Genomic DNA, 116,903 nt, shown 5'->3' on the forward strand with positions numbered 1-116,903 from the left:
GTGCCCCGTGTCCCCTGCGTGTGTGTGCCCTGCGCCCTGTGTGCCCCCCCGTGTCTCCTGTCTGTCCCCTGCCCCGTACCCTGCATGTCCTTTTCCCAGATCCTGTGTGTCCTCCCAACCATGCCTCCTGCGTGTGCTCCTTGTCCCCTGCGTGTCCCCCTCCGGGGCCCTGCATGACCCCTTGTCTCCTGCGTGTCCTTTTCTCGGGTCCTGTGTGCCCCCCGTGTCCTCTGTGCCCTGCTTAGTCCCTTGTGTCCCCTGTCTGTCCCCTGCCCCATGCCCTGCATGTCCCCCTCTGAGGTCCTGTGTGCCCCCTGTGTCCCCTCCCAAGCCCTGCATGCCCTCCATGCCTCCTCCATGTCCCCCCTGGGTTTTGTGTCCCCTCAGTGTCCCCCCACTGTGCCTCATGTGTGTCCCTCATGCCTCCGGCGTGCCACCCGTATCTCCTGTGTCCTCCCCGAGCCCTTTGTCCCTCCCCACGTGCATTCCAGGGTTTGTGCAAGCCCTCAGCTGTTCATGTCTGGTTTTCATGCACCTCAGGACCACTCTGCACAGGTTTGCTCCATCATAGCAGAGGCCTCCACCTACCTGAGGTATCTGTGAACTCTTCAGTGGTGTCCTAAGCAAAGGCCATTCACAGAATCACAGAATGGTTTGAGTTGGAAGGAACCTTAAAGATCGTCTCATTCCAACCCCCTGCCATGGGCAGGGACACCTTCCACTACACCAGGTTGCTCCAGGCCCTGTCCATCCAGGCCCTGAACACTTCCAAGGATGGAGCAGCCACAGCTTCTCTGGGCAAGCTGTGCCAGGGGCTCACCACCCTCACAGGGAAGAATTCCTTCCTAATATCCAATCTAACTCTGCCCTCTGGCAGTGTGAAGCCATTCCCCCTTGTCTTGTCACTCCATGCCCTTGTCCAAGGTCTCTCTCCAGCTCTCCTGGAGCCCCTTTAGGTGCTGGAAGAGGCTCTAAGGTCTCCCTGGAGCCTTTTCCAATGTCTGAGAAGTGCCCTTGTCCTTGTCAGTGGTTTTCTGTCCCTTGCCCAGGAGCCATCCCTGAGCTACTGATGGTCCATATGAGCACTAAGGATTGTGCTGTAACTCTACTCTCTGTGTTTCCCTGGCCACCACAAGCTTTCACAGATTTTGGTGTAATTTCTGCTGTTTCTATGCCCGTGCTGTCCGGGATTTGGGAGGCACAAGGGATTTCTCAGGGAGGGCTTTTTCACATGATCTTACCACATTGCACTTTTTCCACAGGTAGGTGGTTAATGCACTCTGAAAAGGGAAGAGCCAGGCCAGAGGCCCCAAAGGATGTGAACCCCTTTTGGAAACACTTGCTATGTTCCCATTTGTTGCATTTTCACAGCTACTGGGTGAGTGGCTTTTCCTGCCAGGTGTTCAGGTGGTGTTTAGTCTGTTCAGTATTTTTTACACAAATTTCTAATGCACCTGCCAGATACATTTGTGGTGGTTTATTTAATGCTTTTTTTCCCCCAAGGCTCTTCCTTTACTTTTTCTGTCCTCCCCATCCAAACCAACCATGCCCAATAACCAGCTGCCAGCTCTATTTCCCTCATGTTCTTTCTCACCAGTTTACCCAAGCTAATACCATTAAAGTGACATTTCACAAGGAATTGTATTTCTTTTCCTTCTCCAAGATAACCAGCAGTAACCAGCAAGGTTAAATCACCCGCTGGAAATGGTGACTCCATTTTCCTTGGAAGCCTGTCTGTATCTCTACAGGTGCTGCTGCTGATGTCTCCTCTGGCATCAGCATCCTCAGGATCATACTGGGGCTGGATAGGGCAGAAAAAAGGTCCCTTTTCTCACTACAAACAGCTCCTGGCAGTGCCCAAGGGCAGAGGCCTTATAAAGATGGTAAGAAGGCAGCAAACCCCCAGCGATGCTGCCCTACACCAGTTTTCCCAGCAGTCAGTGGCCGCTTAAAAAGCAAAACCTGGCTTTTGCTGTCAGATCCCAGGACATGGGAAGGTCCTTGGGCTCCTCTTAGCACCCAGGGTGGGATGATTTCACCTCCTGGCACCTTATCTGCTCCCTGCTCTGCCCCTTTATCAGTGGGCAGACTCACTCCAGCCACAGTGCCAGAGAGGCTGCTGAGAAAGGATGAGCTGTTATTTTTCAAACCAAATTACTCTGCAAAATCTCTATTTTTTGGTTGCCCAGGTGAGCTTTTGCATTTACCATGGCAGGGTTGGTGTTCTCTTCCCTTCCCCTCACTCAGGCACAGCTTGAGCACTTTGTAGGGATCCCTCCAAGAGTTATGTAGATATTTTGCTTTCTTGACCTGCTGTTGATTTTTTCAGAAGGGACTTTTGACATGGGCGTGGAGTGACAGGACAAGGGTGAATGGTTTTAAACTGACAGAGGGCAGGGTTAGCTTGGATATTGGGAAGAAATTCTTCCCTGTGAGGATGGTGAGGCCCTGGCATGGGTTGCCCAGAGAAGCCGTGGCTGCCCAACCCTTGAAAGTGCCCACAGCCAGGTTGGACAGGGCTTGGAGTAACCTGGGATAGTGGAAGGTGTCCCTGCCACGGCAGGAGGGTTAAAATGAGAAGAGCCTTAAGGTCCCTTCCAACCCCAAACATTCCTTGATACTATGATTTTGTAGGTGCTACAGTCTGGTCCAAGACTTCAGTATCGTGTCTTCAGCACTCAGCCCCGGAGGGCTGCATGGTGGGCAGGGCAGGAGGGTGGTGGGAGCCTCTCCACGAGTCCTCCTGCTCCTTCCACCCCCCTGCCCCAGCTAGTCCCATCCCTCCACAGTTTCCTCCTTCAGATGACAAAAGGATGAAGGATGTGACTTGAATTAACTAGTTAGAGGGTGGCCATGCTTGGTCTCTAATATATCTTGAATTGTGTGGCACTAAGGACTGCGCCTGTTTTCCCAAGACTACTGCAGAGGTTTACTTTTCTACATCCACATTTTTTAAGAGCCCATGTTAGTGATCTGTAGCAAACAGCAGAGGAGAAGTGAGCAATGCTGTGTTTGCAGTCAGGTCGTTATCTCCAAAACCAGGAAGGTCACGCTGCAAAAATAGAATTCCTGTTTGTGCAGGAGGCAGCGTCCTGAGCACACATGGGAAGAGCATCAAGCATGGGCTGCTCAGCCACTGCCACCACTGTGGTGGCCCCAGCACTGTCCTGGCACTGTCCTGACACTGTCCTCCCTGCTCTTACAGAACACTGCCCTGGGAATTAAATTTAACCCCCTCTGCCTTCCCTCAGTTTCTTGTACACAGAGTTCTGCTGAGATCTGTGGGAAGATTCCCATGTTGGTTATTTTGATGGGAACACAAGATCTGGGACAGCCCATGAGGATGCTGCTATTTCAATGTCACTTCAAGGACAAGGAAGGCAGTGGGCAGTGATGTTGGGCACCACTCATGGTGGCAAAAGCCTCTCCCAAAAAGGCGAGTGGGGGATACTTTCCCCAGCAGCTGGAGCAGTAGCCAGGCACCCTCCCTGCCCCGTGTCCCTGTGGATTACAAACTTCCCTGTTTTCAGTTGCAGCTTTGGGGGCATTTTTGTGTACCTGGCTCCAGGGAGGGGTTTTGGAGTGTTGGCCATGCAGGGTCCCATGGGTTAGGATCCCCTCTCCCTGGTAACCATGGCCCTGCTCCCTTCCACTGTGTCCAGTCCAAGCTGAATCCTTTCTCAGGAAAAGCTCATGAAAGAAGTACTGGATTTTTTAATAAAGAAGCTCGCGTGTTTTCCAGGGCTGCATTTATTGTATTTTTTTTGTATTGTATATTTATTGTATTATATTGTATCTTTTTCGATCTTCCTCTGTGCGCACCCTCGCTCCCAGCCACAGGGGGTATCAGCAGGACCCTCATTCAAGCATTTATTACTTTTTCCCTCTGACAATTGCCATAAACTGTCATTTTCTGCCTCTTCTATGCTGGATGCAAAGTACTCGTTGGGCATTCAGATGCTTAGAGTCTATTTCGTTAAATCTTTAGGTCAATTTTCTGTTTAATGCAATTTATTAGTATTCTCACAATACAAAGAGAAGCCTTGGAACTAAACCAACCCGTTTATGGGGAGAGACCGACACATACAGTTTCATACCAACTTTATTTCTTTTTTTTTCCTTTATTATTTTTTTTCATAATCACTTCTTTTGCACAACAACAACCTCAAGTTGACAATGAAATGCACGTGGTAGACCGAAGGGAACCGGACAAGGCTCTGTTAGGGATGGAAAGTCCTTCCATGACACTGCACCAGCTTCCCACCCGGCACGAGGGACGGTGGCCCCGGCTGCGGCGGGAGGAGCGGATCCTGCCCGGGGAGCAGCCGGGATGCTGAGCCCTGGGGTCACGGCTCAGCCCCGTGCCCACACAGTCATCTTCCAACCCTCTGCCTGCAGCCACGGGCCGGGCTGTTCCTCCTGGGATGCACAGCTGCCTATCCCGACTCGATGCTTTGGTACTTTCCATTTCAGAGCGCTTTGGAGGTGTGGAGTCGTTGGCTCTCCCGCGGTCCCCGTGGGCAGGGAGTGTCCGTGTCCCCTCGTCTCGGGGTGTGGGAAACTGAGGTACAGGGGATGCCGGGGCAGGGATCCCCTGCACTCAGGTCCCACGCCCCCCAGGCTGTGTCCCTGCACCCCGGGGACCACGGAGTGCCCACACTTAGGCGTGGGCCAGTGCCCCTCTTCTGCTTTACTTAACGACAATTGACTACAAAGGTGGAGTTTATTGGTCTTGCTATGTCATCTTGTCCCTAGCATGGAGAGTAAGAAATCTCTAGCACCGTAAACAGCCATTCCCTGACTCATTTCAAGTGGTATCAGAGTGTATGTGCATATATTGTTTCCACGGATGCATTTCTGTGCGCGTGTGCACAGCCGAGTGCACAGCCACTGCGAGGAGGACAGGAATGCCATGGGAGGGATATAACGGACCCCATGAGACAGGATTGCAGAGCCAGGGCCAGAGAGCCACGCCGGGCTAAGCTAAAGCAAGCAAGCTGAAGTTTACATTTGAAAAGGGAGCAGCAAGACCGACCTACCCCTGAGGTAGGATGCATGCAATCGTGAACTCCCACTGGCCCTGGAAGGTCAGCTCAAAGGAGACCCCACATCTGGGTTAGAGCAAGATTTTTTAATGACTCAAAAATAATAAGACAAGGAACAGGCTCAGTCCAGAAGAAGTTGGAAGGGCCAGCATCCTTGGAAGCGCCTATTTACGGACAGAGCTGAGCTCTGCTGTGAGGGATAACATGGGCACAGAGCTGTAATTTGGGCTACAAGGTCAGTTTTCCCAGCTCTTCTGTGGCTTCACCCATCGCCCGGCTGTTGGTGCCAGCTGGGAACTCATTTCAGTTCAGCTCCTTGGTCTTGCCCGAATCAGAGGCCCTTCTCCAGGAAGGCGCTTTGGGACTCATATACATGTACAGAATGATGTCACCATCTTATCCTTCCTTCCTCACACAGCTGCCACACTTATGGTCTGGGCAGGAGTGCTGAGAGCATCCCTGAGGATGCTCTCCCTACTAGGCACAGTCCTGTGTCCTTATGCTGCTGAAAAAATGGGGCTGAAAACTGTTTGTACAGAGCTTGATTCATACACACCCACAGGAATCAATGGACCTCAAGCCCCACCAGAAGGAAGGTGACCGCGGGAGTTGGGAGTTGCATGCCATGTCCACGACTGCAGTACATGGGAACAGTCCAGGAATGAGGGAGGCTGGGGCAATATGGATGTTAATGAGGGTACTTGATTAGTCTCAATTGAGGCATGAAATATGCAGCTGCACACAGCCATTAGCATGAAGGGATATGGAAAGGCATGGAATAACCACGATCCCGGCCCGTGCCACGTGCTGCCGGTCGGGCATGGCTCCTGGCCACGATGGGTTTGGAGCAGTGGGTGGACACCCCTCATCCAGCCACCACCACGCAGCCAAAGCAATCACACATTTCCCTGATAGTGCCCAGTGGCACTGGACAAGTGTCAAGCTCCTGAACATCCCTACTACATCCATCTGCACCAGGCAAACACGGCTCTGCGACACCTGAAGCCTCCGGCCCCACCAACAAGGCTGTTTCCTTGGCACAACGTGTCTCGGCAGCAGCTGCCTAATGTTGCCGATGCAAAACTCCCCCTGCACATCCCTGCTCCTCTGATGCAGGAGCTCACCCTGCAGTAACACATTTTCCAATCACATCCACTGTCCCTCACCTCACCGGCCCGACGGAGGGAAGAAAAATGAGTTTCCCAGTGCTCACACCTGCACAAGCACCATCTGCCAGGCCATTCTGTGTTTCCCAGGGGATTTTTTTGCCAGGGAAAGACATTGCAAGAGTAAGTCCCCACCTGAGACCCAGCTGGGCTACAGAGAGGGGGAGGAGAGAGGTGCAAGGCAGCACAAGGGACTGAGAGGGAAGATCCAGGCAGGAACTGAGCCCAGAGACTCAGGAGCTGTTTGGGAGGATGAGTCTGGCACAATCTGCCACTGACCACCTCTCCTCCAGCACACGCCAAACCTGATGGTCCTCTGGCTTCCCTGGGGCTGTAGGGAATCACCTGGAACCCCCACACAGGGAGGTTTGGGTCAACACCAAATAATATGTACTAGAACTGAAGCATCACCTCTATTTCACCTCTCAGCCCTTCCTTCTCCTCCCAGCACGAGGAGCAGCCGTCCCTGCTCTCACCGCCCTGCCTGCAGGACTCAGCTGCCTCCAGCTCCCAATCCCATAATTTTCCAGCTGCTCCCTGGTTCAGCATCCCACCAACAGCCTGCCTTCACTTGGCCCAGCCTCCTGACTCCTTCTGAGCCCCCAGGAGAGAGTGAAAATGGCCATTTCTCTTGTTTTCAACTCCTGCTCATGAGTACAACATTTCTGATAATAATAATCATAATAATCATAGTACTAAAAACAGTATTTACAACAAGCTCCAGGTCAGAATTACACACCAAGCAAACACTCAGCACCACAGAGAGTAGGACAGGGTTAATATCTCGCAGATACCTTCTCAGATCCCACCAACGCGGGACACAGACATTTGACAGTTTCAACCATTTCTTACACACAAACATTTCATTTAAATTACTTCTTAAATTTTTTTTTTTAAACTTTTTAAAATTTCTCGCCACTATATGGATGAGGTGATGCTGGCGGTGATGCCGCGCTCTACACAGATGCTTATCTAAGACAGCTGCTACTATAAACTGATCATTAGCTACTGGTAAGAAATTCAACCCTCAGTTTCCTTCTTTGCCCTAAATCTTATTTTATTTTTATCACTGACAGCACAGGAGCTTTCTAACAGCCCTGTCCTGCCCCCAGCCCAGGCCGAGGGGTTTGGGAGTAAGGTAGCCCTTCCTTTTAGGAGCAGAGTCCCCTGATGTCAAGACATGGCCATTGAGAGATCCCTCCCATATCCAGCTGGGACTTTTGGGGAGATCAACAAAGAGCTCCAGGATTTGATCTCCAGCAGTCTGCTCTGTAATGGCGCTGAAGAGCCACATCCACCTCTGGAAAGAGGGAAGGGTGATTATTCTGTTCACTAAGAGGTTATTTCACAACCATGCACTGTCTCTACTGGATTTGCTTTCCTAACAGAGTGAAATCCTGTGTTGGGGGAGTGCTGGAGAGCCTGCAGACCAAGTGCCCTCTCCCAGGGCTCCCACAGAGCCAGGGGTGCAATCACCATCCATGGTTCTCCTGGGCTGAATGTCCAAGACCTCTCAGTCCCTGCTTGGGTGGGGAGAGGGCTCCTTCAGTCCACAGGTAACCAGGGTGTCAGGCAGTGCAGGATGGGGCACCCGGCACCAAGCTTGGGGTGAAAACCCTCAGTTGCTTCCAAAGGATCACTCTGCTCTCAAAGAATCACCCAAAGATGAGGACTTTGGGTCACTGCCTGCCTGGACTGACCCTGGATACAGCCAAGAGATGGGGGTTCTGCATGCTGCGACTCCTGAGCCACCCATCCCTCTGCTTCCTCTTTCCTACCACTGGCAAACAAGGGGTTACTCCCTATTTAACTTCACACATAGAAATAATCACTTTCTTCCCATTACTCAGAAACTGATTTTTGGCTCGGAGCAAAAATCAAGAGGAGGAAAAGCCCCGGATAAGAAATCTATACCTCTGTGACACTGCTGGTTGAATTTATTAATACCTTAATTTTTTTTTTTTACATCAGTTTAAGAAATATTTTTTTTAAAAAAGGACAAAACCCTCCAAAGAAGCTGTTTGATTGACTGATCGACTGATTGATTCTCTATTTCATGTGAACTAGTTGCTATTCTGCTTAGAGGTCCCTATGATCTGTGAATCCCCACAAGCACTGACGATTAGGGATGCAGAGAGAAGCGTGTAGCTGGGGGACAAACACCAGGGAATGGGGATGGAGAACTGAATGCTGCATCTAGACAAACAAAATGAAATGTGTTGGTTGGTCGATTGGTTGGTTTGTTAACAGGAATCAGGTGCTAGATGTGTAGAAAAGCCCTTTATCCAGAGATCTCCTCCCGCTGTTCCTTGTTCCTGCGGACTTCGGCTGCGTGCAGCTCCTGCAAAAATGGGAGAGGTGACACCAGGCTAAGACTGCCTGCTCTTGTGCTCTCTATTTTCCTCCTGCACCCAGAATTTACATCAGGCATAAAAAAAGAGACCGGTTTCCCATCCAACACCCCCTGAGGACAGAGAGTTACACCTGCAAAGAGTGAAGCATCATTTGTGGGAGCCCAGAGGTGATGGAACCCACAGCAAACCCATGGATCCCCTCTCATGCAAAGCCCTTTGGCCATGCAGCCCATGGACACGGGGTGGGCCTGATCCTGCGCCTCTGAACTTGCACTTATCAAGATTACCCAGACAATGTTCTCTACTGACCTTCCTTTAAGGACACATTCCCCCTCCTCGTGCTGCTCCACAGAAGAGCTGCTCCACAGCCCCATTTTCACCATCGACAAAACACCCGCTCCCCAGTGCCCATCGCATTGGGATGACCCCACAGGGACCAGACCCCAACCCCTCCACGAGGATCAGCACCCCAAGCCCTCAGCCCTCTCCCGGGGTGCTGCACTCGCCTTCTCGCGCAGCCGCTCCCTCAAGGCAGCGAGATGTGCTTCACGGATCTCCCTGCTCAGCTCCATCTTGTAGTTGAGCTTCTCCTCGGCCAGGCGGCTGAAGTTGTTGTTCTCCTCCAGCGCCTTGTGCAGCACCTCCCGCTCGTGTTCCCGCTTCTCCGCCAGCTGCTTCAGCACCTGTGCCTCCTGGGTCTGCCGAGGGAGAGGTGGAAGGTGATCAGAGAGAGAGGCTCTTCCAGCCCTCAGCCCCTCAGAGGGGCTTTCTGACCATCTCCTTTGCTCAAACCTCTCTGTCACTCCCCTCCATCCCGTAACACTCTTACTCGGAAGATGTTTTGGTGCCTTTTTTCTGCTATTATAGAATCATTTAGGTTGGAAAAGCCTTCTGAGATCATTGAGTCCAGCAGTTCCCCCAGCACTGCCAAGCCCACCACTAACCCCTGTTCCCAAGCACCACATCTACACAGTGATGATGACGGAGTCCAATCCCCTGGCTAAATCAGGCTGCAGAACCTCACCCTGTGGTATCTCACCTGACAATTTACAGTGGAACATAATAACAAGTGTCAGAACGCTCTTCCCAGCTGTTGTAGATTGCTGCTTCTAAGCCAGTTTTAGAGTTTGGTGCAATTAGTGCCTGTCACAAAAAAGTCACTGCTTCTATAGGATATTTCCTTACCTTCCTCCTCTCTTCTGCAGCCTCCAGCCTCCTCTGCAGCTCCTCCAGGGACAGATCCTTCTTCTTGGGAGGGGAGGAAAGGATTGGGCTCTCAGGAGATAAATCTGAAGGGGACTTCAGGATTACTTCAAAGCTCTGTCCTGATGCCCTCTTATCCAGCTGCTTCACCTCCATATCTTTGAGGGGAAAAAAAAAAGGTGACTCTGTGGACCTGTCACTCAGGAGAGTGTTCACCTGAGAGATCCAAGCTCTTCACACAGGAATTAGGGTCCTGTGTGTCCTGACCTGGGTGATTTTGTTTTATCTCCAGAATTTTGCAATTAGTGATCACCTTCATCCCTCCCCCACATCAGTGCAATTAATTTAAAGTCAGAGCATAATTACAGAAAGGCCACATTGCTGCTAATGGCTTGTATGTCACCCTGGCACAAAGCAGAGAGACTCTGACTCTGGCAAGCTCCCACGTTGCCAGTGGGAGCATCATCCAAACACTGCTGGAGCTCCTGTGGGGGCAGGTTACCTACCTCCATACTGGTAGATGGTATTGGGATGGGGCTGGGTGTGGAAACAGGAGCAGATGAGGGAGAGCAAAGACAGCTCCTTCATTTTCTCCTTGTAGGCTGAAAAATACGAAATAGAAGTAAGAAGAGATTATAATGGCAATGGCAGCTCTTTTTTCACAGAGGAATGAAGCAAGTACACAAGGAACCCCTTTTGCAGCTACCAGACTTCAAGGAGGCTTTTCCAGACTACCATGGCCTGCCAAAAGGTCCCCAAGGAGTGTCTGCTCTAGAGCAGGCTAAATTAGATGCCAGTGTGGCAAATGTCGTGAGAAGACACAGAGTAGGAATTTACCACATCTAGAGGTATAAGTCTCTGTGCAGGATTTTCCCTCCAAAGGAGCACTGCAGCCCATGTCATTAACCATGTTGGGACAGCTGCCCACACCCTTTCTCCACTGGAAGTAGAATTTCCAGTCTGGAGGATGCACTGCAGATCCTCGGTGATCACAAGGGCATGAGCTGCTGCCCTCGTGACAGATTGCAGCAGGTCTGTTTCTGGGGCAATCTTCACCTGTACTTTTGGAGTTTAGCACATTTAAGACAGTGAACTGTTAGCACACTCTTGGCAAAGGGCCTAAGAATAGATGGACTTGAAACCAGGGAGTGCTCTGTCAGGCTGCCAGGCTCTTGATCACATCAGTGTAACCCTCACAGCATCAGTCCTATGTCTCAGGTCAGCAGCTGGGGCTCAGCTCCCATGTCTCACAGGTGCTTTGAGGCTCTGCCCTGGCCTGGCTCCTCAGGGGACACCCAGGCATGTGGGGACAGAGTCTTCATGGCTGAATGTCCTGCCAAACCTGCCCTGAACCTCCTTGTGCTGCCCTTGCTCCTGCCTCTGCCACAGGCACAGACATTCTGATGTCCTGCCTTGGCTCTGCCTCTGGATTTCCCACATGCCCTGGTGCTTCTGGCCTTGGTTCGTCCCTTCTGTACTGAGCTCACATTTTGACCTCCAGCCAGAGGCGACTCTGCAGCTCAGCTGCCAATGCCACCTTCAGAGCAAGACCCTCCCCTGAGCCAGGACAGGGAAACCCCCAGAACTCTGTGATATGAAGAGGCATTAGATGCAGAAAATTTTGAGAAAAGTAGCATCTTGTGTGCCACATGTCCTCAGGAACATCTTTCAGGTCTTCTCCTCTGCCTTCCCAGAGCTAATTGAGTGGGAAAACTTATGCCTGCTTCATATATGCACTTATTTTTTCTCCTAGGTACAGAGCTTCATCCTAATTAGCACCCTCCTTTGCTAACCAACCATCCCTGAAGCTCAGATATTTATTGAACAATTTCTTAGCTTGCTCCACATTTTGATTTAAACACCCTGCCCAGTCCTGCTGTTGAATGTAAACCAAATAGGAACAGTTTACATCAGCAGTGCCAGCCAGACATCTCTGATCTTGTTTTAAATGAAAAAAACCTCTGGAAAGCCTCTGAGAGGCCAGAAGTCATGGCATGCAGCAGTAAGCTAATGCATCTCCTAATGTGCTGCCAAGAGCCCCGAGGAAGCTCCCCGGGAATAAACGAGAGGCATTATCATTTATTATCATTTAGACATTATCATTTAATACAAACAAACCAGGCAACGAGGTCGTTGCTCCCCCATTATGTCTGGGCCTGGGTGAAACCAAGACATGAAGCAGATGTGCCACACCCCCGACCCGCTCATTTAATTCAATTTAACGGTCTCCCAGCACTTGTTACAGAGCACAGGGCTTTGTGTTTCATTGCTTGAGCTTCAGCGCTGGCACTCTGTGCAGATGATTCCATGCTGCACTCCCTGCCTTTCAGGAGGTTTGTTGTGGTGGTTTCACAGCTGCCTCCATTCCACCGGGATCTTCCCCGTCCCGTTTTCCCCGCTGTGGAGCAAACTGACCGTCCCCGCTCCGTCAATTAAAATGAAGAGGAGGGAGAAGACAAAAGGGCCCTGGGCTGCGGCAGGGCTGCGATGAGCGCTGGAAGTGCTCCGCGTCCTTCTCCCGTCCCGGACGCTGCAGCTGCAGCCCGGCGCCAGCCGTCATGTGCAATTAGCGGCACAGGGGTCGGGGAAGCGGGGCTGGGGCTGCCGCGGCCCCGGGGACCGGCGGGGGGACGGTCCCGAAGGACCCCGATCGGCCCCTGCTGCCGGGGTGGAGCGGGGGAAGCAGCGGGAAGGGGGCAGCGGACCGAGCCACCCCCCAACCCCGACCTTTCCCGGTGCGGCAGCACCGCCCCCCGCCCGGAGCTGTCCCTTCAGGACCATCGGCACCCCGGGGACCCCGGGCCGGGAGCTGTCCGCCCAGAACCGCCCGCGGGGCCGGGGGCTTCGGTGTGACGAGGGGGAAGGACCGACACCCGAAGGAATTACAGAATCATGGGTTTACTGAATCGTTTGGATTGGAAAAGCCCTCTAAGATTATCGAGTCCAGCCGTTCCCCCAGCAGTGCCACGCCCACCACTAACCCATGTCCCCAAGTGCCACAACCACACGGAATTTAATTCCCTCCAAGAACGGGGACTCCATCACTTCCCTGGACACCCTGTGCCAAGGCTGGACAATCCTTTCAGTGAAAAAATTTTCCCTAATGTCCAATCTAAACCTCCCCTGGCTCAGCTTGAGGCCGTTTCCTCTTGCCCTGTCACTTGTTATTTGGCAGAAAAGACTGACTCATTTCATAATCTCAGGTCCCTTTATTCAGCCCAGGTGCTACAAACGGTGGGGGGACGTTCCGTAAGCCCTGCAGAGCCCAGCCAGACCCCCCGTCCGCCGTGCACAAAAGCACAAAGCCCTGTGCGGATGCTGCGGGAGGAGGTGCGGGGGCTCTGCCCCTGCAAGGGCTGCCCGGCAGCAGGTCCGGCACCGCAGCTGAGCCGGCACTGAGCATGTGCCGCCCATCCCGCGGCTCCAGCTCCGAAAACAACCCCCAGGGCCGGGGGAAAACGCCTGGGGTGGCTGGGAGAAAAGAGAGAGGGCTGCCGGGCTGGGGAGAGCGAGCCTTGTTTCTTTTCATCCCAAGGATTTGGTTGTTTGTTTAATCTTCCCAAGGGGGGGATGAGCCCCCGGGGCATCAGCCGCAGAGGATGCAGCTGCTCTGCCTTCAGCACGGATCGGCTTTTGCTGAGAATAAAGAAGGAAATAATGAAGGAAGCAAACAAGACTCATTCCTTAATTTAAGGATTTACTTGTCCTTTTCATCCTGCCTTTCCAGGCTGCTCTCCATTCCTGCTGCACGTGCCATAGGCGGTGGGGAGATGAGGAGCTGCTCCTGCAAAGGCGGCTGGGCGAGGCTCAGCCCCGACCATCCCTTGGCACACAGCGCCCTATTCTCCTCCCTCCTGCCACAGCACTGCTTTCCCGTGACTTTTTACCCCCTGAAATTGTTTCTCTGCTTGATCTGAGCCATAAGGAAGCATGGTTTCACGCTTCTTCACGATCCCAAGCCTCCCTTGACAGCAAAACCGCATCTTTGGGAAGATGAAATATGCTACGGGCATGTGGTGGGTTGGGAGGGCGAGAATGCACCAGCTGGAGAACGCATGTTCTGCCCACGCGTGTTTCATCCTCGTCCATCTCAAGTTCGATGCAACCTTGGTTTAGATGGCCGGTAAGTCTGAGCCTCCCCTCCCACCCCCACTCTGCAAACGAGGTCCAATCCTGCTCAGTAGGGAAGGCAGGAGATGGGTGGCACCTCCCAGGAGTGCACTGCTGCAGAGGTTCATTGAGACAGGGATACTCGCAGGAATACACACAATAGCTGGAGGTTTTCTGTCACAGAGACACATTTTTACAATGCTGCTTCACTTCTTTAATTGCATGCAAAGCCCACTCAGGATCAGCTGCGCCCTCACAATCTCCCCCCACACACACCCCTCCATCTCTCTGCCCTTCTCCCTCCTGAATCTACTGGTCTTTTAAAAGGAGAAAGGAATAGAAAATGTACAGCAGGAAACCCAGGCAAAGAACAGCAAAAGCAGTAAGAAGTGTTTTGCCTGGTCTCCTTCAGGCTGGTTCCCTGCCTGGGGGGCACAAAGCACTGCCTGCTCTTTTTTTGTCTGTCGCTCCTGCTCAGCCCTCCATCCCAGCCCTCCAGGCTCTCACTTTCCCCACCCAAGCCCCTCTTTATGGGCTGCAGAATCAAGAGAAAACTTGTTTTTCTAAAAGCAAAAGATCCCCTAAACACACCCACTGTTCATTGTACCATTTCAGGCTTTTCTCCTTCACCCACACTCCCAGTTTCAGCTATTTGAATCCCTCCTCCCACGAAAAAAAGGGGAGACAAGTCTTTAGGAAGCTGGACCGAGGCAGCACAGCATCCTCGGGGCAGGCTGCCATCCTGCAGCCAAACCCGACAAGGCTCCCGGGATGTGATTCCCGGCACTGCTGCAGGAGGGAGGAAGGGCTTCCCTTGCAGCATCTCATTTCACCCAACGCCATCAAAGGGCCGCTCCCCTGTACCATCTTCTAACCAAGAAATGCGAGCTGTGGAAGAAATCCAGGGCTAGAAAGCCCTGAGAATACACAAAAACCCCTCCAGGTCCTTCTGGTTGGCATTGGGGGATTTTCTAGGGCATTACTGTCTCTCATCCCTGTCTCCCTTTCCATTACCCATTTAGGCAATACATGGTCTCCACGAAACAAAATGTAATTCCTGATTTCTTTACATCCAGCTACACAGCATGCAAATTTTTCTTAGGGGGAAAAAAACCTGTAACATATTACAAAAACAATATTTAATTGGCACGTAGCAGAATCTTCTAACGGCACAAGGTAACGACAGCAATATCTTAAATTGGCAAGTTTATCACCTGTCTATTCATATTAAAATAAAAAGCCCACCTGCTATCTTGCATCAGAAGGGTGTGTGTACGGGGGAGGAAGGGGAACAATGCTGCCATACCAACTGCCTCCTCAGCACAGAACTCCCCTGAAACCCATAGAGTAAAAAAAAAAAAAAAAAAACCAAAAAAACCACCCCAAACCTTCAGAATAATGATAAAAAAATAAAACCCGATGGTTTTAGGAGTGCGTTGATGTCAAGCTCCCCCAGAAGGCGCCTGTCCTACCTGAGACGGTGCTGGCCATGCTGCGGCGGGAGCGGAGCGGGTGCTGCAGGAGCGCAGGAGCTGCGGAGGTGCTGCAATGCTGCGGGGAGGGAGGACTGACTCAGCTGGAGGGGGCTGCAGCCATCCGCGGCGGGGAGAGGCTGGAGCGCCCAGAGAAAGGCGAGGGGTGGAAAGAAAGGGAAGGGTCACTAGTTCAGAATATTAATGAGCGTATCAGGCCTCCTTTCCTGGGTGGCTTTGACGGCAGATCCCTCCCAGGCAAGCCTGGCTGCCAGGAACACAGCCCCACGGGGGAGGGGGGGAGACACACCCAGCCGGGCGCTGGCAAAAGAGGATTTTTCCTCCTCTTCCTCCCTTTCTTGTCTGCTTGAGATGGGCTAAACTGCCTTTTTTTTCCTTGCTGAAAGCAGAGATAAGCAAATTCATTGATTTTTTTTTTTTTTTTAAACCATCTCTTCCAAGGCAGCCTCACCTGCAGGGCCAGGTCGGGGGGTTGGGCTTAGCTGGGCTGAGATGTAAAACCCAAACCCCAACCCTTGCAGCAGCTTTAGGCAAACAGCAAAGGGAGGAGGGATCCCAGACAGGTTTTTAGGCATGGGGTTAGCTTTTTTTTTTGCACCAGCACTGAGGCACTAAAGGAGCTGCAGTTTGGGGAGGAAACTGCTGTAAAAGTAGTGGAGGAAGACCAGAATGGAGCCTTCTCACTTCAGTGAGAATTCTGCAGGTTTCTCCCCCACCCCAGGCAGCAGGACCTCTCTTCTTGTCATTTGCTCTCTGTTCTCTCTCATTTCTTTCATTTCCTTTTGTGGCTCTTGTTAGGGGGCAATGCTTCTGTGATTTTAGAGCATCACACACACATTTGGGAGCAGGGAACCCTCCCAAACCCACACATCTCCCAGCACGCTGCAATGCAGACACTCCCAAACAATTCCAGCTGCTGCAGGGAACTACAGGTTGTTGGAGTAGCTGCCAGTGCTGTGGCTTGGTCAGGGCAGAAGCCACAGGCAGTGCCTATTAAATTCAGTTAAAAACCCCAGAGATTTTCCTTTTTTCCTAATTTTTTTCCCCCAATCTCCAAGTGTCCTATTCCTTCAGCATCGTATTTAAAAACAAAAATAAAAATTATAGAAAATGAGTGTAATTCAGAATAAAATTAACACTACTCACACACTTTCAGAGCGTGTTTGCAACAGGAGCTTTTTTATGACCTTTAACTGCTTCCTGTTCTGTCCAAGGCTTGTTTTGTAGTTTCAACTCCCTTTATTTTCTCCTTGGATTGAATCTCTAGGACTTTACCTGTTATCTTGTGTGTGTTTCAAAAACATCTTTGTCATGATCAGAGGAAGGCAGCCATCCCAGGCACCTGACTGCTGGAGTAAGTTCCCAGCTCTGTTCAGGATGAGCTCTGGCTTTGATGTACCCAGCAGTCCCAAGAGGGTCTGGCTACTTCTTGTGACATTCTGCATCTTCTGGACATCAATCCTGTACATATTTTATTCCTTTTATTGAAGAAAGGGAAGAGAAGGCTTTCAAGGTGCCATGGCACGTGTCCCACTGGAATACACTGTGTGAGAAATGGGGAACAAATGATTTGGAGGGTCAGGGTGGGAAGCTATTTCCCAACAGTAAAGAGACAGAAAGGTTCTGGATTACCAGGATTTAAAGGAATCAAATAATTTTGGGACAAACAAAAATTTTAGCCTGTTGTTATGGGAACCATCACATCTCAGGACAATGACTGGTAACTTAATCCTCTCCTGTCTGAAAGGATGAAAATAACCTTCGTGCCAACCACAGGAGTTTCACAGCAGGTCCTTGTGGCTCTACGAATTCTTTTGTCCCATTCCTGAAGATTCCTGCTCATCTGGAAGCATCTGGATCTCATCTGGGAAGAGAGATCCTGCCTGGGCGGCCTCTGAACAAACAGGACCATTATTCCTTTTGCATTTCTTCACAGCACGAGTGTCCTCCTTTCCAGGTCTCCGTGACATGGTTCAGCTACTTCCCCACAGAGGTTAAGGATCATCTTTTCCAAGGTTTATATTTTGCACAATTTTTTTTTTCCCTGAAAATGAAAAATAGTTCAACCAAGATCTTCCCCATCCACTAACAAGAGGAGAAGGGCTGGTTTGCTCTGCCTGAGCTGGCAGGGAGAGGCTGTTCCAGGTGAAGGGCTGGACTGTCACACAACCCACATTTTGCAAACCTCTCCTCCCTCTCCAAACTCCTGATTTATAAGAACTCAGGGTTTACCCCAGGGAGCCAAACACCAGGATGATGATCCAGTGTAAGACAACACCTTTATTTACCATCCCTGTACCCCGACACAGGCGCTGCAGCTCCACCAAACCCTCGCAATCCCTTCGCAACCTGAACAAGAAATAACTGTTTCTCTTTAAACTTACAAACCACTGCCCCCCCCGTTTCCTCTGCTCTGTTTTTAGAAGAACCTGGTGCAGCAGCCCTGGAGGCAGGCTGGCTGCAGCCTGGTCAGGTGGGGTCACTGGTGCAGAGGAGCAGCCCCAGGAGATGCGGAGCCAGCGGGAGCTGAGTCATGTTTGCTGTGGACACGGGCACCTGCTGACTCACACTCCTGCTCTGGGCTGGGAGCCTTCCAGCCCTTCTCTCCCAGCAGGTAACACTCTTAAACAAGGGAAAATAATCTCATTTGGTACACAGTTGACACTGCTCTTCCACGTAGGAAAGATGTGTTTACAGGAAATAATGACGACACAGTATTCCACGTATTTATGAGGAGACTTGAACCTTTATTGTCCCCAACACTCTCATTTTACAATCTCTACAAAGTAATTTCTTTTGCAGCTTAACCTTGCATGACTGGTATCACATTGAAGAGCTCACAGTCAGAAACAGGAGCAAAACCAGCTGTTACATTTTGCATGGAGTGTCATGAAGATCCAAAGGAATAACTCCGTGCTCTCCAGCCCATTCTCCACAATTAAAGACAATTTATAATCCAGACCACTCCCTATAATCAAAGACAGTTTATAATCCAGGGAAGTTCAGCTCATGGAGTTTAAAGGCTGGTGACCAAAACAGCATCACCCACGAGCTCCCCTAACCCAACACCAAGACACAGAAGGTATCACATTTTGGGAACAGCACAGATCACACAATGTTTAATTCACATAAAGTTTTCTGTTCCTTTTAAAATCAGAACTTCTGCACACAAACCAGTTGTGCAGCTGGCTAGGGATAGATAATTTTAAAGTTACAACAAAAGAAGACATATCCTGTTCTACATCTACACAATGACCATCTGACAGTGTGAGATGCAGCAATAAAGCACAGAGATGTATAAAATATTTTCTTCCTGCCTTCTCCCTCATGTAACTGCATAAAACTTTTTTTGCAAAATTTGGGGGTCCAGGTAAACCATGCCTTGTTAAAACACCTGAGTCTTAGAAACCGAGTAATCCATCAATCCAGAGCAGTTCGCTGCAATCACACACGTGTGGAAACAACCCTCGGCCTGAGCACCTGGAATGCCGAAGGAGCCGTTCCATGAATACACTGACAGGGGGCTGAAGGGTGGGAGCACCGCGCCCAAGAAAAGCTGGGAACAAAGGAGCGGCACGTTCACCCCAAACAAAAGAGACCCGTCAGAATTCATTACTGCTCCTAAGGCAGGAGCCACAAGGCTCGACACAGAGCGACAGAACCCCTCCCACATCAAAGGCTGAGGGTTTCGCAAAGCCTCCTGCCGTGTTCTGCTCTCTCTTCCCTGCAGCACCGCCCAGCACAAAGCACAGCAGGGTCCTGGACACCGCCCGGCCAAGGGCAGCGCCCATCACACGCTCCCGAGTCCTTAAAAAGGGCAGAAACGCCAGTCCCGGGCGGCCCCGGCGCGGGGCACCCGCACACGGCTGGGAGGCCTTGGAAATGCAGTTTTTAGCGACCGAACAGCCGATTTCTGCCTCTTCAGGGCCCCACCTCGGCCAACGCCCCGGGGGAAGCGGCTGCGGGACCCTCCGGCTGAACCACCTGTCGGGGGAGCGGGGCCTGCTTCCCTCAGGTGCGGCAGGGCCCAAATCCCACCAGGCTTGGACCGCTCCTGCCCGGGGCCCCTTAGAGGACACGGCACCAGCCCCCCAAGCCGCGCTCGCTCCCCGACTCCCCGGCCCGGGATCCTCCGGGAGCCGCCCCGGGCCCGAGCCCTGGCCCGCCATGGCCGCCGCCTCCCCTGGCCGTTACCGGGGCAACGGCGCCGCTCTCGCGAGAGCGCCCGCCGGAAGTCACGCGCGGAATGGGGCGGCCACGTGACACGGGCGCGGGGATTGCGAACGGCGGAGCCGGAGGTGCGCGAATAGGGGAATGCCGGGACGCGGGAATGGGGGAGTGTGGGAATACCGGGACACGGGAGTATGGGAATGGGGGAGTGTGGGAATACCGGGACACGGGAGTATGGGAATGGGGGAATGTCGGAATACCGGGACTCGGGAATAGGGGGATGTGGGAATATGGGAATACCGGAACGTGGGCCAGAGCGGGTGGAGGGGACCAGGAACATGGGAACCTGGGCCCCGAGTGCCCCTGAGCCTCCTACCCGGCTCGCCGGTACCACCCTGTCCCAGACTGCGTGTGACCTGATTGTCTCTTCAGTGCCAGGAGGGGCCGACAAGAAAGGTGGAGGGAGCCTGTTTAGAGGGGTCTGGAGTGACAGGACAAGGGGAAATGGATTCACACTGACAGAGAGTAGGGTTAGTTTGGGTGTTAGGAAGGAATTCTTCCCTGTGAGGGTGGTGAGGCCCTGGCACATATTGCCCAGAGAAGCTGTGGCTGCCCCATCCCTGGAAGTGTCCAAGGCCAGGTTGGACACGGCTTGGAGCAACCTGGGCTAGTGGAAGGTGTCCCTGCCCATGGCAGGGAGTTGGAACAAGGTGAGCTTTAAGGTCCCTTCCCACCCAAACCATTCTGTGATTCTGTCACTCCGATAACACCGTGGCAGCAGGATCAGTCACAACCCGTGTTTCCTTGCAGGCACTGACAGGACCATGCCCAGGATCACTCTGAATGGCATCACAGTGGATTTCCCCTTCCAACCCTACCCATGCCAGGAAGCCTACATGGCCAAAGTGCTGGAGTGCCTGCAGAAGGTGGGTCCGTGCTGCCTCCCTGGGGGCAATTTGGCTCATTTGCCCACTGTACAAAATGATTTCTCTAAGAAGAACTTGTCACAATTCAAGTTTCCTTTACGTTGTCTGTTTGCTGCATTTTCCAAGTTTTCTGTGACCTTTTGCTTCTGTTTTTATTTTACTCTATGCTTATTGAAAACCCAGGTGGCAGGTGACAGTCAGTAGAAATATAGATAGGATATTCCTGCCTAATTTGGGAAAAGGAAGAAAAACTGAGCAAGTAGTGCTTGTATTCATGCAGCCTCTCCTTGGCTGTCTGGGATTCATGGAATCATGGATGCTTTGGGTTGGAAAGGCCTCATTAAGTTGATTAGAGGGTCCTACAGGTTGTGCATTGATGATGACCTTGTGTGTGTGTGTGTGTTCCTTGGTAGGGGCTGCCAGCTGGTGTTTGCTTTTTGCAGAGGACATGCAGCACCGCACGAAGACCCGTTCTAGCTGAACCTCCAAATTACTCACTTGTTCCCTTATTATTTTATTTCCGTCCAATAAAGAAGGTGAATGGCATTTTGGAGAGCCCTACGGGCACGGGGAAGACCCTCTGCCTGCTGTGTTCCACCCTGGCTTGGCGGGAGCACTTCAAGGACACCATCTCAGCCCGGAAAATCGCTCAGCGTATGCACGGGGTGGAGCTGTTTCCCGACAGACCCCTGTCCTCCTGGGGCACTGCTGCCACGGATGGCGATGTCCCCAGTGAGTACCACCACCTTTTGCCCTCAGGGATGTCAGTCAACACTTGCTTTTGTCTATCTTTTATTTTTTCTTACAACATTAGAAACTCATTTAGCTCGTCTGGTGGGTGTGAGTTGTTAGATGACAAAATTTCCTGCTGTCTCTACAAGGCAAACTGTTACCATAGTACCAGCTGGGAAAAGAGGCTAAGAATATCCCTAGTTCTTCTGTCCCTGCTCATAATGTTTTTCTGCTTTTTTCCTCTTCTGTTTGGCAGCTTATTACACTGACATTCCGAAAATAATTTATGCCTCCAGAACTCACTCCCAACTTACACAAGTCATTAATGAGTTGAAGAACACAGTCTACAGGCAAGTATGATTTAGGGTAGTGTTGCTATTCAAAGAAAAGGTGGACAAACCCATCTGATGCAGTTATTGTTTGAAATTCTGTGGATGGCTATAAAAAGCTGTATCCAGAGAAATGTCGTTCCCTTACTGTGCATGAATAGAATCTGGATTTCATTGTTGTTGGGTCTGGTTTATTTTAATACTCCACAGCTTCTCTTATCTTCTTCAATCATAGAATTTTCTGAATTTAGTATGGTTTTGATTCTTCACTTGGAACATTTACTTATAAAATTACCTTTTTTAATTCCCTTTCTTTATATTCTTCCTGGGGCATTTCTTTAAGGCAGCAGGAAGCTGTTACGAAGCTGAATTCCTCAGGCTGATGTAAATCTATGAAGAACTTTGTGGGTTTGTTGACCAATGCCTGCCACAGTTTTCAGCTGTTGACCTGCCAGTGTGTGGCCGAGCTCTTTGGACAGGCAGTAGTCATTTGTTTATATAGTTCTTGTAAAGATACAACCTTGTGATAAGAAAAAAAAAATATTGTGAATGTTTGTAGAGCATCTGTCACAACCTTGCTCTGAACATCCCCACCAGCTCGAAATGTCTTGTCATGGATGACAGGCCCAGCTGACTGGGCTGAACTGTCATAACAGAACCCAGACTTTGTGGTGGATGGTGTAAGATGCTGCTGTTACCTCCTGCTGTGAGCTGCTGCTGCTGCTGCTTATTAACACTCTCTACTGCCACGGAAGTGCAGTGCCAGAAAGCCAAATAACATGTACAGCAGTTACAGACAGACTAATTTACTTGTTCTGGTTTTTACCCTTGTTTTGGGCTCATCTGTTTCTCCCGGATCTTTCCTATTTGATACATTGAATCTAGACACAACTCTGTTCTTCTTTCCTGCCTTGTTTTTAACATCAGTTTTGTGTATCCTGTTTGAACAGGCCGAAGATATGTGTGTTGGGATCCAGAGAGCAGCTTTGCATCAATCCTGAAGTGAAGAGGCAGGAGAGCAACCACATGCAGGTGAGATCAGAGCCTAGAGAGGATGTACAGGGAGAACAGGGAGGCTTTTGTGTCATTTGTGTGTCATTCTTCACTCTGACGTTGTTTAAACTACTGGGAGCAGTAGGGAAACACAATAGTTGTAAATGTGGTTCAGGGAACTTTTAGTTTCTAGTTTTGTGAGTGCAAAATGTGATTCTGAGTCTCTAGTGATGTTTTCTGTCCAGGGAAGGATCACAGAATCACAAATGTCACTGTGTAGAACATGACAGTCAATATTTTGTGCTTCGCTTTCTGACCTGCCTTTTAAGTGTTTGTCAAGAGTGATAATAATTTAAAAATAGTGCTTCAGTTGTTGATTTACCTGTTATTTTTACAACATCAAGGATTAACAGTTTTGAAAAGTACTGATGGCAAAACACATCAAAATTGTCTCAGAGCATCTGAGTCTTCTGTGCTGCAAAAAAGAGGGCCTGACTTGCAATGGGGACAGAGGGACGTGATTTTAAAACTGAAGAATTGTAATGAGCCTTATTAATTATCTGGTGCTAGAGAAAATTGGTATCTCCTCACCCCTTAACCTGCTTCTCAGTGCCTGACAAGCTGTGCCACTGTGGGCTAAAATAGACTTTGTTTTACAGATCTACATGTGCCGAATGAAAGTGATGGCTCGTGCTTGTCACTTCTATAACAATGTGGAAGGTGAGTTGGGCTCACCTTTACTTCACCTGGAAGCAAAGCCCCATTTTCTGGGAAGGGAGAGGTTTGCTAGGCACGTAGAAAAGTTTGGAAGAGTTGGCAGAATCTATCTGTGTTTTGCTCTGCGTTACTGTCTTTCAAGAATGAGATGTTAATGGGTGAGTGTGATGATCAGAGTAACAACAAGTCTTTGTGTGATAACTTTACCTAAGCTGATGGTTTTAATGTCATGTTTTACAGAAAAGAGTACAGAAAAAGAACTGATTGAACCAATCATGGATATTGAAGACTTGGTTAAAAATGGAAACAAGCACAGGTGAAGGGTCCCCTCTGACCTTCCTCCCCCTGACTTGTGAAAATAATGAAAACTACTTTTTTGCTCACTCTTACTATTACCTTTGTATATCATAGTTCATGAATGTTGAATGCAATCTTAATATTTCTGCAAGTATTGTAGTTTGTATTACTTTTTTTTCAACAGAGCTTGTCCTTATTATCTCTCTCGAAGCCTGAAGCAGCAAGCAGACATTATCTTTATGCCTTACAACTATTTGCTAGACTCAAAGGTAACATATATATTTGCTTTTAAATACAATTGTGCTTCTGTTTGTCTTATATTGGCTTTTAGTGGATAAGCTGTGAAGAATGATGCCTGGCAAGTGGATGCATTATGTGGATACTTCAAAACTGATCAAACCCCAGTTCAAGTTCAGAACCATAGAGGGTGACATTTTGAGGGTTCTCTGTAAATTCTTTCCTACAGTTAAGAAATTTTTGTTTGTTTGTTTGAGATGTTTAGATTTTTGTAGAATTAGCTTTGTAGAATGTGGTGCCCTTCTGGTTGGGGATATTCACCTCCTGGACACAAACCTTCAGTCACACACTGTGCAGTATTTTTGCATGTATCCTGAGACATTTTTGTTTCTGCAACAGCTGCATGATTTCTACAATAAGGCAACTTGGACATATCCCTTGGAAATAATCCCTTGGAAGTAATTATTTTTTACTACAACAAAACTATTGTAGTAAGTTGTCCATATTTCATGGATAGAAAATGAAACCTCTGAAAACTCTGTTGAGGAAACAAATGTGCTGACATCTTCATGCAACTTGGAGTAATTAATGAATTATAGCAAAACCCAGATTACACTCCACTGCTGCAGAAGGACCAAATCTTTAATAAATTAAAAACTAAATTTAAAAAATATCATAAGCACCATAAGCAAAGAAGCACTGTGAAATGAGGTTACCTGGTGTGCTGCTGGTGGGGGTGTTTTCAGAGTATCCACTTCTTGCAAAGACAACAAAATTTGTAAATACAAGACAAATGCCCTGCTTCACACTCCACTCCTATTGCCAAAAATAGTGACTGAAATGAATTCTGTTAAACTTGTACATGCAAGTATGGTACATCTGAGGTTTTTTGTTTATAACAAGTTGTAACCTCTGTAAACTTTTACATGATGCATTTTAACACCTTCGTTTCCAGAGAAAGTGATTCTGTGGTTTCTATATTGATTAGCCACAGCCTTTACTTGCTGTTTTTTCCAAGGGAAAAACCAACCCAACTTCAAAGTTGATGAAAACCCAAATGTATCTCATCGTCCAATTTCCCAGCCAATCAAATCCATACTTCTCGGTGGCCTTTTTGTCCATTCCCTTGTTCTCTTTTTTTGTCTTTAGAGTCGGAAAGCTCACAACTTAGACCTGAAGGGGACTGTGGTAATACTTGATGAAGCTCACAATGTGGTAAGTTGTTCTGGTCTGTTGCCATTTTTCATCCACAGAGAAAATAGACTTGTGTCTGATTACAAACAGTCTGTAAAATCTGTACTCAAATGTATGGTTTTGATGTTCATTATCACAAACATTTCTTGTTTCCATGACAGTTAAAGGTTTGTGATTTAAGTTACAGTCCTTCGACACTGCTTTTTTTGACACTGATTTTTTACAAGGTGATAGTTTCTTTCTGAAAGGTACATCTCCAAATTTATGGGGTGCTTATTTTCTTGGAGACTTCTCTTCCAGGGTCTAAGAAATCATGAAAGATCCATTCTTGAAGCTCAGCTGCATCAGCTCCCCCAAGTGCTATAGATGGCAAACATGGCTCTTGTAATATTTCCAAGTCTTCACTCATAGAGGAAAACAAGAAAAAATAAATAGCGCAGCGTTGTGAGTTCTTCTTTTAACTGGCTCAAAACTGCAGGCCTTTGCCTAAATGATGAATTGCAAAGGAACTTGAAATACGTCCCTTTTTCTGCCACATGAAGAACCTCCTAGTGGGATTTCTGCTGAACAGCTGTGGTTTCTGGTCTGATTGCATGTGTCCTTTCAGTAAACAGCCACACGAAGGTCTACTGTGCTTCACTAGAGAGTGAAGTTGCATGGTTGCATTCTGTATTTGCTCCTTTCACCAGAACATCTGTTTTTCTGTTGAAAAATGGATGGAAATCCAGACATAGTTGTTTGGGGTTTGGATTTTTTTTATTCCCTTTGTAGTGTTTAAAAAGTACTAATTGGTGTGCCTGCATGCAGAAGTTAACTAGAACAGCTACTCTTTTTGCAGTAGTTCTCTGATGGTATTGCCTGTTCCAGGTTAATATGTGGAAACTTAGTGATTACCCCAAAATAAAATGGATTTATTTCTGATTAGATTGTTTACACATGCAACTAGCTCAGCTTTTTTTTTTTTTTCTTTATAATTTGTTTCTTCATAGCTATTGCAGTCAAATTTTTGTGTAGGTTAGACCTTACACAATTTATCTTTGTTCCTTGGGGAAAATGATTCTTTTTGTGAATGAAAATTTCTGGCAGAACTGTATGTGACTTAATTTTCAAAATCAGAGACAGTTTTGTCAATTTGTCCGTTATGAGTGTTTAAATCATTACTTCTTTTTTAATAGAAAGTTAGTATGTTTCCTTCCTTTTCTTTAATAGTATTTATTTATTCTGCCATATGTTTTGGCCCAAGTTTTACTTAGGAATAATAAATGTTTTACTGTGGTTTTTTGTTTTTGTTTTCTTTTTCATGGTGTCCCTTCCCTTTATTCTCCATGTCCTCATCTCTGCAAAATGAAGAGGGGCAAGGATCATATCTTCCTATGAGTGAATATAGGGATACAAGTATTTTCTAAGAGTGTGAGAGGGACCAGAAGTAGCTTTTTTGAAGGACGAACTGATCCTCTAAGTAAAAAATTTCCTGTTTGAACAGTTTGTCATCAAACAATTACTGTCTGTACTCTGCAGAATGTTAATAATATGGAAGAGGCAAAATCTGTTCTACATTTCAGGAAAAAAGGATACTTAGTAAAAGTCAGAGTCTTCAGGTGCTTGTAAAATGTCCTCTGGCCTGAGGTGGAGATCAGAAATGAAATCAAGCCCAGTCATCTGGACTTCATCATCTCTGAAACTGCCTGAGCAAACAGCACACAGAGCAGTCAGAAAAATTCTTCCATTGCTTATATTTCAGGAGAAGTTGTGTGAGGAGTCCTCTTCTTTTGACCTGACTCCCTATGATTTGGCTTCGGCGATGGATGCGATAAACGTCGTCCTGGAGGAACAAGCCAAAGTGGTTCAACAGAATGAAATCAATGCTGAATTCAACATGGAGTTGGCCAGTTCAGGTTTGTTGGCAACCACAAATTGCTGTTCCTCTGGGATTATAGGGTGCCACTTCCAAGAACTGGGAAATACTTTTAGGGAAAGTTTCTCGGAAATTTACCCTCTCGTTAGTAGATAAATTATTGTTAATTAGTAATTGCTGCCAGACACTGAAAGATATGATGAAACCAGTGTGACATGAGGGGTCAAGGGAAATAACAGGGAGGGGAACACAGAAGATGTCTTTCCATACACACAGTTCTACCCTTCACAGTTGTAATTGTGAAAAGGCACAAAGAAACTGGGAATGAAATAGGCGTGAAACAACCTCTTTGAAATCTTTCCTTTCTTCAACAGGACTGAACATGGAACTCGAAGATATAGCAAAGATCAAGAGTAAGCTTATATCTCGTGTTGTTGAAACCCGTTGTTGAAACAGGCTCAAAAAGTCAGCAACTATAAATCAAGCTCATGTAGCATTTCCATAGACCTTGCTTGTAATGGAGACATCCATGGAAGCTTAAGTTGTCTGGCTTGTTCCAAGAATTTTGTGAAGTGTTTAGTTAATTTTTTCTCAAGAAGAGAGATTTGGCAGATGAATGCATTGCTTCCTTCTTTACTAGAAATTCCCTTGTTTTCTGATCTTGGAATTACATTACTTGCATTGTTCTGCTGGAACAACATGATGCTACCTGAAGTTAACAGCAAAAGCTTGAGATGTCTCATGTTTACAAAGCATTTCAAAAACCAACTTTCCCTGTCTATAAAGAAGAGTTTTAACATTTATCTTGTGACTTAAGCTTCATCTAGGAATTGAGATCATGGAAGTTCTTAGAGTTGAATATGAATATTTAAAGATGATACCTAGGAAATTGGTTTTGGTCATTTTGATTTGTTTACAGACTGAAGAGAACAGCTGGGCTGCTGTCTTTGGTAACAGCCTTAGTAATAAAGTACATTTGAAAAAGAGGCTTAGATATGTCCCAGAAGTGAGTTTCTGTGCACCCTGACTTTTTCCCCTCTTGATTCTCTTGAAGAAATTCTTCTTCAACTAGAAAGTGCTATTGATGCAGTGGAGCTGCCACTGAATGGTAATGGAGTCACCAAAGAGGGAAGGTAAATTTCTTCTCATTAATAAGTTTACATGTTCAAAGTAGAGCGAATTCTAGACCCAGGTAGAGCTGGGTGAGCTGTTGGGCTCTAGCTCTATTCTAGTTTCTGGAAATAGTATTTATTCACAGCTTTGGGTTTCTTTAAATCCTCTGTCTGTAGTAATCATTGTTTCTGGTGGAACTTACTGGTGTTTCAAGAGTGGATGTGTGTGTATGCCTTGGGTATTCTGAGCTGGAAGAAAGCTGCTTTCAATTTTGTGTCGTGATTTAGGCACAGGTACCAATGCTGCAGGGAGCTGTTTGAGGTACCTCAGAGCTCTGCAAGTCTATTCCTACCTAAACTAATGCCTGTTGTACATTGTAAAAATAATCACGGAAATTGCATGCAAAAATCTGCTTCTAAATTAATGTGTTGGAGAGAAATCATGGAAAATGGGAGTGATGTAATCAATGTGCTTTTCTGTCATGTCAATATCCGTTCTATTTATAAGGAAATACTTAATTCTTGTAAAATTTTCTTTCTCATGGAGACAGAAACATGTTTTGCTGCTTGATGGTGAAATTGTTGTTATAAAAGAGTAACAGTAATTGTGTCCATGTGAGTCTCTACAGTGTTTACCCATTTCTGCTTTTTCTTTGTAAATTGCAGCTACATCTTTGATCTGTTTGCAGAGGCTCAAATAACATTCCAGACGAAATCCTCCCTCTTGGAGTCACTGGAGCAAATTTTACAGTATCTTTCAGGCCGTAAGTGTATAAACTTGTTAGTTGTTTCACTCAGGCTTTTCTCTTTAGTGCAGGTGGTTGGAAGTTTGCATTGTTAAGGGGGAGGAGGAGAAAGGCTTCTTTGTTTAGAATTAGATTGTAAACCTTTTAAAAACTAAAATCTGACTGTGAGGACCTGTGTCTTTTTATTAAGACTTGCAGCAGGGTCCTCTGCTTGGAAACATGTTTTTTGTCTGTTCATGCAACAGAACTAATCTTAAGAACCACTTTGTGTCAAAACCTGGGCCTGTGCCAACATGTGGGTGTGCATCCACGTGCATCCATAGAGGATTTTTGCACAGACACTATTTTTCTCCAAAACCAGGTGGATTGTGGGGTGAAGCTTGTTGACATTTTACTGATGGCCCCTTTAGTGTCTCGAGTTCTTCCCTGGTAATGGAGTCAAGAAATAGAAATGTTGGGAATCACATAATGTGGGGTTTTTTTCCTTGATTTAACAAGCTTCTGTTCTACTGTCTGCCAGCATCTTGTTCTTAGTTTGCCCTTCTGGAAAGAAAATTCTCCAACTTCTACATGTGTTAAGAAAATGATTTAGTTCTTACTAGCAGACTCTTTAGAAAAAAACATTGAAGGGACTAGAATAGACTGTCAGTTCTGCAAGTGCATCCTAGGACAACACATCTATCCTTCCTTTTTCTTTCCCCAGCATCTTTGTCCTTTTAGGCTGTTTGACAGGTGCATCTGTTGATCATTTCTGCTCTCAAATCCCCACCATCCATGTATTTCATATGTTCCTTTAGCTGCTCCTCTGATCACTGTTTCAAGCACACTAGAGGTGATTGAGAAGGGCTATTTATAGCTGGAGCAAAGGTTTTTAGCAAGGTTTTTTTAGCAGAGGTTAATTTTCTCTCTGCATAATGGACTAGTCAATTTTCTGTTCTTTTTTCCGTGACACTAATATAAGATATGTGAGCTTTTGAAAAAAGTAAGCAAAGTTTAAATGTGTTTATCTTGGTTTTGATTAGCTCCTATCCAATTTTTGGTCTAGAGGAGCCTTAAGAAGTTTATGTAATTTTCTCAGATGACAGTTTCCCAGCGTGTTACAATTTTTCTGGCGTGCAATGCCAGTTTTATGTTTCTCCTTGCATCTTGAATAATGATGAAAAACTTGAAATCATTTGCTTGTTCAGATAATAGTTTCAAAGGCTTTGTATTCAGCATGTTGAGCTGCTCAGATAAGATGTGGATGTATACAAGAGGATGTATATTTGTATTGTGAGAGGAATTGTGTGTTTCTGTCTCCAGGTACTGGGATATTTATCAATACATCTGGATTGCATAAACTCTCAGATATTATCCAGGTAAATAATTAATGTTTCTTCTATAAACATCTGAAGGATAGAAGAGTTGGTTTAAAAGGTGTAGAAAGGCATTGGATCCATTTTATTGTTGATGGTGTGTACACTTGTGCAGTGGTACAAGTCTATAGTTTTTGAGGAGAAAGCTGCTGCCTGATGGGATGGTCTAATGTGGTTTTTGCACAGGTTGTTCTTTTGCATTTCTGGTCTTTCCTTTTGGAGATGCTGGATTTAAACTAGCCTGGATTTAGCTTCCACCAGGTGGAGCTGGGTTATTGAGCTCTTTGCTTTTTAGCAACAGCGTTTCAGAATACGAGACCTTCTCATGAAATAACAGGACAGGCTAAGGATAAAAAGCAAACAAAAGGTAATTTAACTGCTTTTTTTTCATTTAATTATTAACTTAAGAGATCTCTAAAGCAAAAGTCTTTTCAGTGCTGCAGGAACCGAACGTGACACCTGTGGGTACCCACATAATGCTTTCAGTCCTCTCCCTAGTGTGCACTTCCAAAACTTTGATTATGAAAATTCTGAGCCCCATAAAATTAGGGGGTACAATGGGGCAGTGGCCTGTCCAACATGTGTCCAGAGGGGCACCAGAGAATAACACCCCATTTAAAACTAAAAATGAAGAAATATATTCAAACTTTGCAGGCCTGCATGATAAAGACAAGCTACCTGTCTGTGTTTTAAATGGTCCTGGTAGGTTTGCAATACTGAACTCTGAATGGATGGATGTTTGTGAGGGTGTATTTACAGTGGCATACACAGGATTTAATTTTTTTATGAGTGGTTAAACAAAACCTTTATGTATGTTCTGATACAGTAATAGCAATTTGTGTACGCTGGTACCAAAATGATTTATAGTGGGTGGTGATGTCACTGTTCTGAGGGCAGGGTGAGGTTATGCCTAATTTAAATTAGTTTCTCAGAGATTCAAAGCTGAGAGATGAGAAAATTCAGAAGTAGGAGCGAGGTCTCCTGATCCCAGTGACCTGTGCTACAGGCCTGGGGATAATTGTCTGTGTGTTCTCTTTTATGCTGTGGATAGTGATTTGAATTTGGAAGAGAAAGCTCAGATCCCTTTTCTGCTGCTGAGGACATGCACATGGACAGTTACTGCAAATGATCTGCCATGGGATAATTTGCTATCCTGAGATATTTTAAAGTAGGACCAGGACAGAGTTTTCATTAGTTAAATGCAGTGCTTGGTGCTTGCAGAGCCTTGTCTTTGAGTCTTAATTTATCATCAACTTGTTTCAATTAGTAGACAATTTTTTTTCTTCCTCTTTGAAGAACACTTACCAAAATCACCATATCTTTGGATATTTTTCAGAAGCAAATATTTCCAGGAACTGTATTTTTTTTTCCCCACTGGTGGAGAACATCTTTCTTGTTTCAAATAGCTGATATTATTATGAGCGTGGGTAATTCCTTTTAAATGTCTGAAGAAATTTTGTTTAGAAAAATTAACAGAGGTTATAAATATTTGAGAACCACAGCTGTTGTCATTGAAGTTGAACTGGAACATCATGTGTTTGAAACAGCATCATCTGTTGTCCTGGGACATCACATACAGGAAAGGGGAAAAAGCATAACTGTTGATTGAAACTTTTAATTTAATGGACATTAGATATGATTACAACTTGATTGTTTTTCTAAGCAGAGTGTTATTAGGGTTGAGTATCACAGATGACATTTTGGTCTAAAGGAATTGAAAAAGTTCTTCTATGCTCGGTTGTGACTGTGATCTTGTGAATGTGTTTGTTTATCCAGAGCTAGAGTCATGAACAGTGTGAGTGATAATACTGTCATTTGTATAGTTTGAATATATTTAGATACTGGCTTGTATTTTTAGAACAATGAGAGAGCCATGTGGTGAGCAGGAGTCGCCTGTAAAAACCTCATTTATTCAAGAATCTCTGTCTTATGAAATAACAGGAGCAAGGAGCTATATTTAAGGTTATCACAGCAGTAACTTTTGTGAAGGTACTTCTCAGTGCAAAAACACATTTGGGATTTTGCTGGAAGCAAAAATCAAAAATATATATGTATCAAAAATAGTGTGGCCAGCAGGACCAGGGAGGTGATTGTTCCTCTGTGCTGGGCAATGGTGAGGCCTCACCTCAAGTGTTGTGTGCAGTTCTGGGCCTCTTTGTGGCAAGAAAGATATTGAGGACCTGGAGGTCCAGAGGAGGGAACGAAGCTGGGGAGGAGTCTGGAGCAGCAGGAGTGGCTGAGGGAGCTGGGGAGGCTCAACCTGGAGAGAAGGAGGCTCAGAGGGGACGTTCTCACTCTCTGCAACTCCCTGACAGGATCGAGGAGCCAGGTGAGGGTCGGGCTCTGCTCCCAGAGAGCAAGGGACAGGATGAAAGGAAACAGCCTTAAGCTGTGCCGGGGGAGACTCAGGTTGGACATCAGGAAAAATGGAGGAATTTTTTCACAGAAGGGGCAGTCATGCATTGGAACAGAGTGCCCAGGGAGGTGGTGGAGTCACCATCCCTGGGGGTGTTCGAGGGAGGGCTGGATGTGGCACTCGGTGCTCTGGGCTGGTTGGTGTGGTGAGGGTTGGTCACAGGTTTCTCTCGGTGGTCTTGGAGGTGTTTCCCAACCTCAGTGATTCTGTGATTCTGTTCACCTCCATTTTGCAGACAGTGTTCAGCATCGATCCCCCAGAAGGCAGCACAACAGGTTTCCTGCCACGCCAGGCAATATCTAAATATTACAAGGTATGGGATGCTTTGTGTGCTGCGTTTTTCCTCTCTGCTGTTTCATCCCTGTGCTTAGTGTGTCCAAGATTTGGAAGGGTGTGGACAGTGTAGCAAATGATGATGTTAATTACAGGAAGGGAAAAAACCAAAACAAAACAAAAAAACCCCACCAAAGGAACTGTATTTAGTTTAGATTCTGAGAAGAAAAGGGGGCTACACAGCAATTTTTGAAGAAACTAAAATGAAATTAGGAAAGTGCAGCAAATGTGAATTTCTGAAAACTTTGATACTGCATATTATGCAAGAATTGTTGTGTTCTTCCAATGATCTGTTCTTTTTAGTTTAGCCCATTGCCAAGCAAGTTCAACAGAACCACTGAACCTCCTTCCTCGAAGTTGTTACAGGTTATTTAGAGTTTAGAACTTATGGGCTGTGCTGCTATAATGAATGTAAGGAACAGACCTTTTTCTGGATATCATATTAAGTTTAAAACTCAATGCTATTTTGGTTGCCAAATGAAGCAAGTCCAGAATAGTATTTTATTTCTAGCCTGCATGTTTTATGCTGGTGGAAATACCCAAATAATGAGGTTCTTTGTTTCTGCTCAAAGCTGCTCTCGTAATCTGACTCAGAATGGCTGGTTGAATGAACTTTTTTGGTTCTTAGAAAGTTATGAAACACTTGAAGCAAAACAGGAAAGAGGAAATAATACAGCCTTAGTAACACTGTAAGAGTGACACTAATTACATTAATTACTCTTAAGGTGGGCTAGCTTTTCTGAGGGATGAACTGCAAGTTCCTTTCTGTAGCCATTTCTAGAAATGTTTTTTTTATTTTCTTTCAGGTACATATTCATGTGGATAATGGTAATCAGAAAAAGAAACAAAGGACAGATCTCTGGAATTCATCATCTTCAAAAAAACAAGGTACAGGACTGATGTTGGGGAGGTTCATGGAAAAGCTGAATTGAAAACTCCTTAACTGCTCCTTTCTGGTTCAAATAAAAGAAAACAAGCACAGCTCCATTGTGGATAGAATAAGCTGGGGAGGTGCTTTTTGCTTTTATAATTACTTCTAAAGGTCAGGTGACATAAACCATCTCAGTGTAAAAATTCCTTGGTGCTTTGTGAACTGCTGGAGTTCTTCTTGGGCAATTATTCCAGTGAGAGAAAATAATCTCCATGATGGAATGGTTGGTTGTATTGGTGTAGAGAAAATCTTCAGAGCAGCCCAAGATTGGGAAACCCTCCTTTGGGATTGATTCAAAGGTTTATGACATGTTCTTTTCTCCTCATACCAGCTGTATTTCTCTGCATAACTGTTGTGTTAAACAGAAAATTAGTGTTGAATAAGGCCTGTAACCACCCTTTTACAAGAAGGAGACTCATGTATAGCTACAATGCTGAAAAAGCGTGCCAAAGGTATTAAAGGAGTAAATTCCATGAAAGTTCTCTATTGAAATGACTCATTGTGGAGGTGTTACATTGTGAAGCTCTGCAGTGATTTGACAGGGATCTTGTGATCATGTAATTCTTTGCCATAAAATGTCATACCTTGGGGCACTGTTGCCTTCTCTGGGATGACCTACTTTGAGCAACTTCCTAAGTTCTTCAGAGCATGTTGTCAGTTCTTGATAGTTTCAGCCTCAACTATACTTTTCAGTCCTTGTTCAGCTGAGATTTCTCCCTCTCCTTGTCTCTCTCTTCCCACCTATTTTGTTCCTTATGCTCTGCAGAACTTGGGATCTGGAATAACCTCGATATAGCCATGCTTCAAAACAACATATTTAGAAGAAAAGAAACTTGGCTTCTGAATCAAAGTTTATCCTAAGCCTCCTATAAAGCTGCACCAAGCTTGGCTTTGTTGGACTTCAACGTTCATTTTTTAATATATTTTTTTAATAATTAGATGGAAAACAAAAGGTTTTCTGATTAGAGAAATACAGATCCCTTTATCTTTCTTAATAGAACACTCTCCAAGGATCTTTGTACATACTTTGCCTCATAACTATCAACTTAGTTAAGTGCTCAATAATGTAAGTATGTGTTTCACAGAAGTCCCTTTTATTTCAAGGACAAAAGTAACGGTTTTCAAAGAATGAATTTCCACGAATTTAGTGGGTTTGCACATAACATCCCCTTAAATGTTTCCACAAATTTAGTACTGTTTGGTTATCTGCAGATGTTTTCCTGAGATGTTGCTCAATTGGAGTTTAAAGTTACAGGAATAAATCTAAGTAGATTTAGTTAAAGATCTGTTCAGGAAAAGGCTACTACAAACACTTTGAGTTTATTGCATAATTTGGAGGATTTGTACACAAAAATACAGAGCAGTCAGAGAATTCTGTGACTTAGTAGATGCATTCTGATATATTTACTTTTCAAATAAAAACCATATTTACAAGTACCTGTGCAACAGACCCGAGCTTGTTGAGACTTGTGCTATGTGCAAGCCTAGCAGAGGCCAGACATGACTGATCAAGTCTCTGGTTTCCTGTGGTGGTATAGTTAATGGTATAGAAATGGTTTAAGCATTTAAGAATAGCTGTTTTCCAATAATTTGGTGGAAATTATCCACTCAAGCATTGTTCTCTACAAACTGCAATTGGTGAGGAGAAGGGGCATAGCTTGGGATAGCTGATGAGATTCCTGCCCGAGCCATCTATGCACAAATATGTCACCAATATTGAACTGTTGCAGTTTTACATTAAGATAAAACACCCTTACTCTTGATTTGCTCTAAGTCACCGTTGCAAAGTATTAGCAAGCCATTTCTCCTTGGATTTAGCTGTCCTTGTGCCAGGAATGGAAAGAGCTGCTGCAGGGATCTGCTTTGTGTGACACCCAACACTTCCTTCTGGCGAACGGGACCTTTAAAATGGATTTAAGATTGTTAAACTTAAAGACATAATTGCAACACACCAGACTAAAAATGTACTGCAATCCCAAGCTCTCCAGGAACTGGATAACTGGTGTCTGGCAGTCATCATGCTGGGTTAGAGGAGTTTGTTTCCAGCTGAGCACTGGTGAGGGAAATGTGAGGGGTTGGTGTCCTACTCCAGGCCATCCCATATTGGCCCAGTTTGCTTTTATGCTGGAATTCCTTGGGCTCCTGACGTGAGTTTGCTCTTGTCTGTGGATACTTTTTGGCCTGTCCACATACAGATCTAAGCTGATTTGCACCAATTCTTAGTGTGAGTTAGAGAGATAGAAATCTCACTAAATTTTGGAATGTGATTTTTCTAGAATTTGGGCATTGTCTGTACGAGTTTGCCCAAATGAGATGGAAGGGCAAAACTTTAGCTAAGGATAGATGTTCTCTTTTAATTCTAAGCAGTAAGTGACTCACTGGACAGATATTAATGGGGATTTCCTGAAAACGTCAGCTTTTTTTTTGGAAATACAGGCTTGGAGTGAAGTCTGTAAATTTAAAAGACAGGCACAGATACTTGGATGTAGGTACTTATTTTTTTTCCACTGAAACTAATTATACAGAATGGAATCAGAAACAAAAGCTCATGTTTTATTTGGCTGCCCTTGTTCTTGATGTAGATGTTTGTTTCCTTCCCCTGTTCCCGTGTCTCTGAGAAGCTGGTGCGAAGTTTTCGGCAAAGCCAACAGTGGTACAACTCTGAGCTGAGCAGTGATATAAATGATTGGTGTTTCTTTATATTCTTTCTGTTGATAACCATTCTAACTGTTGATTTCCAGTGTCACACTTACTGCATATCCACATCCCACAGAAGATTTGAGCTGAAAGGTTTGGCAGTTGACTGTGGGGAAAGTGGAAAGTTTAGATGAAAGGTTTATAGCCACTGGAAATTCCTCATGGATAAAGGGTAATTTTTCCCAAGCAAGCGCAGACTTGAAGATGTTTTCTTGTATTAGTATATTATGAGGGAGCAATGACCTTTTAATGAATAATGAAATCTGGGAAGGATCAAAGCAGAACCACAGATCTGGAATTTTACCTTCAAATGCTGCCCATTTTACTTTCAGAAGTTCATGTGCAATGTGCCATATGCTAAGTTTTCCACTTAAACTTGCTTCTTAGTGTTTTCTCTTTATTTGATACAGGAAAGACTTTAAGCTATTGGTGTTTCAGCCCTGGCCACAGCATGCACGAGCTCGTTCGACAGGGAGTCAGGACAATTATCCTCACAAGTGGGACTCTCTCCCCTCTCTCATCATTTACGATGGAAATGCAGATGTGAGTACCTGGATGTGGGAACAGTGCCATTCCTGAAAGTGCAAATCTGCTCTCGTGATTTTAGGTTTTATCTCAGGGTTTTTGAGTATTTGTCCAGAAAAGCTGTGGCTGCCCCATCCCTGGAAGTGTCCAAGGCCAGGTTGGACGGGGCTTGGAGCAACCTGGGCTAGTGGAAGGTGTCCCTGCCCATGGCAGGGGGTTGGAATAAGATGAACTTTAAGGTCCCTTCCCACCCAAACCATTCTGTGGTTCTGGAACTGGTAACCTGTAGGGGATCACACAATGAGTGTGACTGGGATCTTCCCTTTGTGTTTCTTTAGCCCTTTTCCTGTTTGCTTGGAGAATCCTCATGTTATCGACAAACACCAGCTCTGGGTTGGGATCATTCCAAAAGGACCTGATGGAGCTGTGCTTTCTTCTACCTATGAAAGAAGGTAATGAACTTCCATGTGGAATTCTGCTTTGAAGTTTTGGGTTCCAGCATTTTGGGTTCTGCTAACAGGAGGATGCTAGTGAAGTAAGGGGGTCTCTGTAGTGCTTTTCTTGGATACACACTGTGCTGAATAACAACACCCTTTAACTGCTACTATTGAAAATTTAGAGTTTAGAACTTTAGGTCTGGAATGGGTCAGATGTCGAGGCATTGATAGTCCTTAATGGCCCTGGCCAACCTCAGCTTGGACCTCCACCCTGTCTATTACAGAGCAGTCCACCCTCACAGATATGGAACCCCATCCTAAATTTCTTAGCTGAAGGCTTAATTGACTGAAACACGTTTACCACAACTATTTTTATATTTAAAGCTTCTCACCATAACCAGTCTCTCTTTCAGCTCTGTGTTGCCTTCTTAAGGAAAACATATCCAAATGTTTGTCAAGCTTTTCTTCATCGTTTTTCTTGCTTTTCTCTGGTCTTCCATCGTTTTGCCTCTGTCTTTGTGCTGTTCAGAGCAGACAGTGCTTCTGCTGCTGGCAGAGAAGGCCAGATGTTCCACAGAACTGGAAGAGGACTCAGCATCTGTAATGGATCTTTACAGAGAAGCTGTAGTCTGAAAAAAACCTCAGGCTGCATTTGTCATCTTCAGAAGTTTAATGTGCCATTTCAGTTTATTTTTGTTGAAGATACTGTCTTTTAGAGAGGGAAAGTTGAGGATTCCACCCCCGCTAAGGGCTAGAACGAGGCTTTTTTTGAAAGAAGGGAATTCACAGAGTTCACTGTGTTTTGGCAACATCTGTGTGGTGATACTGGTGATGTAGGTCTTATAAAAATATCTGTGTTAGGTTTTTTCCCTGCATGTATAATTTTTCTGGGAAAACAGTACACAGAACTACAGGGCACCCAAAGAAACCTGAAGACATGAGAGAACAGGTGAGTTTTCAGTCAGGGCTGGAAGAACATAAATATGGCTCATTGGAGAGCAGGGCTTTTCAGTTGAAGCTGAAGGGATATTTACTATGAGTAAATAATAACCACAGTAACCAAATTCACCCTTTTTGCCCTGTAGCAACCACACCTAGTTGATCAATAATTATTTTAAATAGTTTTAACATTAGCAGGCTTGGCAGCATTGTAGGCTTTTCTGGCAGAACTCTCACTTTTATGTTCTTAGTATTAATCATAAAACTCATGTGGCTTCCCATTTCTATTTGTGCATTTTGAAGTTTAGATGATCTTCTGTGCTTAGTAATAGGAATATTTCATAGTATTAGTAAAGTGTAGTCAAGGTATTACTAATTTTTGTCCTTGGTATGGGTGCCTGCCACAGGAAGGAGAGCAATTGGGAGTCTGGATATGCTGTTTTAGATTTTAGATGATTATGATATTTAGATGTGTATGAAAAACATAGGAAAGGAACTACGGTGATGTTACTTTATTTTTCTTCTTTGTAGGTTTTCAGAGGATTATTTGTCTTCTTTGGGAAAAACAATTGGTAAGTGAAGTGTGTGGATTTCAGAAATGAGTTGGTGACCACAGTTTTTAGAAATCTAAGAAGAACAATATTAAAGAAGGTCCAATAAGAGGAAGGTAAAAGATCACAGTGCAGATCTGAACACTGTCTGGTTTTGTGTACTTCTGTTTGCTCAGGCAGCTGGCTGCTGTGATAGCACACAAAAATGAGTTTGAGTCCCTGGCTTAATGTTTCCAAGTCAGGAGTAAATTTTTATTGTCAGGAGTTTGTGTGTGGGTCAAAAATGTGATTCCTAAACACAGTCAGAAGGTGACAGAAAATAGAAAATTAGAGGTGATGCAGCCAAGGGCCATTTGCAGAGCAATTAAGGATCACATGAAATCAGTGCAATTTCTTGTCTTGTTTCTGCTGTTTTTCCTCTGCAGTCTGGGTTCTCCATCCCAGGATGAAAAAGTCCTCAGCTACACACTTGTTTCTCTCGTTGCAGGTAACATTGTGCGAGTTGTACCACATGGGCTGTTGGTGTTCTTCCCGTCATATCCTGTCATGGATAAGAGCCTGGAATACTGGAGAGTATGTTTATTGCTCTGCCTTGATTTGGTGGTTTGGTTACACACACTGGACAGTTTGTAGTTATTTAACCATGGTAATTAAAAACCTTTTAGTGGAAGGTTCCATACTCATGGCAGGGAGTTGGAACTTAGATGATCTTAAAGATCCCTTCCAACCCAAGCCATTTTGGGATGTATGAAAAATCCTTTTCTAATAACTAAGTTATGAAATCTGGTCAGGCTTCTTTTATTTTGATCACAGTACACTGGAGTGCAGTGGTGTAGAAACCAAACCCAAAAGAATCTTAATGTACAATCTCATCTGATCTCACACTTCATTTAATTTCACCAAACTTCTCCTTATTAAACCTCCCAAATTAGAATTGGTCTGAGTCTTTCAACCCTTGGCGGGGGGAAAGTCCCAATGTGAGCATTTCACTTTTAATTGTAACCATTGCAGCTGTAACTTTTGTGAATTCTATGCCCATAACTTGAGTGTCCTTGGTGAGACTTGCTAGAACAGTTAAATGCTCCTTCTTGAAAGTGAATGCAGGGGCAGAGTTGTCATGGTGTGGGATCTGGGAGATGAGTGTTGGAACTCTCCCACCTGCCTAATATCTGAGGTGCACCAACTGCAAGGAATCACTGTTGGTGCTATTGAGATTGTGCTTGTTTCTGCTTCCATCTCTTGCTGTGTTTGGCAAGAGAGGAACAGGCTGTGGTGGGGAAGCAGTGACCACTTCTGAGCGTTTCTGTTCTTGTGGGCACTTCTGGTATGTGCTCACTTTGACGTGACATTTCTGATCTGTTCCTTGTCTGTTTAACAGGAGCATGATTTTGCTAAAAGAATAGAAGAAGTGAAGCCAATGTTTGTGGAACCCAGGAACAAAGGAAGCTTTTCAGAGGTTGATTATTTGCATTACATACCTCTGTCATCTTCAGAAACTGTGTTTATGTTTAAATACCCCCTCTAAGATGTGTTTAGGTGCAAAACACCCAAATTTTTATCCTAGGATGAAATTAAAACTCTGAGCGCTTCTTTGAAGTGTAATTCTTCTGTGCATCCTTCTTGTCCTCTCTTGGCTGGTTGTGCAGGGTACAGTCTTCACTTAAATCCGGTGATGTAACAGCAGCTAAAATACACATGTGCTGAGTAATCAAGCTGGTAGAAAGCTGTCGCTTGAATAGTCAGCATTTGTTAATGTTCTGCAGGACTTTTCCTCCCAGCTCATCATGCTTTCAGCATTGAAGAATTGTGCAGTGTCATCTGTTTATTTATAGCCCTTCTGTTTGCTTCTTAGAGTAAATAATATCTGTGAGTTGCTTTCTTGGTTTGCCAATTTTACTTAAGGATCTGCAGAAACACAAGACAGTCCATGTTTTACCTTCTTATCAGAAGTATCTGACATTAATCTTTTATGCTTACCCAGATGTGTTCTAGATTTCATAGTGGTGTAAAGGTTTTGCTAAGAAAATGGCTCCTCATATTGAAAGCAAACACAATTGTACTAAGCCAAATTAATCACGTTTGAGATCTTAGTGTACAAGTCAAATTTAGTTAGTACAGGATAATAACATTCCTGCTCTTACTTAAACTTGTTTATATTTTAGGTGATTGATGCCTACTATGACAAAGTCGTCTGTCCTAAGTCCAATGGAGCTGCATTTTTGGCAGTGTGTCGGGGGAAGGTAACTGGGAATTTCTTTCATCTGAGATAAGATTATAGAGTTGACACAAAAAACATCACTCTGGATTTCAGTACATTTCCGTTATTTGACTGTAATTATATGTGGGGATAAAACCAAGTGCCCTGAAGCTTTTCCAAAATTAGGTCACGTTTATGTCTGCCTCATTGCTGTTACTATTAGAGGGACACATATTTGATTTCTTTAAAATAGATGTGTAACTTATATTTCGTGTTGGCTGCTCACCAAAAACTTAACACATTAGATGAGAATTGTTTTGGAGAATTGTAATCAAGCATGTTAGAACAGCACTGCTGAAAACCAAAAGTATTCCTTAGCTTCAAAACACATTATCTTCATGTTCTCTGGACACATTTGATGGCCTTTCCTTTACATTTTCCAATGCTGATAAATTGACTTATGTTTATCAGTAGAAACATTTGCAAAATCAGAAATTACTCTTAGAGCCTTTTTGCTGCTGCTTACTGTGTAGCAAGAGAAGACCCAACTTGTTTTGAACCTTTGGTCCCAGTCTCCAAAGAGGTTTTTGGGTCAGTGAAGAAAAGACATAGCTCTCTCCAGTCTCATAGCTGAGATTGGAGAACTTGATTCAGCTGCAAAACAAACCAACTTTTTTTCCCCTCTAATTATTTTTCAGTCTGTTTGATTCTCTGATTTTGTTAAGTGATTTGCCAGCACAGTGAGCGTGTACAGGGCACGTGAGTGACAAATACTTGATGGGATGTCAGCAGCACAGCTGGTGGACATGGCACTGTAGTCTGAATTCTGAGCAGATTTCTGGCAGGTTTCTGTTATTGCTTTGGAATGATTCTGTTAATTCTTACTGTCAGAGAAGGTTTGTTGTGTTCTTACCATGTCTTGTTAACAAGTCAGGGTATGGATGGTTTAAACAGAGGTGTTGACTGACATTTAGGATGTTCTCAATACAGCTGTAGTGTTTATCTGGGAATAAGACAGGCATTAACAGTGTTGGCTGAGCTATGCTTTGTCAGGGTCTGCTGGAGGAAAAAAACAAGTTTAAAGTCTTGGTAATAAAAGCAAAAAATATAGTTGAAGCTATTCATAATCTATTCATAAACTACACTTGGCCAGAGAATTAATTGAATGGAGAAAAAAGGCCAACAACTGCTGAATTGCTCTGAAATGGCACTTCAAACCCTGTTGATAATGGAAAATTCTGTCTCTTCAGGCCAGTGAAGGCTTGGACTTTGCAGATATAAATGGACGAGGAGTCATCATTACTGGGCTTCCATTTCCCCCTCGTATGGAGCCCAGAGTCATTTTGAAGATGCAATTTCTGGATGAAATGAAGAGAAGTGGTGCAGGTGCACAGGTAAGACTGGGCAGCTTTTCACTGGTGGCTGTTTGCAGGTTCGTGTTATCGTTTTTCCCTCTTGTCCCTGTGGGGTTTGGATTTTTTTCTCCCAGCCCTGTGGAAGCATGGATATCAAAAAGCCAGACAACCTTGGGAGCTTGTCACAAATGTAGTCACCTTGTTTTCAAATTCTGTCTCCAGTGGCACAGTCTCAAACAAATATAGGCTCAAAAAAAGGATGTAATCAAAGTTTAAGTCAAAAATCTTTGTATGTGCGTTTCTCTCTCTGAGGGATTTATTTCATCCAGAGAGAGCGTGAGCAGGAAGAATTGCCTGTGCTGGCTAGTTTGGGGATTGTGGGTTAGGGGGTGTGGTAGTGTGTGTTAGGGTTTTTGTGGTTTGGTTTGAGTTTGGTTTATTATTACTTTAGGCACAAAAATGAATGGTGTTATAATTTAGTTTGTTCTGCAGCACAGTCATTCTTAAATAATATGGTGAGTCTGTCGTACTGCCAAGGCTGTCAGTGCACCTTCTATGAAATAGCTCCTCAGGCTGGACGTTGCTACTGGAGTTTTCTGTGCTCTGTAATTCAGATGTGGTATTTGAGTCAACCTGTGTTTGGTTTTCTTCGGCTCTTCGAGATTTGTCAATGCCTCTTGTCAAATGCCTCTTTTTTTTTTTTTTTCAATTTCTTTAGAAAAACATAGTGACTGTACAGCATGGGGAAAACATTTCACCTGATAAATAATATGAATTCTTCCTGCCACCTCTTGCAGTACCTGTCTGGGCGTGAGTGGTACAGTCAGCAAGCGTCCCGGGCTGTCAACCAGGCGATCGGCCGGGTCATCAGGCACCGCCAGGACTACGGTGCCATCTTCCTGTGTGACCACAGGTACACCTGGGCTCTAGGACACAAGCAAACACCACAGAATCCCAGAATGGTTTGGGTTGGAAGGGATCTTAAAGCTCATCTCATTCCAAGCTGCTGCCATGGGCAGGGACACCTTGCACTAGACCAAGTTGCTCCAAGGCCCGTCCAGGCTTCCCTTGGACACTTCAGGGATGTGGCGTCAGCAACATCAACAACTTTATATCCCAGCATGGCTACTTTGTATATAAATGTGCTGATGTTGCTTCTGAAGAAAGCTGCAGTTTATAATAGTTGAATTATTTAAAGTAGCAATTTATATAAATATTGCACCGCTTTAAGAAAGTAACCAGATTGTTGTCTTCTGCTCCCCAAATATACAGTCTTGGAGCTGCAGAAGGTGATTAATGATATTAATGGAAAATGAACCAATTTGTTGAATTCATGTTCCTAATACCTCTGGAAATTATGTGATAATAATTTGTGGTTTTGCATTTTCTCCATCTTTCACCTGAGAAGGCAGTCACCAGCACTGCATTGTTTTGAGGAGGATGGGAATGAGGACAGATTATATTAGAGAAACAATACTATGTATATCAATATACTACAGTAATATTATACTGCATTAATATCCTTTCATAAAATGTTAATTAATATAATAGGTACATTATAGGTAATAAGAGTTTGATAGGCATCAATGCTGAGGCTCGGCTGGGGACAGTCTGGGTTCAGTACTACTGTTCATGTTGCCCAGTTACAGATTTTATGGACAAAAGATAGGATTTGCCTGATTGCCTGGTATGTGGTATCAACAAAGCCCTTTTCTCTTGAGTGAAGACATCACCCCATTATATTTACTGCACTGTTTCAAACTCCAGTTGTCTTGCTGCTCCTCCCTTTTCCCTTTAGACACTGATCTAGAGTTTGTTTATTTAATTTAGTCCAACCTGGCAAATAATTCTCTTGTTCTCCAATCGTATACAGGTTCACAATTGGTGATGTAAGAGGCAAACTGCCCTCCTGGGTCCGTCCTTACGTGAGTGTTTATGACAACTTTGGCCACGCAGTCAGAAGTGTCTCCCTCTTCTTCCGTGTTGCTCAAGAAATTGTAAGTGTCTATAAAAAAACCTCACAAAACACACAGCAGATTTACTAAATAGTGTTGGAGACTGGGAATCCTAAACCAGGTCAGAAATGTGAGAGAATCACAGATGATGTCAGATTGGAAGGGACCCATAATAATCATTGAGTCCAGCTTGTCACTCCTCACAGGACTTAACACAGAGTCACTTGTCACTTCTAAGCATTGGAAGATTTACAGGAAAGAAGATATGCCTCCTCTTTCTCCAAGGGTGAGCTGGGGCAGGATGTTGTTGTTATGCTGGGCAACTCACTAGGTTAGATCACAAAAATAACTTCCTCTTCCGGTTCCTCCTGAATAAACATGGCCTCTATTGGATGTTGTTCAAATCCTGGAACCGATGTTGGCATCCAAAAGCTTTTTACCTCAGGGAGAGGGCATGTGTGTGGAAGAATCAGTCATAACCTCACATTTAAGTTGAAGCTGACTGGTATAAAGAGTAAGACAAACTATCGGTTGTTATTGCAGTTCATCACTGGGTCATCTTTACTAATACAGCTTCTCTCTTAGCATTAAGAAGCAAGTGTTGTCTGTAATAGTTCCTTGATGTAAAAAGTAATATTGTAAAAAGACTTCCTAATTGACTGGAGGAAGTTACAGAAAGAAACAGGCTGGAAGCCAGAACAGAGAATTCTTTGTTCCCAAAATGGAGGTTAAGATTAAAATAAACACTTAAAATTTCACATACAGACTTGGATGAGTTCCTGGAAGACACTTTAGGGAAATACAAGTTGTTCAGACAAATAAGTTACAGATGGGTGATACTGAATTACTTGATCTTTTCTGATCATCAGTGAGAGTTTTGTGGTAAATGAGAACCACAGTCTGATGTGCTTTGCCAGAAGAAGCTGCTGTTGCAGGGATAGCATTAGGAAGCGGTTGTTCTTTAGGAGGTCATGATCCTTTTTCTGGTACCAGCTCACTTAGTGCTGAACCTGCTTACTGCACTTCATCTGTGTCACTTCCAAGCTGCTTGATCCTTTTCTTCAAAAGCCCATAAATCCAGAGTGTTTAACAATCATGCTATCAAGGGTTTTTTGGGGAAAAGGAGATGTCTTTGGGTTGTTGCTGAGATTTTTGGTTGCAAAGGGAGCAGAGTAGAAAAATGGCTTTTGCCTGTTGTAACACTTTGCAAACTGCTTGCAGATGCCCCCACCCCTGCCCCAGTGCCCTCCTGGCCACGCTGGTTCCCTAAGTGACAGCAGTTCAGCACCATCTACTTCATCTGAGCAGATCCCCTCCGTCAAAAAAGCGAAAAACTTGGATGACCATGTCCCCAGTTTGAAGAGGAAAAGGAAAGGTAGGTTTGTGTCCTCACAGATACATCTTTTTGTTTTGAGCTGAACCAAGAAAAGGAGGATCAAGAGACTAGAAAATGAAATGGGAAAGAAAGCAAGGAGAGTTCAAAGACTGATGGAAACATCTGATCAGAAGGGACATAGTTAGGCAATAGAAAAGGGAGGAAACCGGTTGTAATTACAGAGCAAAGAGGCAGATGGGGCCTGAAAAAGTGCCCCGCAGAACAGGAATTTGGTGGAATATCACAGGTAGCTTTGAAAATGAGAACTGGATGTTTCTGACTAACACTGACTTCAATATGTTCTTCTTCCATCCTGTTGTATAAACGACTCTTACTCAGTAATCTGGCTAAGAAAACAAAAAAAAGGTCATTGGAACAAAACAGTGTTTTAAATTTTGTGGTTAGCTAATGCTGCAGAATAAAGCATTTCTCATGTCAGATATTTCAGCACTCTAGATTGCTTGCTGGTTTGGAACAGAACAATGCACTTGTGTTTAAAGCTCTGGTTTCAAACTAGTTATGAGCAAGTGTGAGGGTGACTTGACATTAAATTTAAGCCAGTGTTGACTGCTAGTTGTTGTTGAAAGGGATTACTTTGGCTGCCACTTTTTTCCCCCCGTCAATTCCCAGCTGTGCAGTTTTGCTCCTTCCTTTGATGTGAGTCCATCTCTAGTGCAACTGCAGAGTGAGCAGATGAGCTTTGCCAAAGCAATTCACCTTCCATCCCCTTGACTGGTAGATCCAGCTCAAAGGATGGGCTGGAATGTGGGACTGGAGGTGAAGGGAAGAAGCTGCATTGCCTGTTTTGAAAGGAATTTTCAGTTGCTTTGCATCAACTGCAAAGTCGAACTCGCCTGTAATCATAGTTTTGTCTAGAGGTTTTTGTACTGACTTTTCAATTTATATCACAATATGCTCCCATTCTCCTCAAAATGGTGACTTTTCTTAGTAACTGGCTGTTGAAGTAATTTCTCAAAGTAGTGGAAATACGTTTTTTAAGAGAATGACTTATAGAAGTATCAAAGTGATACTAATTTAACCCTACTTGCAGCTCTAAATCCTTATATTTAAAACCAAATATACCTGGATCCTGATTAGTGGAAATATGTATTCTTGCAACCTTGGTGACAGTGTCTTATAGGTACTGATACTGTGAGAACTATAGGCTTTAAAAAAACTTGTTCTCTTTAAAAATAATAAATCGTGTTTCATCCAGAAATCTCTTAGAAACCCAGTTTTGGGGAAATCCACAAAGCTGAAGTAATTAAAGCAGTAAGACTTTTACCCATTGATCCTAAGCTGTTTTGAGGTTAAATAAGACCATCACTTCAGGGAAAGTTTGAAAGCAATCTACCAGGTTGTGGTAACAAATACTTGAGCAATTTTGGACGTGATTTATCAAAGCAGTCTTCTTATGAAGTGATAAAATGCAAGTTTGCAAGATGTGGAAGATTATTTAATCCACCAACACCTCTTTGTGGATTGCTTCGCAAGACTGGGAGGTATCACTCAGTCAAAGAAAATGCAAGAGATATAATGTGGAATGTTAATTTGTTGTCTGTGTTATGTTGTTGATGCCAGTAAATGGAGAGGGAACATCCAGCCTGTGTGTGGAATATGAACAAGAATTTGTCTCGCCCAGAAGACGGTGTGTTGGGCTCTTGGATGCCCTGGAGCGCAGTGAGAAGAGCAGTGAAGATGCAGAAGAGGAACCTGACTTGCCAGGAGAGGAAAAGGTAGTGGCAATGGTGTGCAGAACACTTGTTTATAGGTAAAAATCACAGGCTTTAAAGCAAAATGGGTTTAGCATTAAGAGTTCTAGCTCAACCCTCTTTCAAAAAACTCACTGTAATCAGCACTGGTAACTGGAAGTTCTCGTAATTAATTTAATCAAAGGCTTTCCTCGCCACGTTCAAGTAGATGATCAACAGGTAGGTGCTTGTACTGTGCTCCAAGGCTGCTGACCAGGTGGATTCCTGGAAGTTAACCACGCTCTCTGGGAAGCAAAGAGCTCTCAGAGGAGAGGTTGTTAAATACACAGTTTGTCCTGGGTGGAATCTGTGTCAACTCTTTGTGTGAGACCAGATATTGAATTATAAAAAGGGTGGGGGAGGGTTTATGAATTAGAAATTGCTCTTTGAGATTAAAATCTTTGATTTGCCTCAGAGAATGAATATTGCAGACTTGTGGAATATTTTATCTAAATCAAGAATCCACTATTGCATTAAGATCAACAAAGCTGCTTCTGTGCTGTTCGTTTTCTTTCCTCTTAGATTGGTATTTTTAATGCATCAGTGGTTAGGCTGTATTCTTGCTTTCCCAAAATCCCTGTTTGCAGTTGTTGGAGGGGTGGCTCCCTTACCTGGCTGCCATCAGAGGAGTATTTCGGTGCTGGCTTGCAGACTAGCACGTGGACTCCAGGAATGCCTATTGCAGCATACCCAAGTAGTTTACTTAGGGGAAGATTGCCTGGAGGTGTAGGAGTATCTGGGGAATATTTGAGGAGGCCTAAGGGAGATGGAGACATGTACAAAACAGAGGGAATGTACCAAGGATAGCAAATATTTAACTTGTGTGCAGGCAAGTGGGAAATGGGCTCCACCACCCATGAGCTACCATGGCATAGACACCAAAACTTATTCTTTGGAAAGCCTGGCACATTTCCAGGGAGTTGGTAGCTCAGCTACAGTGCCTTCCTAGCACAGCTGCACTGCTTTTGGCAGAGCTCAGCATTTCCTGGAGTCAGGAGCTGATAGACCTGATGGCTTGGCAGTCACTCAGCTGGTGTCCTCTTTCTCTGTTTGGCATTACTGCTTCTCTGAGGCTTGAGCAGAACTCTGGGGTCATCCTGTGCTGCTCCTAAATTGGTGACCTGAGTGTAGCCCTGAGACACGCAGGGCCTCTGAGGGAGCCAGCTTTCACTCTGAGTCCAACCTGGAGCTGATTTACTTAGTGCTAGAATTGGACTGAGGATGGGGTTGGTGTGATTTCCTGTATTTCTTTACCATCCAGCTTAGTATCTGTGTTACCATTTTTTCCTTTATCAAGGTTATACTGGGTTCTTGTTCCCTAAAAAATGGAAATTTAGCTGCTGTCATCCTGAAAGAATTTGCTTGCGGTGAAAAAGAATAAAAGTCTTTGTCATCTCAAAAAATCAAAATGCAATAAATAGTCTCTCAATCCATGTAAATAATGACTTGACAGTTCTCCATAATCAGATTTCCTTGTGAGATATGTCTCATGGAAACTTGTCTTGGAAGCCTTATTTCTACTGGATCCTGCTGTTCAAGGTGGTGCCTTTATATAGCAGAGGAGTAAAAGGTGGTTTTGATCACTTTTCTGACTTACTACATGTATCATAAATATTTGACTTGCTGCTTATATTCCGATTCTTCATTCCCTTTCATGATGCTTAAATAAAATATATTTAAATGTGCACTTAAATCGTGGTCAGGTTTGTCTGGAATTGGGTGTCCTTGCAGTATTAGGAGTGTACTGAAGGTTGTATTTCTGGGTACAGCAACAGACTCCACAAATTGGCTCATCTGAAATTGTTGGCCAAAGGAGTTGTTTATTTTAGTGATGGTGTTTAGCTGTAGTTAGTTTAATTTGACTCTGAAGCTTTGTGATCTGAATAGCCACGTTTGGAAGTCACGGTGGAATTTAGGGATGCTCTTATGTTTCACTGGTTCCTCTCACAAGTGAACATAAATGAACTGATAGTCACATACTTGCCATGACATTTTTGTTGGGCGAGAGCAAAGAAGTAACTCATTCCACATTCCTGCTTTCTCAGCAGGTGTGTAGAGACCAGCTGGCAATATAGGGCTGTCCTGCAGCTTCTTCTGTTCCTAGAGTGATTGTGTTTAAGGTGGTTGATACTGATCTAATATTGGAGCCTCTGCTTTTAAACAATTCCAGTCCTCTTTCTTGAGAGCCATTCTGTGTTACTGGGTTTGGGAGCTGCTGAAGAGCTTGTTGAGCCACAAGTGTTTCTGCTACTGTCTCATCCTGCATGCCTGATATTTTCTATAGTACTGCTTAGACTTCCCTTCTCAGTATCCCAAAAGCCTGATACAGGTTTTCTTCACAAAGAGAAGGACTTCCAGGCAGGAAAGTGAAGGGGTATCTGAGCCATCGGTTACACACAGGTCTGTGTACACTCCCAGACTGCCCTGGAAGGGTCTGCTGTGAGTCCAGTTTTGCTTGATCAGGAATCAAGACCAGCTTTGTCTTTAATTTCCTCTGTTTTGATCTCTCTTTTTGACTTGTCCTGTAAATTGTTACCTTCTGGAAGCAGATATGTGCCCACGCTCTGTTGCAATAATTTAGATTGACTTGTTTCACTTTGTCAAATGGTGTCTCAAACTGAGTTAACAAGCTTTACTGCTGGAAATAATTAAACAGGCAATAACTTTGAAAAACATTTTTTTGGTATGTTTCTTATTGTCTTTTTGTCTTCACAGGCACATCGTCTGTCTACACTTTCCCTTCAGTATGAGAAGAAGTTAACAGATGAGCAGAAAGGAGGAAGGAAGAAAATAAAACTAGTCAGCAATACAGTATGTGTTTCCTTGTGTCGGTGCCATCCCTTTGATCTTTAGATTGCTTTAATTTGAATTGCAAATTCCCAGGCAGACAGATGACTGATGCCAGAACAAGCATGTTTTTCTCCAAATCGTAAATACTTAACAGTGCACATCTGAAATCTATTTCTGTCGTGATCTTTCCTAAATCCAGACATCACAGACCAAATCAAGCACAGGTCCCAGCAGAGCTAGTAGGTGAAAAGAATTGTTTTCTGGCATTGAATGCTTTGTGAACAACTTCTCCCAGTGACCAGGTGTGGTGGGTGGTTTCATCTTTTTGAGTAGAATGGAATACTTCAGTTGGGAGGAACCTACAATGATCAGCTAGTCCAGCTGCTGGTAGAGCCTCAAATGGTTTAATTGACCCATTTTGGGTAAGGGATCACATCCAACCCCCCCTGAGGTGGGTCATTGTTGTGTGTTAACTTTGCAGTTGTGCACTGTGGTTTTGCCCTGTCTCCAAACTCAGTTAACTCATTATCCAGCTAATTGCTTAAGAGTTACTATAAATTCAGGAAAATTCCCTGGGTGACTGTGCACCAGTAGTTGTCCAAGGTGCTGTCCTAACTGGATATTGCCTGTCTGTCAGTCTGTCAGTCACCTGGGAAACGAAACTGATCCCGAAGCTGATAATATCCAGGAGAAGGGAGAGAAGGAAGAGAACAGGTTCATGCAGAAGGTTGTGTTTGCAGTTTGTTTGTGTCTGATGTCACCATGAGTCAGCTCAGCCTCCAGGCTTGGAGTAAATATCATTTTATTAACACTTCTCCTAAGAATATAATTGTGCAATGATTATTGGCTGCCTTCTCTAGGAATATTTCCATGAAGCAGAGAAGGCAAATAATACATGGATACAGGGGTGACTACCAAAACTACAACCTGTTAGGTGAAAGCATTCATGGTTTAGTGGTGGACATGGTGGTGGTGCTGGGTGGACGTTGGACTTGATGACCTTAGAGATCTTTTCTGACCCTAATGTTTCTATGATTTCATGATACCATTCCTTGTTCAACGTGCTGTCGGAATTGTAAATTTACTGCTGCTGCCTGAATTCCTGTGAAAGTAACTCCTCAAGTCATTCTGTACTGAAATTCCTTCCTGCCCTCCCAGCAGGCCCTTAGGAAAGCTGAGCTGCCAGAGCCAAAGAAGGCCCGAGCCACGTCGTACATCAGCACAGTGAAGGAGACCCTGAGCCAGCAGAACTATGAACTCTTCTCTAAGGCTCTGCAGCAGTACAAGAAGACAGATGACTTCCATGCCATGTTATCCGAAATGAGCTCCCTCTTCATAGAGGATGAGAAAAAGCATGTCTTGTTACGAGGTACATCTGGTGTATTTTGTGTACCCCTGGTGTATTTATGTGACTTGACTTTTGTCTTTTAAGTAGACTTGGGTGTTTTGGTAGTATTTTAGATTTGAAGTACAGATCAGTCAGGATGGTCATCCTGAACATTCATCACTTTATCTCCCCAGACCACACAGAAAATCTTCTCAGTGTAATTATCAATGTTAGCTTGCATCTTGACTTGAAGAAATTCACATTCCGTGGAAGTTTGTGTTATTTGAGACTTTGTCTAAAAGTGGTGTAGCTTATTCCCTGTGACTAGGTGAGTTGGATACATGCATTCATAAGGGTTCAGTGTTAAAGCAGTAAATAAATAGACAGAATAACTAGAGAAATTTTCTATTTAAATAATGGTAAGTATAAAGCAAAGGGTCTGGGCAAACATGGATAGTTACTGGCTTAGCTGGTATTTTCCTGACTTTTAACAACTGCACTGACAGGAACTGAACTCCCATCAACATTTCTTCTAGTTTAACAGTGTTTTCTGTGTGACTTCTCATTTCTCTCTCAGCTTGTGAAGAAATGGGCAGGTTTTTCTCTGACTTTTTTCATCTTCTGAAATAACAAAAGCTTAGTTATGCATCTCATAAAATGTGTGAGGTAAAGCCTAAAGTTAAGGAATGGGAAGCTCAGTATGAGCAGTCCATACTAATAGTAACCACAACTGGTTTCCCAATTTGCTGATGATCTATATAGATAAGAAAATATTTGATAATCAAATCAAGCTCTGAGTCTAGTTTTCAAGAGTGTCAGGCACCTGAAACCTAAAGCTGATTTGATGTTTAGGCTTCTGGTTGGCAAACACTCTGTAGTGAGTAAGTAACGTGAGATGTAAATTAACAGTCATCAGTTATTTGAAGTATCAGCCTCACAGATACCTGGACCTTATGGTTTGAGTCACATCATGTCCTGTTTCACTGGGAGGTGTTCCTTCATATTTACAGTGAAAAAATGACCGTTTTTACCTACTGATAATAATTTTGCTCAATGTTTGCGTGGTAGCTGACCTTTGCGTAACTTATAAGTGTGCTTATTGTATAAATATTAGATAAGGACATTTAGATTTTAATTAATTTAGTCTCACCTTTTTATCTTCTTATTGCCTAATTTTGAAGTCCCGCTGTTGTAGGTTTCTGTAGCATTTGTGGATTGATTTTTTTCCTCTTCTTCTTTTTTTTCTTTTTTTCTCCCTTTTTCCCTATCTCTAATGGAAGAATTTTACCAGTTTGTTCGACCTCAGCATAAAAAGCAGTTTGATGAAGCGTGCTGCAGCCTGACTGGAGTGGGCTGTGGCTACAAACCTGAGCACAGCCTCCTGCGGGAGGAGAGGGAGGTCCTGGCCAAGAGAGCAGGTGAGGAGCTGGTTTCAGTTGTATTGTTTGAGGGACATTACCCAATCTTAGAGCAAGATGTGTCTAATACAGAAATGCAAGGATGGAAGACAATTTAATTTAATCAGTGCTGAGCTAAGTCTCTGCTCTCCATGATCCTCTTGCCTTCCCCTGAGCATTAGTTACTGCAGAGTTAGTAATGATGCCAATTTATTTCAAAAGGGGATTTTACCGATCTATTTAAGTCATTAATCTGGTCTGGGGATTTAAAAACCTTTTTTGTCTTCTTTGCTGCCCACATAGTGCCACCAGAATTGTGAATAGGTGGTGATAGTGTCCTCACAAAGCTTGTGAAATCTTTGAAACCGTGGAGCAATAAAGTTCTAAAAAAAGCAGAGTGTTGGCTCATCATCAGAGAAGTGCCTCTGTGTGGAGTCCCAGAATGGTTTGGGTTGGAAGCGACCTTAAAGCTCATGCAGTTCCACCCCCCTGCCATGGGCAGGGACACCTTCCACTAGACCAGGTTGCTCTAAGCCCTGTCCAACCTGGCCTTGAACACTTGCAGTGATAGGGCAGCCGCAGCTTCTCTGGGTCGTTCGGGTGTTTTCAGTATAGGATGACATACTTTGAAATACACCTTTCTTTGTTCATTCTTCCCTAAATTCACTGCTAATGGACTGGTTTTATTTAGCAGAAGAAAAACAGAGTCAGCAGAAAAGTGCATTCTCCAAGGCCTCATGTGCTCAGCTGAACCCTGGGCTCCACCTGAACCAGGGAGGATTCCACTTGGCAACAGGACTGAATAGTGCAGGTACCCTTCATGTTTAATAAAGACACAGTCCCAAGGCAAGACCTGTTATGCCTTACTTCCCCACTGACTGCCAGTTCTCCTAGTGGGAACCAATGTTCTTTGTGCTCACCCAGCACAGTGACTCAATCCCTGTAGGTAGAAGTGATGGTAATTCAGAATTTTCAGCAGGGATTGCACAAAACAAAGCACAAAAACCAATTAACTAAATCAAGGTGGATATGAAAGAAACCAGCTGAAGCCAGACTTTTGCACTGGGAGACTGAACTGGGAAAAGGGTGAGTTGAGCACAGGTCTGCTGGGCTTCCTGTTTGTCCAGGGTCTGTGAAAGAGAGCCACTTAAGTGACGTAGCTTTAGATTACATCAGTCTGAATCCAGGTATGAAGACAAAACCATTTCTGTTTTGTTCTGGGTGTAATGTCTGCATTCCTCTTGTGGACAGTCTGTTTTTTCTGCAGAAACAGAGAGTAGCAGACGTAATCTCTGTGTGCATCCCTCTAATCTCACTCTGCCCATTATTTGTCTTTGAACTCAAAGGCCCAGTTATTATTTGATTACGGGTCTTCCTGAGAACAGCTGGGAATTTTTTGTATTTCTCACAAGGAAATGAGTAGGATCGTTGGACAACTTAGAAGTCTTTCTTTGAAGGGTAAAGAATAGTCAAAGGCTAATCCCTTCTTTAAAACAAAAACAAAAAACCCCAGTTTCCTGGAAGGCTTTAAAAGCTTTTCTTGTGTGAAACCATGTTGTTCTTTTGATTTGTTTTCGCTTTCGTTTTGTATTTTAAGAATATTTGAATAAAACAGAATATTTGGTAATTATTTTGTCCTGAAACCATTAGAGTGGTTTCACAGAAACTTGTTTCCACTAAAATTAATTAAGAAAATAATAGCAATTAATGGATATGTTGTTTCTGTTGCTCACTTCTTAAGTAGAAAACACTCCTATGGAAGTGTCAGAAAGCTCTAGGATACTGATTATAGAACTCACACCCAGGTTTTTTCCTTTTCAGGAAATTGAATGAAGCCCATGTTTTGAAACTTAAATATCTTTATCCTTCTCTAAAGAACTTTTAAAGATCTAAATGCCAAAAGATAAGGCAGGTTAATTAAATCAGTTTCTTACCATATCCTTCATCCGTATTTGCATGCCTGTAATATGCAAACCAGAACTTTTTCCTCTGAAACGAATCAGAAATTAAAGACTGAGATTTTGAACAAAGTCCACTTGGAGTTGAGCAGGATGTTCCGAGCTGCTCCCACCTTCTGCTGTCCTCCTTCTTTGCTCTTGTGCTCTCTTGAGTGTTATTTGAGATTAGATAGTCTTTTTGACATTATGTTTTCCTGTTGGAAAACGCCCTGCCCCACCTTTTCTCCTTCTGTTGTCAGGGGGTGAGTAATCTGTCCTTTAAAATTGCCCATGTGTCAGGCCAGCAGAGTTGGCTGACCCATCTGTTTAAGATGCTTTTACTCCCTCAGTGGAGCACAAAGCCTGATTTATTGCTGACCTCCATGCACAGTCTTCTGTGTCACCTTTTGCTCGTTCCTTAGCAACCTTCTGACACATTTCTCCATTTGAAAAGATCAAAGAACTCCAGAAGATGTTAAAAGTGATCCCCGGAATTATTTTGCTCCATTGCCATTTCCAGGAGCAGGTCTGGCTCTGCCAAGGCCATGCTGGAGGGAAGTGTGTGGCTGGGCAGGTGGTGTTGGCTTTACCACTTCGAAGTAGTCCAGAAACCCCCTGTAAATGAAATGAGAAGTCAATGTGATGGAGTGACCTGTTTGTCTCTGTTCCTCTTCGGGCTCTTCTAACATGTTCTTTGTCTCTCAGGGCAAAATGCCAGTGGAGCTCCAAGGAAAGAGGCTGAAAAGCCTGCAGGCTCCAGGAAAGACCATCACCAGGCCCTCAGGACTGCCTATCTCAGGGATGTGCAAAGGGCTTTGGACAAAAGCACTTACAGCCAGTTCTACGAAGCGTTGCTGGCTTACAAGAAAACAGATAATTATGATGCAATGATATCGGTGATCGCAGCCCTCACCACGGAGAGACCACAGGACTTTCATCTCCTACAAAGTAAGGGATGAGGGTTTTTTTTAATCACTTCTATTTAGCTGAAAAGATGTTGGTGCTGTCATCTCATGCGAGATCTCATCTTTTGGTTTAGCAATCCGGATAAATGGAGCAGCAGGAAAGATGCGTTCAATGTGCATCATTCAGGGAGCAAAAAGTGTCAAGGTTATAAAATGTTGTTTCTGTCTGTTCAGTTAGAAATTGTCCATTAAAAATGTTAGACAAGACCTCAGTTATTCCAGTCCTAACCTTCAGCTCTGCTAACTTCAGTCAGATGCTTTCGTGACCCTTTTTTCTCCTCAATTACTACCTCTTTAGAAAGAACAGTGCTGACTTTTGAACTGACTCAATTTTGTTCTCATGACCAAAGTGATTGCTATACTGGTGCTAAACTCTTAGATCACTTCCAGGTTTTGGGGTAAGCAATCACACTTTCGGGTCATTATTCTTTACCTGGAAATAGTTATGGATCTGCATCATACTTTTATTTCCTCTGAAGTGGTTTGTTTTATTTTCCTTTCATGGGTTTAATGATGGGAGGATTTAGGAAGCTGCAGGTTTGCGAAATTTGAAATTGGACTTCATTGTTTTAAGAAGAAGAAGAAGGGGGCTTGTGTGATGTGATACCTCAGTTCCACCTTCTCCCGTGTCTCTGGGGTGAACTCCTCTGCAGGAAATTACGCATTTGATGTATGCTAGGAAATGCTGATGGAGTTCTGTTTGTTGTCTTTAGGAAATAACAGTAAGTATTAATTGACCTTACATAGGTCGAAGTGGTAAAGCCAACACCACCTGCAAATTGTCAGAAAATATTTTTTTTATGGTGCATTAACTAGTTGGATGAGTCTTGGCACAGTGAAGAGTGGGAGGGAAATGAATTGTGGGGTTCTGAGTCATAGCCTCCCCTTGAGCACTTGTCTTAGTGAGCAAGTATTTTGACCTCAGAGGACTTTGTGATAGAATTGTCTGTGCTTGGCAATAGATCAAAATTGGGGGGTTTACAGAATTTCTGTGTATGTGTTGTGAATCCTTGTCAACCAAACAGTAGCAAGAAATTTCCTTTCTGAGAGTCTTTCCGGATACTGTGTATGTACCTGATTTCCTTGGATCAGTTGTCAGGGGAAGTGCTGGGTTGTAGAGAACAGAAGAATTTCAAGGTAAGTGGGGTTGTTCTCCATGCTGAGTACTCATCTGCCTTCTGGCAGGGAAAACCCCGTAATCATAAAGATCACAAAAAAAATTAAGTGTTGCACCAAGCTGAAGATACTCTGAGGAATATGGCTGATATTGTTTAGCTTCCAAAGAATTTCTCCCCTCCAAAGAAAGGAGTCTTCCATGGTTGGACGTTGATTTTCATGCGCATTTGACTGTGCTTTCCTTTGGCCAGGGTTTTACATGTTTGTGCGTCCTCACCACAAAGAGCAGTTCAAAGAGATGTGTGAGAGTTTGACTGGAATGGTCTGTGGTGATGGGCAGAAGCAACTACAGCAGCCAGTGCAAAGTGAAGGGAAACCCCTGAGCTTGGAGAGCTGGTGCACGAAAGGAAACAGCCACGTACAAGGTTGGTAATGAACGATTGCCTGAAGTTTAGAATCTTATTTATTAATGATGTATAGCGCTCAACAGCCATCACAGAATGGTTTGGTTTGGAAGGGACCTTAAAGCTCATCTCGCCTCATTCCAACCCCCTGCCATGGGCAGCTTCCACCAGACCAGGTTGCTCCAAGTCCCATCCAACCTTACCTTGAACACTTCCAGGGATGGAGCAGGCACAGCTTCTCTGGGCAACCTGTGCCAGGGCCTCACCACCCTCACAGGGAAGAATTTCTTCCTAATACCCAATCTAATCCTGCTCACTTTTAGTTTAAGGCCATTCCCCCTGTCCTATCACTCCACACCCCTGTGAAAAGTCCATCTCATGCACTGGAGCCTCCGTGCCCAAGGCATGTAAAGGAGGATCAAATACATTGGTTGTGTCCAAATTGGGTTAAAAATACCCCACCCAAACAGATGTAAGATAAAAGGTAACATGAGATGGGGAAGTGCAAGGAAACAACGAAGAAATTAGTTACAGTTTTGCCATCTTTAAACTGTGAAGTGTATTAAGGGTGAAGGCAGAATTTTTGCATCTAAATAGGGTGGGAGCAGAGTGGATCCACTCTGTCTAGGAAGAATTTCCACAGAACTAAAATGGCAAAAACTTAGTTATTCAAATTTCTTTCTCTTCTTACACAATGACAACTTAGCTGAATTTACTGCTGGTTGTGTTCTGCAGAGTCTGTGTGTTGTGTTCTGCATGATACAGGTTTGTAAGCTGGTTTTCTCTTTTTATCCCCAGATGCTTCCACTTCTAAGAGGGAGGTGCCAGAAAAAATTCAGAGTAAGATTTCCTCGTTTTGCTTTAGCCAGAAAAGTGAACTTGAGCTGCCAAAAACTGAAGTATCCAAAGGAACCGGTAACGTGAGAGCACCCACAGATTCTGGAGTTGTGCCCATCTTTCCCCTGGAGATGGAACCAGAGTGTGGTAGGTATAGCCATTCTGCAATACTTGGGAATAAAGATAAGTTATAGAAATGAGAATTACACTGATGATCTGTGAGATGAGTGGTTCGTGCCTGTATTTGCTCGAGTGCGACGTGGTTTAGCGTGGTTTGCTGAGCAGCATTTGTACTCTCTGCACCCTCCACGTGCTCTCAAAGTGCTTTGTTGTCTTTATCACAATGGTGCAATAGTTTCCCGGGAATTTGCAGAATTTTTTCTCTACAACTTCCTGGTAAAGGAAGGATGTAATCTGAGTTCCTAAGTGGGATCTGAGGCACCGGGAGACTGAGTGACGTCTTGTGAGAGAAATTACGTAACAGGGCCAGGTATTGCACTGTTAAGGTGGTTATGGTCATTGTTTTCTGGGCTGCACTGGAGACATGGATGAATAAGAATTTCACAGGTGATTACTGGAATTTAGTCATTTCCTCTTTCTTTTTCCCCCTCTCTCCATCCTCCCCTCTGTTCTAGGAAGATTCCACTGCTCTAACTGCAAATCTGAGGATGATGTGCCCTTTAAATGTCCATTATGTGACTTCACTTGCTGCAAAACATGCTGGGAGCAGTTCTTAAAGGTTCTCTTGTTTACTGGTCTGATTTTTCCTGAAACTGCTGGTGAATTTTGTGCTTTTCATGAGAACCATGTGAACAAGCCTAGAAACAGAATTTTACTGTTTACAGAAAGAACACCCAAATCCCGATGGAGGATTTATCACTTGTTTCATTATTTTCTGTGTTTTGCAATGTGATTGGAGGCAGACCTCTGCTTTAAGCTGGGGATTTTACACCTTTGCATCTTTCTGAGCTGCCTCCATATGTTTTTCTGTCTAAAGCTACAAAGGCGACAAGCTGTGGAGTAAGCTTGAAAAAAATGTGTTGTTTTTTTCATTTATTAACCATTATTCTAATTTTTTTTCTAAATTATTTTCACCATTTTCCCCATCAAAATCCTACTGTAAAGCACTATCATGAGATGAGGGAAATCAGGAACAGGCTTCCCAGGGAAATGGTTGACTCACCATCCCTGAGGGGATTGAAGATGTGGCGACGTGGCACCAAGGGACGTGGTTTAATGGTGGCTTTGGCAGCGCTGGGTCAGGCATTGGACTTGATGATCTTAAAGGGTCTTTCCCAGGCAAATGATTCCTTGAATCTGTGATTCTGAATTCCCACTCAAGTGTCTCCTGTGTCATCCTGTCTGTTGGTTTTCCCATCTGAGTAAGTTGGTGGTTGAAATTCTTTGGGCAAGAGGATGTAGCTGGTCCCATGGTGCGTGTGTTTGGGAGCATCTTACTCAACGTGTGACGTGGCAGCCCAGGTGTTAATAATCTGGGTTTGGAAGTCTGCTACAAGAGCTGAGGGGTTGCTGAACATTCATAGGTGATGAACAAGGCTACTGGTAATGGAAATTGGGAACGTACAACAACAGCACAGAAGGAAAATAAACATCTTCAGCCTGTTAATCTGTAAACAAGTACAAAACAATCAGTTATTCTGAGTTCCAGAGAAAGGCCTTTTTCTCAGGAAGGAGGTACTGAATTACGTAAGCGAAGCATAGAAAACAGTGTGCTAACATCCAAATAAAATATAACAACCAAGACAGACTTGGTTCAAGAGGAATATAGAATAAGCAGGGAATCACAGAATGGTTTGGGTTGAAAATGACCTTAACGCTCATCTCATTCCAACCCCTTGCCATGGGCAGGGACACCTTCCACTAGACCAGGTTGCTCCAAGCCCCGTCCAACCTGGCTTTGAACAATCCCAGGGATGGGGCAGCCACAGATCTCTGGGCCAGTACCTCACCATCTTCACGGGGAAGAATTCATTCCTAATAACCAATCTGACCCTGCCCTCTGTCAGTGTGAAGCCATTCCCCCTTGTCCTGTCACTCCAGGCCCTTGTCCAAAGTCCCTCTCCAGCTCTCTTGGAGCCCCTTTAGGCACTGGAAGGAGCTCTAAGGGTCTCCCTGGGGCCTTCACTCCTCCAGGCTGACCAACCCTGGCTCTCCCAGCCTGTCTCCAAAGCAGAGGTGCTCCAGCCCTATGATCAACTCAGTAGCTTCCTCTGGACTCATTCCATGATGTCCAGGCATATGTCAGACACATCTCTGTCTCCCAGAGGGAATTCACAATAGCTGTTCAAGTTAATTTCATTCGCAGTCTGCTCTGTCATATTTCTTCAAAAATGTTAAAATATAAAAGTTTTTGACTATAAGGGATGTATGCAAGAAAGTAAAAGAAAGCCAAAGAAAGACATCTCGTGTTTGCTACAGATTGGGCAGTCAAATAGCCTTTGAATAGGCCTTGCTGATGAATATTTAATTTTTCCATTTTTGCCAAAGCGTAGTGGGGATGAATATCTGGCAGGCAGAATCCTCTGCTGCAGAAAGGGGCCCAGCAAAGTCACAACAAGAATTTTACTAGTGTGTGTTTGTATTCTCTGCTGCTTGAGATTTGAGTTGATTAAGGACAGAATGAGCTCCCTGGGGAGTTATTTTTGGTTAGGCAAGCATTTTAGCATCCCACAGCATGGTTATGTTGTCTCAGCCCATTAATTTTGACCTTATAAATATCTGGGGAAAAACTCATTCCTTTTGCCAGTAAGATGGAACTTGTAATTGTTGTTTCATCAGTTTAAGAATCCACAGGATTAGAACTATTGTATATTGAGCAATTGTACCACCCTCTTCTGTGGTTTTCATCTTGAGATGGGTCATTTTGAGGTCTGGATTTCTTCTTAATCCTCAAGTGAATGGGAGTTTTCATAGCTCATAGATAAATGACAACTTTCTCAGCCTAATTTTTTTTTAATGACTCTTTTATCTGATTGACATCTCTTAAACCAGAGGTCAGAGTAGTCTGAGCTACTAGATTAGATTGTGTTTCAGACTCAGGTACTTGAGAGCATCCAGAGGAGGCAGCGAAGGTGGGAAAGGGCTGGAAGGCACCTTCTGGGAGAGGTGGCTGAGGACTCTGGGCTTGTCTAGTTTGGAGAAAGGAGACTGAGGGATGAGCTCATGGATCTCTGCAGCTTCCCAAGGAGGGGACGTGGAGAGGGAGGTGCTGAGCTCTTCTCCTGTCTTCTCCCTGACACATATCCCATGTGTCAGGATACATGGGAATGATTCAAAGCTCTATCAGGGAGGTTCAGACTGGATATTAGGAAACATTCTTTACCAAGAGGGTGATCAAGCACTGGAAGAAGCTTCCTAGAGAGGTGGTCATTTCCCCAGTGCCCTTTATGCTTTAACTTCTGTTGGACCCTGCAGTGGTCAGGCAGTTGGACTAGGGGATCATTGTAGGTCCCTTCCAACTGGAAGTGTTCCTTCTCTTCTCTCCAGATATCCAGTGCAAAATCGTGTTTGAGGAAACAAGTCATTCCCTGTGGGTCATTTATTATTAATGATTTCAATCTTTGCCACTTACCTGAATAATCTTACTTATGACATACCTTTGTGGTGATGAGTGCTGTTTGTTTAGAGGAGTCTTAAGCAGCTTATGATGTGATTCAAGTGTGATTTGGCTAATGAAAAGTCAAATAATAGAGTCATAGAATGGTTAATGTTGGAAGAGACCCTTAAGATCAAGTTCAACCATCACCACCACTGTGTTGACCATTGAACCATGTCCTGAGGTGCCACATCCACATGACTTTTGAACGTTGCCAGGGATGGTGACCCCATCACTTCCCCAGGCAGCCTGTTCCAGTGCTTTCCAACCCTTGCCACGGAGAAATTCTCCCTAATATCTAAACCTGTTGTAGATTAGGATATTACTTGGACTGATGCAGAAATGGTTCTCCCAGTGCTGAGTCAGAACTGTTCTCTGCTGGTCATGGAGCTGAGAAGGAAGCACAGCCTCCTGAGAGAGCACAGGATTGCAAACAGGAAGATTATTCTGTGTTTCTCTGAAACCAGTCCCAGAGGAGCCATCTCCTAACACATCCATCCTCATTCTTTGGGAGGTCAAACAGACAATCGGCTCCATCCGTGACAGGGATGTGTTTGGGACAGAGTTACCTTTACCAGCAGGAAATGAGCAACCAAATCTGAGCTCTGAGCTCTCATCAGATGGCATTGGGCTTTGTCAGCTCTGACTGGGCTGCGTTTAAAACTCATTTTTGCTTTGCTAACAACTTACTCACTGTTTTTTCAGCTCAAAAGTCCCTCAGTGCAGATAGTCCCCCGAGGAAGTGACTAACAGCCTCATTCACGGTGCAGGGTTTGCAAATTGTGATCTTTTCCAATTTGTTGTTGGAGTCAAATACTGGTGGGGAGAGACGGTGAATGGTTTTGGAAGCTTTTAGAAGCTTTTGGAGGAGCAGTCAGAATTCCCTGCAGCAGCTGCAGAGGTATTAGGGGGATTAGTGCTGGAGCATGTTGGGTGATTCACTGTGCTGGGGAAACCTTGCAGAAACTGGGCTAGGACACGGTGCCTTGGGGTGTAGCTTTTTCTCCAGAGCACTGTTGCTGCTTTCCAGTGTTTAAGTGAATCATTTGTTCAAGCAATTCTTCCAGAGAGAATGAGTTATTCTCATTTGGACTATCTGTAATATAGGCAAATAATACCAGATTTCACAGTCATATTTTACACTTAAATTTGTCTTTGGCAAATCACTGTCTGCTGGGAGGTAAAGTGAGTTTTCCTCTCCCCCTCCATTTATGGTATTTAAATTCATGTTTCTATAACCAAAATCCTACTGCTAGAGCCTACCTTGCAGTCTGCACCCTTTCTTGCAATGTCTTCACACTGACAGAGGGCAGGGTTAGATTGGACATTAGGAAGAAATGTTTCCCTGGGGTGAGGCCCCTGGCACAGGTTGCCCAGAGAAGCTGTGGATGCCCCATCCCTGGAAGTGTTCAAAGCCAGGTTGGACAGGGCTTGGAGCAACCTGGGATAGTGGAAGGTGTTCTTGCCCATGGCAGGGGGTTGGAATGAGATGGGCTTTAAGGTCCTTTCCAACCCAAACCATTCTGTGATTTTAATTATGAACTTGCACACTGCATGGAGGCTTGTGCAGTGCCACTGATGTAGGTGACCATCATTTTAGCCTCCTGAGGTAGCAGTCTTCTCCCAAAGAATAATTTTCTAAAAGACCTTTTTTTTTTACTGTCTCCCCTTTGAAGTAAGCAGAGCATTTTAGTTTTACCAGTAATTTGCAAGCTGTGAAAAGAGCAGTTGGGATTCATGTGCAGGTCAAATGACTGTAAAATTGAAGATTAGGGAAGAAGCAAACTGAAACCTGAGTGGAGAAATGGTGCCTCACATGCCCTCGTGCCTCCTGCTGAGAAAGGTGTGTGGGGTGCTATGAAGAAATAAATGTGCTTGGTTCCCCTACAAAGCTCTTGATCATGACCACGTGTGCCACCCATGTTCGGGTATGTCCAGGACACTCTTCATTCCCATCAGCGCAGGAGGAAGCAGGGATTCAGGGAACTCATGAGCCACTTGAGGGGACTTTACTCAAAAGTACAGCTGTACTTCACAGCAGCTCTTGCAGCTCTGCATTTCCTTGTTCCTGTATTTTAGTTGTCCAGATGTGTCATAGCTATAAATTAACATGAGACAACTGCTGTAAAGTTTGGTGCCACTTTGCTGGGAGGCTTTTTTCTTCTTCTTTTTGTTACTGGCAGCAAAATAACTGCGTGGGAACACTGAGGATGCAAATGGCAGATAGGGGGACTGACACATGAGTAGTGTGGCTTGTGGTTGATGTTGGACAAAATGTGATAGAGAACTTTAATATCGTGGAATCATAGAATGGTTCGGCTTGGAAGGGACCTTAAAGCTCATCTCATTCCAACCCCCTGCCATGGACAGGAACACCTTCCACTATCCCACATTGCTCCAAGTCCCGTCCAACCTGGCCTTGAACACTTCCAGGGATGGGGCAGCCACAGCTTCTCTGGGCAACCTGTGCCAGGGCCTCACCACCCTCACAGGGTAGAATTTCTCTGTAAAGTCTAATCTAACCCTGACCTCTTTCCATTTAAAACCACTGCCCCTTGTCCCATCACTGTCTGCCCACATAAAAATTCCCTCCATTTATGGTGTTTCCTCCATAAGAAATACATTATCCACATGTTTTGTTCATTGCTTTCTACAGGTGGTGAAGAAGTGCCCCGAGTGCCGCAGTGACGTGAAGAGGCAGCGATTAATCCAGGTTTTCTTATGGTCATAATCCCACCCACAGGAAGGGCGACAAGCCCCCTGTGCCCAGCAGAAGGTGGTGGCTGTGCTCCAGCTCTACCACTGAGCAGGAGCAGGATGGAGGTTCATGTAAACCCCTTTGATCCTTTCCTCTGGATTACGATGCACCAACATTTATCATTTTCCTACGGAGGGGATCGAGTCTGAAAGGTCTCGCTGCAGGAAACAAAGCAGGACATTATCTTCTGTTGGAGCTAGGAAGGTTAACTTTTTATCTGTTTTAACCTGTGAATTCTCCTGTGGCCACTCTTAGGCTGAAATTTTATATCCTTAGGGGCTTCTGTCATTTACTTGCCCTTCAAGTAATACCAGACCCTGGGAAAACCCCAGGAACGATGTTACAGTGAAACTGAGCTGGCTAAGGAGGCCAGAACTACCCATCCATACCACCCTGATGTTCCTGGAAGAGGTGATTCACATTCACTGTTTGTTGTTTGGCAGCAGCCACTGGCTCCAATAGCAAAAGATACTGAAAGGATCATTTTTTACAGAAATATTCCAGTGGTGGATGGTGAGCAGAAGCTCCCTCTCATCTGTGCACCCCAGAGCCTGATTCCATCTCCCATCGTGCTGGGATTTTTTGAAATGTGCTTCTAAGGAGCCTTTATTCTCTGCTCAGTGCTGGTGTTTCCATGTGTCTGTGTTATCTGATGTTTGTGTTCCAAGAAGAAAAAGGAACTAATCAATCTAAAACTTAAAAATATATCATGTTAGGTGGGTTAAAAAAAAAAGTCCTTAATACTTCCACTCTCTGTGAGTAGTGGGTGTAAGTGGTTAACCTGGAAAATTGTATCAATTTTAAATCTAACATAGCTGCTGTAAATAAGATGGTACATAAAACCATTCTGTCTTATTTGGGTTTGTGTTTATTAAAAAAAAAAGCTTAAAAGAAAGACCAGATATAAAAATTACTGGGTATTGGATCTCAATGGTCCTGGTAGGAACAAGTAGAAAGGTTAAAATCACCCTGTTGGTGATTTTTGTATCAATGGAATTTGGAAAATTTCATCCTAATAAAATTTTATTGTTAATAATTGATAAAACTGAAAACCGAGTTGAATTTTAACAAAGGTTCTTATTTCCCTGGTTATAGAATTCAAAACTGGTGTCACCAAAGCAACTCCATACCTGAAATGTGCCTAATTTTATTTGTTGGTCAAGGGGTTGAACCTTCGCAAGTTGTGCCGAGTGCTTTTCATCATCCTTAGTTCTCCTTTGCTTTTTTAACAGGTAAAGCAACTCCTGCATTGTTGAAGGGATTTTTTAAATAAATAAAAGATGCTCCCAGGGGCAGCAGATCAGGCTCATGTTTTGCCTTTTTGGGGTGATGCGGGTTTTCTGACTGGGGCAAAGTCCCTCAGCTGCTCCCAAGCAGGTCCCTGTCACTCCTTTTCAATGCCCATTTTTAATTCTGGATGTGTTCCCCTGGCCAGGACGAGCAGGGGAAAGGGTGAGGCTGGGAACAGTGAGTGGTAAAATGTCATTTATTGGTGGATTGGTTTGCTCTGAAGGTCTCTCCCAGGAAAGCTGCAGCTGACTGCTTGTGCCACTGGAGGGAAACCACAGCACAGCCATGAGCTCTGAGCATCTTCAGGGGCAGTGCCACATAGTTTTGGTCAGTTGTGCTGATGGAAATTACCTGCTATGGGCTCCAAAAGTGCTGCCAGATCCAGCAAGACTAAAGGAAAGACTTAAAAACATGCGTGGGATTGGCTGGGACAAATATTATGAAACTTTTTTTTTCCCCTTCAACTAAAATATATTTCTAGCTGTGCTTTTTCCTGGAGTTGTTTTAGTCTGGAGACTGTTCCTACCTGGGAGTGCTCCGTTGTTAGTGACACAGGGCAGAGAAACAATGTTGTTCCAGTGCTCTGCAACCCTCCATGGAAAGTTATTCCTCATGTTGAGGTGAAACTTCTTTTGTTTTAGTTTGTGGCTATTGCTCCTCGTCCTGTCACTGCACACCACTGACAAGAGTCTGGCACCATCCTCTGACACCCACCTTTGAAATATTTATATGCATTAATGAGACCCCCTCCCAGTCTTCTCCAGACTGAGCAAGCCCAGCTCTCCTCATACGAGAGATGCTCCAGACCCCAAATCATCTTTGTAGCCTCCACTGGCCCCTCTCCTTGCCTTTCCTGTACTGAGGAGCAAACTTGCTGAGGGTGCATTCTATCCCTTCATCCTGGAAATTCTTTCTCTTGGTCCTTGTCTGTGGCTTATCTGCCCTCACTTAGTTTTATAAGGAACTGAATTTAATGAGCCTGTAATTCCTGACCTGTCTTGGAGAGGGTGTCTCAAGATTTCTGCCTTTGTAGATCACTTGGCATCACTAAATAGCAACCTTGTTACCTGCTGGGAGGGTGTTTATGTTGGGTTTAGATTGGATATTGGGAAGGAAGGTATTCTTCCCTGTGAGGGTGGTGAGGCCCTGGCACAGGTTGCCCAGAGAAGCTGTGGCTGCCCCATCCCTGGGATTGTTCAAAGCCAGGTTGGACGGGGCTTGGAGCAACCTGGGCTAGTGGAAGGTGTCCCTGCCCGTGGCAGGGGTTGGAACTGGGTGAGTTTTAAGGTCCCTTCCTAGTAAAGCCATTCTGTGATTCTGTGAGACTGGAAGAAGAGGGTCCCCCGCTGTCAGGATGTGCCGCAGTGATATTCTGTCATCTTGAAACTAGTTGAATTTACAAGAAGGAGAGACAGAAGGCAAGTTCGTTATTTATGAAGACCAGAAAGTGAAAACAGGAATTGTTTCAGAAAAATCTATATTGCTTTTAAGTGCTTAGAGGAACTGATGCAAACTACTGAACGCTTGGGGAAAGAAAAACCTGTCCTGGACACTCCTTGCTGATTTTCGGAAGCAAATGACACATGGGCTACATATCAAGAAGGAAATAGGTATTAGTCTCTTAGTTGCCCCTGCCTTGCAGTGCTATGACTAGACCAGGAACATTGAAATTGTAGTGGTGTGTCATGGAACAAACCTTTCCTGCTGGTTTTCACCACCCCCCCAAAAAAAGAAAGCTGGAAAGACGCAGGAAAGAAACAAAAAAAAAAACCAAAACAAATGTTTTGTCAGGAAAGAGATGAATCCTGCAGGATTGTTGGCAAAGTGGCTACTGAGAAATTTCTTGGCTTTACGGATTTTCTCTGAATATTAGTGAGAAACATGATTTTGCAAGAATAGTTTTGGAAAGTGGTGTTGCTGAATGCCCTGAAGTATGAAATGATGCCCTGAGTGAAGTCAGAGTTATGGGAATATGATGCAGAATTCCTTTTCTACGCTACCTCCCCAGGTCACAGAGTCAGTAGTGAGTAGTGTTCTTGCTTTCTGATGATCGGGCAGGACCAATAAGCTTGTTCTGGGAGGTTTGTTGGGTCAGTAAAACAACAGACAGAAAAAGATTGATCAGAAGTTGTTTTACCAGACTCTGATCTCCCCAAAAGCTGGAGGTTGCCTGGGGAAGCCCTTTCTGTCCCACTAATGTGGTGTTTCGCTCTCCAGAAACATCCACCTGATGCGTTTTTGTCCTTGATAAATTCACAACAGAAATAATTGCTGGTGAAGGCACTGCAGTGTGAAGAGGAGCTGCATACTCGGAGTATTGTGTCCACCCCAGCAGGTGCATGGCTGGGACACAGGGACAGCCATCAGGATGTATCACCTGCCTTTGCTTCATGTACCTTGTGGGTTCCATGTGAAACCCAGGGTAGGAAAATTGCAGTCCTGTCTCTGCCTCTGGAGAAGGAAAGGCGCTGCAGCTGCTTGGGTGGGTGAGCCTTGGGCAGAGGGATCCTGCTGAAACTCTCCAGCCAGGTGGGCTCAGAGCTGGGCTTCCTACTGGGTCCAGTCTAGTGAAGAATTTCATCAAAAAAACCCCATCCCTCAAGGGGCTGTGCCTCAGTCTCTGGGGAGTGCTGGGAGATTAGTTTACTAATTCCTGAGATGATACATACTGACAAAGCAAAGCCCTTGCAATCTTCAGCTCCAGGATTATGCCAAAACAATTTATGAATCATCAGGATTACTTTGGAGAGCTACAGGGGATTGAGATAAACTAGCAGTAAAATTAAAAACCATTTTAGAGTGGTGTGTGAAACTCAGCCCATCACCTGTTCTGTGTAAAGTGCAAATAAACACAGCCCAGCCCCTGCTGTCGGACCAGAGTTCTGACCCCCCCTTGGCTCCTGCTGGAGTCTGAGGACTTTCTTTAACCTTGGTGGGTAGAAACTGAACTTACTGGAAGGAGCTTTGGATTCTTCCTGACCATCAAGGTTTCCTTCTCCTTCTGGGTAGCAGAGAACTGGGTTTGATTTTCTTGGTGAATGATGTGTTTAGCTCTTGTAGGTTTGATCTTTAAGAGCGTTAAGAATGAAGTCCAGGAGATTCTCCATCCTCAGCCCCCGTGACTGACAGCTAGAGGTGAGAGGCTCGTTCCCCTCTTGCAGAAGGCAAATGCAGGATTGTTAATTCTCTGTACTGATCTGCAAAATCACTGCTGGCTGCTGGCTCCTGAGGAGAAAACCTCCACGTCCTCTCAGGTCCTCACTGTGGTTCCCCCACATTTCCAGAGGTTTTGCATCTGGTTTTTGAGCGTGTGATCTGGTTTTGACTCTTCACCAATGCCTGTTCAGAGGGAATCTGGTGAGAAAGGGCAGAAGGACAAAGTGCAGGAGTCCCGTGTGTTGAAGCAGTGGCAGTGCAGGGTGAGCAGGCAGCAGTACGTGCTCTGCCCAGCACTGTACCTGCAAGGCTGAGTTCAGTTTCCACTGAAATCCTTGAGGTCCAAGACTTATGGCAGTGTCACCTGTAAGGGATTTAAGTGCTGACCCCTGCTGGATGTTGTGGTCCCACAAAAGGTACCTGTGAGTGTTCAGTGTTACAGCTGGACACAGCGTCATCCTCGGTGCTCCCGGAAGGACAGAGCTGAAGCTCTGATCCGGCTTTAGGAATGCAGTGCCTAAGCACTTAGATCGGGGCTGTTTTGGCAGGGTCGGTGACCTCGGAGGGTGAGGTACTGGGATGGGGTCTCGCTCCAGAGCCCCTGGCAGAGCCGGGGGGATGATCCCCACAGCACCGGTTCCACTGCCTCCAGCCAGGGCCAGGATCGGCCCCTCTGGGCTGCCTTTGGGGGGCAAACTGTGCCCTGACAGCCAGAGGCATCTGCTGTTACTGGGAAGTTATTTGGCGTTTACAGCCGGTGAACGAGGCGCTCGCGGGGTAATCTCCCTGCCTTTCCCGTGCCAGAGAACAATTCCGCACCGACACCCTGTAAAACCTAGAGAGCTCTGAAGAACTGTGCGAATCCCACCTGCCTCCTTCCCCCCCACAGGCAAACGCACGTTATCGCCCCGAAAGCTTCACTCTCAGAGGCAAACGCAGAAACGAGAGCGAAAGCGGCGCTCAGGAAAAGGGGGAGCGCCGGGACGGGAAAGCGGAGTCGGTGCCGCCGCAACGGGGGTCCGGGAAGGCTTCGGGAGCCGGCGTGGAGCCGCGGGGGGCGGGAGAGGTGGGGGGCCGGGATGGAGCAGTCGCTTGCGCAAGAGGGGTCTCTCAACACGAGGGAGGGAAGGGGAGGGAAGGGAGACCCTGGCTGCTGTCCCACCACTTCACCCGCTTCTGCTCCCCCTCGGCTGCGATGGGCTGGGGGTGACTTTCCCCCACCCCAGGCGATTACGCGTGTCGGGCTCTGCGTGGGTGTGCGGCCAGAGCCTCCCACCCGCAGCCGCTATAAGGCTCTGCTCCGTCCCTGGGCTGGGAAGAGCCGGCATCTCCCTCGGAGGCAGGGCTGACTCGGAGGAAAGCAGGCAAGGAAACGCAGTCCTTCCCAACAGCCCTTTACTATCTGCCCTTCCCATTCTCCCTCTTTCTGCTTTATTGCTGGCCGGCTGGATTGACCCCGCTGCCGCCAAGAGGAGCTCCAGCCCAGCCAGCACCAGCCCCTGAGAAACCTTCTCTGTCTCCTCAGGTTTCTGATCCCGGCGCTCAGAAGCCCCACGCTGTGATGCCATCCTGCCACACGCCGAGTTTGAGGCATCCATCCAAGGTAAAGTGCGGTCTGCTCGTCAGGTTGGGCACACGTGCTTTGAAAAAGGAAAGGGGGGATAAACAAGCCCTGGGATTCTCCAGTACTATCCTGAGCAACTGGGTTTCCAAAAAAAGTCTTTGAGTTCCTATGGAGCATGCTATGTATTTGCTGGTTTGGAAAACTTCCCTTCTGCTTCTTGATCTGCCAAGGTCTTTCTTACTCCAGACAGGGGGAACTGACTGGGGTGACAGAGGGGAATGTACTGGACCTGCTTTGAGTTCTGAAAGAGGGAAACGGGGTTATGAAGGCATCACAAATGGATTTGGGAAGGATGCTCTGTCACCTGGGATGGCAAGGGAAGGCGATGGGGAGGCACAGGGGGCAGCAGCTCCTCCCCGATACCACCGATGCTTTACCCCTGGGGCTGGGGACAGCGTAGGGAGGGAGGATGATTTCTTGTACCTACAACAATAACAAGTTCTGTAACAGCAGCAGCCGCGTTTGCTGCTCCCGCCTCTGCCAGAGGAGGAGCTCAGGGCTCTTTGCGCTGTCTTTGCCGTAGTGGATGTTTCCCCCTCTCCTCCTGTTCCTGGCTGAGCTCGGCTGCAACGCCCAACCCACGTACCCATGGAAGGACCCCGTGACGAGCGAGAGGCTCACATGCCAGCAGTGCCCGCCGGGGACCTTCGTGTCACGGCACTGCAGCAGGGACAGCCCGACCAGGTGCGATCCCTGCCCGGAGCTGCACTACACGCAGTACTGGAACTACCTGGAGAAGTGCCGGTACTGCAACGTGATCTGCGGCGAGAAGCAGGTGGAGGTGCAGCAGTGCGATGCCACGCACAACCGCGTCTGTCAGTGCCAGGAGGGATACTACTCGGACATGGAGCTCTGCATCAGGCACTCCGAGTGCCCGCCGGGCTCCGGCGTGGAGAAACCAGGTAAATACCCAGACAGGCGGCGCTGTGCACGCTCACAAGGCTCTTGTCACATCCCAAAATCCCCACTGGAGCTAAAAATCAAGGAGAAATACAGCAACCAATGCTTGCATAGCCTGACCTACTCCCTTTTAGCTCACTATCACACTGCCATCCTCGCTGGCATGTGAAACTGCTCCTACTTTTTTTTTCCAAGGAGGAATTTGGTTGGGTTTCCCCCAGCTTTCACTTTGAAAGCCTGTGAAATCCCCAGCACCACACTTAGGTGGGACATGGCAATCCCAGTTGCCTCCCTCACCTGCTACAACAGTCAGAGCCAGGCTGTGACTTGCCCATCCCCGGAGCAGCTGCTGGCCCTGTATTGCTCTGGACAGGTGGGAAGGTCCAAGTTGCTCCTGCTCCTCCAAGAGTTCCTTTCTTCCTGCATCAGGTAGCCCAGGAGCTGGGAATGCTGATTTTCTGGACTGAAAAAGGTGACTGATGATGCAAGGGCAGGGCTGGTGGATGTGTGTAGCCCTGGGGCTGAGTTTTGTGGGTTTTTACTGAGCAATTAGGAGAACAATTGGTGTTGAAAATACACAGTGGATACATGGCCAGGTTCCAAACCCATAAAATCAGCCTTGTTTCGATTCATGAGTCTGACACTCCATCTCCTTGTGTGATGTAACTCCCAAGAGATTTTAGGGGGTTTATTTTCCCATTGTTTCTTCAGTACAGATTTCTCTGGCCCCTTAGTTGCTCTATGTGTATGTGTGCAAACTTTCTGAAAATACAAGAGGCTTTCCCTCTTTCCCCTTTTTCTTGCTCCCCCCTGAACCACCAAGGACCAGGGTCTGCCTGGAAACCACAGCTGGGTACAAACAAACCAGCGTGGGCAGCACCAGCAAACCCAGCAGTATTTTGCTTAATGCTTTGAAGTGTGGAGGCTTTTGAAGTGCAGAGGCTTTTGAAGTCCTTCCATCCACGGTGTTGAAGAGCTCCAGGCTTACCTGCCAGAGGAGAAATACCTGTTGTTTTCAGCTGATGCTGAAGGTTGAGGTTTGGGGTTTATTTTTCTGTAGGACATGACAAAATGCAGTAATACAGTGAAAGGGGAAGTAGGTCTCCAGGCAATACAGGGAAGCTCTTTGAAATTAAACATGACATTTGTCTGGAGGGTTGGCTGTAGGACTGAGGAGCCGTGTGAGCAAGCTGAGCATTTGAGGAGAAGCCATTTTTTTGTTGTTATTATAATTTTGTTTTTACAAATGGCTTCTTGTGTGGGGAGGACTGCATCCCAGCCCAGCCCAGCCACCTGAACCCCACAGCAAGGACCCCAGGGCTGTCAGTGATGGTGTTGATGGGGATGATGTGGACTGGGGGCTTTGATCCCTCTGGGGGACAGCAGCTTCTTTGGGATTTCCCGTTTACAAGTGGTGGCTCAGGTGTTGGGGTTATAACTGGGCTGGCTGGGACTTAGAATAGAATGATTTTGGTTGGGAGGGACCTGAAGGATCAGACTTCTCTTGGGAAAGCCAAAGCAACAGCCTAAAGTGGGGTGTGGCAAGGTAGAAATTGTGTTGTAACTAGATCTGTGAAAAGAAGGTGAAAGGGGTGTGAAATCTGCTGTGTCAGGGCTCCTAGGGAATGTGCAAGGTGCCTGGTGCAATCCTGGCTGCGTGGCACTGTCCCTGTGACACCACGGGCAGGGCTGGCCCGGAGCCGGGGTGGGAAGTGACGATGTGCTGTCATTTCCTCAGTGACTTTTACTTTCACTTGGCCGGGAGCCTCCAGCTCCACTGGGAAGCAAAGGGCTGGTTTGGCAGCTCACCCACTGGCCCAGCTGCAGTTCCTGCCTGGGAGGTGGCCCTTTTCATAGCAGATGAGGTGTCCTCTTGTGTCAGGGGGCTGGTGACAATTTACTGGCACGGGCTGGGAGAAGGCTGGGGAAAGCATTGCTGTTTGCCCCACACAAGAACATGCAGTGCCCAGGGGAGTTACAGGCAGTGATAATTTCCAAAACATCACCCTTACGCTCCAGTGGTGTCTGGCATCAGCTCCTACCTCTGCTCCCAGCTTGTCACCTGACAGTCCCCTTGTTTTCTCTGCACAGGTACCCCCTTTGAGGACACCAAGTGCCACGAGTGCCCCCCCGGCTTCTTCTCCTCCAACTCCAGCACTGATCCGTGCCAGCCACACCAGGACTGTGAGCAGCAGGGGAAGGTGACCAACGTTCAGGGCAACCAGTTCCACGACACCCTCTGCACCTCCTGCAGACTGGGGAAAGGCAACACCACACAGGGACCAGGTGAGCTGCGGCTCTGTGGGCACAGGGGGTGCCAGGAACACGATGCTGCCGGGGCAAGAGCAAACTTTCTGGTGACTTTCTCCTACTCAGACGCAAAATGAAGTGAAATGGTTTGTAAAAGTATGGAGTGATCCACAATTAATAATAATTATAGGTAGAATACAGTCTGTCTGCCTGCCTGCCTTCCTCCAGTGTCAGTCCCATAGTGCAAAGACAGGTTGCTGGGCTTAAGCAATGGCCACCACTCAGAACAAAGAGGTGGCAGTAAAATCCTGCTGGATCTTACCAGGAAACAACTGGGAATGCTGGGACAGGAGGACAGTTTTGGCAGCCTTTTGACTGTAGCTGATAACTGATATCTGATGATCATGCAAACAGCCAAAGTGAGAAGAGCTGAGGCATCCAGCTTGGCTCCTGGCATGGATCCTGCGCTCCCTTTTCCTGGACTTCAGCCCGTTTTCCGGAAGCTTTTATTGCACCACGGACTGGTCTCGTGCAGGTTGAATGTAGCAGAGTCCAAGGTTAATCAGAGCTGAGCATAGGGTGGATTTTGACTTGTCAGCTGAAAAAGTAGAGACATGGCGCCAGCTGTGTCACCGTGATGGTACAGATGAGCCTCAGTGGAGGTGGAAGGTCAGGCAGGAGCAGCCAGTGGGCACAGATCAGAGAATCCCAGAACCCTGGGTTGGAGGAGACCTCAAGGATCATCTGATCCAACCTTTCTTGCCAAAAGAACAGGTGCAGGGCAGAGCAGAGGGCTGGCTCCAGGGGTGATCTGTGACAGCTGTTTTCCCCAGCAGCTCTCGCCTTTCCATCCTCTCCTGGCACCACCAACCCAGGCATTTCTCCTTACAAATCCTGACTCACACCATGAGTTCCCTGCCAGGAGCACGATCCCTCTGCAGAGAGATAGAAAGCTCTGTCATCAGCAGGACACGGTCCTGGGAGTGGGGGGTGGTCAGGTGAGGGCAGCATTAGCAGCACTTGCATCAGGAAACAGCCCTGCAGCCAGACCGGCCCCTTACAGCTATTTATAGAGGAGAGGAGGCCCCAGCAATGGGAGTTGAAGGGTATTTTTAACTTTAGTTTGTCATGATTCCACTCAGTAGGCACACTGGGACCTGCTCATCATCAGCCTGAGCAGCGGAGCCCAACCCACCCCACTACAACCAGTGAAACCGTTCCCAGTTTGCAACAGCACGAAACTGAGTTAATCTCTCTCTCCTTGATTGAGTAATCCTTTGGCCTTGGTCTCTTGAAAATTCTTTGTTTTCATTCCTTATGCTGGATGTCCTCCAGCAGCTTCCAGAAGCTGGGGCCGGATCTGTCCCAGTGCCCTGACTGGGGCTGTGCTTGGGGCTTGCCTGTCACGAGGTGTACAAATCTGCTTGGGAGAACAGAAACTTGCAGGAAAAATAATGTGTAAACACTTATTGCAATTACTCCAGATTTTTCTGAACTTTCCCTCTTCCTCTACTCCCCAACGGGGAGGAGCCTGGAACAGGTATAGTTACTTTTTTTCAGAATTACAGGAACTTTTACACATTGTTTTCCAACTGCTACATGTACCATGGGTCACTGATGGGAAGTTCAGCCCTCCACTAGAACAGGTTGCTCCAAGCCCTGTCCAAGCTGGCCTTGAACACTTCCAGGCATGGGGCATCCACCACCTCCTGGGGCAGATGTCCCATGGAGAGGCTTGGCAGGGCTGTGTCCTGCTCTCCAGTGTCCCAGGCTCACTTCCCTCTAACCTCCAGCTATTTTCCCCCCACCAGCTGCAGAGGATGACGACTGTGAACAAGCCATGATAGACTTTGTGGTGTATCAGAACATCCCTGTCAAGAAGCTGAAGCGTCTCCAGCAGATCCTGGAGCGCTCACCAAGGAAGCAGCAACCATGGACCAGGGCAGCCATCCAGGAGAAATTCCGGACTTTCCTCACTCACAAGAAAGAGGAGCACTACGAGGTCACCAAGAAGCTGCTGGGCGCGCTGCGCCTTGTCAAGCTCCACTCCATTGAGGAGGAGGTCCGCAAGCGCTTCCTGCTGCCCTGAGAGCACGAACTGGACTTTTTGGGTGCTTTTTGGTTTGGTTTTTTCCTTCTGTGGCTTCATTAATTTATTCATCTTTCCAAGCATAACTTGAAAACCAGTATGAGAGATGAGTGACGGGTTGGAGTGACACCGTGCTATGGCAGCGGAGGGATGGGATGGGATGGGATGGGATGGGATGAAATGGGATGGGATGAGATGGGATGTGTGAACGGCAGTGTCCCTACACCGGTGCAGCTCCTGGGAGCTCTCCAGGTGTTGGCTGCTGATTTTCCAGCCCTTGACAAGGGTCAATATTTTATCAGAAGAGAAACCTGCACCCAGGGTCATTATTTCTGTGAAGAACTCAGTCCTCTTTAGAGAAAACTGTCTGGCTTTGTTTTAAACTGTGTAAGTTTGGTTTTGTTGGAGGGTTTAGTTATGTAATGGTATTTTCCACAGAGGATTCACTTGCATTTGTTTGTCACGCTTTTGTTTGAGAAGGCAGTTTGCTGCTGAGACACAGGGTGGGTTAAGATGCCCCAAAGTCACTGGTACACCCAGCTTGAAATGTATTTCTTAACTACCTGTTTTTATACCTTTTGTGAAAGTTGTTTTATAAAGAAAGAAACCAAAGTTATTTTATTATATAATTCTGTCACCATTGTCCTTTCCTAGTCTCATTTGGAGGTGATGTTGGGAGTCCCAGACTGTCATATCTGACCCTGCTTACCCTTGCCTGCTTTTTGCACATACTTCTCACCATGCTGGCATCCCTGCTCATGGCATAGGGTTGGAATGAGATGAACTTTAAGGTCCCTTCCAGCCCAAACCATTCTGTGATTTGGTGATCACACAATACCAGCCACCCCACAGCCCCTGTGAGCCATGGTAAGGCCACATGCCAGTGGGATGCAGTCTGTCTGCACTGGGATTTGTGGCCAGGGTGAAGCTCAGGTCTCTTGGCTCAACCCAACCATGTCCCCTCTGAGCCCCAGGTTTGTTCACAGACCCAACCAGATACTGCAGCAAGTGAAGAGTTGCTCAGTCAGCCAAGGACCAGGCTTGGGACACTTGTGCTGACTGCAGAAGGGTTTTTTAAGCAGATGTTGCTTAGGGAAGTCAACAAGAGTGACCCCCTCGGGTATTTTCCAGCCTGTAACAATGATGACGGCAGAGCTACGTTTGCCTTGAATGAGTTGGACTCCTTATAGCTCTTTTTTAACTAAGGAGTTGCCAGGAATAGTTTGTGGTTCAAAAGAGGAATATTTTCCCCCAACTTGGAGCTATTTAAAGCTCTCTGAAGCGTGTGCTATGTGGAAGTGCCCCCACACTTCCCCCATGTGAGGAAACTGGTGGGGAAGCTGAATAACTAAGTACAGGAGGGGATTTAAACATCCCCTTGCTGCCCACAGACACATCCCAGGCTTTTCCTGCTGCAGTGACAATTTTATCCATGGCAATCTGGATGAACAGGGATGATCTCAGGGGACAATTTTTGCCTTTCTGATGCTCCATAGCTCTGTAGTCCCTGGATGTCTCCTCACACCTGCCTGGCACCATGGACTTGAACTGGGGATCCCAGTCTTGCAACTATCTCATCCCAATTTTGGGCTCTGGGAAGCAGCTCAGTGATCTTGATGTTGCCCTGGGTCAGTTCACCAGGGACAAAGAAGCAAATGGCTGAAAAGCAGCACAGGAGACCTTTCACTTGCACCTCTGTGTTGAGCCAGGGCTGATTCTGGCAATCCCCTCAATCCTTGAAGCTTCCTCAAGCCTGGCCTTGAAATCCTGCCATGGAGCATCACAGGGTTTCCCAATGCTCAGTTATCACCACATCTGATCTCTGCTCTTCTGAGTTGCTTTATCCTAGTGGGATGAAGCTCAGTCCCTGAATGTCACTTACTCCAAGTCCCTTGGCAGGAGAGAAGTGCCGCTGACACAGTCCAAGAGCAGCTGGGGCAGAAGATGAAGGGGACTTCCTTTGGAGCACTGTGAGAGTTGAAGCACAGCTGCAGCAGTTTGCTCTGAGGCAGAGTGCAAGGCAGGACACCCAGAGCTGATGGATTGAAGGCAGGAGCAGCCAGAGCCTCCAGCGTTGGCTGCAGCTCCTTGAAGGATTCCCATCCTGCTGCATTGCAGTTAGTCCTGACTCAGCACAAAGGATTCAGTGTCCTTAGTCTGAAATGGAACAAGAATGGAGGGTTGTAAGTGCAGAAACCACCTCCTGTTCTTCATCCACACCACCGTGGCTTCTTCAAATATGCGGAAGTTGAGGGGGAGGGAAAATGCGAATATTACTGGCAAGAAGCTGATAATCATTATCTTAGATCCTGTTTTAGTTGAGTGACTTTTGAAGAGAAAGAGGTGCCTTTTCTGTGTATTTTTTTGTGATAGAAGACCTCAGTGCTGAGGTGGAAGTCCCTATGGGGCCTGGTCGCTGAGCTCAGGGTCCTGGGACACTTCATGTGGTCCTTGGAGCTTGCTGCCCTTCTCACCAGCAAGGTAAAACCTGGGGTGTGGGCTGAAGGCTTCCAGCAGCTACACAGGTAGCCAGCTCTGGTCCCTGGACTCCTGGATGAGCTGTGGTTGTTCTGGCAATGCCTCATGGCCGGGGGCTCTGTGGGGGTCTGGATCTGACCGGGTGCTGGCAGAGGTGGAAGCAGAGTGGCCATGGAGTAAGTGACATTCAGGGACTGAGCTTCATCCCACTGGGTGTCTCCTGATGCTGAGGTGGTTTGGAGCCTCTCCCAAGGTCTCTCCCTGACCTAAGTCCCCTCATTGCTGAGTTAGCTGGAATTTCTGCGCCAGGAAGTTTTCTCACAGACAGGATGACTGGGAAGGTTCTGGTAAATATTGACCTTTATAACAGTGGCCAAACACCCCAGCACGTGAGTCCTGCTCAGCCTCCAGGAAACAGGCTTTGCTGGAAAAGCCTGGATGAGCACTGCATGGTGCCAGCCCCAGGTCCTCTCACATCTGCTTCCACCACCTGACACCTGGACCAAGGCAAGCCCTCCCAAACCACCCTCAAGCTGATCATGAGATATTTCATCTTTTCAGCTAATTGAAGTTAAGCAGATGAAACCTCCTTTTGGTTTCCACTGAAGTTTCCAAAGCCCGGAGAGAGAAGAGGAAGAGTCAGCATCGTGAGCTGTTTCCCTGATGGTTTAAGTGACCCTTTACTCATAACCTGTGGCTGAGGACAGCACATGGTAACATCTAAAAGTGGATGCAGCGCTCTCCCAGGATGACTCAGGTATTTAGTACACAGAAGATAATTTTCCAAATGCTTACAAGCACTACACAGAAAGCCCAAGCCCACGCTGCTCTCCATGTCAGGCTGTTAAATGCTTAAAACGGGATAAACTCCCACAAAATGATTTAGTTGGTTTAAAGTGCTGAAGTGGGTTAGGTCGGTGCCGTGCCCTCCTCAGCCACCTCTCACCGCAGCCAGGTGTGGCAGTGACTCAGGTTGGTGGTGATGCCTCAAAGCCCAGAGTGCCGGCGGCAGGAGCTGACGTGCTCCCGGCCTGCTCGTCGCAGGAGCCGTCGGGACACGTTCCTCTTTTGTGGGAGGAGAGCGCCGCGAGTGCTGGTCCAGCTCCAAGGGCTTGGAACGGGTGAATGATTAACGTGAGTGGAAGGAGTCAGCGGAGTTTCTCTGGTGAGGTCACGCCTTGACCTCACAAGCACAGAGAGCCAGGATTGCTGGAGGGAAGCAAGGGCAGGGATTTTCTGAGGTGTGCAGAGGGATGCAGAGGGGATGGAACCAATGCAAGTCCATAATCCTGCTTGTCGAAGCAGCCTGCAGCCCTGTCGGCCCTAGGGTTGCCATCTTTTCACAAGATGAGTAAATTCACTCTCCTGCCTGCAGATATCCCTGTGTTTTCATCCTTGTCCCCACCCTCCTGTGTCACTCAGGGGTGACAGTGGGCTGAGCCCTCTCAACACTGTGGGAGAGGACTCAGGGAGTGCTGGTACACACCAAACTTATTTAAATTCTCCCATCACTATTCCAGAGGTGCCAATTTTATCTTGTTTTGAAGCACATTTCTAACCTTCTGATTGTAGCATTTTCCCTTCCGGCTGTAATCCCTTGTGTTGTGTGTCCACACTGTCCCTGCTGAGACTTGTCCCTCACTGCTGTTTCTGCAGTGACCAAATGATGGGAATGAACTCCCCGGTGCCACTGCTGGAGGGGGACAGTGCCAGCCGTGTTGGAGAAGCAGAGGTGATCCTGAGAAAGTCCATCCTGTCCTAGAGCAGGAGCAGGGATGGCTGAGGCGTGCAGGGCAGCCCAACCTGTGGGACAGAGAACGTGGACGTTGGGAGCTGCTCTTCTCCCACTGGGTCTCACCTCATTCCCTGCCCTCATTTCTTCCCCTTCTGCATTTATAACTTCTGTTCCCTTCCGTGTTCAAGGAGTGTCCAGAGAGTGGGGAGTCTCCAAGAGCGAGCAAGAGGAGGCACAGCAGGTGACTGGGTCCCAGCTGAGTCTGGGTGGACACAGCGAAACCAAGAGGTGAGGGAGCCCCGTGACAAGTCAGTGGCCAGGTGAGGACAGATGAGGACACGGACCAGGTGCTCTTGGGCTGAGTGTGGCTCATACCACTGATCTGCATTCAGCCAGGGCTGGGTGGAACTCTGCCTCCCGAGCATTTCTCCTCCTATCTCTTTTAATGAAATGTGAATTTTTGCCTCAGGTTAACCAAAACAAGAATCTGACTGATAAATTAATGAAGCTGTGAAGACCTCAATGAAAAACTCTGCAAGTGTCACCAAAGGGTTTCCACTTCAGAGCTGTATCTGGCCTTGGGGTGCAGGGTGGGCTGGGGGGTCACCCCCACCCCTCCTCTCACTGCCTGCGTTGATCCCCAAAGGGCTCCTCCTTCCCCCTGTAAAATGGCAGGGAGTTGGAACTAGTGGTCTTCTGTCATCTTCTATGAAATGGTGTTGGGAGGTCTTTGGAGTAATCATGTTCCAAAAAAAGCAAATTATTGCTGTCTGCTGCTGAGTAAGGCAAGAACAGACGACGGTACCTTTCATCACCATCACCCTGAGTAGATTCAATTACTCGGGAATATTTAGTACTCAGCAGACTTTTCAGACATTCCTGTATCACTGAGTCAACAATTTTAAAAGGTAGCTAAAGAAATACTAACATGAATTTTTTTTTTTTTAACAAAACCTTGGATCTGTTTTCTTGTGGCAGTTACAGAGCACAACACTGTCGTTTTCACTTATTCCCAGTGTTTGCTTCCAAACAAGTGTTGGGAGTCCAATTGTCCTTTGCAGGACAGCTTAGTTTTGCACTGAGAGGCTTAAAATATCACTTACAGGGATTCATCCAGCAAAGAGTCATGTCTGATGCACATTTCTTCTATTTAGATACATATTCTAAACAGAGGGGCAGCACCGATCTCTGCTCTCTGGTGAGCAGTGACAGACAGGGAATGGCTGGAGCTGTGTCAGGGAAGGTTTATGTTGGATATTAGGAAAAGGACCCAAAGGGTGGTTGGGCACTGAACAGGCTCCCCAGGGCAGTGGTCGCAGCCCCAAGGCTGCCAGAGTTCAACAGCCATTTGGACAATGCTCTCGGGCACATGCTGGGACTGTTGGGGTGTCCTGTACGGGGCCAGGAGTTGGACTCGATGATCCTTGTGGGTCCCTTCCACCTCAGGATATTCTCTGATTCTATTTGATCAGACACTTTTTGGCTCCCCTGACCTGGCTCCCAACGTACTCAGACTGTAATGCTCAGGTTCTGGGCCCTGTCTGCCCTTAGCTTGAATAAAATCAGAACATATTAGTAAACCTTCTGATGCCCTTTAACTTACAGGAGTTTTCCGGGTAACACAGTCATGGCCACAGCTACAATATCTGTACACAACACCCTCGCTGTTTAGAACCACAAGCCCTTGATGTGTTATTGTCTGAGTCAACAGGAGACTTCCCCGAGCAACTGTTTGCTTGCCCTTGAAAACAAAGGCTTTTTCCAATTACACAATGTCTAGGGAAGGAGGACAGAAAACCTGCTGTATCTAAGTGACTAAGCAGTATTGGGGATTCCAGACCTCACAGTGCCATGAGGATGTGGGGAGAACTGAGGTCCCCATTGTGGTGTCTTTTGTCATCACTCACCCAGGAAGAGCACTGGGCACTCAGTGCATCAGGGTCCTGTGCTCTCCCACGTGCTCTGAGCATAGAGGAGCTCCACCAGTGTGGTGGCTTAGCTGTAACACGGAAGTGGAGCCAGGAGACTTGATCATTTTCCTATGGAAACACAGGGAGTGATGGCTTCCCAGCTATTGCTGTGAAGACATGAGCTCAGCGAGGATGTGTGTTGGGTGGTCAGTGCTGCTGAGTCTCAGGCATGTGGGCTTCAGGGTGTTTTTGACTGGGAAGCATAAGGGACCAGATAAAGGTCTGGAGAGTCCAGACTGGCATCAGGGACTTGCTCCATTCAGCCTCGGTCAGATCACACAGATTCCCTGCTGCTGGTTTTCATTTCTGTCTCTCTCTGCTTCCTTCTGTGATACTGGAGTTTGGGAGGTGATGTATTGGACTTGGTCTTCCCGTAAGTTAAGACTAGAATTCTTTAGCTGGGAAACTCGGGGGGTAATAACAGGACTGTACATTCCCCATTCCATGACTCTGAATCTGAAAGGACAAATTAGCTCTGACAAGATCAACCCCAAGTTCTTCTTTTGCTCAGTTTCATGTGTTGTGTGCTCTCACATCAGGGAGGAACAACCTTGCCTGTGATTCAGCACCTCTTGTTTACAGAGATCCCCTTTGATACACCAGATGCACTCACGAGACAGTTACTAGTCTTCCACAGCCTGAGGTTTGAGCTATCCCATGATCCTGCCTCTTCTCATGGCATGGAGATGAGCTGTCAAAACTTCCACCACCCCGAGGCTGTGGGTGCAGACCCGGGAGATCTTAATCCTCGCTGCGTGGGATCAGTTGGTTTTGGTTCAGCTGTTGCCCTTCTCCAGGAAGCCACAGCTGCCTTTACCCCACTGCTGTCCTGTCCAGGGCAAAGCTCCCCCGTCACAGTGTGGTGGCTGATATTGGGGGTATCACATGTAACCACAAACATTTCATGTAGAAACAAGCCTTGTTTGTGTCAGAGGAGCAAAATCTTTCGACAGGGCAGGACACCCCCCCCCATCCCCCAGGTCCTCTTGTTCTCCTGGCAGAAGAGCCCATCTGAAGGTCTTTGGTCACAAAACCCAGCAAAAGCTCAGCATGGAGTAGGATTTGGTGATCTTTGTGGATTCCTTCCAACTCAAGATATTTTATGATTCTACGAAATGACCCTGCATTCCTTTGCCTATTACTGTTACAGGAGGTGCTGTTCGTAATATACCAGCTTCTGGGAACAACAAATTCCTTATTCCTCCTTATGATTGCCTTGTGGAACCCTTTTATTCTTTGTGGGAGCATGACTCAAAAAAGAAAAAAAAATTCTGAAGGAAATCTCCAATGAGATAGTATCAGGTTCTTTGACTTCTGAGAACTGGCAGAGGAGTTCCTGGCTATGACCTGAACTGGAACACAACAGAAACAACTCCAGAGGTTTCTGTTTCAGGAAAGCACTTAAAAGATATGCTTAATTTCACAGTGAATTTAGCTTACCCTCAGAGCAGTTGTTTTGCTATGTACTGAATACAGATGGCTTAAGGCTGCACTGGGTCAGAGGCTTGGATTAGTTCCTCCAAATGTTTAGCATGAAATGCATTCAGCTGAAGGATGTACACTTCAAAGGATGGAGAACCATATAATCACAGAATCCCAGGTTGGAAGGCACCTCCGGGGTCATCTGGTCCAAACTTTCTTGGCAAAAGCACAGCCTAGACAAGATGGCCCGAACACAAAAAGAAGTTACTACTCATGAGTTAGTAGTGGTAGTAAAGTCCTGGTCCAGCAAGGATTTTGTCTCAAGGAAAGTACACCAGGTAACATATGGGAAAGGCGAGACTGTGCAAGGACATCCTCAAAAACACATGTGGGCAATGTGGTATCAAGAGGACACTGATGACAACATGGAAATTTTGAAACTCATTTGGCATCAGCAGCTCTAAGGAAAGAGTGCAACCGAGAATGAATGAGGAGATTTCTGCCTCTGATTGTACGTGCTTAAAAATAAATGTCAGGCAGAATTCCAGCACAATGTAAACTACCAATGTTTCTCCTCTCCTTGTTTCCACTTAACGAGCACCTAGGTTATGGAAAAACTTTAGCTAATTTTTTCCCTAGTAATGTTGCATATTGTGCTGTCCATGTTTTCTGTGCCAGATCTCTGTCATTTTCCATGACATGTCATTTTCTTTTCAGTACCAACTTGTTGCTTTACCAGGAATTTTAAGCATCACTCCCTTCTGAGGTAATGGTTGTCAGGAGTGAAGGCTTGTGATCAGATGTAAGTTGTGCAGACAAAGTTGTACAAGAGCAGACACTACTGACAGCTGGGACTAGAGCCTTGTGAAGGTGGTTTGGGACTAAAAAAGGGCAAAGCGCGTGTAAAGAAATTAATGGAAAGCCCCCAGGACTTTTCATGAAAGCTGGTTTTACCAGAGGAGCAGAAAAACAATTCTTAAGGGATTTCAGAAGCACAAGGAACAAAACCCAAGGGCAATGCTACAGGAAACGCCCAAAGTCCAGAAAAAAAAACTGCGTTATCCACCAGGAATGTTGTACATGGGATTTCCAATAGGTGTAAAATTCCATTATGAAAAAGCACCTGCTCTAGTTTCTCTGACATCATTGGTCCTGATAAGAGCTCAGCAGAGGGCGATGGCTCTTCCCACCTCCCCATTGCCTCTTATCTCCCTGGAGAGAGATTTCAGACACATTTGAATAGAAATCTGTGCCAGAAGGGAATTTTGAGAGGGCACCTGACCTCGAAACCGTCTGCATGGCAGGGTCAGTTCAGCCTGTCTTTCTCAATTGTCCAAATTGCTTTTGGGAAACCTACAGACAAATACTCAGGAGTTTGAAAACAACCCCAAGGCTGAAGGCAACTCAGCTTGTGGTGCTGCTTTGGGTAAAAGGTGAAGACCAGCAGCAGAGCTGGATGTAGAGGCCTGACATCTCATGTCCTCCATGTGTGGATACTGCTGGCTGTGGCTGCCAGGAATTACCATCCACATTAATCAGATTTTTTAATTTAAAGGGATAATTGCCAAGAGCAGTGACAGTACCACTCATTACCTTCCTTAGCAGACCCCTCTAGAAGTTCTCTCCTTGAATTAATACCACTTGCCAGCAGAGACATCCCAGGATACTGTTCCAAAATACAGTGAAATGCCTACATCAATTCAGAATCTTTTGAATACTTTAATGCAGGTTTTTAGCTGAGGAACGCTGCAACCTTACATTTTCCAAACGTGCACTGGTATCTCAGTCAGTGAATCATGAGCACTTCTGGAAATCATGACTAACCCAACAGTCTCATGCTCAGCTAAAACATCATCGCTGAGGAGACTGGCTCAAGATTGTGATCTGTATGTGTAACAGCAGATCCCTTCGCTAAACAAACCGATGGATGTGCTGGATGTATCAGCAGTACAGAATTAGGATCTTAACGAAGACTAAAAATAGCTCAATTAGGAATAGAGCCACCCTGCAGCACTGCATATTAGGTCCACTTCTTTATGATGGGCTGATTTAAGTTCGGCAGAGTAGGAAGGATGGCCAGGGCACAGTCCCCAAACAGCCTCTGTTTGCTTCACCTTCACCAGATGTTACTGGCCAGAGCCTGGACTAAGATGTTGGACTTAACATGAAGCTGTGTCTGACTTGTCCTGGTATTTTTCCCCTGGTTCTGTGGGACAGAATGTCCTGGGAAGTGGGATAAGCTCTGACATCAGCACCCCGGAGGCGTCAGGCCCCATGTCACTGCTGCCTCGTGTGAGGACAGGACAGGATTAGGTTGTACCAGCCAAAATGCTGTAACTCAGTTACTCTGTGTCTTCTCAGAGTTCCAAACGAAGATGGGATTGCCAGCACACAGACAGCTCTGGGATTCGCAGATTCACTGGGATTCTAAAAGCCTTAGAAGTTTTTTTTAGCTTTTGCCTCCTGCTGCTCCCGGACAATAAATCTTTGCGTAGGAAATTCCAGATGGGTGAGAGAAATGTAACCATCTGCCAATGTTCAAATATGGCAAGAGGAATCACTGCTGAGCTTATTAGACGCTTACCTTTATCTCACATACAGCATGATAACAGGGATTACTGAGTGGATGTTTCACCTTGGGAAGATAAAGCAGCTCTTTAGAGAAGTACGTTGCTGTGAGCTGGCACGGGCAAAATAGGTCCAATGCAAATGTATCAAAAATCTGAAAACTTGATTTCATTTGAATTATTCAGAAATGTCCTTGCTTTGGTTGAGGTCTGGTGATGGGGGTCACTTAAGCATTTTAAATAAGTCTGTGCTTCCTGTAAGTCTAAAACGGGATAAATTACTTAAAGTTATGATCAAAATATAAAATATGTCCCAGCTGGTACCTGCTGGGATACTGCTCTGGAAGCTGTGAATTAGAGTGACCTTTTCATTGCTGGTTTCAGAGAAATCCTCCCTGGTTTGTTATGACCATCACATACCTACCATATATGGTTCATACAAACCTACCACAGCCCAGACATGTCTGTGGGAGAAAGGCTCTCCCACGTCTGAGAACTTGGAATCCTGAGGTCAAAACATTTGCTTTAATTTAAGACCCCCTCCTGATATGGGCAACAAAGCAATCTGTGTCTAGAAACTGTTTTTTTCCTTCCTGGTCTCCCAGGGAACAGGGAGATCAAGAGATCTGAAAAGGGTATGTGGAAAGCTTGGAAAACCCCTGGTATCCCACAACACAGACGTTTCAAGCTAATTGATTGATTTGTCTCTCAGCAAGGTACTTTTGTTCACTAGTTACCGCTTTACATCTTAACTGTCAGTACCAACCCTATCAACCAAAACAGCCAGGGCCACAAAGTCATCTGGAAAACAGTCAGGCTTTCCAAGGCAGCCCAGCGAGAGAGATTTCCCTGAGGATCAGTGGCCACTGGGTCTCCAAAACTTTTGTACTCTTGAAAATCCCAGCCCTACATCACATGCAGCAGCCAGAGAAAGTGCCACTTCCTACAGCGGGTGAGTGATTTCCAAGGGATCCTCCACATTTGCAGGGCACACCAAGAAACCTGACCGGGTCAGTAGGTCTGCAGGAGCCTTACTTAAGCAAGGAAAAGCAAGATTCTGCTTCCCAGTTCGCAACTATTTCCACTGACTTCATGTGCTTAATGACACAGCCCAGCTGCCCTTTGACCCCAAAAAAAAAGCTGCGGTGAGTTGCACGCGAAAAATCCATCAGAAAGTTCTTTGACACACACCAACCCACAGACTTTAAACAAATACTGCTGACATGCTCAAGTACACCTTAATTAATGGCCCCTTCATTTTGTGAGCAAACAGCACCAGGAGTAACTAAACCAGGTCAGGAGCAACACCCACTGCCAAACCACCATCAAATTCATGTAAAATGAGATACTCAGGGAAATGTTAGTGATACATCAGCAGATCTAGCTGAGTAGGTGAGGTAAGAACTGAGCACTGTTTGACTTTGAGTGCTGCCTCTCTGTTCTTTCTTACATTTCAAAAAACTAGAGGGCTAAGGTTCTGCTATTCCCAAACATCACTTGTTTCAGCCAGAGAAGTTCAAAGAAGTAGGAAGCTTTATTGCATACTGATTTCTCCCTGCCTAGAGGTTCTGCTTTTGGCCAAGAAGGATCACAGAGAGGGCCTCGATTCATTCCAGTTACAGAATATCCCAATTACTCTTAGGATTAAAGAGAATGTACAAAGAGATTGGCAGTCAGAGCAGGGCAGTGCTTCTGGAGTCCATGTCCTGGTAGGAATACCCATTTCAACCAGCATACAACCATGCAGTTGGATTTGATGGTCTTCGAGGTCTTTCCCAACCTTAACAATTCCATGATCCTATGACCATTGTGCAGTTGCTGGCTTCCATGTCTGAATTTACCACAGGTCAAAGTTACAAGTCCTCACGCCGACTGAAAATCAAGTTCTAATCAACACTGTCTCTCCCCACTACACAAAGAGCAGCATAACAGGGCCAGTGACACCCTGCAGACACCACGGGGCTGGAGCAGCAAGAGATCTTCTCATTTAGGAGGGACAGCCATTCCCCAGGCTGCTCCTCCCCTCCCACATTCACCTACACAGTTCCTTCAGGAGTTCCTTCATGTCACTGGCCTCCAGCCTGTTAGACTAACAAATCAGGAATCACAAAGGAAAACAGTAGAAAATTAAGTCCTTTGCATCTGCAACAATGTGTAGATTGCTACATAGGATGCTCTCAAGCCAAAGACTTAATACTTAATGTAAGAGATTCCCACCCCCCACCCAGTTGGAATCCTTGGCTCAAGTTTTTTAGACACAGAAAGAGAATATTTGTCTCCAAACTTAGGGAAGAATCAGGCGTAACAGGAATCCAGTGGATCACCTTCTTTAAAGGGAACACAAAACTGTGTGGAAAAAGACTGTCTGCTCCTTGGCTGACTCGGAATTCCTTACGTGATGTCCTTCTTTCTCGGGGGCCGGTGGATATTCCTCACCACGCACTTCACCATCCATTCAATGCCTTCGTTCACCCCTTTGCTAAGGAAGTAAGATAAGTAGATAAGGTTTTAAAATAAACCAACAACAAGTAGCAAACAAGAACAGAAACATGGTTCAGGCAGGCCCTGAGCCCTTACAAGAGAAAGGGAAGGGCTCTGCCTTGCAGTTATTTATTGCCATTACTGTGTTATTTCTCATACAGGGAAACGATAGGGATCTGATTTCTTCTAACTCAGCATATAAACTCCATCCTTTATTTTTCTGGTGTCTGTACATGTCTACATCCAATTTAGTCACCGACTCTGTGGAAACCTTGGGATGAACAAGCATCAAACAAACCCGACAGCTGGTTTGAGGTTATTTTGCCACAAACCTCACATCAGCTGCATCAGATCTTGCAATCATGGTTCCATCTTTCTGTTAACTGTCTGTGCTGGGGCTGCCAAGCAAGCCACCACCTGGCTGGTCTGTACAGCTCCCCAGCCAGGACTTCCACAAGTTATTTATTGTTTTTGTGCAAGCTCAAACTGGAATTTTGAAAGGAAATTACACACAGACCAAAACTTGAAGTGTTTTAAAACACTTCAGAAGTGTTGCTTTTCACCTAACACTTCTCTTCCAGTCAATGTTTAACCACTGTTCTTCTGGTCACTCATGTGCTTAATGGCACGTGTTTTTTGTAGCAATGCAGACAACAGATTTTTTTCATGGCTTAAGAGGTTTTTTAAGAGGGGTTTTTTCCATGGTTTTAAGAGGGTTTTTTTGCAGTTGCTTGTATGATAACACAGATTTCTTGCTAGATTTAGAAGAAATCTCAAAGCTCTGGATTTAGCACAGGCAGAAATTCAGCCAGGAGTGTTTCTGCCATCTGGAACAGAACTTTCGACTTGCAACAAATAGCTTTTCACTGAAAGAACTGAAAGTGTAACCAAAGTATTGCAAGACTCGAGGAGCAGCAGTGATTCTGAGATGTCAAGAACCCAGTGGTTGGTCAAGGTCATCCTTAACTTAAAAGCCAGGAGCTGCAGCAAGCCAGCATCTGCAAGGATCGTTGTGTGTGGAGAAGCCCTGCTGCTCTCAGCCAGCAGTACATTTCCATGCGGTTTCAGAGGCAGGATTTACTGATGAAGCTACTGACCTGGTGCACATCCAGGGTTCACACACAGGTCAGTGCTGGGAGGAAGCCCAGCTCCCTTTCAGGGGTCAGTAAATCCTGCAATGCTGCCTGTGTGTGATACCCCGCAGCTGCTCAGTCAACCAAAACTCCATCCATTCTCATACTCACCCAGTCAAGGCTGAGCAGGCTTGAGTCAGGCAGTCTCTCTTCCCAATTTTGTTAATGCAGTCACTAAATGCTGTCTTGATGTCAGGTATTGACAGACAAGTCTGCAAAGGGAACCAAAGAAGAGCTTGCTTTCTGTGCTGCAAGGGATGGCAACCTTCTTCCACAACAAATCCTACCGTGTCCGTGGTTCTGCTTCGGTCAGGATGGCAATGCTGGGAGGTTAAACCCCCTCACCCACCAACACAGCAAATTCACCTCTTTACATTCAAAAAAACCTAACATACTCCCTTTTTCACTAAGGAGAAGGCTGTTTTAAGACAGTACACACACACATTTGCGCACTTCTAAGCAAACAGAGTCCTGAAAATGAGCACAACCTGCACTCCCCCAGGATACTCCTTCCAACCCACCCCATCATCACACACAGCTTCTGTCCACCAGGACACTACAAGAGCTTTAATATTTAGAGAGGCTTTCGAAACGCTGGACCTGCTGCAAGCCTAGTGGATTCTTTGCCAGCAGCCTGGGCACTCTCACAAAAGGGCTTGGATGTGATTTTTTTCGAGTTCTCAGCACATTCCTTGCCACTACAGGCACAGCCACCCTGCACCTGTCTGTCTGCATTCAGAGGAACGCTGGCTCCACTGAATGCAGCATGTTTTCTGATGCCTGATGTCACTGTGCTCTTGACCCTCTGCAGGTCTTGCACTTCTGTGAGGCTGCCAGAGGGCTGCTGGGAAGTGGCTTTACAACACAAATCGTAAACCCCCTGATAAACAAGTGCATTACTGACACAAATCACAGTGTTATCACAAAAATCTGATTCTTAGAGCTACAAACACAACAAAAGCAAACCTGCCCTAGTGAAGTCTGGACTTGCACCTCCCTGAGCACACAAAGCAGCTACAAGAGAAATCACCAGCCCCTAGATCCTTCCCTGATCTCAGTGCTTGCTTTTTCCTCAGAAGCCCTGGATGAGCCATTTAAGCACTTCAGCTGGCCACAAGCCCACCTTTCCTCCTCTTTCTGCAAGGACATTCTGTACCTTCAACATGGCTCAAATATGTGCTTTGACCCATCCATGAGGCCCAAACACATGCTTTGGACAAGTTTACAAATTTACACAAATGCCAAATCGGACACTTGTGGGTCCTGAGGATCAGCCAAGCAGATGTGAACTCCGAGAGAACAGAAATATGGAAATTAATGATACCAGCCATTTATTTTGCAAATCACTGGTTCTGGTGAAATTAAATACAGGAAACTTCCATGGAGATAACCATTCAACAAGTAAGCAGGGTACATTGCTTATAAATAAGAAGGGTTCTTAAGAAATGCCTTGAGATGAGTTTAACTACACCCAGTTCACCCACTGTCCTCGACTCCATCGGTTGTGCAACTTTGGATGACTGTACTTTCTTATGACCTCAGCTGCATTTCAAACTTGCCCTTTCAATGAATGACCTGGAAACCATACCCAAAAATGTTACTGACATCACTGCACCAAATTCCTAATTTAGTTCAGGATTTCTGCCAAGCAAAAAACGTGCAGTTCATAGGAATGAACTGTCAGTCACAGGAAAAATAGCTAATTTAAAAAAAACCCCAAATACTGACTTTAGAGGGAGTCAGACTGGACTTGGGAGTTGGAATTCATACCAGTAGGTCTGGAAGATGGGCAAGAGGTAACGACCAACCAACCATTCTCTACGGGTTTGTAAAACATGCTGCTTTAGTCTGGTATGGTGTTCACTGCCCAGTAAGAAAGGCAGGTCCAAGTGCCTCCTGGTTTAAGCCAGAGCTCTGGACAAATCAATTACCCAACAAATGGGAAGGAGGAAGAGCTGCATGTCAGTAATTTGAACTATTTTTTATGTCTTTGCTTCTTTTCAGTGAGAACTTAGCAGCAGGAAGACAAACTCTCAAGGCAGCTGAAATTGGGCAAATGTTTTTTGAAATATAATTTAAGCTTTAAGTTAATATCATTGTATAACAACTTCCCCTTTTCTGAATGATCATATATTTTAAAATAATTCTAAAACAAATATGAAAGTGTTCAAGGTAGGAAATAACAACAGAGAGTAGTCATACTGTCCTTGATTTCTACTTGCACAGGCAAAGCAATCAAGCAACGAACATCCCAAAACCAGTCAGCAGACCAGCACAGCTGCACACACCCAGGAGCACAGAGAACCCTCATCCTTCACCTCACCCATCCTTGAGGCCTTTGAGAGTCTGCTTTTCCCAGTGCAGCTTACAATTATAGCCATTTTTTCCTCCCAGTATAATCCACTGTCATCACTTCCCTTTCCCACCCTCTGGTATAACCATGGCCTGTCCCACTTCCCACAGAACTGTCCAGTCATGGCTCTCTCCATGGAAACTTGCATCAGAGTTTTGCTCCTGAGGAGACTTTGCAACTTTCACATTGCTGCAGCAGGGTGCCACTGCATCACAACACCACTCCTGTGCTGTGGAATAACTTTTTCCCCTCGAGATGCAGTAGAGCAGCACAGCAGAGGGACAACACCAATGTGGACAAGCCTTGTTTTAGTGTTTGAGGGGAAGCCACAAACTGGAATCTCATCTTACAGCAGAGGATGAGGCAGATTATCTGTCCCTTCAGCAAGGGGCACCTGAGCTTCTCATGCTCAGGGGAAAATGTCAGCTGTGGCTTCCAAGTTCCCCTTGTCTCCCAAGAGAGACCTCCCCAGACACGTTACAAAATATTTATTTACAGATGTGTTTTGTTTCTCAGCTGAAACCACGTAACCCAAAAGCTGGACCTGTGACCACACCAACAGTACCCATTACAATAACACAATCCACAGTGACCTTTCAGGAGCCAGTTTGGAGGAACCTCCCACAACACATGACAAACCATATTTCCATCTCAACTTCCTCAAAATAACACTGTGAAACATCTTTTCATGAAGGCCCTTCAAGGTATAATACAGCCAGGACTAAAGCAAATTCTTTTTATCAATTGGGTTCAGAACAGCATTACCCAAATTAAGACTCATCAATTGCTCACCTTGAGAGCCTGCTCCAAATACCTCTTTCTAGTCATTTAAAGAAGTCCACTTGTTCAGTTATTTGTCTTTAGTCTGACTAGAGTGCCAGAAAAGCCAGTGTCTGCAGTGTTGCCATAACAAAACATGCATATACAGCCACAAGGAAAATGGGAACAGCTTTCCAGCTCTAAAGGTAAGAGTGCAGGCTGCTCCCTGCAGCACAGCTCTAGTGTTGCATGGAAATATGGGAGTTAATATTCTGGTTTCCACAAAGAAAAGACAATTTTCCCACATCCCAGAGACCACAGCGAAGTCAGGACCATAAATCAGGAGTTGTGTCTCAATCTCATGCTGTGTTTTACATGGAACTACATTTCTCTTAATTCCACGACTAGATAGTCCCTTAGACAATCTCATGATCACCCAAAACTCAACCTGTTGTGTTGTACACGTGAAGTGTAACCAAACCCTCCTGTAAAGCCGAAGTGATTTCTAGGGAAGTCTCAAGTACTTCCCACAAGTGCAATCACTTGGACAAGTGTAAAGTCCAGGGGAAGAAGGTGAGAAGTATTTGCATACTTTGGAACAGACACTGATCCCAACTGCCAGGGCTGGTGCTCCAAAACCTACTGGAAGCCTCTGGCTCCATCTAGAGATGAATCACGGGAGCTGCAGTCATGGAATTCCAAGTACAACGCAGGGGAAAGCAAGAGGAACACATGGAAAACACCATGACCACTTTAGGCACTCTCTTCCCTTTTTTCCATTCCAGAGGAGAGAAGGATGGCCCTGGATGGGTCACCTAAACACTGTGCCGCCCATGAACCTGGCAAATCCAAACCATGACATTTGCAGTTCTGGAAATGCTGGAAAGAATTTAAATCATATTGCAAATCCAAACCAAGACCTTTGCAGTTTTGGACACACTGGAAAGAATTTAAATCATATTGCAAATCCAAACCAAGACCTTTGCAGTTTTGGATACGCTGGAAAGAATTTAAATCATGTTACCAGAAAAGAGCATTCCTCGTCATTCCTTGCTGACATAGATGGAATGCCTTAGGACAAACAAATGTTTCATTGAACAGATCTTATCAAGTTGTGGGAGAAGGATGATAATGCTTCACATATATTTGTTGTGCTATTCCAGTGTTTTAAAAGAGCAGCATAAACAAAGTGCACTAAACATTTTTTTTTTCTGAATAAACAGGAAAAAACAGTATTAATATACCCAGTCATGGTACAAGAATGACCAACCATAGATATGCAGTTTGTTCTGTTTACATAAAGAGTTCACAACTATGTGCCTGTAGGAAGCTCATTTATGCCACTCGAAAAAAAAAACCCAACTAAATTTAAAGCAAGTATTTCCCATGGCAGCAAAATCCCAAAGGATCAGCCCAGGAATGTAGCACAAATTTAACGTGAATGCAGAGCTCACCTTTCTAAGGCTTATTTGCTCATTTATGAAAATCTGCAAGAATCTTACCTCTACATCCTGCTTGTTGGCCAACACCAGAATGGGAACCCCTTCCAGAGCTTCGCTGGTAATCATCTTCTCTGCAAAGCACAGAAATAAAACCAGAGGTTTAGCCAGTTCTGGAAGTTGTACAGATGCATGGCACAGACTATCTGGACAGAGGGATGAAGCCAGAGGCTCCTTCTTGCATTACAGTTTCATTTGATACAATATTTTGGGTCTATTTTCCTCACAGTGTACTCACCAAAAGCTCTTTTAGACTCTGAGAGCCTCTCCTCATCCGTGGAGTCAATAACATAGATCACCCCGTGAGATTCAGCGTAGTACTGCAAGGAGAACACAGAGCTTGGTGTCAATCCACTGCGACCATTTGTTCCTCTTCCTGATTTTATTTTAATTTGGTAAAATTTTGGTACACAGGGAAGGGATCAGCCAGTTAGAGCCAGCTGTTTCCATGGTGTGTCTCTGGGAGAGAATGGAAGCAAACAGAATGTGCTGCCTGTTCTGTTTGCTCAATATACCAGGTGAGAAAGCTCACCTGTGTCCCCCCAAAACTTATCTCTATGGCACAAGCCCCAGATATGGGTTGGTAATTGCCATCTGTAAACAATAATGCAAGTATTAAGTATTATCTTGGCTCATCTTGCACAGATATAGTTGAATCTCTGAAAAAGTGTTGATGCTAAATACTGGGGTTACAAATAAGTCTGTGTGATTACCACACGATAGTACTGGTTCAGTTGTAAATCAGACAAAACCACTTCTAAAAGAAAACACTGAATGGTTTGGGTTGGAAGGGACCTTAAAACTCATCCAGTTCCAACGCCTCCCATGGGCAAGGACACCTTCCACTAGACCAAGTTGCTCCCAGCCCTTTCCAACCTGACCTTGAACACTTACAGGGATGGGGCAGCCACAGCTTCTCTGGACAAGTTGCATAAATAAAATAAATTAAAATAAAATAAACCCACATCTCTAACCTTGTCCCAAAGCGACTGCAGTTCCTCCTGCCCGCCAAGATCCCAGAACATCAGCCGAGTTTTGCCAACATCAATAGTACCAACTAGAGGGAAAGAAGAAAAGACAATCCAGTGAAAACTGGAGGTGTTGTAAAGCACAAACACCTGCAAACCCCACTGAGAAATCTGAGGCAGGATAGGTTTGTAGGGGAACAAATCACAGGAAGTGGTTATTTGCAACAACAGAACAAAACCTGCACAGTGACCACAAATACAAAGTCATACCATGTAAATAATACCAGAATTGGACCAAAGAATGAACTCCAGTAAAATTTAGCTTGAGCATAGCACTGAAATGGGATTCATGGGGTTTTTACACTCCTAAGCTAAGAAAGCCTATTTTATTTTCTACAAAAAGACCTGGGCAGTTGGGAGGTACAGTCTCTGCTTCCAGGAACTACTCTGTCCTTGTCAATTCTTAAATATTTCAAACAAGAATCAGCTGTTGTCCAACTGTGCAGGAAAGCTGAAAAAATTCCAGATGGATTTACTTACTGTTTAAGCCTACAGTGGTTGTGATTTTGGACAAACTCATCCCTTTGTAGTTCTTGTTAAATCGGGTTTTAGTTTGTTCAAGGAAGGTCTGAAAAGGAATGAGACAAAGTATTTACTGCCAAATATTTTACTTGTTGAGACAATCCTACCTCAAACCTGCCTTCTAATTTCTGCAGAATCCTGCTAGAGCAGGTACTGTCCTACCTAATTCTGGACAAACCACTCTCCTTCCTCCCTATTTTAGCAAGGAAAGAAGGGATCATAGGTGATTATGGGATTACCAAAGCCTCAGCCACATCCCCGAAAGCTTGTGCTAAATTTAAGTACTGGGGAATAGTTGATTGTTTGGTGTAACAGTAGTAAAATAACTCATGATACAGCTGAAGAAAGATTGACCTGTGATGGAAGATTTATCTCTGGAGGCTGTTTAGGATTGTGTGTGCCCTCCACAGGGTGATAAACAGCACTTACAGTTTTACCAGCATTGTCCAAACCGAGGATCAGGACACAGTACTCATCCCTCTGGAACATGTATTTATAGAGCCCTGACAGCAGTGTATACATCCTGCTCCTGCAAAAAAATGCCAGGAATTCATTAACAAACAGGTCATTCCCAAAAGCCTCTCATTCCACAGCGCGAGTTCTTCCCAACCCCGGACAAATAAATGACGTTGCTCTTTTATCAGTAACTCTCACATTTGGGCAACCCCAGGAAAAATCACTGATTCGAGAGAGACCATGAAAATGGCTCAAGATCAAGTTTTCAAATGCACACGAGGGAGGGATTATCTTCCAAAGGGCTGAAGCTCTGTGTCTGCACACAGTGCCCAGCACCTGCTGCAAACTCAGGTCTCACTTGACAACTTTGTCTGCTCAAAGGGGAACTGAGGAAGACTTTGAACACCCCTTGCAGTAAATATAAGACCCACAGAAAACGAAGTGAACTTTATACAAATATACAGAGCAGGTATTTTTAAGAAAGAATGCACAGGCCAGTCTCCCCTCCTTGTTCCCAATCCCTACAAAAGCACCTTGGGGTCTCCATTGGCTGAAGTGAGTGCAGAGCATCCTAAAGGCCCATAATTCCTCTTCTTATCTTAATTTCAGCCTTATCCAGCAACAGCCTTATGTAGCGGCACCCACCAAACAGTGCTTTGTCATATCACAGACCAGATATGTGAGCTGCCCAGCAAAAAACCACAAAGCTGAGAATCAAAGCAACACCAGCACCTGCAGAAGCCCACATTTGTTGTGTTTTCAGTTGCTGGATTTGCACACACAAGGCAGAGAGGCTTTGCAGGAAGCACTGGCAATAAGTGCTCCAGCTGACTCACATGCCATTGCAACAACTCCCCTGTTCAAACACAGATAAAGGGAACCTTAAGGCAGAGACTCTGAGAGGCAGCTGCCTCTGAGCAAGTGCGTGGTTAAGCGATCACTTTGAAGTCAAACACCGCCACCTAAAGGGAAATAAAAGCGCTCCAGAGCAGGAATCGGGGGTTTCATGGTAAGGGAGGACACAGCACCTCAGGGTGGGGGGGTTTCATCCGCACAGGTGGGATCGGGACCCTTCACCTCCAGCTGTGCGGGGGGGGGAGCTCCTGCCGTCCCCGACGTGATCCCGAGTGATCCCGGGTGTGCCCAACCTCCGGCCCGCTCCTCCGTGACCCGGGAGATCCCCCCATATCCAGGAGATCCCTCTCCTCCTTCCCTGTCACAACCTGACAGGGTGAAGGTGCACACGGGCCCTCACCGCCATTTCCCCCTCACAGCCCAGTGCCAGGTTCCGGCCCGGCAGGTCCGCCCCAAGCCCAGCTGTGCCCCCGCCGCGGCTGCTGCCGCCCCTGAGCGCGGCGGGCGGGGCTCAGAGCCCAGAACCCGAAGCCCGAGACTCCTCACCCGGCACCGGAGCCACCGCCGCCCCCTCCTCTCACGACTACCCAGCACCGCCGGCCGCCGCCATCCCGCGCGCGGAGCTCTGGGAACTGTAGTTCCGGTGCCTCTCTCGGGGTGGCGCGGGGAGTCTCGGTGGACTACAACTCCCAGAATGCACGGCGACACCACACTCCCCAGTGCTGAAGGGATGACGCGTTAACGGAAGTGGGAGCGCCGTGGCCGGAAGTGGCGAGTGCCATGGCGGGTGTCATGGCGGCAGCTTGCAGGGCTCGGCGCCGCTGAGGGCGGAGCGGGGCCGCCAGGGCGGCGGCGGCGGCCGGGGCGGTGCTGCAGCCCCCGGGAGCCGGGGGAGCGCCCGGGCTGCGGGAGGAGCGGCGCCGTGGCGGGGGAAGGCAGGGCCGGACCCGGCCTCTCCTCGGGCGCTCCCATCTCCTGTTTCCAGTGGGACCATCGCCCTGGTGAATTCCGAGGGAAGGAGCGGGACGACGGGTGGATGTCGCTTCTGCGGACTCGTTATCTAGAGAGTTCTTAAGTAAACGCTGAATGTTGTGAGTTCCCACGGGTAAAGGCGCCTTTGTTGTGCCCATAATGGATGAGGAGAGTCTGGAAGCGGCGATCCAGACCTACAATGCGCAGCTGGAGCAGGTGGAGCTGGCGCTGGGGGCCGGCCAGGACCCGTCGCAGCACTCGGACCTGGTGCAGCTGCAGGAGGATCTGAAGCAGCTGATAGAACTGACCGAGTCCAGCCTGGTGGCCGTGAAAAAGAGCAAACTCCTGGCCACTCTGGACACAGATGCCTCCTCCTCCTCCCCGGCGGGTCTCCCGGGGCAGGATCCCAACCTGGAGAGCTCTGCCCAGGATGAGGAATACGCTGCTTTTAAGGAAGCCATTGCTGGACTTGGAGCAGACGAGGAGCCTCCAGGGAATAACGACGAGATCTCGGAGAGAGGGGGAGAAACTGGTGATAAAAACGAATCCAAGTGCAGCGAAGAGGAGGAGGAGTCAGAGAGGGAGGAGGAGGAGGAGCTAAGTGGGATGAAGGTTAAAGCCCCCTACTACAGCTCCTGGGGGACCCTGGAGTACCACAATGCCATGATTGTGGGGACAGAGGAGCTGGAGGATGGCAGTGCAGGGGTCAGGGTGCTCTACCTGTACCCAACCCACAAGTCCCTGAAGCCCTGCCCGTTCTTCCTGGATGACAAGTGCAGATTTAAGGAGAACTGTCGGTAAAGAAAAGGGGGTGGGAGGGATGAATCTCCTCCTAAAGTGCCCTGTGTTGCTCTTTTTACCCAGTGAAATTGTGCCTTTATGTTTTTAAAACATACTGTGGTGAGCAGTGGCATCAGTTGGGCTGTTTTCTTTTAGCTGATGCAGAGTTGAAATGGAAAATCCCATGGGAAAGCTGCAGAGATATTGCATGATTGAGTGGGTAAATTAATAGATTGTAAGTATTTTAAATAAAACACCCAAGTGTGTGGTTAGTGCACACATTCCAGTTGCACAGGGAGGTTGTAGAGGCTTCATTTTTGGGAATCCTCACCAGGGAGGGCCTGGAGAAGCCTGAGGGGATGGTGAAGATGGATGGGCTGGAGCCCTACCTGTCTCTGATCCTCTTCAGGATCTCCAAGGACATGAACTTTTTTACTGGATGTGTCACTAGCAAGGAAGTTTAATTCTCCAGGGTGGGATGCTTGCTTTGTTACATGGCATAAATGACATGTTTGAAGTGAAACACGAACAACTTGTGGAATTGCAAGAACACGTGGTCAAACCTCCCCAGTGCTCCGGGGGAGGTTCATCACTGGGACATTTCCTTTAGAGAGGGAAGAGATTTTTATTTAAAGATTCCTGTTCCTCCTTCCCTGCAGGTTTTCCCATGGCCAGGTGGTGTCTGTGGAGGAGCTCCAGCCGTTCCAGGAGCCCGACCTGAGCTCGCTGGGGGTGGGCTCAGCCTGCCTGGCAAAGCACAGTGATGGGATATGGTACCCAGCCAAAATCACTGGTGAGGGGGGTGAGGGGGCTGCCCTGCAGCTCTGGGGAGGGTGGAGGCTGATGGTTACCTGGATATAAAACTTGGCTGTTGTGGTTAGCAACAGAAAAATGTTAAACTATGTGGCTGCAGCTCTGAACTGAAAATCTTGATGTAGCTGAGACACCAGTCTGAGTGGTATCAGACTTGGGAAAGAGAGTGTAGGACGAAAAGGAGACATAAAGGGCAGGAATGTGGAAAGGAGATTAGTGCAAGGTCATTAACTGCTCTGAAAGGGAAGAGGCAGGTCCTGCAGGAATTTGCATGCATATTAGGTGAGAATTGCAATAATCTGCTCTTGTTTAAACAAAAACCAGAGGAGCTGGCCCTGCCCAGCAGCTTCCCTGTGTCCTGGGAAGAGGGAGGGCTTATTCCCTCTTTCCATCTTTCTTTTAACTATTATTAATTCAGAAGGGAGCAAGTCTAACTTCTCTTTAATTCCATTTCTCAACAGCTCATCTCTCTTCATTTATAGAAATAAACTTTTAGGTATCAACACAGTCATTGTGGAAGTGGCTTTTCATTGCAGTGAGTGCTTTTCCCTCCCAGACAGAAATGAAAAGCACAATTTATGCCCAGAATTTTTAAAAACATGTTCCTTGGGCCTTCCCCTGCTCCCGTGTCGTTCTGCTGGAGCTGAGTCTGGCTGAGCCCCCTCTGTGCTGGGGACTGATGGAGCTCCTGTCCTTGCTGTTGCTTCTGCAGACGTGGACAGTGGCTACTACACTGTGAAGTTTGACTCCCTGCTGCTCAAGGAGGCTGTGCTGGAAGGGGACAGTGTCATTCCCCCACTGAGAAGTGAAGACACTGCCCAGTCTGATGAGTCTGACGAGGACAGTGTTGATGATTCTGGTTATGCCAAAGGTAAGAGAGAGAGGAGGGCATGAGCAAAAGCTTCTTGTGATCTTGGTCTACCTTTCTCTGGGACTGGATGACTGTCCTGGAGCTCTCACTGTGAGTGTCTCACCTCTGATGAAAGAGCAGTTTGTCTCCTTATGTGTTCCTGAAAGCTAGAGAACAATAATTAGCTGTTATGGTACAACTGCCAACTAAAATCTTTGCATTATGCAAATCACTGGGCTAATGAAGGCTGGAGGTTTCCATGGGAACTTCCACAAGGGTGTGATGTTTCAGAGTTCCAACCTCAGAGCCTGTTTCTTATGTGGCTGCCTGAGTTGAGCCAATAAGTGAATCAGGAGATTCCCTCATCCCTGGGGTCTCTGTGCAGCTTCGTGATCCAGGAGTGTGAGATCCCAGTAACTGAGTGTTGGGTCCTTCCAAATGACTTCTTGGAGGTTACACAGGCACGGCAGTGTCACAGAGACAGAGTCATGTCCTAGAGCTCTTAACATTTAACCTAACAGAGGTTACTGGATCCTGATAACACAGAATTAACACTGTGACTTAGAGGAGCCTCGGACCAGAGGCAGGAGGCAGGAGCTGAAGGCACAGGATAAGTAATATGTGCCACTGTGCTAGATTTTACTCTGATGTGTGTCACCATCCTGGAAGGATGGAAAGGAAGCATAAAACTCTTGGGTGACTGTGCCTGGATCTGGGAGGTGGTATGTGCATTAAATTGAGATCTCTCATTTCAGTCACTCCCTGTGCAGTGTTCATGGAAGGTGACAACTCAGTAGGAACTAAGTAGGGCTGGAGGAATGGCCAAGTGATTTTAGGATGGGAGAAGTGAATTGTACTGCCCCATGAGGGGGTTTCATGCCATGTGAGTGCCCCCCATGAGGGTTTTGCAGAGCAGCTTTGTTCCTGTGTTTCACTGGTTTTCTCTCCTGTGCCACAGTGATAGATTCAGGAGTTCCAGAGAACGGGGAATGGACTCCTGCATGCAGCTCCTCTTTCGGCGGCTGGGAAGCCCATACTCGTGGCATTGGCTCCAAACTGCTTGTTCAGATGGGATACGAGTTTGGAAAAGGTAAGGGGAGGAGGTGGTCCTGGGGGTGTTAAGGAAAAAAACAAGATTTTGGATAAAGCCAGAACTTTGCTGAAGGGCCCGTCGGCCGAGGCTCAAGCGATGTGATAGATCACAGGTGTTAGAGGGAAGAGGGATGACTTATTTCATAGAAGTACAGGCATGTGGGGCACCAAGCCCTGTATGGTAATGGCAAACATTGGAGGCATTTGGAACCTCGGTCAAGTTCATGATCAAAGCCGTGAGAACTGCTGTGTGAGCGTCAAGAGCCTGTAGGTGGAAGGGAGCTGATCTGCAAAGCTTCTGATGTCTGTGTTAACACATCTGGCTCTGGACACAAACTTCAAAGCCTGCTGAACTCGCTGCTCCCCACCCAAATTGCATCGAGCCTTGGAGGCTCTGGGAGGGTGGCCCTGCTCCCTGTGTGTCTCCGGTTCTCTCAGAGGAACCAAACCAGTTTAAGTAGAACTTGGCTGGAGAAGCTGAGAATGTGAGGCTGAACCCGGTTTCACAGAAACCGGCCCGGCGGATGGCCCCGGGCTTGGAATCACAAATCTCCTGCTGTGAAAGGCTCCAGGCCTGGCCTTTACTGCTACTCCCCTTGCTTGGACAGTAGTTACAACTTTTGGTACCTCAAAAGCCTGTTTGTTTGTTCTAAGCTTGTGACTTTGTCAACGTGAGCCCGTGGTGGGAGGTGACTCGGAGAGGGGATGTCCCTCACTTGCCGTAATCACTTGGTGTCTCTCCTCAGGGTTGGGGAAGAATTCTCAGGGCAGAGTGGAGCCAGTGCAGGCTGTGGTGCTTCCTCGAGGGAAGTCCCTGGACCAGTGTGCTGAGGTGCTTCAGAAGAAGAAGCAGGGGAAGCTGGACCCAGGCAAATCGAGGAAATGCCGAGCAAAGGGAAACAGCTCCGGACAGTCTGGCGGCCGGAAGCCCCCACGGAACGTGTTTGACTTTTTGAACGAGAAGCTGCGTGGGAAGAGTGCTGGGGACAAGGCTGGAGGGATGGCACTGCCCCAGAGGAACAGCAAGGAGATCTACCACGCCAGCAAGAGCACCAGGAAAGCCCTGAGTGTCCACCTCTTCCAGACCGCGGAGAAGATTGAACAAACGCTGAGGGATATCAGGGGAATCCAGCAGGCCCTGGAACGCAACACTGGGCGGTAGGAAAACGTTCCCTTTGGGACCGAGTTCTTGGTGCTTCTGGGAAGGGGTGGGCTTGAAATGGGGTGTGGGAGGAACAAGTGAAACATGTGGATGAGACCTAAGGGGAAGTGGAGAAGAGAGTTCAGTGTGTGCTTCAGACCATCTTGGGCACTGGCAGATGTGTCTGCGGTCCTTTGGCTGGAATTCAGGCTGTGGGAAAGAGAGGAGCTCTCTGAGGGAAGGTGTTGGAGTCCTTTCTTTCTCGTGCCCACCACTGCAATGTTGCTGTTGAGCATCCCAGGAGGACATTTTCTAGCCCAAATTGTGCTAAACATCATGTTCTTCTTTGGCTTTCAGCGAGTCCATTGTGCTAATCCTACAGGAAAGGGCAAACCCTCCTGGGATGAGGACAAGCCTTTGATGTTGCTATGCAGGATGACATTGCCACCGTGCTTTTTGCTTTCAGGCACAGCGTTGCTGCAGCCAAGCTGGAGGAGAAGCTGGCAAATGCTCACAAGCGGCTGGGGCAGCTGCAGGCCCAGGAAGCCAGGCTGCAGCGGGAGCAGAAGACAGCAGACACCCACAAGAAGATGACTGAGTTCTAGGTGCTGAGGAAGGCATTGGACTGCAGGGATTGTCCTTCTAGTGCTCCTGGCTTCAGAGCCTGGGTGAGCTGTCCTGCTCCTCTGGGCCTCAGGCTGCCCAGCTGGAAACTGGGCAGAAAAGGAGCAGTTTCTGGATGCTTCTGAGCTCTGCTGGGACTGGGGGGGAGCACACATCTGTCCAGCCCCAAAAGCATTCCCTGAGCTGGGTCTTGGGTGAGGACTGGCTACACAAAATATGATTCTCTGCTCTCTTGCACACTTTTTTCCTTCAGTTTTCCCTGTGGTAGCACCTCCATCCAGAGTCTGTGGCTGCTCAGGTGATAACACTGCTGGCTGCAAAGCAGCTGAGGGGGCTTGGACAGCCCCACATCCTGCCATCAGCTGTGGCTTCTGTCTGCAGTCACCCCAACAAGCACAGGTGCAGGCAGGGTCCCGAGCACGGCCTGGCAAAGCAGAAAAGGCTCGTGCTGGGAGAAAACATCAAAGGCAAAGTGCTTCAGCTGCTCTCTGCCTTCTGGTTTTTACTATGGGATTTATCTGAGGACCCCATTTTTTGAGGGAGCAGTTCTTTGTAGCTGTAGTGTAAGGAATAGACAGAAAACTGGCAGCTCAGAGGTGGGAACTAGCAGCCTCAAGGATCAGATTTCAGCAGTTTGACTGTAAGAGTATCCCAGGACATGCTGTAGCCCGACTCATTTGGCTTGGCATGGAAGGCTGTGTGGTTCCACAAGTGGAGTGCCAACACTGGGGGAATAAACCAGCAGTGTAATGGGATTCCCAAACCCTAGGAACAACTCCACAGGGAGCCTTGTGATTTTTGCCACCATTAGTTGGGTTTTCTGTCCAAAGTGGCTCACTGAACACAGGTCCTTTTACTAAAAAACCTCAGGACCCAGATCCAGGTTGGACTGGGCCCCGGATGAGCACAAAGAGCAGAATCTGTACGTGCCCAGCATGCAGCCCTCCAGTGGGAGAGCTTGGGGCTGGGCTGGGAGCAGGCCAGGCAAGCCAAGTGCCCTTCCCTGCACCATGGAGAGTCTTTGGACAGGAAGGATGTTCTCTCCCCTCTGTTACACTCTGTGTTGGCAGCCAATCCTTGCCCCAGAGGAGATGGTGGTTTCATCAGACTGTTTCTGGTGGGATTTGTGCATTGTAAAGGCTTTTTTTTAAAAAAATTATTTGCAATTCATGCCAGTATCTTAAGGACACAGTTTTTTCTTAGTTTGAGAAACTGATTTCCTTTTATTCTCTGAGTCACTTTTCTCATGAAAAGGTTTGCTCCTTTAGTACCCCCTTTTTTTATCTGTGCCTAAGAAGCCTGTAAAGCTGTCAGCCTGGGCAGGGCTGTGCCTGCTTGCGGGGCCAGGCTGCCAAACTAACCAGAAGATCTGAGGCTGAAGAAGATACGATCAGAGCTGTTCAAGTCATGAGGGATTTCACATTGCTGCAGACACACCTCCGAAAACACAGCGAGGCAGCAAAACCAAACAAGATCTTCAGGAAACCTGTGGGAGGGGGTCTCTGCTCCTGAAGAGCACCTGGATCATGCTGTGGATGTGGAACTGGCAGGGGCTGCCTTGGGCACTTCAGCATCCATCAGTTCCTAATGGAATTGGCTGTACTATCCTCATTGTTCTGAATTTGGGTTCTCCACGCACGGGGCTCAGTTCTAGGGTTTAACAGTGGCCGCTCAGAGCCCTTCCCTCACGAATGACTGTTTGTTTCCCACACTTGAGCGTCGAGTGGTGACAAGGACTGATGTGCCCAGCCTAGCATGGGTGCTCACTCAAGTGGCCCGTGACTGGGGAGCTGAGCTGGGCAGAGAAATTTTTGGGGTTTCTTTTGTGCTCTGAGACTGTTTAACATCATCTTTTTAGGAACTGGGTGTATTAGCCCCGTGTCTCAGCTCAGTGGTGTTGTGCCCTTCCTTGGGATTTCCACAGCCTGCCTTGTCAGACTCCCGGTGGCTGCCACCTCCCACCCAACACATCCACATCCCTGATGAATAAAGTTGGTGTTTATTTTCTCCTCTCTCCATGTAAGGCATTGCTCATTTGCAAGGTAATGATGTTCTGGGGCGCCCCATTCTTTCCTTATATTCCCCTGAGCACCCAGACGGGCCGGGCGGGGAGCAGAGCGCGGCAGAGGGTGCTGGTGTGTGCCGGGAGCCTGCGAGCACAGACCCAGCCTACCCTGGGGTGAAGCCACCACCTCCGAGGCCAGGAAGCTGTGGTGTGTGTGCTCCGTGTGTGCTCACAGCCGGCTGCTCCTCACGGAGCTCGGGAGTGGGAGAGCTCAGCGTGTTTGAAATGCGCAGGAACCCCTAATTGGGATTAACTCGGCGGGATAAAAGAAATTAAATTCTCCAAGCTGGCTGGCAAAGAGGAGAGCATGACTGGATCCCTGTACTCGGCCGTCCTCTGAGTTCTTGCAAAGTAAGTGGTGTTGGCTTTCCAGTCTCGGGAGTCTGCAGCTAAATGGGGAGAGGGGAATACTTTAAGACCCTACGAAAGTATATAGAAGTCACAGCGTTGTTGCAGGTGCTGTTGCAGCTGGCTAGACTGGACAGGCAGGATTCCTGCTCTGCTCTGGGGAAGCACCAGCTGCGTTAAACCTTGAGAGTTGGGCTGGAAGTTGCGTGCCACTCCTGGAGGCTGTGTGCTGCTCCTGGAGGCTGTGTGCTGCTCCTGGAGGATGTGTCCCACTCCGTGCTTTGTGCACTGCTGCTGGGCTTCAAAGGGAGGAAAAGGTGCTGGAGATGGGCAGCGCTGCTGGGATGTCGTGGCTGGAGGCTGAGTGGGAGCCGATTGGTTTTGGGATGAATGAGTTGAGTTTAGAGGTGTGGGTTGTTGTGGGTTTTTTTTCAATAGGAAAATTTCCAGTTGTGTTGTGGGGAGGGGGACTGGAGTTTTGCTTGTGTTGAGCTGTGGGTGAGGAGGCTTGACAGTGTGGTCACTGAAACACTGTCCTCTGTAAACCTGAGGTTATTCACAACTACAGAACGTGTGGCAAGAAAACCACTGCGGTAGGCAGGTGGTTCTCAAAAAGACACGTATCACCTTAATACATCCTGTAGTTTGGAATCTGGCTTCCAATAACAGCATATCCGAGCTCTCCACTGGTGTCCTCCTGTGGCTCAGCTCTGCAGAAAATCTCTCCAGCAGGATTTTGCCTTAAAAGAGCATTTCTCTGCCCGAGTGAGTGAGTGTCCCGCAATCAGGGAAGGGCAGGAAGAAAGAAACGCACTGAAACTGTGTCAGCCTGGAGAAAAGCCCCACGCTGTGGGCGAGTGATCACTTAGCTGGAGGTTTTAAAGTTGTATCTTCTCAAACGCCACTCCAGCACGTGAGCAGCCATCAGAACTGCAGCTGGAAGTGTGCATCCAAGTTTGGGGACATTTGGGTTTGGAATTTAGAAATATAGTTCGTCCTTTCTAAATAAAATGCTTCCAGAGACGTTTGACCATGAAATCTCTCCATCCCACTGCAGAGATGAGTGAAGTGGGTGAGATCTCGTGCCTGCTCCGTGTCAGAAATTGTCTTAAAAATCACTAATTGCACCCCACGGTCTAGGGCAGATTCAGCGTTGTGACTAACTGTAACAGGGCTTTCATTTTTCATAATTAAAAAGAAAAAAACCCATCTACTTCTGCTTCTTGGGCCTTTTTTGCAGCACAACTCCCCAGGGTACCCGAGAGGAGTTTGCTGCAGCCGTGTGCACAGTTGCTGATTGAAATCAGCTCAGAATGTTCCCCCTGGTTTCTTGCAAAAACAGGCTTTGAGTAGCTTCACAGACTTTCTGCTCATCACCCTGCACTGAAAACTGTGTGGTTTTATCTGGGGAGATGAATCAGAGGTCGGGCAGAATCAGCAGCAGCACTGAGTTTTGCAGCGAAGTTGATCTTGTTTTCATGAAACTCAGCTGAGGAACTCGCGCTTTTTGTAGGAGTCACAAAAAAACTCCCACGTCCTGGAGTTAACAAACCATCTGCCCTTTACAGTGCCTGTGCTGGGGTGTCACGGAGGGGAGTTATCCCTCCTGGGCCGTGGGTGTGTGTCGCACGTACGCAACGGCCGTGGCCGCCCTTCCCTTCAAAGCCATCCGGGCTTGCGGAGCCAGCACGTTGTGAAACCTCAGTCTGCTGAGTCTCCTGCCCCAGGGAACAGCCCCAGGACTGGGAGATCGATAACTTTATTGGCAGGAAATTCAGGTGTAGGTTTCGGAAGGTCTGGTTGAGACTTTGCCTTGCAAACCTGCTCGGTCCTGCCCGAGCGGCTTCAGTCAGGCACTGAGTTTTGCTTGCAAATACGTAGTTTTGGGAGGCCCAACGAGTTGTCCAAAGTGGCTTTTCCCAGTGACTGCTGAGCCTGCAATAGGCAGTTTCACTGGTCAGAAATCCGGGAGCAACCACCCACCTGCACAACCGAGTAGGTCAGAAGAATTTCTCTGTATTCATTTCCACTCAGGAAGCCTGTCCCTTCTTCAATCTTAAAAATTCAGGGATGGAAAATCCCCCCGCTGTGGGATAAGCTGCCCCATGTGTGCCTGCCTCAGCATGCTGAAAGCTCCCACCTCGATTCCAACTGACAGTTCCCAACTGTCGTTCCTCGTTAGAACTTTGTCTGCTGAACCCCAGACCCTGCTCGGCTCTGCCCTGAGCACGGCCGCTCCTGCAGCCTGTGATCCCATCACTCTAATGAGCTGAGCGAGTCCAGTGAGGAGCTCCAGGCTCTGTCTAACACGACAGCCCTGTTGCAGGTAATCCATGTAATTAATGTATGCTCAGACAGAAAAGCTGTGTTGTCTAATTAAAACGTCGTTGGAGAGGGAACAGCCTTCCCTTCCCAGCTCTGATCTAAGCCAGTCTGTCCAGCCTGGTTAGTCCCTAAAAACTCTCTGTCTCACTTTCTACCTTGAACTAATTGGTCTCCAGGGTTCAGGCTTCAGTCAGGGCAGTTTCCAAAGGCATGGGAAGTTCTCAGATGAAAGGGTGCTCTCGGATAGAAGGGTGCTGCGAGCGGGCAGAGACCTGCCAGTTATAGGGGTAAAGATGTTCCAAAGATGCTGCAGTGTGACATGGAGGTCAGGGCAGTGGGGACAGTGGGCACAGACTGCCCTGCTCACCGTGGAGCTGCTGTAGCTCCTGATATTCACATGAGGCAGGATGGCTTCTCACCAGAGCTCGTCCGGTCTTTGTCATCCGGATGGTGATATGTCAGAGGGTGAGTAAGAGGCGCTCGGTGTGCCCTGCAGGATCTCTGGGTGCCCAGCCGTGCTGGTGGAAGCTGTCCTGCTCAGCTCTGCCCGGGGACTCTGCTGGCCCCGTCTGGATCAGCTTCCGTGGCTTCTTAGAGCCAGGATTTACTCCCGGGCTGGGAACTGCCTCCGCCTCCTTTCGGCGTTTCCCGGGTGCGGGTCACAGGTCAGCCTTTTTTGGAGCGCAGGGTGCACAGAGCTGAGCTCTGCAGAGCCGGGAGCCGCAGCCGCCGTCGACGCTGGGGCAGGTGAAGCGGTGTCAGCTTTTGCTTCGGGTTTGCAGCGCTCTGACGGCTGAGCAGGGACGGGGATGGTGGGACGGGGGTCACCAAGAGCCTCCTGGGAATGATCCTGACAGGCTGGGGAACATCTGCACTTTGTGTCGGGCTTCCCTGCACCTCGTGCAACACTTGCTCTAGCCCTGCCACTGCTGCGGTTTACAGGGGAGGACTCTTCCCTTGAGGAAGGTGCAGGAACAAGGGCTGGATTTGCGCAAAGCATGGCTTCAGGCAGAGGGAAGTGGTGGAAAGGTTGGGCGTTGTCTGCTCCCATGTCACAGCAGAGAGCAGCTGCAGACCTGGGGCTGTGGTGGCGGAGGAGAGGTGGGGTCTGTGTGAGACCTGCTGCAGTCAGAGGGTGTCCCGTGGTGTGAGGAGGGAGAGGAAGGACAGATGGCTGTGAGGCTGAAGCTCTCCCCCTTTCTGGGAAGCTGAATCATCTGCCTGTCCTGTCTGGCCTCCCCTATGCTCAGGAGTGGTGTCACCTCCATCCCACAGCCCAGGCGGTGTCCTGGTGTCCCCAGAAAGCGCCCTGTCACTTTCTGAGTGACTCCAGAGGTTTTCTGGGGTCCCTGGCAATCTTCTTTTCAGCATCTCAGTGGCAACTTGGGAGCTTGAATCTCATCAGGTTTGCTGGGTTGGTTTTTTCAAAAGGAACCAGAAGTTTTCCTGGGAGGTGGCAGAGCGCCTGCTGCTGGGTGTCCACACTGGGTGGGGCACTGGAGTCATCCTGGTCACCCTGGGGAGGGCAACCACTGGCCAGAAAATGGGACTCCCAGTGCATGTCCCCCTCCAGAGGGGCCTCTCAAGTCATGGAGCACCATTTCGTGATGTGGTGAGCCCAGCAGTGCCTGGCTGCACCCCAGCTCATGTTCTCTCTCCCCAGAGCTCAGCCCCACAGTGCTGTTGGAAGCGGATCCCCCATGGCTGCAGCCGGTGGCGAGGGGCCGGTGGGGACCCCGCTCCTGCCGACCGGTGCTGCCCTGGCCCTGCTCGGTGGCCTGGTCTACCTGGGTGCCCTGTGCGCTGCCTGCAGACGGTACGTGCTGCCTGCAGCCCCTCTGCTTTCCCTCCTGGCACTGGGATGGGGATGGGGGCCCCTCAGTGGCATTTGGTGGCCACACAGGGAAACCCTGCATGTGCCCATCCTGAGCTGGGACCACTGGGATCTGCTTCTCTGCTCGCCTCAAACCCCAGTGCCCTGTACCCCAGTGCCCAGGGACACCCTCTACACCCAAAAGTCTCACAGGAGCAACCCAGAGAGGGCTGAGCTGTGAGCAGGATGGGCAGGGTGGGTGATGCCAGGGGCAATGCCAAGGGTGGTGCCAGTGGTGCCCGGCACAGCTCAGTTGCAGGATGCAACTGAGACCTCCCCAGCCAGCACAGACCCTGCTGCAGGGCTGGGGAAGGAGCAGTGAGATGTGGGTTTGGGGGATGCCAGGTTGGGGTCCTGGGGCACCTGCTTGGCCGCCCACCTCAAGCTCAGCTCCACTTCTCCCCACAGCAAGGGCAGGAAGAAGGTTGCTCCGGATGGGGTGAAACTGGTGGATGAGGTAAGCACATGTTGGGGGGCAGGATCAGCCCCAGGGGTGAGCTCTGGGGCCCCCAGCTCCCAGACACGAAGCTGAGAGTGTGTGTTCCCCCATTGCAGGCCCTGCTCCGGCAGACACAGCTGCGGTCACTCAGCAAGTCAGACACGAAGCTGCATGAGCTGTACCGGCTGAAGGCCAGAGACAGCGGTGAGTGGCCATGGAGCCGGGGGAGCCAAGGGGCTGGTGGCCCTTGGCAAGTGCCTGCGGTCCCCACGCTGCCTGGGGAGCACACCACGACATGGGAGCACACCACGACATGCACACCCATGCTGCGGTGTCAGCGTGGTGCTGTCACAGGGGTTGGTGCTGCTGCCTCCCCCATGTTCACTTGTCTTCTCTCCTCTCCTCTCCCGCAGCCCAGCGCCCGGCCAGCCTGGATCTCCCCTGTCCTGCAGCCCCCGGAGCTGAGTCCCTGTCCAGCTCTGGCCTCCTGCACCGCGAGCTGCCCCGGATCCCTGTCCCTGAGCCCCCAGCCACCTCCCCGGCCCCCGACCAGACCTACTCCAACCTGCTCTTCACCCCACTACGGAAACCAGCAGCAGACACCGTCTATGAGTCCCTGGCAGTGGGGGTGGAGGATGACCTGATGTCCCTCGCACTCGCTGGCACCCAGGTGTCCCCCCCGCGGGTGGGACACGGGGCGGCCGATTACGCCTGTGTCCATAAGGTGAAGAAGGCGGCGCCTGTGGAGGTGCAGGATGGGGCCATGGCGGGACCCTCTGGAGCACAGCAATGCTGGGATGGCACAGGCAATGCCCCCCGGGCCAAGGTACGATTCTGGGGGGCATCAGGGATGGGGTACAGAGCAGGTCGTATAACTCCCTGCCTCCCTGTAGCGCCTGTGTTTGGAGCAGGGTATAAATTAGGCTACTGCATTTTCACTGGGGGTTTTTTGGGGAGCAGAATGAAACCAAAACCTCAAGGGGCGGGCGATGCCCACAATGCTGCTCTCTATGCCCCACAGAAGGCTCCCTGGGGTGCACAAAAAGTAGGATCCCCAACAGTTAATCCATTGCCAGGATCCTCTTGGGGGGCTGTGAGAATCTGGGGGGGTCACAGGCACAGGGATACCCTACAGTGGGCAGGGATCGCCCCCAAACCCCCACCCAAAAAAGTTCCTTTTGCAGCTGGAAGAGATGTACTCGACAGTGTGCAAAGCCACCAAGAAGAAATCCCAGGTCCCTGCATCGACCCTGAGGGCCTCAAGGGAGGCAGGTTCTGGGTGGCCGCCCCCCTGCCAGCAGGAGGGTGCCCCAGCTGGGTGCTGGACCCCGTCAGCCCAAGGCTCCCCAGACCCCTGCTATGAATCCATCAATGACAGAGCCTGGACTGCTCAGGGCCGTGGCCCCGACCCCGACTACGAGGCTGTGGACATTAACTGGAAGAAGGCAGCGAAACGGGACAAGCTGGGGAAGACCTGTGTCCCTGAGAACCTGTACGAGAGCGTTGGGGACATTTGGGCAGGGGAACCCCGGAGAGCCTCCACCCGGACGACAGCCAATGGGCTGGAGGTGTACATCACCAACCTATAGCCCCCCAGGAGCAGGATCAGTGCCACAGTGGGGTCCCACCATGGCTGGACACTGTCAGTGCCCACGGACAGGCACCTGCAGCCCTGGGGCATCCCTGCACATGCTCTCTGTATATATTTCTGTTACTTTTCTTTAAGTGTCTTTATCCCATCCCATCCCAGCTGGTGCCAGTAGGTTGATGGTGGGATGCCTCAGGATGGGCAGTTTGGGGGTGCTGGGTGCTGTGTGGGACCCCAATGGGATGGGGCTGGTGGTACCACCAAGACGAGAACAGGGTGGGGACCAGTCATGTTTTGGGGCAGGGGGTGGCAGGACTGTGGTCAGCCCTGTCAGGGGCTGCAGCATCAGACCCTCATCAGAGGTTTTATGCCATGAGTGAGGGTCTCTGTCCTCCTCCCGCTGCCTGGGGGAGAGCAGGGCCCCCTCCAGCCCTCAGGAAGCCCTAAGTGACTTTGCTCCCATCATGGAATGTCCCTTGTTATGGGGAGATGGAGTCATCCCTGTGCTTTTATGGAATCATAGAATATCCTGAATTGGAAAGGACCCACAAGGGATCATTGAGTCCAACTCCTGGCACTGCACAAGAGAACCCAGAAATCCCACCTTGTGGATTGTGGACTGTGGCAGTGTGAACTGTGGGCTCTGCTCCATCCTCCATCTCCCACTCCCACCCTTTCAGACCCACGCAAGGGTGTCTTCGTGGGCAGCCATCACCCGAACACCATTAAAAGGTTGAGAGGGTGTTAACACTCCTAAACTGGATCTAAATCTGTGATTCTGGGGGCTGGTGCTGCTGCAGCAGCAACGCAGCGATGCTGGTGCTGGGAAAGCCCCTTTGGGCACAGTGTGACTGTGAGTGCACCCGCCCTGCATGGATGGTTTGGCACCTCTGAAATGGGGACATGCAACCACCAAGAGCTGCCAAAATGGGACGGCCTTTGCCAGAGCAGGGACTTGCTCAGGAGTTTTGCACAGGGTTTGGGTAGGAACCAGGGCGTATTTGCACAGCACTTGCTGCCCGCTCACCTCCCCATCGCCCCCGTGGGTCCTGCAGCCTCAGCGTGCCAAAAATTGAGTGCTTGGGAGAGTTGGACGTGCACCTGGACCCTCAGACCCGACGGCTTAAACTTTCCTCCTCTTCTCCCCACTGGGAATTGGGCATCCCTGCCCCAAGGGATGCCCAGTGTCCTCCAGGCAATGCCACGATGGTGGCCCGGGTGTAGCCCACCTGGCAAGGGGCTACCTAACGTGGTGGCATAGTGACCTGGTGCTCGCTGGAGCCGGGTGGAACCTGCAGCCCCTGTGTCGTGCCATGCTGTGCAGCAGGAAGCCACACGCCTTCCTTCAGCAGCTTTGCCCCCACACCGCGGCAGGTGAAGAGATTAAAACCGAAAACGCGGCGCTCAGCAAACCCCGCCGCAGGCGTTAGAGCCGGAGGCACCCCAGCCTTCGTCAGCCCCGCGCTCGACGCCAAACCACAGCGCCCGCTCGAGAGCTGCTCCCATCCCCCTGCCAGATAAGGGCCCCGATAGAACTCGGCTGGTGCCGGGGCTGCCGCGCTCTTCCTGCTGCCAGCTCTGCAACGGCGCCTGGGCTCCCCCCGCGCTGCCCCCGCCGCATCCTTCCCCTGCTCCCCTTCTCCGTCATCCCACCCCACAGGGCCGGGTCCCTCCTGCGCCACCTGAACCCCCTGGGAGCTGGTTTGGGCTGCGTGGCCCCACACAGGAGCATCACCCCCGAGTGGGATCAGAGCGGCTTCACTCTGGGGCAAAGTGGGCGCTGTGCTGCCCCAGGGGCCGGCGTGTGGGTACCTCTGTGCCACCTCCATGGGGAAAGGAAGGCTTGGCACGGCACCTGGGGAGGGAAAGCTCCTCTTCTGGCAGAACTGAGGTGGCCAATGCGTCTTCCCAACCTGCCCCAGCAGCAGGAGGAGCAGCCCACTGTGCAGAGCTGCCTGCTTGCACATAATTCCTGTGGGACTTGGGAGAGCCAGACTCAAATAAAAGAACAACTGCCCAGTCCTCAGGGCGATGGAAAATGTTCCTGGAGCCCTGCAGGCTCGAAATCTGGGAAGTGAATGAAGAATCTACCCCGAAACGTCGCTTGGAGTCTCGGGATCTGGTCGGGAAGGTTGAGGTCAGAGCGAGGGGAACGCGTAGGGCTGGGAGCACCCCTCCTCGGGCCCGGGGACTGACCTGAACGGGGCTCTGTCACGCTGCGAGGGGATGGTGCTGCGAGGGGATGGTGCTGCAAGGGACAGTGCTGAACGGTGCTGTTCCCACAAGAGGGAGCGAGCAGGAGCCCAGCGCACGCCGTACGGTGCAGAACGGGGCTGCCGTGTAGTCCTGCACTCTGTAGGACGTTGCGCGGTGCTGCAAGATGCGGTACACACCGCACGGTGTGGCACCGCACGGTGCTGTACCGGGCGCCGTGCGGGGCTCTGTACCGTAAGTATCCACATCCCGTATGTCCCTGCACCCCGCAGGGCTCGGTGGCCGCTCGGCGGCACACGGCTCTGCACCCAAACCAGCTCCACACCTGAGCAGCTCCGCACCCTGCCCAGCCCCACATTCCTGCAGCTCAGTCCCTCACCCCGGCAGCCCTGCACCCCCCAGCAGGCAGCCAGGGGAGATGGGAACTGTGGGCACTACCCCAGCTCCCTCTGCAAGACCACCTGGGAGAGAGTCATCACAGCCCAGCCCAGAGCCAACCCGGCCCTGGCAAGGACGTCCAGGTACCACAGGGGCGCCTCCCAGGAATGCCAGTGCCCGGAAGGTGATTCTTGAGGGTGTCCTGTGCAGGGGCCATGGGTTGGACTCAATGATCTTTTAGTGTCCCTTCCAACTCAGGAGATCCTATGGCTCTAGGGTTCTATTTTGGGATGGCACCTTGCCGACGCCCCCTCACCGCCCGGGCCGGGGGTCGGGCTGGTGGCACCGGGACCCCGTGCAAGGGCGGGCGATGCCCGTGGAGTTGCACAACACCGAACGGAGCTGTCGGAGCCGCCAGCTCAGCGCTTCAGCCGCCGTTAACCATTAAACCAGAGCAGGGGCGGTGGCGGAGCCTCCCCCGGGCCCCCCGGGCTCCTCCAGGGCCGCGCTAAAGGGGGCTGCGGGGCCGGACCCACCCCAGGGATGGGGATGAAGGCTGCTGCGCTTCTCCTCCCGTTCTCCCTGGGCAGGTTTGGGGCCCCGCGGGCGTCCCGGTTCCCGGGGGACGCTGCTGGTCCCTCCCTTCCATGTAGGAGGACTCTGCGGGCGGCAGTCCCGGAGTGACACCCGGGCTCTTGGCCGGGCCCGTGGGGGCTTTACCGGTTTGCTGCTCTATTTCACATTTAGGAAAGCACCTGGACATGGCGCAGGGTGGAAGCGGCACCTCCAGCTACCCCGCTCCCTTCCCAACAGAGCAGGGAATAAGGAGTAGCCAAAGCACCCCTGGAAGCAAGCTGGGAACATCGCCTTCCCGGGCAGGGCATCCCCGGGATGCCGCCCCAGCACCCCCAAAGTCCCCGAGCCGCGGGAATCAGCCGTGTGGGTCAGCCCAGGGCTGCTGGGGGACAGGCAGGGAGACGGGGGGGGAACAGGCGGGGGCCACCGTCCGGGACAGACACACGGACTCTGTCCCGGCCTCCAGAATGCGGGTTGGTCAATCCAGCAGCAGCAGGACCTGGTGGCCCCTCGCCGGCCCTCCCGGCCCCGGGGGAGTCGGGGCAGGTGAGGAAGAGCATGGATGGGAGGCAGCTCGGGCTTCCCAAGCACCCTGCAACCCCAATGGCCGGTACACTACAAGTACCCGATGCACCCCACACACCCAGGGCACCCCAGAATCCAGTGCACCCAGGGCATTCCATGCACCCCACGTACCCCCTGCACTACAGGTACTCCATGCACCCCACATACCCTGGGCACCCCAGTACCCCCTGCGCCCCCTGTACACTACACAACCCACACACCCAGGGCACCCCACATGCCCAGGACACCCCATGCACTCTATGAACCCCATGTACTCCGGTACCCCAAGCACCCCCAGTATCCCAAGCACCCCGGGCACGCCACACCCAGCCCTGCCTTTCTGGGTGGGTTTGGGCAGCGATTCTTCGTGGTGGGCAGGACTGACCCAAATCGATTGGGATTGGGGACCGCCCTCCCACCCCAAAGACGCAGACCACACCTCCTTCCCAGCACAAAGACACTGTAACTTTTGGGGGAGCCCTATGGCCAACTTCCAGTGGGTCTAAAACTTCGGAGGGAACTTTGGGGGGGCCCTATAATTTTTGGGGGAGTATCACTTTGTGGGGAGCCCCGCAACTTTTGGAGAACCCCTCCAACTCATCGGCAGCCCTATAATTGGGGGGGGGGCATAACCTTTGGGGGAGAAACTCCCCAAGTTTGAACGCTGGAAAACTTCACCCCGGGAAGTCTGAAGGAGCTGCCGGGAGTTTGGGAGGGGGGCGTTTTTTTATGGGGGCGCCCCGAATTCCTCGCCGTAACAACAAAATCGGAGAGACTTTCGAGCGGGGGGGGTTCCTCCGCAACTTTTTGGGGTGCGCCGCGACTTTGGCGGGAAAGCGCGGGGTGGCTTCACAGCGGCCCCAGGCGTGCCGGGACGGGTCCCAGGGGTGCCGGGACGTGGGGGGGACACGGAGTGACGTTGGTTTGAGCTGGCGGGTGGGATAGGGGGGGTTTGGCGTATTTTTGGGGGGTCCCGCGGGCAGCGCCCGGCGGGAGGGCGGGGCGCGCGAACATGGCCGCGGCCGGCGGGGGCGTGGCCGAGGCGCGGAGG

The 116,903-nt window shown here is 47.5% G+C and overlaps 6 protein-coding genes and 1 long non-coding RNA gene across 15 annotated transcripts; 4 read left to right on the forward strand and 3 right to left on the reverse strand.

Moving 5' to 3' along the window:
• Positions 1–4,084: 4,084 nt before the first annotated feature.
• STMN3 (stathmin 3) lies at positions 4,085–15,639 on the reverse strand. Its single transcript, XM_027697190.1, has 5 exons — positions 15,351–15,639; positions 10,275–10,370; positions 9,751–9,926; positions 9,072–9,263; positions 4,085–8,552 (listed from the first exon to the last, which is right to left on the reverse strand). Exons 1-5 carry the CDS (start codon positions 15,367–15,369, stop codon positions 8,493–8,495), a joined length of 543 nt encoding a protein of 180 aa, XP_027552991.1. The 5' UTR covers positions 15,370–15,639; the 3' UTR covers positions 4,085–8,492.
• Positions 15,640–19,586: 3,947 nt separating this feature from the next.
• On the forward strand, positions 19,587–65,516 carry RTEL1 (regulator of telomere elongation helicase 1). Of its 6 annotated transcripts, none has more exons than XM_027697375.1 (36): positions 19,587–19,669; positions 20,352–20,467; positions 21,001–21,199; positions 21,456–21,549; positions 22,479–22,560; positions 23,181–23,241; positions 23,479–23,554; positions 23,720–23,804; positions 24,922–24,987; positions 26,708–26,861; positions 27,196–27,234; positions 27,876–27,954; positions 28,600–28,697; positions 29,982–30,037; positions 32,686–32,763; positions 33,590–33,671; positions 36,822–36,954; positions 37,275–37,388; positions 38,844–38,884; positions 39,351–39,436; positions 40,242–40,319; positions 41,026–41,103; positions 42,311–42,454; positions 43,213–43,328; positions 44,289–44,412; positions 45,592–45,745; positions 47,327–47,481; positions 50,212–50,307; positions 51,445–51,655; positions 52,894–53,031; positions 53,702–53,821; positions 55,653–55,895; positions 57,280–57,453; positions 58,231–58,416; positions 58,905–59,008; positions 64,542–65,516. In XM_027697375.1, exons 1-36 carry the CDS (start codon positions 19,618–19,620, stop codon positions 64,614–64,616), a joined length of 3,987 nt encoding a protein of 1,328 aa, XP_027553176.1. In that variant the 5' UTR covers positions 19,587–19,617; the 3' UTR covers positions 64,617–65,516. The 6 variants fall into 6 exon arrangements, with proteins under 6 accessions (XP_027553176.1, XP_027553178.1, XP_027553177.1 ...); XM_027697377.1 differs by having other exon boundaries at positions 51,448–51,655; XM_027697376.1 differs by having other exon boundaries at positions 19,588–19,669; positions 53,705–53,821.
• A 3,840-nt stretch (positions 65,517–69,356) lies between these two features.
• On the forward strand, positions 69,357–76,335 carry TNFRSF6B (TNF receptor superfamily member 6b). 4 transcript variants are annotated; one of them, XM_027697384.1, is made up of 6 exons: positions 69,357–69,505; positions 69,979–70,106; positions 70,615–70,692; positions 71,237–71,615; positions 73,705–73,899; positions 75,675–76,335. In XM_027697384.1, the coding sequence occupies exons 3-6, from the start codon at positions 70,651–70,653 to the stop codon at positions 75,950–75,952; spliced, it is 894 nt and encodes a 297-aa protein (XP_027553185.1). In that variant the 5' UTR covers positions 69,357–69,505; positions 69,979–70,106; positions 70,615–70,650; the 3' UTR covers positions 75,953–76,335. The 4 variants fall into 4 exon arrangements, with proteins under 4 accessions (XP_027553185.1, XP_027553183.1, XP_027553186.1 ...); XM_027697382.1 differs by lacking the exon at positions 69,979–70,106; XM_027697385.1 differs by lacking the exons at positions 69,357–69,505; positions 69,979–70,106 and adding an exon at positions 70,137–70,155.
• On the reverse strand, positions 74,320–75,806 carry LOC113974332. The gene is made up of 3 exons (XR_003536524.1): positions 75,780–75,806; positions 75,059–75,263; positions 74,320–74,461 (listed from the first exon to the last, which is right to left on the reverse strand). It is a non-coding gene; the product is annotated as an uncharacterized LOC113974332 (long non-coding RNA).
• An 11,304-nt stretch (positions 76,336–87,639) lies between the features above and the next one.
• Positions 87,640–97,847, reverse strand: ARFRP1 (ADP ribosylation factor related protein 1). The gene is made up of 8 exons (XM_027697460.1): positions 97,757–97,847; positions 96,329–96,428; positions 95,858–95,945; positions 95,324–95,406; positions 94,588–94,669; positions 94,353–94,423; positions 89,850–89,950; positions 87,640–88,603 (listed from the first exon to the last, which is right to left on the reverse strand). Exons 2-8 carry the CDS (start codon positions 96,419–96,421, stop codon positions 88,516–88,518), a joined length of 606 nt encoding a protein of 201 aa, XP_027553261.1. The 5' UTR covers positions 96,422–96,428; positions 97,757–97,847; the 3' UTR covers positions 87,640–88,515.
• Positions 97,848–98,080: 233 nt separating this feature from the next.
• Positions 98,081–105,494, forward strand: ZGPAT (zinc finger CCCH-type and G-patch domain containing). The gene is made up of 6 exons (XM_027697430.1): positions 98,081–98,979; positions 99,622–99,755; positions 100,488–100,646; positions 101,584–101,715; positions 102,464–102,875; positions 103,325–105,494. The coding sequence occupies exons 1-6, from the start codon at positions 98,342–98,344 to the stop codon at positions 103,461–103,463; spliced, it is 1,614 nt and encodes a 537-aa protein (XP_027553231.1). The 5' UTR covers positions 98,081–98,341; the 3' UTR covers positions 103,464–105,494.
• Positions 105,495–109,920: 4,426 nt separating this feature from the next.
• LIME1 (Lck interacting transmembrane adaptor 1) lies at positions 109,921–112,570 on the forward strand. Its single transcript, XM_027697514.1, has 5 exons — positions 109,921–110,036; positions 110,502–110,550; positions 110,649–110,736; positions 110,946–111,358; positions 111,717–112,570. The coding sequence occupies exons 1-5, from the start codon at positions 109,921–109,923 to the stop codon at positions 112,119–112,121; spliced, it is 1,071 nt and encodes a 356-aa protein (XP_027553315.1). The 3' UTR covers positions 112,122–112,570.
• Positions 112,571–116,903: the final 4,333 nt, after the last annotated feature.

Source organism: Neopelma chrysocephalum, unplaced genomic scaffold (genome assembly GCF_003984885.1).
Source record: "Neopelma chrysocephalum unplaced genomic scaffold, ASM398488v2 Primary Assembly neopelma1_119, whole genome shotgun sequence".
In the NCBI taxonomy this organism is placed as follows: domain Eukaryota; kingdom Metazoa; phylum Chordata; class Aves; order Passeriformes; family Pipridae; genus Neopelma; species Neopelma chrysocephalum.

Excerpts from the sequence above, each read along its gene's own strand:
- STMN3 (XM_027697190.1), bottom strand. Across the intron at positions 9,927-10,274 it reads TACCATCTACCAGTATGGAG|ATATGGAGGTGAAGCAGCTG; the intron begins GTAGGTAACCTG and ends TTCCCCTCAAAG. Across the intron at positions 8,553-9,071 it reads GGGAGCGGCTGCGCGAGAAG|GAGCTGCACGCAGCCGAAGT; the intron begins GCGAGTGCAGCA and ends CCATTTTTGCAG.
- RTEL1 (XM_027697375.1), top strand. The coding sequence starts at position 19,618 with ATGGGGCGGCCACGTGACACGGGCGCGGGGATTGCGAACGGCGGAGCC. Across the intron at positions 28,698-29,981 it reads TTTACAGTATCTTTCAGGCC|GTACTGGGATATTTATCAAT; the intron begins GTAAGTGTATAA and ends TTCTGTCTCCAG. Across the intron at positions 55,896-57,279 it reads GGACTTTCATCTCCTACAAA|GGTTTTACATGTTTGTGCGT; the intron begins GTAAGGGATGAG and ends TCCTTTGGCCAG.
- TNFRSF6B (XM_027697384.1), top strand. The coding sequence starts at position 70,651 with ATGCCATCCTGCCACACGCCGAGTTTGAGGCATCCATCCAAG. Across the intron at positions 71,616-73,704 it reads CTCCGGCGTGGAGAAACCAG|GTACCCCCTTTGAGGACACC; the intron begins GTAAATACCCAG and ends TTCTCTGCACAG. Across the intron at positions 73,900-75,674 it reads CAACACCACACAGGGACCAG|CTGCAGAGGATGACGACTGT; the intron begins GTGAGCTGCGGC and ends TCCCCCCACCAG.
- ARFRP1 (XM_027697460.1), bottom strand. The coding sequence starts at position 96,421 with ATGTATACACTGCTGTCAGGGCTCTATAAATACATGTTCCAGAGGGAT. Across the intron at positions 95,946-96,328 it reads TGGACAATGCTGGTAAAACT|ACCTTCCTTGAACAAACTAA; the intron begins GTAAGTGCTGTT and ends ATTCCTTTTCAG. Across the intron at positions 94,670-95,323 it reads TGCAGTCGCTTTGGGACAAG|TACTACGCTGAATCTCACGG; the intron begins GTTAGAGATGTG and ends TTCTCCTTGCAG.
- ZGPAT (XM_027697430.1), top strand. The coding sequence starts at position 98,342 with ATGGATGAGGAGAGTCTGGAAGCGGCGATCCAGACCTACAATGCGCAG. Across the intron at positions 98,980-99,621 it reads AGATTTAAGGAGAACTGTCG|GTTTTCCCATGGCCAGGTGG; the intron begins GTAAAGAAAAGG and ends CCTTCCCTGCAG. Across the intron at positions 102,876-103,324 it reads CTGGAACGCAACACTGGGCG|GCACAGCGTTGCTGCAGCCA; the intron begins GTAGGAAAACGT and ends TTTTGCTTTCAG.
- LIME1 (XM_027697514.1), top strand. The coding sequence starts at position 109,921 with ATGGCTGCAGCCGGTGGCGAGGGGCCGGTGGGGACCCCGCTCCTGCCG. Across the intron at positions 110,037-110,501 it reads CTGTGCGCTGCCTGCAGACG|CAAGGGCAGGAAGAAGGTTG; the intron begins GTACGTGCTGCC and ends TTCTCCCCACAG. Across the intron at positions 111,359-111,716 it reads GCAATGCCCCCCGGGCCAAG|CTGGAAGAGATGTACTCGAC; the intron begins GTACGATTCTGG and ends TTCCTTTTGCAG.